Raw genomic sequence first — 144,179 nt, forward strand, 5'->3', positions numbered from 1 at the left:
TAGTCACGTTCTCCTTTTGACTTGTCTGGAACATAATGCTTAAAGCTCAATTAGAAGGAGAAAACCCTCAGCTCCTTAAAAGTGATCATTTTCTATTAGTCATTAAAGGTGTTCTGGAAAAGCATGCACAGATTGTTCCTAATATCAGTGAACGAGGTGTCCTGAGAAACACACGACTCCGTTCCAGCCCTAACAAACAACAACAAAAAAGTTTAAAGGAGCGGTCTGTCTCATCATCTTCTCCTATGTTTTATCATAATCAGAAATGCTCTTCATGACCCGGCCTGATTTCATCAGTTGTGTGAAACACCATGCAGACTCAGTTGATTACTTTGTCTGTGTAATGAATATTTAGCCCTTACTGACAACTAGTCTCACAATATATATATATATTTTTTTTAACTCACATCTTGAAATGCATTAACGTTTGTTAAAAAGAATAAATGAAACAAGTATAGAACTGCGAATGACTAGTTTTCACCACTGCTGCAGTTTCTCATCAGATGTCTCGATGATCAAGTAAATACTGTGTCTAAAAAGCATTATTAATTCATTTCAGACTCTTGTTTTTGATCTTGACGTCTTCTTTTTCATTAACCTCAAAAGGAAATCGTGCCTTCTCTCCATCGACTGACACCACGGTCCTGGTGACTACTGCTACTACTGATGTCATGAGGGAAAAATATAACCTTACATTCAACCGACCTAACACTTCATCTTCAGGAATGAATGCTAAACTAATGGAGGATCTTCCCTCATAGACCTGTGATGTGTGTGTGTGTGTGTGTGTGTGTGTGTGTGTGAATGGAAATAATGACTTCTCGTGTTTTCTTCTCTTCCTGAAAGCTTATGTAAGACTATTATACGTGGCTTAGGTTTATAAAAGAAACTGAATCTGCCGTTCTCTTGAACACAAGACGGAGACTGATTAGACAAATGAGCATCAGAGATGAGGATTGTTAGAAGAGATGGTCCATGGGAGTATGAGCACAGTGTTCCACCTAAATCGATTCATCATCCATCCATTCATTCAGAAAAGAAGACAGACTTTCTTGTTGTTTGTTAAAAATCCAAAGCTTGTACTGTACAGACAATAAATAGTCCTTGCAAAGGTAAGACATGATTCCCGTTCCTCATACTAACATCTATACAGCTGATATGAAACTCAAGTTTAGTAGGAGCCCAGAAACGTTCGGGGTGTCACTACAGCACCAACACTGGTGCGGGAAAAAGATTCAAAAGAGTCACATGCTTGACCCCCACCCGCCCCCCCGTTGGCATCAAAAGGCGACTGGTTAAAACAGTCCATTACAAAAAAACAACGAAAAGTCAGAGTCTTTCAAACAGTCTTCCACCGTCTCACAAGAGTCCCCTGAAGAAGAATAAAGGCTCAATAATCTACAGACTTGTAGCTGGACTGAGTGGAGTTTGAAGGGGTTTGAGCTTTTTCAGGCTGAAGCTCCAGAGACATAGCCTCCAAGGTTCACTAGCGCCCAAATATCAGGCCCTCCATGGAGCAGCCATGGACAGCCTCCTGAGGTCTGGGACTTCACAGAGACACCGTTAGCATGTTCTTCACGGAAGAAAGCTTGCTATGGTCGATGGAACCTGCAATGCAAAGGGAGAAGACACCTGTAAGACACCCAAAGAGCCAACTATCATCCATCGAATGTGTATTAATAGAAGAGCAGTGTGTGTGTGTGTGTGTGTGTTCCACACAGAGCTCTGCTCAGCACAGGACTGGGACCCTGTTCAGCTATTTGTGCTCACAGAAATGAGGTCTAACGTAAAACAAACGTAAGCTGAATGTGAGCAAGCATTTGTTACACATGTCCGCAAGCGATTAAGTGTGCTTATTCTGCAAACTCTGCACTTTCAGGACAGTGGAGATAGGGCTATATTTAACCAACCTCCCATACTGATCTACTGTACTGTATGTGTCCTGCCAGAAATCATCTATTGTAGATGTGATGAACAGTTATGCAAACACAGAACATTATATAGAACCAGGCCATGTATAAATACACAAGGAAGTAATGGAAACACACACCGACCTTGTCAGGTGTTTGCTTGATGAATGAACCTCCATTTCATTGCTCTTGAACTCATTCAGCTCTTTGCGTATCGCCGCCTGAGAAACAACACAAGAATGAGCTGGACAACAGACACGCGTGAAGCAGGTCACTGGAAAGAAGATCAGCTGATGTTTTATAAATGATCTGTTCTGGTTTTGTTGACTTCACACAAGCTGCTCATGAGGAGGCTCACACAGAATCTTTATATAGAAAAATTTGGGGTCAGTAAAATTTGTAAATATTTTAGCAAGAAGTCTGTTTTGCTCACTAGGCTGCAGTTATTTGATCAAAATACAATAATATTGTGAAACATTAATTTCAATTTAGAAAAGCTGTTTTCCATTTGAATATCTGTTAAAATAGAATTTATTTTCAGCCTCATTCCTCCAGTCTTCAGTGTCACATGATCTTCAGAAATCAGAATAATATGATGATTTACTGCTCAAGAAACATCTCTGATTATTAACTACTGAATATTTTTGTGGAAACAGTCATACTTTTAATTTTTCAGGATTCAGAGATGAATAGAAAGTTGCAACATTCTAAATTTCTTTAAAGGGATACTCCACTCCATTTTCATCCGAAATATCTTAAATTCTGTTCCAAAGATGAACAAAGCTTTTACAGGTATGGTAATATACCTTTAATGTTACTTTTGATCAATTTTATGGATACTTGCTGAATAAAATTATCCATTGCTTTAAAAAATGCTTGAATAGTCCATATTTTGTCTAATATGATAATACTGTTGGGAACTGTTTAATACAACTTATAAATGTATAAATAAAATAAATCCTTTCTGTAGATTCCACAAATTTCTCCAAAAATAAGAACAGAAAATGTGAACTTCGCAGACCATTTGGGCCTAGATTTTATCAATCAAACATATATATATATATATATATATATATATATATATATATATATATATATATATATATATATATATTATTAATGTGTTCTAAAATACAACAAAACCTAGAGTTCTGCTGTTTGTTCTATCAAATGTATCGCTGTGTGGTGGTCTGTAGTGGGTTTGTAATGCACACACCTTGTCTGCAGCAGATAGTCTGGTCCAGGGCTTGTCTGCTCTCCTGTCGTAATCCTGAGCTTTGGCCACTTCCACATAGTCACTGAAACGGATCAGAATCTTTCTGTCCCGCAGCTCGTCAACGGTGGGCCGCTGGTTGAGCTGCAAACACAAGAATAAGACAGAGGTGTAGTCAAAGAAAAAACGTTCAATTCTGTACAGGATGAGCTGTGTTTGAACCGATTAAACACAAAGACTATTGATCGCCCCATGATCCAAATCAAATACAAATATTCTGATTCAGGATGTCCTTGTTATTATTAATAAATGCAACTGTATATTTACTGCTGGATATCTGTTAATCCACTCAGGGGTGTGCGTTACAATGATTTGACCACATTTAAGTGGCTTTACCTCAACACTCTTGACTTACTGATTTGATCAAATCAAATTTGTGATTTTTTTCTCTTAAGAATTATAATCTGAAATTATTACGAATTGTTTTAAAACTGTCATTCTTTTTGACATATGACGTTTACAGGCTTTTGACTGTTATTACAGCAGTACTAGTGTCTTTCCTCAGAGGACAGAGGGAATACTGCAGGCTGAGCAGACAGCAAGTACACGTTACTGTTTGATATTTTTGTCAGGATTCACTTACCTTTCTGTTAAGCCTTTGCTTGATTTCCCTTCTCTCCTCTTGCTCTGTCTGGTCATTCCTCTCTGCAAATCCACCAAAAATAATAATCACAGATGAGAAAAAGCATGCACTATTGCTGGAAGAGGTTTTCCTTCAAATGTCAGTGTATTCAATATGTGTATGATTTGTTTTTGTTTTTTTAAATAAAACTTCTCATGCCTTGGTTCAATACTAAAATCCGATCCTGAAGAATCTCCTGTCCCAGCTTACAATACCAGAGCGCCAGATTACAGCATCTTTAATAGGCTTTAACCTTTCACAGCACAGGATAACATTGATCTCGTACATTTCCCTCTGTCAAATACGTGGATTATCTGAATCTCTGCTGTGAAGGACTTAGACGCACGTGTCTATCTAGTCTGATTGAACTACGATAAACCACTTCTGAAAACACGTTTAATATTCCTGTCACATCAGGACTGTCTCCTTGCTGCTCGTCCTTGCTTTGATTAAATGTGTGTCTGGAATCCCAGTGGTTTGGGGCTGAGGGAGTGTTTGGAGCATGTGCACGCGGACAGGTGGAGAGATCAGCCCAAGTCAGCAGACAGCTGCTCAGAGTCAGACACAGGTGCCGTGCCTCATCACAGGGACACATGCTGAAGTAGACTATCCTAAAAACTGCGTCTGATTTCTGTAGAATTCCAGTTACACTGATGAAGAAAGGCCTAAATGTCTTATAAATGTAACTTGTGATTTAAACAATGTGAAAATCCTCCCCTGAAATCACTCAGTTTGACTCAGATTGTGGTCATGTGTAGACCTGTGTAATCTCTGCCAGCCTCACAATCTGTAATCACTGATATCATTGTGTGGAGCTCCAGACAGATTGCCTCTATAATCTCTCAGCTGAAATTACATACAAGCCTCCCTCAGATTATTATATATTATTATACCCCGAATTATAGAGACTGTTACAGAAGAAATACAGAATTATACATTTATAGAGAAATACATTGAAAAATATTTAGTGTTGAAAGAGTTTTCCCTCAGAAAATGACAGTAGATTTCAAACAATCACAAAGAAAAAGCAAGTGAGATATTAAATGTGAAATTTTGAAGTAGAAAAACTGAAATGGTATTTTCATATATTTTTTTTTATTTTATTCACTACTGGAAAAATGCATTGGCTGCACATATTGTATAAAAACACAATTGCAATAGAATTTCAAGCAATACGCTTATGTTATTAGTCAACAGGCAGGTGACAAACATTATTTCCACAGAAGAAAAGGTCTGGTCTGACAGGTGCTACTCACGTTTGAGGATGTTCCGGCTCTCCAGCTCCTCCACCGCCGGTCTCTGACTCAGTCTCCTGCGGAAAAACACCAAAATCACGTTCTGGACCATGTTGAAGTGTCTGTGTCAGTCTGTGTGCAGCAGCGCGCTCGCGTGAGTGTGTCGGTGTCAGCGGGGGTCCCGCGATCCGCGCATGTTACGGGGAAACCCTGCCTCCCATCTCGCGTCTAAACATCGCCCAGCATCTGCGTGTCTAAAGCACTCCCACATCGGGGAAGATCACGAGGTTTATTATTATCTGTGCTTGAAAATCCCTGATTTCACGGAATGGAGAGAACGGAACTTGCTCGAGGGAGCGCGGTTACCACACGAAAGCCTCATCGACGAAGAAAAACGTCGGTTTGTATCAAAATGTATTAGAAAAGAGTGAAAAAGATGAAGTGGAGACGCAGATGAGCATCTGCTCCTGAGTTCTCTGAAGTCTCAGAGTGGTGTGATCCTGGAGATCCTTTACGCATCATTTATAAAGGGGGCGGCGCGTGCGGGAGAGATCCCCACGCACACTCAGTGCGCGCGCACGAGGAATATGCTGCAGTCAGGGAAAATACAACCTCCATCCACACCTCTGATGGATGCTTTAATATCGATACAATATTAATGTTGATCTCAACGCGCTGTATAAAACTACACACCAGTAAATTGCACAAGGACATTTCTGGGAGTGAAAAGCATCGGCGCATCGCTTTAGTTCACTCAGAGAAGAAGGGTAAAATTATGTAATCGTTCAACTTATTTAAGCAATAATGTGCTTTTATGATATTTAGAATCCTATAATGCTGAACGCTTCTCACAACCTTTGAATTTCAAAGATATATCTCATAGAGTGCTGATTATTTCAGACAACATTTCCCAAACTTGTTCTTCTTTACTTTTTCACATCCTTTCTCACACTTTGAAAAGTAAATAGTGAGTTGTAATATCATTGGGGGAAAAAAGTAATAAATAAACATATTTGACACATCTGATCAATGAAACCAAACTGATCTTGTTCTGTTTGTCCTGAAAGATAACAATGGCTAAGAATAGTCCTTACACTGAAATGAATGATCTGCTCAGTTATTATAGACCACCCTGCAAACCCCCAGGACACTGGAGCCCTGGGTGACCACTTATATCACCTAAATGATGGGACGCTTCATATCACCTCCTCACTGCTAGATGACAGCTGTGATGAACACTTTAATTGTCACGGCACAACAGAACACAATGCCTCGAATCATAAAGATGGCAGGCTTAAGGCTGACCTGCACACTGCTGTTAAAAACAAAAACACAAAACACAGTTCCATATTTTTTAATCTTGCCTGATTGGCCGAGCCAAAAGAAGATTAAACTGAGCCGAGCCGTCCAGGCTCGAACCACATTCAAAGAAGCCTTTAAATGCACACACTGTGGGAAAACCTTCAATAATACTACTGTAGATAAATTAATAAAGTTGAATTCCAGTTAAAAGCCTCTAAAATCAAGCATTTATTTCTGAAATATACAAAATGTGCTATCCAGAGAGTGCTTATGGAGAATTGGCTATTCAGAGAAATGTATTCATCAGCTCAATACAACATCTCGAAGGTTTTTCGTGGATTTCGTGGATTTCTGGATTTCGTGGCCTGCCGTTGTCCAGCGAGCTGTGTGTTAATGCCGAGCCTCAGCAGAGCGGCCGGAGATATGAAGGAGGCTTCAGACAGTCTCTGACTGCATGGGTGGCCATTACGGCTTTGATTGATGGCCAAGTGTGTCGTGGACACCCTGAGGGACAGGGATGCCAAGGACCATTACACAAGTTTACTTCCATGCTCAGGAATAGTTTGAACGTTTATGTAACTTCCGGGGTGCTTCTTCGAGTGCCATTTGTATGTGCAAAGAAATGAGATGAAATCATGTTTTGTTTTGTTTCTCGAAGACATGTAATATTACACTGTCATTTACAGTACTTAATGAAGAAGCTATCTATCCTATTACAAATACAAAAGAAGTTTCAACAAATTGTTGTTGAATAGTATATTTGTTGAACATCAAAGAAGCAATATCATAAACCTTGTTGATTAATTGAACAGACGGCTGTGTCATTACACATAGTTTTAACAGATGATTTATTAGTGTTTCTGACTTTTACTTCAATAGCAGAAATGATGTTGGTAAGTTGGTAAGCTTGATTGATTTCTGGGAATAATTTCAGTTTCTGTTTCAATTAATCTGTTAAACAAACAGATTCATATATTTGTATCATTCAAAATGGTCAAGTTAGTCTCCAATTATGATTATGGGGATCATCAAGATGAAAGAAGATGCTTAAGTTGATAAAAAACTGTAATATTGTGAAATATTATTAGTATTTATATTGTAATATACATATATATATACATATATAAATATAATTACATTTTACAAATATTATATCAATATATTTAGGATTTCCAGCATCTTTCCTCCAGTCTTCAGTGTCACATGACCTCCAGAAATCATTATAATAATATGATTTACTGCTCAAGAAACATTTCTGATTATTATTACGGTTGAAAATGGTTGTGCTGCTGGATAATTTTTTTTATATATATATATATATATATATATATATATATATATATATATATATATATATATATAAAGTTTGATGAACAGCATATATTTGATATATTTATTTTTGATCAATTTAATGTGTCCTTGCTAAAAAAAAAAAAAAATTCTTTAAAAAATATATCATACTGATTCAAAACAATAATGAATATGTAAATATTGCTGTTTGCAATTACTACATATATTTATATTGGTGCATAAACTGAAACTGCTTCAATATTCTTCCTAATACTGATTCATATAGCCAACATGGAACCCATGCCTCGATTACTACAACTCAATTCTTACTGTATTTTATTTATTTTACTATATTTCACTTGCAACACTAGCTGTTTATAATGATCCTCTCACATATGTCAAACAGAAAGACAGCCAAATATCAAGTTATTTTCTAAATGTCATACCTACTATACTATTTAGTAAATACATAAATAAAAGGCTTAGACATAAAAGCAATTTTATTCTAGGCTTGCTTTCAATAATTGATCAAATGTCCCGTCTGACCCCAGGTCTGCTCTTTAGAACAGAGCGAGATGTGAGACTGGGAGCTGGTGGCCTCCGTCTGTCCCAACATTACCCCCGACAGGAACAACATGAGGTCTGATCTTCAAACCGCTCCACATCTAAAGTCTTCTGGTGTACAGCTGGGAGGCACAACTAATTCAGCTGAATTACAAGAACTTTGATTTATTGACCCACTTTTAAGAAAGGCCGATTGGCTTACCTCACATGCATTATAAATACTATGAGAAAGCATATTTTCGTCATTCTTCGAGTTGGGTAAATTGAAACCAAACAAGATACTAATTGCTTCAAGCATTATTTTTGACCTATTCAGCTGTTTCCTTAAATAGATTGTATCCTCATGTGGCCAGAACTGGGAATGAACACAAATCGATTAGCTATTGGGTTGAAACAATGTCTGCCATAGGAGGAACTGTCTATATGTGGCCCACACAGCAACTCAGCCCTCTCCAGCGATTGATTTTCCAGTACTGGGATGTTTATAGCAAGCAGCTCAGTGAATTGGTGCTACATTAGAGGAATACTGTGTTAAGGCTGTTCAGCAGACAAACCATCACATATTTCTTTGCTATTTTGTAAATTTTGTCTAAATGCACCATCTCTTTTACACTTAATTTCCATTCTTTTTGAAATAACATGCACAGCTCAATCGTTCACAATAGGAAAGGGAATGCATATTAGGAAACTTAAGAATGTCAGTTGAATTCCCTTCTTGAAAGATTGAAACAGAATAGAAGATTTTGAAAGAATATGTAACTCTGATGCAATGGAATGTGGGCAGTGTTTAATTGGTGGTGTATGGTATTGTGCCTCTGATGACTCAATTAGCAAGCGTATTCAAAGGTAAATATAGCGCTTTCACTGTAGGATGGCAGCATATTATTCCAGGATCTGGGCTTTTCTTGGAGTTGTAAAGGCGATGTCACATCCGGTCCTAGTGTCACATGTTTGATATATAATAGTTATGAAGTCACCATGGATCCCAGGCATTGGGCCGTCGCCTGGTCGAGAAGCTGAGCTTAATTTAGCAGAGAGAATACAGGCCAGGAACACACAGTCAATCATAATGCTGCATGGGTAACTGATCCAAACCAGGAGAACACGCTTCAGTGCTGTCAGAATGTGTGACAGATTCAGCTTTGTTTTGTGGGATGATGAGTTTATTGTTTCTAAAAGTCTGTGAAATTATTTTTAAAAAATTGCCAAAATTCCAGAAATATATCATTGTAAATGTAAATGTAAAAAGAAAAACAATGACAAACTCTTTTGGTAGGGTTTTCTAAGGTACCAAATGTAAACGTGGGTCTGTTTTGTCCTAAGTAAGAGTAAGAGATTCTCAAAGAGAACATTAAAATAAAAACAAGCATTGCATGTCGCAGATGAAATGTCTGAAATATTCTAATGCTCTGGCAAATACCAGGATAAATGATTTAGGGTTTTACTGTAAGTGAGAGAAAATGATTCTCATAAAACATGAAGATACGATCAGTGGTCTTAAGTGAAAATTAGCAGGTTTCCAAAGAGTCGGGTGTGAGTTTAAAGTGGTCATGAAATGACAGATAACTCTCTTATAAAGACATACTTTAGATTTCACAACTCAAAACTAACTCTTCAGGTTAAAATATTAAGTATCTGGTCACAGTTTAGTTTTTGGAACCAACTCTCAGTATTAATAACTAGTTAATAGTGAGAATTTGTCCCTCAACTTAAGTGTTACCAATTATTATTTTCTATCCTTCTGAAACAGCAGAATTTGGAACTGGGAGAATTGCGACATCATAAATTCCCCTTGACTCGACTCTTAACATGTGTCATCATCGCATGTTATCAACGAGGAGCGTTCTGAACAAATCACTCTTGTTTATCAGTCACAAGAGTGTTAGATGAAGAAAGACACTTTTTGGTTCAAAATGGTAACACTGTATTTTAGTGGCCAGTTCTCACTATTATCTAGTTGCTTATTAGCATGTCTATTATTAACATATAGGTTGTTTATTAGTGCTTATAAAGCACTTATTCTGCATGACCATATTCTACATTCCTAATCCTACCCCAAACCTAAACTTAACAACTACCTTACTAACTATTAATAATTGGGAGTTTATTGAGGCAAAATCATAGTTAATGGATTGTTAATAGTGAGAATTGGACCATGAAATAAAGTGTTCAAGTACAGAGTTTCTTTGCCATAGTGGTTTACTGCTGTTTATGCATTAGTGAATCTAGCCAGAGACACTCCACTTCACACTTTTCCTGTATGATGTGAAAACCATCTGTTATCTGCTGCATACTCTTGATTATTTCATATACAGAAAGTGATCGTTCTCTTTATAATCGTTGGAGCAGTCGCTAGACAGAATTACTGTCATTTGACAGCGTTTCTAACTGTAGCTGAAAACCACTTACACTGTATATCATGGTACAGATCCTGATAATGACTTATTTCCACTTGACAATAATGAAACAGGTGAAACAAGTCCCTAAGACTAACAATATCTACAGTAGATAGCAGAATGTAACTTGGGAGATGCTCTTATGACTTCACCGTAATAAACAACCACCTAGCAACTATCCAGATCACTCTAGCAACACATAACAAGCATGGAAAGCAAAGGCCACTCAAATAACGTGCAGACAGGAAATTTCTGTGTGGTTTTCTTGTTCCTGTTTGCAGTAGCACCTCTGTGCTGTAACATGGCAACACTGTACGATGCTCTGCTCACATGCTCTGATAATAATAGCATCGTAGGACCAGACGTTATTTGGATAATTAGTCAAAACACAGTCATATCTGCATATATTTTGTTGCGTAGAACTGAATAAAAATAATATATATATATATTTAATATTAATGTATTAAATTATTAAGTTAAATTAAAAAGTCTTACATAATTACTTTACATTATTAAATAAAATAATAAATAATTATTACAAAGCATTTTCTGTTTCAGTTTTTGGTCAAGTGCATCCAGAATTTTCGGTTTCGGTTTCGGTGCATCCCTAACCCGGGACACTTCAGCAGTGTGTAGAGTCCCTTTCGTTCACTCCCATGTCATCAAAAACTCTAATGAGACAGAGCCACATGACTAAACCTAATCAGCACAGGAACAGGTTCACGGTGAACTGGAGCATATGCTTGTACTGAACATGAGAAACAGAAATCAGTCAGTCTGGGCAGTGATCTGGTCACCACAGTATGTAGCAGTATGGTAGATTGTGCCTTGCTTCGCAGGTTGTACTGTACAGAGGCTTTCTGAGGAACATCGATTAATGTTTCAGCAGATAAAAGAGAGACTCCTCTACATTGCCAATAAAACACATATCCAGCCACTGTTGCCTAGCAACTCCAGCTGCCACTGAAAGCTGTGAGAGGGTAATGAGGCCCGTGTGCACCGAGTCGTGATGTGGCTATAAACTGTTCCTTCTAAAAATAGCAACGGACTTTATTTATACATTGGGTGATTTCTGGAAGAAGGAACTATTCTAGACTACATATTCCCCTGCATTGTGCACAACAGCATGACATTCATGTGATGGGTGTCAGTTTATAGTCACATCATGCCGATTTAGATTTTCCTTTAGAAGGCATTGCAGTTTTCAGAGTTGAACATATTCCATTGTTAAAATACTTCACTAAAAACATTGGGAGATAGACGAGACCTCTGTTTTCAGCCTCTTAAAAACATAGTCTGCTGATCCTTCAATCACTTGCAGATTTACAGATCTATTGTTTAAATGTTTTATCTACAGAATAGAGCGCTGACAAATAAAGCTGATGCCCTAATGGAAACCTAAGTGTGAATCTGGCTGTGGTTTTGTGGAGCATCTGTGAGTGGGCGTCTTGTTATTTTAGCATCGAGTCGTTGCCACACTGTAAAACCCGACAAGTTAACTTAACTCAAATCGTTTGAGTAAACCGATTGCCTTGACTGTAATACCCGACAAGTAAACTTAACTCAAACGGTTTGAGTAAACAGATATCCTTAAGTTATGTTAACTCAAACTGTTTGAGGAAACCGATTGCCTTAAACCATTTAAGTTGAAAAAACTAACAGTTATGAGTACTCTGAACTTAATTCAGTTGAGTTCACTGAAAGAAGATATACATTGCAATTAAGTGATTAAGTGATTAATTGAGCTTTAGTGATGAACACCTGCTGTTAACAAACAGAATTACTGAAGAAAAGAGAGAAAGGAACAACAGCTGACTTCAGATACAGCCTCACTCAAACCTGACAAGTTATGTTAACTCAAACCATTTGAGGAAACTGATTGCCTTAAACCATTTAAGTTGAAAAAAACTTACAGTTACGAGTACTCTGAACTTAATTCAGTTGAGTTCATTGAAAGAAGATATACATTGCAATTAAGTAATTAAGCGATTAACTAAGTGCTGACTGAGAATTAGTGATGAACAGCTGCTGTTAACAAACAGAATCACTGAAGAAAAGAGAAACACAAGAACTACTACAACTGACTTCAGACACAGACTTAGATGAAATCAACTGAAATAAAATACAGGAAATCTCTCAAGATCTGATTAAACAACCCCACAAACAGCATCACCAGCTCCATTTATTAATAACCAGACTGACTTTATTTCTGTCAGACGTCTACAGAAGATCTTATTGAGAATGAACTAAGGTTTAGATGTTGATTTATTGTTTCATTTGAAGTAACCATGTTAGAGATCAGTGTTTGCTTTAGTTGGGCTCTTGACCCTTGATTTCTGTCTTAGTTTTTTCTTTGGCTGTTATAACCGTGTGTTTCTAAAACACATTTGTTGTAACTCAAAAGCCCAGAAGAAATGCCATCAGGTGTTAACCTGTACCTAGATGTAGGTTGTTATACTTTATATAGGTGATGATAATTATTCATTATTGTTCACAAATATCGATCGGTCTAATCGGAGTCTAATCTCTGATGAAACAAATGTGTAATTAGTAGAAGACGACCTAATAAAAATGACACTAAGAGCCAGTGATTATGTGATAGTTAATATAAAAATGACTTCATAAACATTGTGTACACATACATTTGTCTTCTATTCCAGTAACTGGTCAAACACAGACATCAATAATCAGAATATGAACCTCAACAATGGTGACAAAAAAAACATGCTGCAATGCATGCTGGGTACTATTGTAGTAAAAAACTCATCCATGGCGCCCAGCATGCTCTGCAGCATTTTTATTTTATTTTTTTATGGTCACCATTGTTGAGGTTCATATTCTGATTATTGATGTCTTTGTGTGACTGTTTGACACCGTAGAAGATCAAACTGTTTGGAAAGTCTTTGTATTAACTGCTTATTACAGAACCACTGGCTTTCGAATCACTTTTACTATAATAAGTCAAATTACACAACCCAAATTTCATCAGAGATTAGACTCCTAGCAGTTGCATAATAATATATATAATTGGTTGTTATACCAATATAAAGTAAAACAACCTACATCTAGGTACAGGTTAACACCTGATGGCATTTCTTCTGGACTTTTGGATTATAACAAATGTGTTTTAGAAACACACAGTTATAACAGCCAGAGAAAAGACTAAGACAGAAGTCAAGGGTCAAGAGCCCAACTAAAGCAAACACTGATCTCTAACATGGTTACTTCAAATGAAACAATAAATCAACATCTAAACCTTAGTTCATTCTCAATAAGATCTTCTGTAGACGTCTGACAGAAATAAAGTCAGTCTGGTTATTAATAAGTGGAGCTGGTGATGCTGTTTGTGGGGTTGTTTAATCAGATCTTGAGAGATTTCATGTATTTTATTTCAGTTGATTTCATCTAAGACTGTGTCTGAAGTCAGTTGTAGTAGTTCTTGTGTTTCTCTTTTCTTCAGTGATTCTGTTTGTTAGCAGCAGCTGTTCATCACTAATTCTCAGTCAGCACTTAGTTAATCACTTAATTATTTGAATGCAAAGTTTTAAAACTTACAGGGTTTAAATCAAGGTAATCTGTTTACTCAAACGGTTTGAGTTAAGTTTACTTGTCAGGTTTTACAGTGCACAAAACGAAGATGCAGCATCGCACACTAAACAGCCAGCTGTCATATTCTCCCTGTCTCTATCAGGAGCTGCGCTCTGCTCCCGTGAACGGCGAGCGTTTGCAGAGGACGGCCGCTGAGGTCTGTGTGTATGGCCATGCATAATTCATCAGCTCGCCTGTCTATATTTAGCCACAGCGTGAGTCCTCACTGTTTGAGAAGGGCTATTGATAGTAAGGTCATGCCAAGAAGGGCACGAGGATCTGCCATGGAGACGGTCACAGGCAGGATGTGAGTTCATTACAGCAAGCCAAGGTCGACAGGGAACAGTGGGTCACTATGACAGGATGGGATTGGAAATTGGCAGCGTGGCGGGCTGTGAGAGGGCTGAATGCAATCTCTTCCCTCCTGGAGGTAGCAACAGTGACGTAGAGGATTGATCTGTTGTCCTGCTCTGGTTTTTCAGTGCGACTGACAATGCAGCAGACTAAAAATAGCAGAGAGGGATCCCCCTTCCCAGCCGCCTGCTTTTGGCGCAGTCTGGCACAATGCAGATGCTGATGTGCCCAAAACAGTGTTACACAAGAGCATGTACAAAGAATGAGAAGATCATGTCAGTTGATTCAAACGACCAGACAGAGCTTTATTTCCTAACCAGGCTACAGCCAGATCTTTTACAAAATATAACAACAAACTGTACAGTACTCAGTACTCCTAGCTTTAATAACAGACCATCTATACTCTATTTAAGTAGTACTGCAATGCCTGAATCTCCAGCCACTTGTTAAATGATGGATATATAAATATATATGGTCGAAAAATAATTCCAATAAACTTTTTTATTTGAAAATTCTCATTTCGAGAGCTGTCCTGCCACAGATTACTGCCATATATTTCATTGGCAACTAGCTGAAATAAAACCAGTTAATAATAATAATAATAATAATAATAATAAACATTTTATGTCAGTTAATGTTTTTGTTGTTTGTTGTTGTTGTTGTTGTTGTTGTTTTAGTTAACCCTATACTAGCTGTGAGTCAACTGCATGTGAATATGAATATATGCCGATATGTTTTCTTCTCTATTATTCAGTCAGCTTAATAATTACTGATGCCATGATTGGCAGAGAACACAAATGTCTGTTAGCTGAAAGAAGACAGAGGCAAACAGTACTAACTTTCATTAAGACGAAGATGTTGATATGATATATATACAGTAATATAGGTCAATACATAAGCTGCCATTTGGTGCTGAATCAAAGCATACTCAAAGAAATGAACATAGAAAGTGAGATCTCTCAACTGTTTCACCTGTCTATAATGAGAGAGCAAATGGAGACTTTGTGTAAGTTTTGCACATTCTGTGTCAGATTCACCACAATTCAGAGACTGCAATGTGAAGCACATTTTTCATCAAATTCTTCCATGACCAAATGATCGATACTTCCACAAAACACAATTAAGATCACATTAAGTCTCTTGAGCTATTAAACCACCTGGTACCCAGAACATATTGGTCAGAGCAGCATGTTTGGCCTCTGCTGAAAACCAGGGCATCAGATTTCTGTTGACCAGTCATTGTTGCTAAAGATGATCTCCCAGCACCAGACAAAACAGACAATGTGCACACTGCTGTCTCTGTGACGGGGGGGAGCAGCACCTGTGTTTACCCAGCATACTCGCAGAGCTCCGGTTACACGGCCGCCCGGTCTGATCTGGGTCCTCTGCTGTGGGCTTTCTGAGTCTGATTCACTGCTGAGCGCATGGATCATGTCAGCTGTTCACGTGTTAACTATGCACCAGTTTCTTAAGTTCCTGTAACACTATAAAGTTCCCTTCAAATCTGGTCACCCAAGCATCTGCTTTTACTTCTGTATGCAAAACATTGATCTAGTTTAGAGGGTTTCAACATTTACAGATCCAGGGATCCCCCACCAGACCCCCAGCCAACATAGGGAACCCCAGAAAAAAAAGAAAAAAAAAAGGATTTTCTTAGTAAAACTTTATAATAATATCACATTAATACATTATATAATGCATAAGACACAAGTAGTGAATAATCAGAAGTATTATTTATTTAAACTATTCAACCAGAAACCACTGATATTTATTTATATATATTTTGCTATCAATACCAGTTATTTATTTATATTATTACTAATGGTCATACTTAAAAGTTAAAAGGTTACACATAAAGGCTGGAATACACTACACAACTTCTTAAATTATATTTAATAAGTCACAAGTTGGTCAGGGTCAGGCTCATCACAACGCCCTCCCTCACCTGAATATTAATCATCAGCACCTGTTCACCATCCAATTATCAATCTTCCCCAGCACTATAAAGGCACACACCTCGGATCCTCAGTTGTCCGATCTCGTGACTACCCAGCGAAATATTGCCCTGCTAGTTACTTGAGTTGACTCCTACTAATACTAACCATTTGTGTTTACCTTCTCTCTCAGTGATCTGCCTTCTCCATCCAGTGGTCCCAGTTACTCTCCAGTGTTACCTCTATCAGTATCTCCTCTACTCACCATCGCCGAGGAGTGTGCTAACCATCCACCACTCTGGTCACCATCCTCGATGACTCTGGTCACCCCATCCAGCGAGTTGATACCCATTGACAAGGATCCTCCTTCAATCTCCATTCACTATTCACCCACTGTTATATTCTGCTTCCTTCAATAAATGCCAGTTTCCACCAATCCTCTGTCCCAGTCCATTTGTTACAGAAGATCGGACAGGAAAAGCTGAGGATGAGCAAAGCCGATCCTTTTCAAGACCTGGTGGATTCGTTGCGGCAGTTACTGATATCTCACTCTGCCACCCAGCTTCTCCGGCAAGGACTCATCAACCACAACGAACCAATGCAAACCGATAGCCATCGTTTAACACCTACTGAGCGACAGAGGCGGGTGACCCAGGGACTATGCCTCTACTGTGGCTCAGGAAACCACCTCATCCTGGCCTGCTCCCTTCACCCACCACGGCCAGCAGTGAGTTATATCCAACCATCACCTATTAAGATGAATCCACTCACCACCATTGTACAACTTACTGCTGACAACATCACTCTTCCAGTTACAGGGTCACCCGGGAACTTTATCTCAGGGAACCTCTGCCGCCAGCTCAAGCTATCAGCCAGCACAACCAAAACTACACTAATCACCATCACCGGAAAACCCCTTAACCTTCCTAGTGTTGGAAGAATCAACAGCAGACATCATTCTCAGTTGTCCGTGGCTGGTACAACATAACCCAGTCGTCTCCTGGTCAACAGGTGAAATCCTCCGGTGGGATGACCAGTGTTTCCCATCCTGCTTCCTTCACAGACCCTCTCCACTGATAAGGACCTCTGAAGCCTTACCCATCAATGCCACCTCTGTTGAAAGCCCTGTTGATAAACGCTCCATTGATATTCCCACCTTGTTACCAAGAGTTCCAAGACGTCTTTTGCCCACACAAAGCCTCACAAGTTCCTCCTCACCACCCTTGGGATTGTGCCATTGACCTGATTCCAGGTGCGTCAGTGCCTCACAGGAAGATCTGCCTGCTCTCGCTTCCGGAACAGAAGGCCATGGAGGAGTACATTGAAGAGGCTATAAAACAAGGTTACATAGATCCATCCAAATCCCCGTCCGCTTCCAGCTTCTCCTTCGTGGCCAAGAAGGACGGAGGTCTGCGACCCTGCATTGACTACCGGGCATTAAACCAAGGTACAGTCAAATTCCAGTACCCTCTTCCCCTCGTCCCAGCCGCCCTAGAACAGCTCAGAAGAGCAGTCATCTTTTCAAAGTTAAATCTCAGAAGTGGATATAACCTCATCCGTATTCGAGAGGGTGATGAATGGAGGACCGCATTTGTGACCCCTACTGGCCACTACGAGTATAGGGTGATGCCGTATGGTCTAGTTAACGCCCCCTCAGTCTTCCAAGACTTCATGCATGAGGTGCTCCGGGAGTATCTCAACCACTTTGTTATAGTTTACATAGAGGACATCCTCATCTTCGAGGTGGAAGTGGATGCCTCGACCACCGGAATTGGAGCGGTATTGTCACAGCGGCAGGGGACCCCTCCAAGACTCCATCCATGTGCGGGAGCAGTAAGAGAAAAAACCAATCAGAGCTGGGATCCGTAACTTTTTTTTGTGTTCAAAGTATACAAAATGTATATAATAAGCGAGTACACCATGAATCCATTTTCCAAACCGTGTTTTTAGCTTGTCCTGAATCACTAGGGTACACCTATAATAAGTGTTTATATTCAGACTATTTTAGATTGCTTCAGGGGTACCGCGGCGGAGTAACCCAGTACCTTTGTGATTCTTCATAGACATAAACAGAGAGAAGTAGTTCCGGCTACGATGTTCTTCCGCAAGACGCAAGCAGTTCTGTTTATTAACCGCTAGAGCGCCAAAAGTTACCTACCGCAGCTTTAAGAGAATAGCGACAACCCGTTTAGACCATGCTCCAGGCTTGCTTAACGTTTTCCCATTGTTAAAATAGCAAAAGTGGATTTGGACATGACCTAAGTGCACCTTTAGTGCACTTCAGACCATGTGCTTAGACTGTTAAAATAGGGCCCAAAATGTTACCTCAAATCATACAGTTTCTTGACAACCTAACAATCACTCAAAACACTCTAGCATTGTATCAGTGAATTTTTCACATGCAATCACTTCATTGTAGTCAAAAAAAACTATAAGATAAACAATTATATATAAGTGATGTCGTGTCATGCCCAAATGAACATCATGTGAAGCCCATCATGTGCTGATTTCGTACAGTGACAAATTTCAGGGGTTCTGACACACACTCATCCATATGAAATCCTAACACTCTGAGACACGATATGAACCAGGATCCGTTCCTCTTAACACCTCAGTATAGTTCACCCTCACCATTGTGTCCGAGATCGATCTGCATGCGTTCGGTTGTGTAAGTGGAGGCCTTACATAAGCAGACTCCCAGAGGAGTGTGAGTTACCCATCCGAGACTGAACGCACACACTAACTCCCTGCATACTTACACCTGTAACAACATGACAGAGGGCAACCCTTCAGCCAACATTTCAGAACATCTTAACATCCAGATTTCAACATCAGATTCCAACAATGGACTAAAGATTATAAACGACCATTAAAATCGAGCTCATAGCTGAATTTCCCAGCAGGGTTTTCATTAGCTGTCAGTTATAATCATCAAAATTAAAAGAAATAAACATTTGAAATATATCAGTCTGTGTAATGAATGAATATAATATACAAGTTTCACTTTTTGAATGGAATTAGTGAAATAAATCAACTTTTTGATGATATTCTAATTATATGACCAGCACCTGTAACTGTAGTAAATGTTGAATACACAACTAGTTTACATCTATGTTTTAGTTTGTACTGCAATTATACTAAAGGTATCCGTATATAGGTACTGTATACTGATAGTTTACAAATTAAATACTTATAGCAGTTTTAGTACACTCTGTACAGTCTCAGTAAACTACTTGTTTAGTAGTTTTATACTGTAAGTATACTAGCAAGTTTTCTTAAAGTTTTCAACTGTACATCATACTTTAAGTTCACTACTAGGTTCATATTAAGTATTAATTTGTATAATATTTTTTTTTATATGAATATCTGAACATACAAAAATCAAAAGAAAGAACAGAGTATCTGCTTGTAAACAAACAAACAAAATAAATTCTAGCGTAAATAATTATTTTTTATAAACACCTGAATAGTAAGTTTCATAAATAAAAAAGAAAGAAAGAAAGAAACATTTTTAACAAAAAGTTGAAAATAAAAATGTAGATGTAGTCATTCAACACCCCAAAGCTTGACAGTCATTACCTCTTCGTGGATCGACATTTGATTCTATAACGCTTCACAGTTTTGATCACGTTACATTACATGTGGAGCATCTGTTGTTTCGGTTTCTTCTTCGCTTGTGTTTTTGAAATTTAAGTCAAATATACTTAAATGTCATTTGAAGTATATTTGAAGTAGACTGAAAGTATACTTTCCTATTTTTAGTTTAAAGGAAGTTTACTAAAAGCACAATTGAATAAACTTATTTTCTGTAAGAGTAACTATAATCAGGACAGAGCTGGTCAGCTAATCTAAACATATAGAGAATTACAGTAATATAGCCTGGAAGAAAGAAAAGCTTGTATTACTTTTTTGATGTGTTGTTTTTTACAAAAAACAGTCTATCTGCTCATCAAATTTCAGAGACTCATTAAAAAAAACACCCAGAATTTTCACTGATGTCTTCACACAAGAAGACAGCCCACCAATATTTATTTTGGGACTATGAATTGAATCTGAAGGTCCAAAAACAATCATTTCAGTTTTACTCCCATTCAAATTCAGAAAGTTTAAAGACAACCAGGACTTAACATCTGACAAGCAAGCCATGAGAGTGTCCAGAACGTCTGAATTTCACTTTAAAGGCAGATAAACGTAACAATGGAATGACAACCCATACTTCCTGAAGACAGAACCAAGTGTGAGCATGTATCTGAAAAAAAGAATGGGAGCCAGAATGGATCCCTGAGAAACCCTGCATGAAAAATTTTTTTTACTGAAAAACAAAAAACAAAAAACAAGATGTAAACCAATTCAAGACACTTTAATGCCCGTGCAGTGCTCCAAATGGGCAATGAGAACATAGTGATATACCGTATCAAATGCGGCAGTCAAATCAAAGAGCACAAGCACAGCATATCTGCCAGAATCACAGATTACTAAAATAGCATTTGAAACTTTCAACAGTGCTTTCTCCAAAAGCTTATTGATAAATGCCAAATTTGAGACAGTTCTGAAGTTGGCTAACATTGTGGGGTCTAGGTTCTGCCGTTATCTAATGCCCCAAAAAAGTATGTCTTAACCCATCGTATGATTGACTACTGCAAATGTCAGAAAGATCGCAAACAGTACCTTTGTGCAATTATTCTAAACTTGTGTTCACCCCTGGGAAGAAAATGAAAAGTATATCAGGGCCTTGAAAATCCCTCCAACTTGCAATGAATGAGAATGAGCTAGAATGCTACGGAAACTTTGGGGTGGGATCTTCTTACCTGGCAAGTAAGCAACACCAAGTAAATACCCAGAATACCCTGGGAATAACATGCAACCCTGGCAACCACTCACAGAGCATAATACCTCATTATTACAAACAATTCTGCCACAAAAGTGTGAAATACTGCATATGTGTGTGTGTGGCATCACACGACACGTGGGTGCTTGTCTTCCAAAATCTCTCAATGGGAATTCGAGAGAGAGTGTCAGAGGAAGGCGAGACCCCTGCCAAACCTCTAGACTCTCAGTCAACTCATTATCGCTCCATGTGTTATTATTACATGCTAACTGCACACCACTCAGATGTGTGCACCTGAAAGCGACACTGACACTGTTCTTTTTTTTTTCATGTTAAGTACTGCAAAGCTGCTTGCTTTAAAGCAATCCATTCTATATAGCACTATACAGATAAAGCAGAAGTGCAAACATATCAGCATCACTGAGATCAGATGCTTTCTAAACTGCTCTTTTCTCACTGCCGTCATGCTTGTTGTGTTTATTTTTTCACCGAGAGGAAAACTTACAGCAGATATTTGTATAGTCATCTAAATGTCACTCTTAGCAGCACGGGTGGCATCAGGATGTTTGCAAATTATCAAACTTTCTTTATCCCCTAATGAAAAACAAAGCCAAAGAACGTTACCATGAGTATAATGGTGCCTTTACACCAAATAATGCCGTATATATACGCAAAAAAATAATAATAATAATTCTGCTTTTTGCGAACAAAAATAACGAATTGCAAAAGAAAATAAAGTATTGGGAGAAAAAAATTAAGTGTTGCAAACAAAAATAAAGAATAAATATATACACACTTTTTTGCGTATATATCTGGCATTATTTTGACTCCATATTCTTCTACTGGATTGCAGCAGGGTGCACTGAATTACAGTCTTGCACTACAATGCCACACTGGTCAAGCTGTGTTATTGCAGGCACCCTACATTAGGTCATTCAATATCCAATGACTATTTGCTGTCTATTGTTGTTTCATTCTCCACTAGTTTGTTGCTAAGTTGTCCCTTCTTTTTTGACTGCAAAACAACACCCAGCATCAGTGCTGCCACCAGCAGGAACAACCAATCAATGCTAAACAAATTCACTGCGCATGTGTGACTTGAGCTTTCACAGAAGACACAGGTAGAACAATCAGCCCAGCTTTAATAGAGCAAACAGTTGCTTAGTGGAAAGCATTGGCTGTTAGCAGTCTCTGCTATCATAAGCTTACTTCAGCAAGTCTCCAGTTATTTACAGCCATTGGGATTACACACACTGTTCTCATTAATGTTTTATTAGTTCACTTATAGTCACAGCTGAGGAGGAGGAACACACTGGAACCAAGAGGACACTGGCCGAAATGGCTGTTTATTACCCGGTCACTGAGGAGGCATAACCAGTTAATGACTTAAGCAACTTAAGCAAGAAACATAAATGATAAATGAGGACGCCTGAAGATGGTCTTATTTAATAGAATCCAAGGCAAGAAAACAAGAAACTAAATTCAAAGCAAGAATAAAAATACCACTGCGACACAAGCATGTATCACTGCTGTAAGGTTTACATGAGCAGGTTTACAAAGTCTGTGTTGATTAGTCTTTTCTCTAAATGAAATGGCTTTCAGACCACTTACGGTAAGCAGATGTCCTGTTTTGTATGGGATAGCTCTGTATTTTCGCAGGACATCTGGCCATCCTAAAAGCTGCATGGCCGAAAGCTTTCTGTAGAGCCAGACAAATGAGGTTTATCTGACTCTTGCTCTATGCAAATCTGTGACACCCTTAAATATCTAATCCGTTTACCTTTTGTAAGACCCACCCAATCAGATTCTCAACTGATTAATTTGAACAAATCTTTAAATAGATCATTTTTTTACAGCACAAAACAAATCTATAAACCCACTTTTTAAAATTATGAACGGGTCAGAGTTGAGGAATTGCAGAGTTTAGTTGGTCTTGGGTCAGACAATTTCCAAAACTACCATCAGACGCCACCTACATAACCACAAATTATTCCTAAGAAAAACAGCGTTTGCTATCATCCAGTAACAAACTCATGTGCCTGCTGTTTGCCAAACATCACTGGAACTTTTAGAGGAACTGGTTTCTGCAGTGAAATGAGTCCGAAACAAGGGACAGAAGTTCTGACTGATAAAAGGTAGCTCATCTCTCCGGACAAGTGTACTGATGGATGTGGGGCCTATGTTTTATTCAAAGTCCCCTAGACAGCTTGTTAGTAGACACAATGTCATAAACTACTAGTTAATGTTAAATCTACGACTGACTGACTCAGAAAGCCTAAACTGGTTGTAGTTGAATATTCTAGCAGAACAATGATCCAAAACACATATTTAAATCACTCACATCGCAAAAACTAGGAATAAACACAAAATGGTTCAGTGACTATAGAATTTTTTTTTTTTCCAGCTCATGTCAGTCTGTTGACTCAAACACCACAGAAAACAAAGGGTGTTCATATTAGAGTGTGATCGTTTTTGCTTGGGCTACACAGGAACGAAAGGAAATGTTGTAACTCCCCCCAATGGCTGAAGTGTGCTGTACTGAATACACTCATGACGTGCATTGACATTAAACTGGAGGCTATAATATTTGTTATGATTTTGAAAGAAGTATTTTCTGCTCACCAAGGCTACATTAATTATATCAGGAATACAGTAAAAGCAGTAATATTGTGAAATATTATTACTCTTTGAATGTATTTTAAATTGTAATCGATTCCTGTGCATGCTGTGCAGCTGTATTTTCAGCATCATTACTCCATCGTCAACATTTCTGATTAATATCAGTTTTGAAAACAGTTGTGCTGCTTCATATTTACTATGGATATATAGTTCAGAAGAACACTTTTAAATCAAATGAATGCATCCTTGCTGAATAAAAGTATGAACTCCTTAAAACCTTTGGACAGTAGTGTTTATGAAATGTGTGTGTATCAGCGAGACTCACTTGGCAAGCTTCATTTCGATCTGCTGGCGGATCTCCTGGCGTTCCTGATCGCTGCGCACAGGGAAGATGTTCCTGTCCTCCAGCTCCTGTTTGCTGGGTCTGTTACGCAGCTTCACTGCCAGAAGCTCTTTTCTGATTCGTGGTGGAAGTGTACCTGCACAGACCCAGATACACCTACACATGATCATTTATGATGGGGAAACTGACAAACAAGGGTTAACTATAGGCACATTCATAACCAGAGGCAACAGCTTTCATAACGTTCATTCTATATGATTTGATGTACTTCAGTCTGACTCTCAGTCCTATGTAGAATTTAGTAGCATTTCCACTATGACCAATCATTTTTGCTCCAAATAGTTTTTTTTATCAAAAGTGTCAGTAAAGAGGTAGAGATGTGTGAAGTTAACAAAAAGAAATCAGATATCACTTGGGAAAAGAAACTTTTTGTGATTTCCCTTATCAAATATTTCAAAAGTCTGAAAGTTGCTTTGGTGACTTGAGTGTGCCCTGCCCGGTGTGTTTTATTCACTCCTGTTTCCCTTCTCTCTCTCTCTCTCTCTGTCTCTCTCTCTCTCTCTCTCTGTCTCTCTCTCTCTCTCTCTCTCTCTCTCTCTCCCACATGTAATGACAGCAGACTGCATTAGAAGTAGGACACCAGATGTTGCTGACAAATCAAGTCTAGAAGTAGAAAAGACTCTTCATTTCTGGCACGAGGAGTACTCTGAAAACAATCAAATGTCCAGAAAATACGAGTGATGTTTTTTGGTTTAAATGTCACTGCCACTGAACCCCGGTGGTGGACAGGATATTACTACAATGTGAAAAATATAATTAAATGAATTCAAATTAGAAATACCCATAACAAAAGCAGTAAAATGTTATATTTTAAAATATAAAATATTGACTATGAATAAATCCAAATAATGCTAAACTATAACACTGTCCCCAAATCTTTGGACAGAAACAGACCGGAGATGACGGACTCGTTCCAGCTGTCCGGGTCGCTGTAGTATTCGTCCAGACGCATGTTCTCCTTGTTCTCTTCGGCCTCTTTCTCTGTGCTGGGCTCATTCTCAGTGCTGGCGGTGCGGGACAGCCGTCCGTCTGAGCGCCGTCTGGGGGAACCACGCATCTCCTTACCGTGGAAACTATGAAAGCATGAAAACACATATTACAGCTGGATGATAATGCAGCTGAACTCCCTGACTGTGTTTGATATCCTACAGTTATACCATGTTTCTACTTTATATAAAGCCACACTATAGGAACAGTTCAGTGATATATGTGATGTGTGAGAACCCAAGCGGTTAGTAATCATGTCAAACAGTGTGTAGTGTATTATAACGGCAGAGTGTCCTCATTAAATAACCACTACATAAATTACAGAGAAAAACTAAGATTTTCAGTGCACAATGACACACATTACTGTTAAAAAGTTTGGGGTCAGAAAGCTTTGTTGTGGTTGTTGAAGGACATTAATACTTTTATTCGGAAGACGCATTATATCAGGTTTAAATAAAATGTTGTTCTTTTGAACTCGCTTTTCTTTAGAGAATCATGAAAAATAAAATGTGTCACGATTTCCACAAAAACATTGAGCAGCACAACTGTGTTCAACACTGATAATAATCAGAAATGTTTCTTGAGCAGTAAATCATCATATTATTCTGATTTCTGAAGATCATGTGACACTGAAGACTCGAGCAATGATGCTGAAAATACAGCGGAGCATCACACGTTAACAGAGACTCAGGATCAAATAAATGCAATGTTTTGGTGAGGATTTTACCAACCCTAATCTCTGAACGGTAGAACATAGCACACAATCCAAACAAACACCTTTTATTTGCTGCTTTTAGTACGTGATGACAGCATTTGTTTGAATTGTTCCTGATCGAGCGTCTCACCTGTCCTGCCGGTGTTTGGTGGCCAGCGCGCGGTGCAGTTCCTCGATGATGCAGCTAGGGGGCAGCTGAGGGTGCATGACCCCTAAGTAAGGAGAGCCGGTGGGGGTGGAGAACCTGCCCCGCAGGGCGTCTTTGGGCAGGGTGAAGTTCCTGGGCAGCGTGGCTGGAGCAGGACGGCTCTGATTAGAGGGGGTACCTAATGGACAAGAACCAATAATGATTGCACTTCTGTCACTAATTTAGTTTCATTATTTAAAACAAGAACTTCTCTGGGCTTATAAAACTATTATATAGCCTATGCGTTTGATATGCATTATATATTATTAATGCATTGGCTGTCCCCTCGATGATACTGACTGTCCAGGCTGCCCAGTCGAGTCAGCAGCTTAACAGCGAGTTTGGCTGGAGGAGTGTGGACTTCTCTGAGCGGTGGCTGCTCTTTTCTCTCCTCGTGGCACTCGGGAGCCTCAGCGGGCCCCACACTGGCCCCTCTGCTCGAGGCTTCGACACAAGGCTGCTCCTCATCTTCACTCTGCTCAAGTTCCCCTTCTGTTTCTGTCATCTCTGCGGCGTCTCGCTCTGAAAGAGACCGGTCAGAAGAGAGAGTAAACTCTGCTGCCACCTAGTGCTACTTCAGTGCTTCTGTCCACTCTCATAATCTGAATGAGTCATCACTTCTTACCAAATCATACACAATGTGCATTACTTGCATACATATTCATTATAGCATACATAATATTCATACACTGTGGAATTTTTTTTTTCTTCTAATAAGTAAAAGTAAAAAAATATATATTTATGTATATAGTGAAAATATTGTTACAGTCTTTGTTTCATGTGTTATTGACATTTATTTGTGAGAACTGTTTATACTCTCGCGCTACGGTATATTCATGAAACAGAATATTCAACAAGAAAGAAAGAAAAATAAATCTGTTTTCAGTGAATTGTGGGGAAACTACTCCATCAGTACCATTACAATGACTTTAACTATGAACTATTTCTCAGGTGCATGTTGAACCATGAGTATAAGGACAAAGACGGGAACCCTAATTTCAGGAATGTGTGTTCATAAAGCCAGTTTTCAGTTCATCTGTTCTGCAGAAGGTCATGTGTTCACGGCTCCTGACCTGAGGACAGATTGTCTTCATCAGAGCCGAGATCATCCGTGTTGCTGGCCAGCGGCGCCATGGGCTCGTCCCCGTCGGACTCGTCCAGCAGGGGGGTCCCTCGCTCCTCTGTACTCCCACCACACACAGGGCCAGACTCTGCAAGCACGGGAGAAAGATGTCATCACATGCTCATAATAGCCTCAGCGCTCTGCTGGTGGTCAGACTAGCGTCCTGCTGAGAAGAGAGATGTGGCCGTTTCTCACCCATGCCAGCTTCTGCCCGGCCCTTCCTGACCAGATCATCACGACTCTGTCTGCTGGGCACTCTCCTCTCCAGCCCTGCAGATGCCATCAGACACAGTTAAACACTAACACTACTGTCCTCAGTCTCCTGTGGGGAACATACTGATAATCACTCGAGTTAGGACTGTTCAATGTCATTTACAACCAAAGACCGAGCTCACAGACATTTTTATAATAAACATATATTTGTCTAGTTATGTAAAGCTATTAGGTAAAAACTGCTATTTGTGAGTAAATAATAATAATAATAATAATAATAATAATTTTCAAAACCCTGTAATCACAAATGACAAGAAAGGTCAAGTCAATTCATTGGTAATAAAACATGTCATTGAAACTTTTGTTATTGTGTAAACATATTATTTTTGATCATTTATAAGTATTATATTTAATTTCTTACATAATAATAATAATTATTATTATTATTAAAACAATTTATATAAATCAAAACATTTTTTTTTTTTAAATAATGTTTTAAATACATAAAAAAAATGTAAATAATTGTAAAACTTAAAGACATAAATTAAAGTTATGTCTTTGATGGTCAGTCTCTTGTAGCTTTTATTTAATGGTAAAATTATTACACACAATTTCATTTATTGTTTGTATTTTCAAAATTCATTTTAATAAGGACATGATCAGCGTTCAGTACATGTTTATGTCTATTATTAAACAGAAGCTTTTCACTGTTTCTTGTCTGTTTGTTTCTGATAGTCTATCGGTTCATGCACTAAATCTAAAGATTTCTCAGAGAGTATTTCTGTGGGTTATATTACACCAGTAGATTTCTTCATGACTGAACCAATCTGAATTCATTCAGAGAGAAACAACACAACACTACCATCCTGCTTAGACATTATCTGCACTGTGGCAAAGGAACATGCACAACTCTGTCTAAAATGCTACTCAGTATTGACTTCTTGTTTATTGAACTGTAGATGCCAGGCCACAGATTTGACTGTTGATATTTAAAATTGATTCAATTTTCATTAATTTTGTGAAATTAATAGTAGCCTTTATCAAATATTGTATCACATTTAACTGAACTGACCTGTAGAGCCCTGTCTCAGTTTCTCATTTTTCTTTTTCCTCCACTTCCAGGGCTTGAAGATGCGTCCCAGGCTGGCCAGTTTACTGTTGCGGCGGACGGGGGGAGTCCGGACCCCTGACACGAGACAACCAGAGTGAAGAGCTCTCTGCTGATCCATTACATCTACAACAACAACCAGACAAGCAAAGACATCCTCAAAGAAGGCTGCTACTAAACCTAGCCACTGCGATGATGACACGTCCCGACGTACAGCTCAGAACAACTCATTTACACTAATATTTAATAAATACTTCCACCAACCAGTTCAAAAGATGTGAGATGACAACAAGCATATGCATTTTCATAAGATGTACACTGCACGTAACAATGTAAAAACTGAATAGAAAACAACATGATTCAAGCATTTATATGCTCAATTCTTTGTCCCGTTGATTGGATTATTTCGGGTTTACACCACCTTTTCCATTCCATTCAAAACTGAATTTATGGTAACACTTTAGAATAGGGAACAAGAGTTTTTCTTGAACAAACTTCTAATTTGCTGCTTATTAATAATTAGTAAGGCAAATTTAAATAGGTATGGGGTGGATTAAGGGATCACAAATAAAGTCATGAAGAATAAGGTATTAATATACAGTATGCTTTATAAGTATTAAAAATCAGTCAGTATGCTAGTAATATGCATGCAAATCATCAGTGAGAATTGGTCCTCGAATTCATTCATTGAGGTGTTTATATGAAGACTATTCTATTCTATTGATCCATTTGGGTGCATGTGATTGTGAACATAGCTCCTGATCGCATTTTGGATCCCGTTTACACCAGTATTTAGAGCTGTCCTGACATGAGACCACCTGAGATGTGTGTTAATAACAGCTGCACAAGGGGTCTGTAAGAGCCAGGGATGTTCTGTGGGGAGTGAATGGTGTCTGCAGAACAGCAGCAAGGTCTGGGTCCAATCTGGTTCAATTTCTGTGCCAACATCATTTGTTTTCCAATGTGGAACATCATATGGGTCATGTCCCCTAAGGCAAAACATTAGTTTTAATTCAAAAGCCAAAGAAACACGTGAAAAACTTACCAGAAATGTATCTGTTAGTATGAAATCTGACACTCAACCTCATGTCATTTGAAACCTGAATAATGTTCTTCCTTCCAAAGAACACAAAAAGAGAAATCTTGAAGAATGTTTATGCTGCTCTTTTTCATAAAACAGAACGTCTAAAACCAGATGAAAAACACCAATAAAGTTGAGCATTATGTTCCAAGTCTTCTGAAAACTTACAAGAGCACTAAGTAAGGAAAAAACTGACAACACTTTCAGTTTTCTCCTTACTCTCGTATGTGTTCGCACATGCTGTGTGAAAACAGATGGACCAGGCTTGACACTAGTTATTCCAAATGTGATTGGTTTATGACTAGTCACATGACTGATGAATGATCATGATGGGTGAACTTGGCATGGGTGAATAATGATGTACAGAAAGCTAGTTTACAGGTTGCATGAATTACTTTTTTGTCACTTTAAGCTCAATGCCACTGTGTTACTCAAATGAAGAGCCACCAGTTTCAGTGATCTATGACAAACAGCAGTGGACACAGAGCTGTGCATCATGCCTGTCTCACATGGTCTGCACAGACACCAGCACACAAACAAGTGAAAAGGCAATCCTGGATAACCCACAGAAATCCAGTCTCTCCTGCAGCTCAACACGCTCTTCAGTTCACAGACAGCTGATGAACTTGATATCCACACCTCGTCCCGTACATCAATCTCAAACCCCATCAAACACACGCTGCTGGAGACTCAAACCCTGCGACGGAGCAGGAATAAAAGCATCTCTCCTCCACAGTCTGGCTGAGACGGAGAGCTGACACCTCAGGAAGAGTGCAGATGAACCGTGGGCAGCGCTGAGAGCTTCTATCTCTGTCTGTTTCTTCCGTTTGTCACACCTAAAACTGCACCAAAATGAAACAACAACATCAACTAAAACCTCAGAAGGAGCAGTGACGGATGTAAACTGTGTAATAAATACATTTATATTATAACCAATCGTCTACAATCCTTTCTTTAGGTTAAATAAGCAGAGGTGTAATGATATGAGAGGGAAGGAGGGGTTTGCAGGGGGTTAGGAGTGCAGATTGGAGTGAGAGGGGTGTGAGACTGATGGTCAGCCAGTTGGTGATTCTCCACAGACTGATGTTCCTCAGACCAGTCCGTACTGATGCCAGGACCTGTTTTCTCAGCCCTTCAGAGTAGTTTTTAGCCGCTCTGATCTCCTTTGTTAGTTCTGGCCTGGTCATACAAGATTTAACGCCCACTTCTGTAAGCGTCCTCTTTTGCACGACAAAGCTGTTTGACTTTCCCACCATGGTTTATCATTATTGAATGATATGAATGTCCTGGTAGGAATGCAGATATCCTCACAGAAGTATATATATTGAGTTATAGTATCTGTGAGCTTATCTATATTGGTGGCTGCAGCTTCAAAAACACAAAAATATAAATAAATAAAAACATCATAAACTGAGATAACAAGTTATTTCGCACATGTGGAACCGGAGACTAACAGCTGCAGTGACACAATGACTTCATCAAATAGCGACCGGCTGTTTTGTTAAGAGAGAGGGACTATTCCCTGTTGCACATTGCACAAGCTAAGCACAAGCTAACAGAAATGTAATAATACAAACATCTTAAAGTACATTTCAGCATTATTAATAGAAATGCTTGCCTTAGCAGGCACCATTAAATATGTAATCAGTAATATAAAACAAACGATACAATAATTTGATGCTTCATTTAGTGAAAGCTTACACTGAATCTACATCACACACACACTGCTCAATGAATCAATGCATTCAAAACAGGACACGATTGCTGTAGTTTCAAGGCTGATATAAAAAAATAAAATTGTTGATGAAAATAAAATTGTATTTATTGCATTTATTATTCTTTACGGGTGGTGTGGTACTTTCTGGTGCGGCTAAATGTTATCACATTATGTGGTAAAGCATGGCAGCAAGTGGGTGATGGGATGTAGTCCCACTGTAATATTAGTGGTGGATAGGACCACACTCGCCCCTTCCAGCTAAGCTAAAAAAATTAACATATTCTGTTTACTACAGCTTCCACTGCCATTAAATCATCCGTAACAAAATCATTTATGATCATCAACATTTATAAATGCTAAATGTAGTAGCTGAAATCAACACTCAACAAACTGCGCATTAATGCAATGCACTTATATAACAGCTCAGCAGTACTGTGATCACATGTGAAGTTTCTATAGAGAGCAGAGGATGCAGTGCAGCTTAGATTTCTCCAAGATGCTGGTGTGGTGCAGTCAGACAGAGCCCAGACGATGGAAAGCAGGTCAGCTGATCATGTCTTACTAAACCAGCGGTGCAGGATCCAGGTCAAGTCTTTTAGCTACTGCAGCTAAAGCACAAGCCAGGGTCAGAGCGCCGTTGCCATGACGACTCCTCCGGATGCTGCAGAATCACTAACGGGGGTTGCTGGGTGGATGGGGAGGCTACTGCCACGCAGAGCCAATCAGAGTCGAGCGCCATGGAACACACACCAGGCATCCCTCTATTTATAATTTCTAGATGTCGTTGTGAAGAATTTATCATGTAATGCTCAGGACCGACTGGAGAGATGCAGTGTATGTCATTCATATCAAAATACAAGACAGTAGCCTATGCATGGAGAAATCGATGAGTACACCCCCACACGGCTTCCTCTGAATCATGAAGGTGATCTGGTGTTTTCTGCTCTCTGTACGCAGCTGGAGTGTTTCACCTGCACAACACCTCTTCTGTTATTAGACTGTGAGGAAATAAATCGATAGGAAGTTCGGTAACACTTTATTTTGATAGTCCACTTTAGACACTCTACTAGCAGTAAGTAACTTTGCAACTACATGTCAACTAGCAGTTAAAAGAGGATTATTAGACTGTCTGCTAAACATCTTCTAACACTTTCTTTGTCAACTTAAACTAAGCCTAAACCTACCCCTAACACTAACCCTAAACCTACCCTAACCGTCTACTCTGAGAGTTAGTAGACATGTAGTTGCAAATTTCTGAGATTTAGTTGATATGTAGTTACAAAGTTACTTATAGTCAGTAGAATGTCTAAAGTGGACTATCAAAATAAAGTGTAACCGGAAGTTCTTCAACAGGAGCCATTACTAAAAGACTCTTCCCATGACTATGAAACAAGGTACTGATAATTTGGAGGCTAGATCTTTTGGTGAATGCCTGAAGGGACTGAAGTTGCGATTGCTTTAGAATAGCAATATCAAACAGACTGCAAGCTGATTCAAACGCGTCAGATTTAGCATGAATTTTGTGTAAACAACATATCTCAAATGCTACTTCACACACACACTATATCCAAACTCAGCCAGTGACTGTGAGATAAAAAACTAATAAATCAATAAATAAATTCAAATTATTTTTCTCAACCATAACAAATAAACCGTGACGAAGTCAACAGAACTGTATTGATGCTACGAATGCATAATAAACACACTTACGCGCCTTTTCAGTAAGTTCCCGCGACGCTCAAGAGTTCAGCGCGCGCTGCCGTTTCACCGCACGCCCCACGGTCTTCAGGCGTGCTGTGTGTGTGTGTGTGTGTGTGTGTGTGTGTGTGTGTGTGTCAGGATCGAAATGTGTGAGAACTAGGACAGCTGGACTTTTGAATCTTCCCTGCTTCCATGAACTCAACAAAACATCCCTTAGCAGAATCACTCGCGTGCGCGCAGCATCATAGCCAAGCACCGCGCGAGCGAAACAGCAGTTCATTTTCAATGTCATTCGTAAGACGTTATTTTTTCTAGCCTTTTATTCTGCTTACAATATTGAATTGTGGCTTGAATAATAACCTATTCACAATAAAAGAGTGTGAAAAAAGAACCATAGCCTACTCTCTTGCAAGAGTGTGACCTACAGTAGATGCTGAAAATCTTTCATACACGAGATGATGCTAATGTGAATACGCACACGGATGAAAGGTTCAAACATGCATGACGTTCGTTTTACTCAGTATACCATATTTGTAAAGGCATCTTTCATTTTTAAAGTAATTTTTGGCCACATTCCTTAAAGTAAAAAAAAATAAAACCTATTAAACATTTCTAACCTTACTGATCATTGGGGAAAAATAGACATACTTTATGGAGTACTTTGTCACATAAGTTGTTCCATGACTCTCTCTTTAACACAACAGGGGAATTTTTGAAGAATGTGGGTATTATTGTACTAATAATATGCTAATAATAAAATGGTAATAAAAATAGGGATTGCAGTTTTGCATAAATGCATTATAAAAGCAGTCTGTATAACGGCTCTAGTCCTCTGAAGCCATAACATGCTTTATGCATCTTTGCAAAAAAAAACGATAACTTTTAAAAATATAAGACAAGAGAAAAATGTTGGTTTAGATGGGACATAACATGTCATATCTCGTAACAGGCCGTAATGCAGTCAAAGGCACATGAGTTCACTCTTAAGTAACTGGCAAACACTCAGTGTATCTTTCTCAGGGTATATTGGAAGTATTTTAGATGGTTTCTCTTTCATTACACATCTGGGGGTCACATAGGATTGATTTTGAAAGCATGTTCAGTACAACATGAATTGGTTTATTTCACACTATGAGAGCGTGCTGATGGACATACGACTCTCTGAACTGCTGCAGAGAAAGAAATCATTCTGAACAGAGATTATTGCATTTAAGAGTAGAAATGAGAAATCTGGCTTCAGAAGAACAAGACGTGTTCTGTCAGTGTTTGTTTGCTTGAACATTCTGCTAAACATCTTCTGTGTCTCATAGATTTTTCACCCCATTTTTATTCCCTTTAAATGACCATCATAACGTCACCAACACAGCTGCGTTATTATAGCAAATAACAGTATGTTGAACATCCAAGAGAAGCACTCAGGAGAATGTCAAGAGGTTTGTTTGTTTCTATCTCTTCACGGGCCTTCATTGGCTTGCTAGCAAACTGACAACACAAACTAGGTCATGATGTAAAATTGATTAGTTGTGGTCCAATTTTTTTAATGTTTCAACACATTGATCTGTGTACATAATCGCCACATCATGGGAGTCCCATGGATCGAGACTCCTCTGGACTGAGCATTTTATGTTTGTTAATTGTGAAAGCATCTCCGAATCAAATTCTCTTCTCGATTTCACATTGTTCAGAGCTAATATGAACACCGATGAGGATGAAGTGGAGTTAATGTCCCCAGAGACTGTAGCGGTACGTAACGCTGCATTCAAGAGAGAAAGACTCTCTGAGGACTTGTAATGGAGATCCGTCAATATTTAGAAACATTGTATTACAGACACGATCGATTGTGGTCAGTGCAGCATAAATACTGTTTAAAGTCTACAGTGGTTATTAGACTCATGGGAGTGGAGTCGACAACAGCAGAGGAGATGTCTGGCATAAAGCACCAAACATATACAGAAGAATGGATCTAGAACTGCAGAGTGCTTTATGATTGATTTTTCGGTGCTAAAACCACATTTTGACCATATAGAATAGAAAATATTTATGGCCCAGGACTGTCTGCAGCAATAGTGTTTAGATTTAGCATCAAATATGCATCAGCATCGAGTTCAGCATTTTCAATGTTCCTGTCTTTCAGGCTTTGGGAATTCAGTCATGCTGAAATTTAGAGACTGAAGGGATGAACATGGAAGAATGTCACACAGGACGCCAGACTGTGACTTTGTTTCTTTCTGTATTAGTAGAAACTTCTATTTTTTTTTTTCAGAAAGCTATCGACTCAATTAATGCACAAAGAAAAAGAAATGCATATGAATGTTCCCTATGGAAGTCTTTTTCAACCCAAAATGTTTCCTTGGAAGAGATGCAGCCCAGCAGAACAAGGTTTTGTGTTAGTGTACAGGTCTGAGTCATCCAGCTTCATCATCCAGGCTTAACTCTACAGCAGAACGTGTGCTGGTTTGTCTTGAATGCTTCTGAGTGGGAGGATTATTCTTATTTTTAATCATAGAGACAGGAGATATGGGGAGGAAAGTGAGCAGGACTTATCATCAGGAATTTATAGGGTGTATAGCACAGTGGTGTCACAAACCATTCATTAATTTTCTTGTTATTAATGATAAGTTTGGGGTCAGTAATATTTTACATTTATCAAGGATGCATTAAATTGATCAAAAGTGACAGTATAGACACTGGTAATGTTACAAAAGACTTCTATTTCAGATAAATGTTGTTCTTTTGAACTTTACTGTTCAACAAGGAAACACGGTTTCCACAGAAATATTGTGCAGCACAATTGTGTTCAACACTGATAATAATCAGAAATTTTATTATTAAAAACATATTATTCTGATTTCTGAAGATCATGTGACACTGAAGACTGGAGGAATGATGCTGAAAATACAGCGGAGCATCACAGAAATAAATCAAAATGTCAAAATATATTTCAATAGTAAACAGTTGTTGTAAATTGTAATAATATTTCACAATGTTACTGTTTTTAATGTATTTTAATCAAATAAGTGCAGCCTTGGTGAGCAGAAGACATTTGAATGGTAAACTTTTATATTTAAATGTTTAATTAAACAGCAATATTTATGAATTACATTCTATTTATCATATGATAACAATAAAAATAAAATGTGTATCTTTAATCATGCTAATAAAAAGCTATATCCCACCACCCCCAGTAACCAGAGGCTCAATGGTCTCATATGTGGTGATGAGAAGGGTCAGATAAAACCTTTACATGCCACTGCAGTGCTGTGCTTCAGCAAACCTCTAACACGGAGATGCATTAAAACTGAAACGTCTGATAGTGACAGTGTATAAACTATGGCATGGAAATAATTCATTCTATGTCTTCTGTGTCTTCTGTGGATATCTTGAAAATCAGTTCTACGCAGCTTGTTTAAAGTGTACACGGCACTTTTTGACTGCAGAAGGATTTAGGAAGAAGCATGCTATAGCTACTGGAGACCACAGTAAAACTAATGAAGTCTAAGCAGTCTGTGAGGTAAACATCTGCTGTCGTGACCATAATGCAAGAACATTCAGCAGCTAAATGAACATCACACGCCAATTCCAATAGATTAGTGGTTAAAGACTCTCCAAGGATCACAGCTGGATAACTGCAGAAAATAGTTGAGTCTCAGGTCAGAAAACCTTTTAAAAATTGTCAAACAGCACCTACATCAACACATGTTGTTTGGGAGGGTTTCAAGAAAAATTCTCCTAGCTCATCCAAAAACAAACTAAAGCATATTCAGTTATCAGACACAACTGGAACTTCAAATGGGACTGGCTTCTATGATCAGATGAAACTAAAAATGAGCTTTTTAGCAATAAACACTCAAGATGGGTTTGGTGAAAACAGAGAGAAACAGTACCCCATGTGTACAATGAAATATACAGCTGTATTTTTGATGTTGTGGGCCTATATTTCTGCTGGAAGTCCTAGACATCTTGTTTAGACACATTGCATCATGGATTCTATCAAATACCAACAGATAAAAAATAAAAAAGTGACTGACTCTGTTAGAAATCTTATAATGGGCCATGTCTGGATCATTCAACCGTACAATAATCCAAACACAAACCTCAAAAACAACACCGAAATGGGTCACTGAGCTCAAAACCAAGCTTCTGCTATAGCCCTCAGACCTGAACCCTACAGAACATGAGAGGAGTGAACTGAAGAGGAGAAGCTGGGAATCTGACGGGTCTGGAGTGATTCTGGATGAAGGAATGGTCTCTGATCTCTTGTCAGGAGTTCTCTAACCTCATCAGGCATTATAGGAGAAAACTCAGAGCTGTTAAACTGGCAAATGGAGGTTTCAAAATATATTGAATAAAAGGATGCCATTAATTGTGGCCAATGTGTATTAGAGAAAAACATTTATTTCATAATGATATTTCCTCCCATTATAAATTCGTATTATTCAATGAAAGGATACATTTTTGTGAATTTTCACAGCCTTCTTTGATCATATTTACCAAGGGTGCCCATATTTTTGCCCATGACTGTATGTGTACTTTTAAAAAGTGTGCTTTGTAATAAACTCTATAATCTAGTGTGTTATTCAGTATTACATTTCAGTTAATATATTTTGCATGTACTAAATTGCAGCTTCATCATGTGATCGTCAAATGTGTAACTACAGATATATTAAAATACATTACATTAAAACTAGAAATGACATTGAAGTGTATTTTAGTTTATCATAAATGCTTATGAGTACATTCCGCTATACACTTTAACCATAATTCAAAGAAATATAATTATGAATTTACATATAAAGATGCACTTAAGTGTAATGTAAAATCTTCTTGAGTGAGTCAAAAAACACTTGGTATGATTCCACTTATTGATTTGATTCGATATAAACTTAAACTATTTTACATTTTCACTTAAATGTAAATCACATTCAGTTAAGTGTCTAAAAACATTACATTCAGTTTGCACTTAAGTATAGTCCATGGTATATATATATATATATATATATATATATAAAAGAGTAATCGAGTTTGAAAATGTTTACTATGGAAAACATTTAAATAATCAGTCATATTTTCAAAGTGGGTTTTGCTGTTGCCTGGAAGGATGACAATCCTGATAGTTTGGACCATAAACATCTCACATGTACAGTATATAGTTGTTTTCAACCGTCTCTAATGAGAGCACAATCAGAGGGGACTGAGGATGAGTCCTGACTCATGACCTCTCTGAGTGTGTTGTTTTTCTCTCAATCGCTCGTTCTCGCGCTTCCTTTGATGTGTGGGTGAGCGGCAGCTACATCCGTCCTGCTGGGCATCAGCATGCTGCCCTAATTACCGCCCAAAATGAGGGAAAAGCTCTCCATTCCACATGCAAAACATCCGACATTTTCATGCTGTATGACTTATATTTATTCATTACAGCTTGTTTTTCTCAGATTGGCATGTTGACATCTAGGAAACATATTATTTACGAGGCATCTCAGAGAGCAAGAATGTATGTGTGTATTTTGGTGTTATTCAGTTCTTCAAGCATTTAGGTCAATGTGTGCATCATTCATAAAGACACTTGCAGCAGTCAGGAGTGCATGCTGATGGCTCTTAACTGTACTCCCTTAGGGTCATTTCAAATCAGCATGGCATGGAAATAAAAAAGCATAACATATGACTGAACGACATATGGGACCACCTATGTGGGTCAGAAACCCAACCCCCGAAACACGCATGACCGAATGGGATATTCTGTGGTTCACAACTGGTTTGAATAATAGAGTAACAAAACTGTAAACACAGATAACCTTAAACTGAAACTCTGTGGTGGATGAATGAATTCATCAGTAGTAGAACAGTATTGATGTCCATTCATTGATTTACCACAACAGTCCATCAGATGACTTTGGAAGAATTGAAATATAGTGCACTATAAGTCATAGAGATACTTTTATTCTTTTGGGGGGTGAACACTCCATTTTTGGAGCTTGAACACTTCAGTTCCCTTTATGATTACATGGAAATGTGCAATAAAAATAATTTATTTTCTTTCTTTTTTTTTTAGAATTTCACATTTTGGGCTGCCAATGCATGGCAAGGCAAGTTTATTTTTTATAGCACATTTGTGTATGAAATTTCCTTGCCATGCATTGAATAGAAGTGAGGCAAATTAAATGGATGCCAACATGGACTGATCACGGGACAGGGCCTAAACTGAGAAAGCCATGAAAGAAATAATGCAAACTAAAACTAAAGAGGAATATTTCAGCCAAAAATGTGAAATTATGTCATTGTGTACACACCCGGCACTTTGTATTTTACTTTACTGTGTGAAAAAAAAAAAAATTCCTTATTGGTAATTGGTAATTCAAAGTGCTTTACATAAAAGGAAGTAAAATAATCATAAAAAACACAACATTTAAAAAAGGAATTGATTTAAAATTAATTTAAAATGGTTAAAAATAGGAAATTATTATACATAAAATATAGTTCAAACATTGCACAGTTCTCATTCAGTAAATGCACAGCTAAACAGATGAGTTTTGAGTCTGGATTTAAATGTGACTAGTGTTTTAGCACATCTGATCTCTTGTTCCAGCTGCGGGAAGCATAGTAACTAAAAGCAGATTCCCCTTGTTTTGTGTGAACCCTTGGTATTTCTAACTCAATCCTGACTCGATTCTGAGTGGTCTGTTAGGTTTATATTTAGTGAGCATATTTGCTGTTGTACTTTAAAATCAATCCTAAATGTAACTGGAAGCCAGTGTAAGGACCCGAGGACTGGTGTGATATGCTCAGATTTTCTGGTTCTAGTCAGAATCCTGGCAGCAGCGTTCTGGATGAGCTTTGACATGACTACTGAAACTAAGGTCTATCTCCAGAATCACACCAAGATTCCTGACTTGATTTTTATTTGTTTGACCCCTAGAGTCAAGGTATGCATTCACCTTGAACACTTCATCTTTGTTTCCAAATGCAATGACTTCAGTTTTCTCCTTGTTTAACCGATTAAGCGGTACAATAATTGAGCCTTGTGGGACTCCGCATGTCATGGACATCCACTTAGACTTATGCTCTCCTAGACTCACATAATAAACTCTCCCTACTAAGTATGATCTGAACCATTTGAGTACCATCCCAGAAAGCCCGACCCAGTTTTCCAGTCTCTGTAGATGTTGGGAGAGACAGAGAGAAGTATTCAGTGATCAGCGAGTAGTGAATGTTTGAATGGATGCACATAGTTCAACAACATAAGAGATCAAAAACATTTTCTCCACCTTTTTGTGACAATTCTGTTTATTTTGCTATTCTTTCTATAAATGATTATAGAGTCACTTTTTATCATTTGCACTGAACGTTTTTTTTTAATTTTTTCTGTAGTCTGCAATCTTTAAGAAAATCTACCAGTGAAAAAAGTCCATCCTCTGTTGTCTCTCACGTCAAAATCCAGCCACATGGTTCAGAGCAGATGACTTTATTATGGATTATGGACTCATATCTTACGTGAAAGCAAAGATTTGAAGTTAATATAGTCTTAATGATAGATTTGTTTCTTCCAAACTCACAGTTTTTCACTTCTCCAGATTACTTGTGGATTACTGTGATGCGTTTATCAGCTGTTTGGACTATCATTCTGATGGCACCCATTAACTGTAATGCTAAGTTTCTCCGAATCTGTTCACGTGAAAAAGCAAACACATATACATCTGGGATGTACTGAGGCTGTGTACATTTTTAGCAAATGTTTTATTTCTGGGTGAATTCTTCCTTTAATATAACAGATTGGCACCCCACGTTTCCATCATAACCCATTGTTCTGGTTTGATTTGCATCCTCTGGTTTATGCTGACTGGTTTGCATCCAAAGAAAAGAGTAGTTGTCTTGCATGCCAGTCGTTTCCCGCCGTCTCGTTTCTCAAGAGCTGTTGGCATCTGAGCTAATCTGCTCTCTGGCGGCATGTGCAAATGTCGATTTAATGAAGTGTGGAGCGTCTTGAGTGATGGCTACAGTTCATAATCTCTCTGCTCTCTCAAGCCTGCTTTTGCGAGCTGGTCAGTGCAAAAACAAACACTCCCACTTTCTCTTTCAGGCTCCAGCTAGCTTCAATCAGAGGGTCCCGCCTTCCCCTGTCACTCATCCGAACCATCCAATGGGAGTGAGGTGTGTCACGAACCTGGGAATCGGCTGGCTGACAGTGACATCATAGTTCAGCCCATCGTGGGGCTCAGTTTGGGAAGTCAGGGAAAGCTCTGCCTGGTTCTGTGTGGGAGGGGAACCGGAGAATCAGTAATCTGAGTTTGACTACAAGCGTACTGTATGTATTCGGTTTTACAAACGCTGCTGTCAACATGACAGATTACAACTATTCCTAAACGAACTCAGTGGAGAGTAGAGCCCTGAAAGAGCACACAGTGTGATGCAGAAAAACACTGCACCTAGACTTTCAACAGGCATTTACTTCACCCTATGAAGACCAAAATAATTATCAAAAGCAATGCAAAAACATTTGCTTCCGATCATATTCAACTGATACAATGGGCTGCAAAGTTTCTTGGTATTCTGGTGTTTTAGGCTTAGTGTTGACTAATTAGCGTTGTCATTATTTGTGAATATTCTTGTTCTCCTCAGGGGTACAGCCTACAGATGTGCTCACACTAATGAAGATAACTATAAAGATAACTATAGCAATAATTAGCATCCAAAGATTTGTCAGTGGAGCAATTGCTTATTTTAGTAACACCACTGAATACAGAGCATTCCAGGCAATCCTAAATTAAATATATATATAAAAAAATAGTTTACCATGATATTGATGCATTGGTTTAAGCAAAGTAGGTTTAATACAATATTGATTGTTTGATTTTTTTGTGTAATTTGAACGAATTTTCAATGCAATTCTACACCAAAAAAAAATGGAGTAGGATTTACTTTGAAACAATTTTCACTCAGTAATGTCGCTAACACTTTTCACAAATATTTACAGCGAAACAGCAAGTTACAAATGTATTTAGACATCAAATTAGAAAGACTGAGATTCTATTTTCTTGTAAAATATACTCTAATAATATATGTTTCATTTGCAACCTTAAAACATAATTTTCCCGTGTATATGGACCCAGCTCTAATGCTGCATTGTAACACTGGTTCTGTATGGCTCTGACCACAAAGCTCTGCACATACACAGTGAAACTGAAGGTCACTTAAGACTGATGGGTCATTGGTGACACCAAAGCGCAGCACACCGTAACCCCCTGCTGTCAGCCAGGTGGACACGTAACAATTGCCTCGACATCGTACGCTAGTCACAGACCGACGGCAGTGACACTGGATGGGAACCAAAAGCCCCTGCAATCCCCCACAAGCCACCAGATCTGACTCATTCCTCAGAAGTCTCAACATACAGTCCCTACTGTTTTGGGATGTACTAAAGTCTTCCACGGTGTAAACAAACTGGAATAACTGTCGTCTCAGCAGTACTGAGTCTTCCACAGAGGCTGTAGAAATGCTCCACCCCTGCAGATCCATTTGGCAGGGCCTCTCGTCTCTTAACCTCCCTCTTTAGCACCGTTTTCCCAGTCCTCAGGGGAACATGCAGGCAGGTGCCTTTTTATAGACCTCCTTCTTTTCCTGACACTTCCCAGCATGCCTCAAATAATGTCACAGGACTAAATGTCCCGATTCTATACACAGCTTTAATAACAGAGGTCAGGACATATTATAATGCAAACAGGACAGCGGATACAGAGTCCTTGCGGTAAAGTCATTATCACAAATTAGATAAAGACAGGGTGATTATTACCCCGATGCTTTGTGAGGATGACTTGCATCATCCTGAAGGAATGGTTAATTACCCGATAAACAAATGCATGGACATCAAATGTTGATTGATTCTAGTTTTGGGAATTAATTCATAGTTGCACAGCTATTTCATGGCTACACTGCACTGCTTTTAAATGCTAGAAATAGAGCTGTAAGATTGCAGTCTAAATGTAATGCCATGAGACTGAAAGTTTACAAGTTCTCTTTGGCCAAATTAAAAGTAATGCTTCTCCCACACATTTGATTGAAAACTACAATTGTGTCCACAATGGAGAGACTTAATACATGAGTTTAGAGTATGACTTTAAATTAGACATTGTAGAATCCTGTCCCACCTTCATAAACAATACAATCGACTATAGCCAAGAAAGTGCACAAGGAGCACTTCCTTAAAAAAATCTCACACTCATTTCATTTAATTGCGATCTCACAAATTTCCGTTATTATCAATAAATCTGTTTACACTTTGATTATTATAATGAGAGTATTCGCGAGTTTGTACTACTCAGCAGTCAGCACTTAACAAAACTGCTGCATTTTGAGGAATGAGAGGATTCTGAATTAAAACATCTGATTGGCCATAGTGTTCAAGAAATCAACTGATACTGCTCTGATAGAAGAGGAATGTCTGCAAGATGACTGTTAAAGATCTCTCTATCTGGAAAAGCATCTGCTGTGTTCAAACATCTGATAGACCTCAGTTTTACACATTCTAAATCATGAACATCTTATGGACATCTGATAAAAATACATCCTATAGTATTGCATATGTATTGCATATGAGCAAACAAAAAAATAAGTTTTGCAGATGTCAAATAGGCTTCTATGTGCTGTATGTGTGCAATCAGGGCACTGATTAATAGATTAAGTAGACCCAAACTCATTTTCACCTTCACACATTTTTAACTGAATGGATGCAAAAGTACACGGACCCAATTCTTTACTATTTTGCATTTTGATGAACTGCAAATTTGTGTGTATTCATATAGTCTCATTTGTATGTTTTTTTTAATAATATTTTTTTATGCAAATGAAACCATCTTGCCATCTCGTAAACTAGATGCATTTCTCATGAGACTAGGTTGATGAAAATGGAATCAGATTTGTTTAATTCCATAACATTCCCAATACCAATATTATCTTACCCATGACCTACTATAATTGCTTTTGATTACTGCTCACTTCTGTCTCTGCTTAAAATTATCTTTCGTTTTATGTGAAGTTTACAGATCCAATGATTTCAGTCAACCCAAAATTCACTAGAAAATGGACACTAAATCAGCAAATTAATTATGCAAAGCTCAAATTTATGATAGAGAAAGTTAAAGAAACAAACAATGGCTGACCAGGCCCACATAAAATCTGTCTTTAGATGATGATAATTTCAAACTTCACAAATTCACAATTTTTCTCTGAGAAACTCCTTTCTGATTTAATACACTATTTTTCACCGCAGCATTGGGGGACTTGGTGATCCTCTGCCCATCTTGACTTCTGAGAGACACTGCCACTCTGAGAGGCACTTTTTATACCCAGTCTTGTTGCCAATTGACCTACTAAATTGCAAACAGCTCCTCCAGCTGTTCCTTATTTACATTGAACTTTTCCGGTCTCTTACTGCTACCAAAATCCAAAATGAGCCAATATTTGGCATGACTTTTGATATGTTATCTATATTCTAATGTGAATAAAATATAAGTTTATGGGATTTGTAAATTATTCCATTCCTTTTTTAATCACAATTAGTACAATGTCACAACTTTTTTGGAATCGGGTTTGTAGAACACAACTCATTCACAATGTTTTACACATTCCCTCCCCCTTACAACTTCACTATTTAAGTATTTGGGCTGATTTGATTGTACTTTCAGACGGTTGGAAGGAAATGGAGCTGGCAGGTCTGTGTTGTCCTCGACCTCAGCACTAGCTCAGCACACACATCACTAAAGCAGTGCGCTTACATCTCCCTCCTGCATGCTCTGGATTAATCACTGCTCTGAATATTCACTGCAAACGTCCTACAACGGCTAAATATAGATGGCTGATTAATAAAACATGAACACAAATGAGGTGGGGGGGGGTCTTAATCTAATAGTCCTAAAATCGGTGGAACATCCAATGAAAATAAGGGAGAATCAGTGGGGTTCTCTTTGATGTACATGCAAAACTGATCCAACAGCTTCCTGTGGGTTAGAGGAGGAGTATAATCCAGCTCAAGACACCCTGGAGCCACCCTGGGGACAAAGAGACTGATCTGCAAAGCTTCATAGTGATCTGTGACCAGCTCCTTCATCTCAAACACTAACCATCTGCAGCCTTCATACAGAGCTAAACTGATCTAAGATCAGTATGGAGGAAAGATGTCAGGAGGATTTTTACACTTTCTGTAGAGAACACAAGTGGTGATTTTTCCAGTGAACTGATCACATGTTCGCCAGGGGTTTACTGTATGGTATTCCATGATGTTATGTGTTGTATAGTGTGTGGATATTTTTATTGTATTTTTTTTACCAATAAGAAGTAAAAAATGTCCCCCTAAGTCTCTGAGTTATTATGTAGTCCCTATTTATATATATAATATGATTCAAGAGATTAATAAATAAATTATCGATGAAAACCTATTTTGTTGTCTGGCAGGTGAAAAATACCATAGACTGTATAAAAACATGGACGTAGTGTCCGTGACGTCAACCATAGGTTTCCGAAGAGCGTTCTTGAAGCCAAAAGTAGGACGAGCCCGCCGTCACCATTTTGGCTGCGCGTCACTCCCAGATAATCAAAAATGGGCAAAAAGGCGAGAGCAGGTTGCTGAAACCACGCCCACCTAGCTTGAGGACGGTGACAGTAGCTTCAATCCACCTGTCACTCAAGTGGCCACGCCCTTAATTATGCAGAAATTTAAGGCTTAATATAATTCAAACGGATGAGTTATAAAAAAAATCAACCCCGTCACAGTTGTCATGAAGGATGAAATTAGCTACTTAGGCCAAAATCACTTTTGACCCAGGCTGTAAACATGCTTTTTTCTGCTGTAAAGTTGGGCATTTTAACATGGGAGTCTATGGGACTGACTCCCTTTTGCAGCCAGCCTCAATCATCCAGAGAGTGGGAGGTTGTCGCTTGCTAAATACATGTTGAAAACTTATCCTTGTCACAGAATAAAAAAGGCAAACCTGTTTGAGGGCTACAACAATACATGACCCCTGCATAACTTTATTACATACACAAATAATCAATCTAAGGCATGTGAATGTCAGTGGAAATTACAGTTTGTGGCCTGTATGAAATGTTGCTTCAGCAGCTGATGAGTCATGTGCAGTGAACTACACACAGCTACAACATTGAGAGAGTCTTCAGTGGCCTGCTGCTCCCCACCACAGTGTGGATACTGCACAATACTGCACTGACTGCAGGGAGAACAGTGAGAACATGCCAATGTTTAGCTAGTGTGGGCTACATCTGTGCCCTAAACAATCTGTGCGACCATTCAGCCCTGAATAATACAGAAACGTGGCCCAAACATTCCTATTTCTCTCTTGTTCGGACACCTCGTCATGTCCTCTCCTCAGCGTCGCCTCCTGTACAGTATCTGTTTATCTCTTTGGCTGTTTCTCAAGAGGCAAGATCAAAGCCGCAGTGGGTGTGCTGCAGGGATGGAAGGCTTTGTTCTCAGTGAAAGAGACGAGAAGACTTGGCCACTGGCATCACTGCCAGCTCCTATTTTGTTATGCAGCATGCTGCCAATATTCTGATGTGCACTGAGATGTGATTATATGGACTGGGGCGTATTTTAAGGGAAGATATCTTCTCCTCTTCTGAAAAAGCACATATTGTATTGTCCAGTACTTTGGGACAGTATTTCCATGGTCTTGGTCTTGTCCAGTTACTACAGATACATGTTATGGTCTGTGCTGACTGGTGTATATGATGGGATCATATAGCTTGTGAGCTCATGAGCTTGTCTCAATTACAACACTGTTAACAAGTGCTTTTCAAGTCCTTCTGGCAAGGTCTTATTTAGGAGTATTTATGACATCACTATGGTCGGAGCAAGAGGGGATGCACCTTTTCTACCCAAAAATAAGCAAGATCTCTTAACTCTACTTCTATAATGAGTGTCTTTGCTTTTTTATGCTTTTATGTAGTTTGTTTCATTTTGTTATATTATAATTGTACAATACTATCAAATTTTGTAATTGTGACTTAGCTAGTTTTATTTTAAATGAAAAGCGAATGATTTCCAAAAACAATTTCAGCAAATTTACCATCAAAACAGATGCTGTGTCTACTGTATTCGGCATATTTTCCCATTCACACTTTTCGGAGCTGGTTATATCTTGTAAAAAAGGTTGTTGTTTTTTTCACCAATAATGTCACACAACCAGTTTGAAAAGTTGAGTCCATGTCTGCTGCTGATTAAGGACAAGGAAAGCCCACTTTGACAGGAAGAGACAGTTTGACATGTAAAATGACAAACCTGGGTTGGTTTTGCTTTTCTTTTTTTTTGAAGGCATTCAGGGGAAAATAGTTACATAGCAGAATTTCTGCTTGTATATAGTTTAATTGCCATTAAATGTTAAATAAAACTCTTTTAAAGACAATCTCTTTTAAAGTATCTTTTAAAGATTATATTTTGCTCTGTTCAAATCACTTCACTGTGCATAGATTTCTCAGTAAATGTGTTCCTTGTCAAACATGACCTTGGCATTGCAAGTCATGCTGTAGACTGTAAAAGAACAAATGTGCAGTTTAATTTTTAAAAGCAGCGTTTGTTTGTGTAACTTCATTAGGTTGATTCAGTCGCACTGAATAATACTTTTGACTTCATCAGAACCAGTGTATTCAGATGTTTCCACATCAATGCATGTTAGGTTATGTAATAAAACATTCTTTACACCAACTGAGTTCCAGAAGTTAATTAATAGAGATTCGACATGTGTGCACTTCTTTAAAGCACAACAAAAGATTATTAAAACATGATTATTTATTGTACTTTACAGACTTTTTTTTAAGTACGTTTTCTTTAAATGTGTTGAAAGTAATATCATATTTTCTAGTTTTAAGATTTGAAGTGCACAACAAGGCAGTGATGTTACGTTCAGTGTAACATTACAAACAGTGTGAATTACGTAATCAGATTTCACTTTCCCCAACAGGGGTTAAGTTACATCAACTTCACATAATAAAACACAAGCGACAAGCAGCTGTCAAACAAACATTCCCTGTATTAGTTGCAGAAGGATATAAATACGGTTTTGACTACAGATGCTGATTTTACCGCAGTATCTATTGCACTTTAACGCCACATCATCTGGGAAAGCAGTTAAATAAGCAACTATGTAGATAGCATTAAGCCGTTGATATGTTATGGGCCGGTGTGATCGGTGACAAATCCAAGGATAAATGTTCACCATCTGTCTGTGTCCAAACAGAGAGCTTTTAACACATTTCAGTCAATAATCCCACATTAGCCTTACAGAGCGAGTAGTTTCCCACATAGTGATGCAGAAGTACGTTCAGAAATAATAAATGTTGATTATCACAAATTCCAGAGTTAAGCAAATGTTTACTGCGGCAGATACAAACCCATTTTCAGCACTACAGAACTAGTCAGAAACAACAGCTTCTACTAACAGCTGCTTTCTCATGTCCTCTCACTAACAGAAGGTAGTAGTTTGGCTCTCAACGACTGTATGATTGGAAAGGATCTCTGTGATAAGTTAGGCCTGTCTCAGTTAATTGTATTCATCCCCTCTAATGAAGCCATTACAAACACTTGAAGTAATAAAGGCTCATCCTTCATTCAGTCATCCTTCCAGCTGCAGGATGAATCACAGTCTAGTGCATATAAAGGTCAGTAAAAGACATGATTCACAGCTGTGATTAGTCATGTGTGCTGCTGGGCAAACGCAGAGGACACTGAAGGTAAAAAGACTGGGCAAACATGTCGCTTTTAATACCAGGCTTTAACCAAATACTGAAACGAGCTCATGAGTCTGGACATGTCAGGATGTGCATCCATCAGTCACGGGGAAGCCCGGCGCGTCACAGCAGCATCAGCACCAGCATCAGCATCAGCATCAGCATCAGCACCGAGCACTGAGCCATTTCATCCACAGCCTGTGAGCGATGCTGGAATATACACATCCAGTCACGCCAATATTACTGTTCTGTTTTCTCGAAAAACGGCCACTGCTCCTATACCTAACTATCCCTCCGCCATGTTAAAATCAGAAACGGTTTACTGTATGTAGATCACTCACCTGTGCTGTTCGTATAGACGACACGCGCGTCGGTAATGCTCGGGTCACTGTGAGATCTTCCTCTCCGCACAACGCGATCTTCTGATCCATCTGATGTGGCCATGGAGATGAGAACAGACGAGGATGCACAGAAGAGCAGCGCGCGCGCTTCAGTTTGACAGCTACAGCAGTATGGGGTGTGATTACTGAACTTACCACACAGCAGCGGTGAGGGAGGAGAGCGGGCGCGCGTGCGCGTGCACGAGCGGGTGCTGAGGGGGAAACGTGCATTTGGTTATTATGAAACATATAGCCTAATTTGTTGTTACTGGATCCTTCGTAAGTTTAAAAGATGAAAGTGAATTTATAATTTCCTAAGTCATAGTTGTTATTTTAAACACATTTGTGATTTCACAGAGGAACTACAGATTCATTAGCCTGTGACGCCCTCCTGTGGGCTCTTTATGATAGAGGCTGATGAGAGGCGAAATACTGTCAGATAGATCAGATCAGACTGATTCACAGCGGTCAACAGATCCCATCAACACACAGCTAAAAGAGACACTTTTCTTCTGATATTTAGGGTAGACTAGGCTATTTGAAGGTTTTCCCATTAAGTTAAAAACATTTATGTTTGCTGAACATTCAAAACGTCCAGTTTATATATATGTGTGTTGTGTTTTGTGTGTGTGTGTGTGTGTGTGTGTGTGTGTGTGTGTGTGTGTGTGTGTTTGTGTGTGTTTCTTATGCGAATGGTATAGAAAACATAAGGAGATTCAATGTTCCATTCTAGAATTTTGCAAATAAGGGAATTATTTTTGAATATTCTCTGAACGTTCTAAAAGCAGATCGTTAAAAAAAACGCTAGAAGAATCTCCAACTAAAACATTAAATAATCAAATAAATAAATAACAAAACCTTCCGTGAGCGATGTATAAATAATGTTTTTGTGAACGCACCAGATATCGTTGAACAAATGTTCTATTAATGCTACTGGAACATTTGTTCTTAACTTGCCATCATTTTCCCTGTTACCCATATAAAACAAATATTAAACACTAACTTACAGCTACATAACAAAACAATAAAACATGTTAAATAAAACATAGCTACATTACACACTATTTCGGGTATTTATAAGATATAAGTTCTGGAGGGAGTGGTCGTGGACTCGTGGAGAAACTTCCAAATATTTGGTATTTCTAGAAAGAAAGAAAAAAAGCCCTGAATGCGCTCTTGACATCCAGACTTACAACTGGGGTCTCATAGAAATTCACTTAAATATAATGACCACTACAGGGACAAAAACTCAATAGCTGGGTCTCAGGATATTTGGAAAAGATTCAGAAGATTAAAGAAAATCTTAAAATGATTGTAGCTTGCATTTGAGCAACAGATGTCCTCAGAGTGCGCTGTTCCGAACACTCGGTTCAATCAGTGAATCATGGTTCAATTGATTCAAAGGTTCCGAATGATTCATTTCTCCCATTACTAGTGTTATCCTTTCCATTTCTATGCACTTATTTAACAATATGCAGCAATGTTGACCAAAATATGTCACTACGACATTTAAACATTGTGACACGCCACGCATACTCCCGTGAACCTTTTGGCGCAAATGAATCGTTGAACGGGTTTTGAATCGTTTCCGCCCTCTACGCCTGTGTTGCCACGTCCGCAGTTTTCCTGTGGAATTTGGATACTTTTACACTGTTGCTGCTGTATGAAGCGTCCCCTTAAGCGTCATATTTATCCTCTGGAATGGAAAATAATTGTTATTTTAAACCTGGACCCATCGAAAGACGATGTGACTAGTTTTTGAGTAGCGTTTGGGAGGGTTTTATTATCAAGCCCTGGCAACCCTGAGTCCACACAGATACAGTAAACATGGCTGAAGGCGGCAGTGAATCTCGAGTTGATATTGTAGCAAACCATGTGTCTAAGTCAGGTGAAGCTGATCTCAGAAGTGTCCTGGTTACAAGTGTCTTGAATTTAGACAAGCTCGACACCGACCTGTACAGGTAAACATATAATGTTATATGTCCTGTATTAACACTACAGTTCTACAGGACGAGTCATTTCGCTTTGTGTGAATATATACAGGTGCTGGTCATATAATTAGAATATAATCAAAAAGTTGATTTATTTTACTAATTCCGTTCAAAAAGTGAAACTTGTATATTATATTCATTCATTACACACAGGCTGATGTATTTCAAATGTTTGTTTCTTTTAATTTTGATGATTATAACTGTTATAACCAAGGAAAATCCCAAATTCAGTATTTCAGAAAATTAGAATATTGTGAAAAGGTTCAATATTACAGACACCTGGTGCCACACTCTAATCAGATAATTAACTCAAAACACCTGGAAAGCCTTTAAATGGTCTGTCAGTCTAGTTCTGTAGGATACACAATCATGGGGAAGACTGCTGACTAGACAGTTGTCCAAAAGATGACCATTGACACCTTGCACAAGGAGGGCAAGACACAAAAGGTCATTGCAAAAGAGGCTGGTGTTCACAGAGTTCTGTGTCCAAGAACGTTAATAGAGAGGAGAAAGGGAAGGAATTGATGGGGTAGATAAAAGTGTACAAGCAATAGGGATAACTGCACCCTGGAGAGGATTGTGAAAGAAAACCCATTCAAAAATGGGTATATATATATAGCATCTTCTAGTATTGAAGGACCTTCCACACTAAAACAAATTATCATTTTTCTGTCTCACAAAGTATAATTTTTCTGACAGTTTTTCTGTCTCGCAGAGGGACACATCACTGGGTTCCTCGCACTCAACGGCTCTTCGGGGGCCAGATTGTTGGTCAGGCTCTTGTAGCTGCAGCCAATTCTGTCAGTGAGCATCTCTACGCCCATTCACTGCACTGCTACTTTGTGAGAGCAGGTCAACTAACACTTTTTTTCTAATTACATATATGCTTATGTATATGGAAAGTTTGGTTTCCCTTTATTTTGTGAACGTGTGTGTGTGTGTTTCAGGGGACCCGAAGGTCCCAGTGCTGTACCAGGTGGAGAGGACTCGGGATGGCCGCAGTTTCTGTGTGCGATCTGTCAAAGCCATTCAGCACGGTCAGCCCATTCTGATCTGTCAGGCGTCGTTTCACCTGCAGCAGCCGAGTCCACTGGAGCATCAGTTCATCATGCCCTCGGTCCCTCCGCCGGACACACTGCTCACCGTCGAGGAGCTCATCCAGCACTACCTCAGGTCTCCGTCATCTGCTTGTCCGGTCTGTTATTAACACCTGTTGTCACACTCATGTGGGATTTACGTTTTGTTTTCCAGCGATCCAAACCTGGCAGACAATACGCGACAGGGTTTAAATAAAATCCTTGCTGATGAAGTTCCTATAGAGATCAAGCCAGTCAACCCACCCGATTTCTACAGACGTGTTGCCATGGAACCCAAGAAACTGTTCTGGGTGCGAGCGAGAGGACATATAGGTAATCTGGTACCTGGAAAATGTATTTAATTAAACAGAAATCTTGAGGAATCCTCTCATGCATATGCATTTGTTTTGGTTACACTCTGCTCTTATAGATATTATAAATATAGTTTCGTAGTTGTGATTACAATCTCTGTAAAAGAAAACTTCATCTCTTTTTTAACTCCTGGTCTTGTAATCTGAATGTATCCAGGTGTACAGACTGTAGTGTTTATTTGAGATTTGAGCAGCTGCCTGTGCTGAGGCTGTAGTTGTGTGCTGTTTCAGGGGCCGGTGATATGAAGCTGCACTGCTGCGTGGCAGCGTATGTGTCGGACTACTCCTTCCTGGGGACCGCACTGTTACCTCACCCGCGTCACAGGGCCCAGTTCTCAGCCTCGCTCGATCATGCCATGTGGTTTCACAGCACCTTCAGAGCGGACGAGTGGATGCTCTATGAATGTGAAAGCCCTTGGTCAGGTCAGCAGACGCTTCTGTCCACTCTTCCATGTGTTCATGCCGTATATGTATATGCTGATGATCTGTAGATGTTTCAGTGTTTAACATAGCTGTGTTTCCTGACAGGAGGCAGCAGAGGCTTCGTGCAGGGCCGCTTGTGGAGACAGGATGGCATTCTCGCAGCTTCCTGTGCACAAGAGGGAGTGATTCGAGTGAAGACGGCTCCTCAGAGTAAACTGTAGAGGACTGAAGATAGTAAACATGCCTTACAAAAGTTGCAAGACTGACTTTTTGTTTCTCATATTACAATGCACAATCAGTGAGGCAGTGTATGCAGTAACAACACAAACCATTTTAAATCCTGTTTAAAAAATGTATATTATAATTGCAGAAGTTTCTTTATAGCTTCTTTATTGTCTTTCTGTGTTAAATTACACTTGAAGTCTTCGAGGACACTAGCTCCGCCGTTAAAGTTCTTAATGTGGACCATTTTTCACAAGTCAAAATTATTTATATTTTGTTTATTATCAATAAACATAACAATCTGAGCTCGTGTTGAGCGTCTGCATTCTTTCAGCATCGACACGTCACTGACTGTGCGACTTCTGGAACGTGCTGATTACGCCGGAAGTGACGTCGAGGCGTTCACGTCATAACCGCTAGGTGGCCGTTCGGCGGAGACCGTTAGCGTTTAGGGCTACGAGGCTTCGTGCGTTTTATTGATATTTACTGAACGGTAACCATGCCGCGAGTGTACATCGGCAGGCTGAGCTATAACGTGCGAGAGAAGGACATACAGAGGTTTTTCAGCGGCTACGGGAAGCTGTCGGAGATCGATCTGAAGAACGGGTGAGTTCACGAGGACGACAGCTTCACGGTTCCGATGCGTTTCATTTAAGAATATGTTGTTTTATGAAGTGTTCGATAGATTGCACTTCATGGACGTGGTTTAAATGCTCAGTGTGTGTGTGTTGCTGGTCGAGGGGCTCTGGTCGCGTGCTCAAAATGGCGGATGGTTTGTTGTGCTCCGCGCTTGTGTTTCTTTCATGCAACCAGACGACATTTCCAGAATCTTCCCAATTGTTTGGCGATTCATGCAGTTTTATTTCTAAGATATTTGGAACCCACTACAACGAGGCCATTTTGAAACATCTTTGGAATAATACATTAAAGAAAAAGTAAATAAATCAATGTGGCGATGAACACGTTTGTATGTGACAAAGAGAAGTAATGCTGGCAGGGTATTTCACAATATAGTTTATTATGGGTTGGTTGGTGTCCCTATCTCGCGATCGCCACCCTCCGTGTGTCGGTAGCCCCCGGGATCTCCAGCTCCGTTGTTATCTGGGGCTATCGACACAGGGGTGATCTCATTCGAAAGTGCCCCTCGAGAGGGTTCCTCGAGCTGAAGGGGTCCCTTGAATTTGGTGTGGATCCGCTGCACCGTTGAGGAGTGATGGTCGTTCAAAGTTTCAATATTATCTCGTACTCTTAAGCTTTAAAGGTCCCGTTATTCGCGCTTTTTAAAGCTTTGATTGCGTTTACAGCGTACAATATAACATGTGTTCATGTTTCGCGTGTAAAAAAAATACAGTATTTTTACACAATTCACCTATCTGTTTACCGCTGTCTTCACTGTCATAAAAAGGGCTGATGACTTCCTCGTTCTATAAAGTCCCTCCTTCAGAAATACGTAACGAGTTCTGATTGGGCCAGCGGTTCCTGTGTTGTGATTCGACAACAGCTGAGCGCGCGCTGCCCTCCTGGTAACGTGATTGGGCTAGAACGCACGTGCTGGAGATGTACTTATAATCACAGGAGCGTTTTTACTGAGGAGATGCACATGAAAATCGCATTCGTTTTTTTTGCACAGCCCTAACATCTAGTTAACAAAGCTAAACAGCGTTGCCCTTTGTGTAGTAAGATACAGAAGCTGTTAAACGCACCAACTCAAATAATAAAATACACTTACCGGCTGTGGTCCATAAACAACACCTTCTCCAGACAAAGAGGGAACAGCTCCATCTTTTAAGAATAATCTTTGTGCGAATCCGGCATTAAACTGATTGTGATTGAGAAAGTTGTCCTCAGCAAAATGTGCTGCACATAGTTTTACCTGTGGATTATAATTTTCGGGAACTGAGTTAAACATAAATTGTAACCATTAATCTCCAAGTACAGCGTCCCTGGGAAGCCCAAACAAAGATGATTGGACTCCAGGATAAAAATAACAGCGTTTCGTCGACATGGTGACAAACACAAACGCAACAAGGCCGCGCCCCCTGTTTGTGTATTCATGTGGGCGGAGGTTAGTCAAAAAACAGTTATGATGGTTATGTTTTAGTGACGTCATTACTGCAGGAACTAGAGGGATGTAGTCCAAAAGGGTCGTTTTTTGTAGGCAAATTCTGTTAAATAAAATATCTCGCTTGGCAATGAACTTTGAGCTTTAGAATTTTACAGATATTATTCATACTCTAACAACAACATTACACACTAACTAATGTTTAAAACATGTGATCACGAAGAAGGGGACCTTTTAAAGTGAACAATGGAGCGCACTCTGCTGGACAAATGTAATCAAACATAATTACACAATTTGCATGCATTTTATCTCCTTTTTGTTATATATATATATATATATATATATATATATATATATATATATATATATATATATATATATATATTTTTTTTTTTTTTTTTTCATATCGGTGGCGCATATGCCGATAAAATCGCCAAACCGGTATATCGTTCAGGCTCTATCACTTATACAATTCTGGAGATCTCTGTTAAATAACTCCATGCTTAATTCCAGGTATGGGTTTGTGGAGTTTGAGGACACGAGTGACGCAGACGATGCGGTGTACGAGCTGAACGGTAAAGATCTGTGCGGGGAGCGTGTGATCGTGGAGCACGCCAGAGGACCGCGGCGGGACCGGGATGGATATGGTGGGGGTTATGGGGGCGGCGGCGGGCGCAGTAAGTACACTCCTGTTCATCATTATAACAAACATTTTCTCCTATTTTTTTTTTCCCTCCCTCAGGCACAAAGAAAAAGTGGAGGTGAATAATAAGTGTTATTTATTATTTCCAGTGGACTGTCCTTTCAAAGCATTAGCTCCTGCATCCAGTGACTAACTACATTTCTCTGTTAAAGTCGACAGCGCCTGTGGTCCGGACCGAAGGGATCTGGGATCTAATGAAATTAGTGAAATGTGACCTTGTTAAATGGGAATCCCTCAAAAGATGCCCCTGCTTTTGTAGTTCTGGCCCGTTTTAAACGCCAAGGGTCATATAAATGTGCAGTATAACTTGAGTACTCTTCAGAAGTCCGGGAGAGTACGACTAAAGATGTTTACATGTCAGATAGCAGGCTGTTTCCTCTCTTTATTGGTCCATCTCTAAATCTATTCTCACTAATAGATTTAGTCATCAGTGTTGTTTTCCTGAAGCCTCGCTGGCATGTAAACAGTGTGACGTGTGACGATGAGATTTTGTGTTTCCATCTGAATTCAACATTAACAAAAGTCCTTGATGTTTCAATTTAAAAGAGTCCGGTGCGGGCTGAGTCCGAGTCCATTGAGGCTAAGATGACTGCCTGTCCCGTTTGGCCTTGGCTTTCACCTTACAATGTGTGTGTGACCTTTGCCCTTTGACCCTTGGCTGACCTAACCGGAAGCCATGATGACAGCTGCCTTTTGCCAATAGACCAGGGTGATGGTGAGGAAACCCATTGGTTTTTATGTTGAACGAAATATTGGTCAGATTAAACGAATGTAGATACCCACTAGTTTTTCATTTGACTTTCTTTATTAAAAAGAGCAATGGGCTTCCCTTGCTACGTGTCTTGTGCTGTCGCTGGTATCACGTCAGCATCTAATATAAGTTTATTTTATTTTTTTCCTTCTGTTTGTTTTCATGAGGGTATTGTGTGCTCGTTTGCTGTCTGTATAATTGGGGCTCATGTTAAAACCTTGTGTCGCTGGAGAAGTATTCACGTCCAGAGCATTGCTGTTCTTGAGCTGTTGGGTGAAGACCAGCAATGCGACCTTTGACCCTTTCCGAGGGACTGATTGAACAAATCCAGTGCGGTCATATGTCCAGATTTATTTAGTTAGTTTTTAATAAGTCCCGTCAGGGCTCTGTGGTGCTGAGGTCTTGTAGTGTTTATTTGGGGGTGACTTCAGTGGGGTGGGATAGGAAGACTTGATTCTCTCAGTCCTGAACATCATGCGTTATGCAGATGTCTGAAGAGGTTGCCTTGTGTGCGCTTTCTGGATCGCGTCTAATTCTGTACTGAGTGTCTCTTGGCTTTTGTCTGAAGGCAGTAGTGGTTATAGCAGCAGGAGCCGGAGTGGAAGAGAGAAATATGGACCTCCGGTTCGCACCGAGTACCGTCTGATCGTGGAGAACCTGTCCAGTCGCTGCAGCTGGCAGGATCTCAAGGTGAGCCTGTTTTCAAAGGTGTAAAACTCTTCATTTTGGACTTGATTGAACTGATGTTGTTATGCTCCTGGGAGCCACATTTAAAGGGATAGTTCACCTTCAGTTGCTGCTCCCCATTGACTTTCATATTATGGGAAAAAATCAGTTTGCAAGTCACTGAAGGTCAACTGTCCCTTTAAGTGTCTGGTTCAAATACAAGTTTAATTTTCTGCTAGCGCTTCGAGCTGTTCGTGCTAGTGAATCATTCTCATCTTTGGCAACGATCAATACAGTATTGGTCCTTGTGTGGGTTTGTGACAGCAAAAAGAATGTGAATATTAAAAAAAAAAAGTAATTAAATAAGAATGGTTTATAGTCTCCATTTATATTTTGGGAAACCTTTTGTGTCTTTAATTGAAAACCCTGTTGTTTTGTGAGCGTAGGACTTCATGCGTCAGGCCGGAGAGGTGACCTATGCTGACGCCCACAAGGAGCGCACCAATGAGGGCGTCATCGAGTTTCGCTCCTACTCCGATATGAAGAGAGCTGTGGACAAGTTGGATGGCACTGATATCAACGGAAGAAAAATCCGTCTTGTGGAGGACAAACCGAGACGACGTCGCTCGTACTCTAGGAGCAGGTCAAGGTCAGGCCTTCAGGTCTTGGCTTCATCTCACTTGGTCTTTCTTGGGTTTCTGTTGGTCATTTGAATTGGCCGTTTTGTTTTATAGGTCTCGCAGCCGACGCCGTTCTCGAAGCAGGAGTCGCAGGAGTTCACAAAGCCGTTCCAGGTCCAGATCTCGGTAAGATGCTACTTTTTTTTGAGTGTGTGGTTAAAATGTGACTCTGAGGGCTTTTCTCACTAGCTTGTGTGTGTTTTACAGCTCGAGGTCCCGCAGCAAGCACCGCTCTCGCTCCAGGTCTGGTCGCAAGTCACGCTCCAGGTCCAGGAGAAAGTCTCACTCCAAGTCCCCTACAAAGTCCCGCTCCAGGAAGTCAAAGTCCCGTTCCCGCTCGCAGAAGTCACGCAGTCGCTCCACCAGCCCCAAATCCCGCTCTCGCAAGTCTCGCTCCAAGAGCCGCTCCAAAGCCAAGTCCGACAGAGACTCCAGGAGCCGCTCCAAGGAGAAGTCCGTCAGTAAGAGGTCCCGGAGCCGCTCGGCTTCTCCAATGGAGAATGGAAATGGAGAGCGGGCCAAGTCCAGTTCCCGCTCCCCTTCTCCTAAAGAAGACCGGCGTCAGTCTGAGTCGCCCGGCAAGCGTTCGGTGTCTCGCTCTCCTTCACGTTCGAAGTCTCGTTCTCGTTCCCGCTCTCGCTCTGCCTCTCAAGACTAGTGCAGGAACGTGTCATGCACAGTTCAGTGTTAACCCATCATTCACAGCCTGTGAACATCCACCTAATGCAGCCCAGTGTAGTACTGATAATGAGACGTGTCAAATTAGAATTGGTTTTCCTTTTTGACATTACTTCTAATATTTTGTGTTTGTGTAAGCATCGCTCAGGCTGTTGGTTGTGTTGACCTGCTTTGGTATGGGGCGTCTTTTAAAGGTTGGGGAGGGGTGTAACATTACGTTATAACTGATAGAATGCCTTCTTTTGCAGCTGTCTTTCTGTGAAGTTAAGAAGGGATAGTTGAGCGGTTGGCTATGAAAACGCTTGTGTATAGTCCGTCATAACTGTCTCTTGCTGATATCTTTTCCTGAAAGCTTTTTGTTTCTTTTTTTTATATATATATTACAAAGTTGAATACATCACTCCCAGTGTGATTTCTGTGATTGGTCTAATGGGTTTTTGAATGTTTTCCAATGTTTTTAGTTAAATAAACATTTAATTGTTTTGCTGTGTTGCTGCTGTTTTCTTTGCCCAGATGTGAGTAGATATTGACCATATATGAAGACTACTGCTGCTTCTTCCTCACATTTGTCACACTTGTAGTATATCGTGCTCCAGTAGGAACATCTTTCCTCTCTGCTGCCCCCCTGGAGACCAGTGTTTGAGAATCCACAGTCCAGTCCTCATTATAACACCGTAGAGGCTTGAAGCAGTCCATGTCTAGTGCAGCTTTCCATTTCCACCTTTCATTTCCATTCTAATGATTGTGTGGCCTGTTGAGCCGTGCTTCAGAGCTTACGTCACTAGCGATTTAAATTGTCTAAACGTCCTTATGTACTCCTTAAGCCTGGAATTGCTAATACTGCTAAATTTGGCCTGCCTTTCTCTCTCGAAGGCTACAAAGGAGTCAAGGACAATAATAATAGCACAGGGACGATCTAGCCAGAGGACACCCGTTGAAATCCTTGAGGAAACGAGAGCTCAATGGATCTCTTTTGAGAGTTTAATGAGAGTATCTCAGCAAGCAATAGAAGCAAATCCCGTTTGTCTCTTCTGTGGCTGTTCTGATTTCCCAGAAGCCCCTCAATTACTTCACCCATCCTCAACCGAGCATTCTTCCTTTACACACCCTCCTCTCTTCCTCCTGAAAGGATATTGTTGTGTTAACTATTCAGTTCATTCGATTGTGTTTTTGGAGCATTGTTCCACTTGTGTTTTAAACACTTACAGTTGTCGTCATTATTAAATCTAGTTTTGTCTTCATATATTTGCAGTTATTGTCTGTTTTGCTGTTTGATAAATGACCCATAACACTACCTGTGTGTAAACGTGTGATCCATGTGATGGTCAACATCTCGTACAGTGATTACTCCTGAATCCACTGCTGCTTGAAGAACGGTTCACAGAGACACTACTGCAACACTGCATTCAATGAGGAACATTTGAGAAAGCACATCAACAAGAACAATGACACAAAGGAACTGACGTTATCAACCTGGTACAACACACACGTTTCATTCTAAGAATAATTACCCTAGTGGTCCGTGGTGCAATTGCAGGGGGTCGTGGGATACAAAAATATAAATAACATTTTTAAATAACACTTTATTTGATCTAATATTGACAACAATATCATCACAAAAAATCAGGTTCAAGTTGAAGTTACTGTGCATTAAGTGTTAGATGCATTTTCATATTTGCCGCCATTTTTAATCATTCACGAACAGCTTGTTGAACGATGTTGTTGTATTAGATGACTGTGTAAGTGTAATGCAAATGAAGAAAGAAAAAAAATTTAGTTGGCAACACCAGAATGCTAAATTGTATTAGTGACAAACCAGTCCAAATTTCACATTTAAAATGGAATGAATAACATTCAGATGGACCTTTATTAATGTACATAAATTAATATACAATTGAAAGTCGAGGCACTGAAGCATTAGCCTACTGTTACTTTTTTTTATTATTATGAACAGTAACAAAAGCAACACAAAGGTATTTTTATGTAAATCCAAGTTAAATTCAGTAACAACAAATGGAAGTAAAATGTGTAAACACTGTTTAATATAATGAAACATGTTTCACAAGTCAATGTTATCGTGGTTGATGATTGTGTAATTTTAACGCAAATGAAAAAAAGTTATTATTAATAAAGTATACAATTATTTGGACCCAATTAAATACTAATTTTGAAAATGTGATGGGAACGGAAAATAGTGTCTGGATAATGGGAGTGGTATGGTGCAGTGGGGTGGGGGCTGGAGGGGAGGGGGTAGAACGGGGGTCCACTAGGATGGTTAGGTATATGATAAGGGTCCGGTGCTCAAAAAAGTTTGAGAACCACTGCCCTATAGTGTGTGTGAGCATATCTGTAACAGTGTGTATACCTTACGGTTGTGAACACTTCCAGTTTCCCTATCCTCTGGGGATGAGTAAAAGCTCTCATGATGTACCCATGATGCCGTCAATGCCACACATCGCCCTGAAGGCAGCGGAGGTCGACGTCTTTCACACTCGGTGAACTCAACACTTCAACCACACATCTGTAAAATAGGATACAACCGATTACAATAGAATAGCACTGGAAATATATACACTTTTATGAGCATTACACAATCCATTATCAATCGGGATATTCCAAACTGTTTATTCTTCACGGCAGACTGTTAATCTGTTTTATAGAAGCAATCTAACACCTAAACTTTCTACCTGTGTGCAGATGATTGGGACAAACTGAACTGGTCTGAGATTTCTGAACAGCTATTCTGGTTTGCCAGACTGAAAGACTTGAATGACTTTCATTACGAATGAACACACAAAATAAAATAAAAAAGACTCCAGAGAGCCCGATTTCATATTAACACTGAACCTCTGTGAGCTCAAAGTCTAGTGTGATGCAGCTTTAGGATTCTGGTAGTGAGTTTTGCATGGACAAACGGCACTCACATTTCCTTCATAAAGTTTTCTGAGTGAATATATTTGAAAATATAATGTATTTCTGTGATGCTGCGCTGTATTTTCAGCATCATTCCTCCAGTCTTCAGTGTCACATGATCTTCAGAAATCAGAATAATATGATGATTTACTGCTCAAGAAACATTTCTGTTTATTATCAGTGTTGAACACAGTTCAGGATTCTTTGATGAATATTTGCTAATATTATAAATGTCTTTCCAGTCACTTTCGATCAATTGAATGCATCCCTGCTGAATAAAAGCACAGATTTCTTTTCAAATCTTTCTCCATTTCTCCCCGATCACAGTCTGGACACTGGGAGTCTGTCCGAGCGTCTGAGGGGGAGACGAGACCCCGTCAGTCAGATCTCACAGCTCTGTTTGACATGTCTTTGCTAACGCCGCACACAAACACTCCTCCCTGCGTTCTGGAGTAAGGCTTTCATGATGTTCTCACAGAAATGACACTCAGTCATTCAGTCTGCACGAATGTTGAGACCATCACGCTCACAAAGACACAGGTTTGTGTGCTTGGCTGCAGAAGTACTGAATACCTAATGTCATGTCTGTGTTTTCAGTGCTTGACCTCTTTGACCTCGATGAGACCTTTTCTTTGCTGGCTCAGCTCTCAAATAAATGTGAGTTTCTAGAGTTTCTAGTTCCAACACTGTCATTGTTTCTAGTCTGACTGGTTGCTTATTAGTCATGGATGGAAGGTACAGATGATGATCTGGAGTTTTTTGAGCTTAAGTGTGGAGACATAGGAGTGACAGGGAAGCTAGACAAGGACAAAAGAGATGCCCAGCACATACCTGGACACGTCTTCATCCAGGTGGTGGAGTTTAAGACGCTCAGTGAAGTGAGACATTTCTATTTGACCATTCATTTAGCCTTTAATGTAGTGAAACATTATACCTATTATCATTTGTGCACCCACAGGTTTCAATCCTGCATGATTTTTCTCTTTTTCTGTGAAACAAGAAAAGGAGATGCTAGGGAAAATGCACTTTTCCACGCAACGAAAGTGGACAGTGATTTACTTTGCCATGCTCAGAAAAGTACCAAGAAAACAGTAGACTGACATTACTTTAAATAAATAAAAATAAAATTAACTAAAAAGTTACAAGTTTTAAAAGTATATTTTAGTCTGTGTCATCAGAAGACTAGAGAGAATAAAGAATGAACCACAAACTGTAAGAGCTGCTTTTATTATATTTATGGTGCTTTGCTGGTAATTTATACTGACAAGCTCTAAAAACAACCACCACTAGAAACCATTTCTTTAATGGAAAAGAGCATCTCGGACATTCTACCTAAACTTTCTTTTTGTTTTGATGGAAGACAGAAATCAGTGTCGTTTACACAACATTGGGGTTGAATAAATGACCCCTTTTTGGCTGAATTATTACAGCTTTTAAATGATTTCAAAGCCCCTCCCCCAGGAGCATGATCTCACACAGAGGCACAGTTCTCCGTACTGAAGCAGGCTGACCGTGGTTTCTGGAGCTGTGCTGACTTCATTTAGATTTGGTTTATATACAGACACTCAAGCTGGAACCCCCTGTGCTTTACTTCAAGTGCAAGAAAAGTCAGGTGTGGTTCATCTCAACTTTCTTTACTATGAACTTTCTCAGACATTCAGTTTTAAATAATTCACTACATTTCTTGTAATAATTTTTTTTCCTCAATAAATATAAAAGCCTTTTCTCCTATTGGAGCATTTGGAGATGTACAAAATTGGGATCCAAATCCAGCCTTGGACACTGACATTCAGGATTATGGACTGCTTTACAGCACAATGAAAAAAAATAAATAAAAAAAAAACTCTTCACATATGAAAATGATTTCCTTTGTATTTTATTGATACAGGACTTCCAGGAAGTATAATACACATTTTTATATCTACCATGTTTGCTCCGTTTTATTCCCAGATTGATGAAAGCCAGTCAGCTGAACCTAAATGCCAGGTGACTCGAGGAGGGGTGTCCAAACCTGTTCCTGGAGGGCTGTTGCCCTGCAGAGTCCAGCCCAAACCTTAAACACCACCAATACAGTATACAGGCTCACTACAAACTTCCAGGCATGAGTTTTAGAGCTAAAATCGGCTTGAGGTTGGCCCTCAGAGACTAGGATTGGACATCCCAGTTTCCAAAAGAGCAGTCCCAGGACGGGACAACAGCAGCATTTTCACCAGCGGTCCGTTATGGTCACGGTGCACACTGACACTGGTTATGGTCCCGTGCATGAATAATAATAATAATAATACATTTAATTTGTAAGTGCTTTTCTAAGTACTCAAAGACACTTTACAGAAAATTGTAAAACAAATGTAGCAACATAGAAAAATTGTAAAGCAGAAGTAACAGAATAGAAAATAAAACACACAATAAAATTAAACATTAAAAGCAATTTTCAAAAGATTAGTTTTTGTCAAGATTTTGAATTTTGGCAAGTCAGTGCAGTCACAGATTTTTTGGGGTAGAGAGTTCCAGAGGGTTGGGGCAGCAACAGAGAAGGCTCTGTCCCCCCAGGTTCGGTGCTTGGTCCTGGGAGGTAGAGTCAAGAAGTTTGCATTAGAAGAGCGGAGGCAACGAGATGGGTTGTGGCGGTGGAGCAGGTCAGTGAGGTAGGAAGGGGTCTGGTTATAGAGGGCTTTATGAGTGAGGAGAAGGATTTTGAATTGAATTCGTTGTGGCACCGGGAGCCAATGAAGGTTCTTAAGGACTGGAGTGATGTGGTCGCGGGTGCAAGTGTGGGTGAGTAGATGAGCAGCAGAGTTCTGAATGTATTGAAGTTTGTTTAAGCTTTTCAATGTTGTGCCATACAGGATGCTGTTACAGTAGTCGATTCTGGAGGTGATGAAGGCGTGGATGAGGGTTTCAGCAGCTGAGAACGAGAGTGAAGGACGGAGTCGGGCAATGTTTTTTAAATGAAAAAAGGCAGTTCTGGTGATTTGTTTTATGTGTTGATTAAAGGAGAAGTTATTGTCAAAGATGACTCCGAGGTTGCGACTGTGAAGGGATGGAAACAGGGTGGAGTTGTCGACAGTGAGAGAGAAACTGTGAGTGGCCTTGGTGATGGATTTGGGACCGATGATGATCATGTCTGTTTTTTCACAGTTAAGTTGAAGGAAATTAGTGTGCATCCAGGATTTAATGTCAATGAGGCAGTTGGAGATAGTGGAGTGGGTAACGGAGGTAATGGATTTAGTAGAGATGTAAAGCTGAACATCATCGGCGTAACAGTGAAAGTTTAGACCATGGTGGCGAATGATGTTGCCAAGGGGAAGCAGATATAATATGAAAAGGAGAGGGCCAAGCACCGAACCTTGGGGGACACCTTGGGACAGCGGAGCAGTGGAGGAGGTACAGTTGTTAATGTGAATGAACTGTTGTCTGTCGGTGAGATACGATTTAAGCCAGGAAAGGGCGGTGCCAGTGATGTTGAGGGAAGATTCGAGGCGGGAAAGAAGAATGGAGTGGTTTATAGTGTCAAAAGCTGCTGTGAGATCCAGGAGGATGAGAATAGTGAGATAACCAGCATCAGCAGAGAGGAGGATGTCATTGGTGACTTTAAGGAGGGCTGTTTCAGTGCTGTGTTGCGAACGAAAGCCGGATTGAAAAGGTTCGAACAGGTCATTTGAGCAGAGGTGGGTTTTGAGTTGATTGGCAACAATGCATTCCAGTATCTTTGACAGAAAAGGGAGATTGGAGATGGGCCGAAAGTTTTACATGATGTCGGGGTTTAGTCCAGGTTTTTTAAGAATGGGAGTAACAGCAGCCAGTTTGAGTGAAGGGGGAATTGAGCCAGTGCTGAGAGAGGAGTTAATGATTCCAGAAATGAGTGAGAAAATAGCTGGTAGACAGTTCTTGACAAGATATGATGGGATGGGGTCCAGGACACAAGTAGATGTTTTCATTCCAGTTATGATTTTGGACAGCTCCCCTGCCGACACAGGTGAGAACTGAGACAGGGACAGAAAAGTGAAGGGGGCAGGAGCAAGTGATAGGATGGGAGTACAGACAGTATTGACAGAGGAAGAGGAAAGGTTGTTATAAATGGTGCCACTTTTGGTCTGAAAAAATGAAAGAAAAGAGTTGCATTTTTCAGCTGTGAAAGAGTTGGTGGTAGTATCACTGGGTTTGAGAAGTTTATTTACGGTTGAGAAAAGAGCCTTGGGGTTGGAGGAACCAGAGTGTATGAGGTGCGAGTAGTAAGTGGATCGGCAGTCTTGAGAGCTTCTTTATAATGCTCGAGGTAATCTGTATATGCTTGTAGATGAACAGATAACTTGGTTTTCCTATGAAGCCTTTCAAGCTGACGCTTTCGCAATTTAATTTTGCGCAGATCCGGGGTGTACCAGGGAGCAGAGTGAGTGAATGAAACCGTTTTGGTTTTAATAGGAGCCAACAGATCGAGACAGATGGAGAGTGTTTCATTGTAGTAATCAGTGAGATCGGAGGTGTTATCAGTCTGCAGTGGGGGGGGGATGGAGGATATTTTGCTAACAAGAGAGGCTAAAAGAGCAGAAGTAGAAATGGATTTAAGATTTCTGAAGGAGATTGACCGTTTATTAGATAGAGGCAGTGACCAGAGGAGTGGGACCAGAAAGTTTGAAAGTGATGTGTTCAAAGGACTGAACAGCAGGGATGAAAATGATGGATGTTTTAATATCCTTTCTGTACACTGCAGCTCACACTTGCCCCCAACACACAAAAAGACAGATCTTTTGTAACACTAATGCATGCAGGTCACTTCAAAACTTTATTTTTTGATTAAATACATTCTATAAATATTTACATAATCATCGATACGGTTCTAGTAAGAAGCGCAGCAAGAAGCCTGTAAAATAAAATATAATAAATGCATATTAGAACAACCCTTGTCAAGTTTTTTTTTGAAGATTAGGATTGCATACCTAAAATAGGGTTTTGATCAAATGGCCAAGTTAGGTGAGCTCAGTTCCTCTCGGAGATCTGGGATTGCAGAAGACTGACTAGATCGCTGCCTGACCATCTCCTTCCACGAGCGCTGAAGCTCCTCCGAATCATTTGGGTGAGGGGACATTCCTGACCACATCAGTGACTGTGCCGACAGGTTAATAGGACTCCATGTGGATTCCAAACATGATTTTGGGCTTTCGACTAGGGCCTTCACAAGAGACACTTCCCATGATGGGTGTGTGGTGGTCAGATCCACACAGGACAGGTCCAGCGAGCAGGCCAGGACGGGCTTCTGAAACACGACCCTCTCGTAGGGTGTGGAGGACTGGCCCTGCACTGGACTGATCAGAGCGGTGCTCAGACTGCTGCCCGGAGAGAGAGCGGGCTTCTGGAGGACAACCAAAGGTGACAGGAGACTCGTGGAGTAGTTCAGACATGGTGCAGGCGCAGAGTCCTGCTCTGAATACTCCAGGACAACACCTTTGTTTGGTCTCAGGAAGCCATCGGCTGAAACGGCTGATAAAGACAGACTCCGGTCTGTACAAAAGCCTTGGTCAAAGTCAGACAGCGACGGGCCCTCATAACTCCTGGCCAGCTCTAGAAAACAAGCATTATTTAATCAACTGTGTTTAGCATTAATGATGAAAAACATTCTTTTAGGTTCAATGTAAAAGGTTAAAGTTAGTTTTTATATACCTGTACTGACTTTACCAGGTCTGTCTTGTCCTGCGTCCATCAGGAAAGCATGGCGTTAATTAGACTCAGCTTGTATTTATAGCTGTGCTTGATTAACTCATTTACTCAAGTTTAAGATTAGTTTGTCTAGTGACGGGACACTTTGACTGACGTCAGCAGATACTAAAATAACCAAGTAATTTCATGAACTTGAGTGATGAAACCATATTTAGAATAGCTAAATTATGTTATAATCGCTATAGGCTATAAAGATAAATTGTGTTAAACAGAAATTATGAAATTAAAAATGAATACATCTATGGTGTAAAATTACTATTCGATTTTAAACAAATTAATTCATAAATTAATAACTATAAAGTACTAAAAGAAACATACAAAGGTAGATTTTCTTGTTATATTTTTTGGCTAGTTTAAATTACATAAGAAATATCTTGTCGCTTATGAAGCGCGTCCACGTGTTTGCGGGCGCGCACGTTCTGCGTCTGGATGGTGCGCGCGCAGCGTGTTTCCGCTGACGTCACTCGCGGGAATGCCTGTGAAAAAGAAGCGCGAGATAGAAACTTGGGCGCGCAGTAGTACATGTTTAGCTGGCGGATGTTTGTGCGCTGTTTAATGAGAGTGTTTATTATATTTACTCGACCGTCTCATTAACACCACAGATGTTTGTGTGTGTGTATGGATGCAGCGCGCTGTCCTCTTAAAGAGCTGTTTTATTGGAGCATTTTGAGCAAACATTAGGGAAATGTCGTGGTTTGCGCGCGGGTAAGTGCATAAAGTATTTTATTATTGTATGTTTAGTGTAATTGTATTCTATACTCTTGCTTTAGGATGAGAATGAGCACATCTGATGCATTTAAATAAATATCTGTGTTTGTAGTGATTGTTGACATTAAGTTTGTGAAAGATGCATTGAACCCCGCCTAATATAAAAACACAAAGAGAGCTCGAACTCACGGCACCCGAGCAGTTTCAGCATTATACAGACACACTGTAGTGCTATTAACTAATCCAAACCAGTTATATGTGATACATGCCTTAGTTTTTATCCAGATGTGTGTGTGTTTTTATTTTTTTTATTTATTTTGCATGCACTGAGACTGTTAGCCAGACATGCTAGTCGATTGATAGTGCAAAGGTGGTGATTTACATTTCACAAAACACATCTGAAGTTCCCAGAGATGGGGTTGAAAGTGTTATCACATTTCCTCGATGTTGATCTGGTTTTGGTTAACATTGTAAACACTGCCCTGCCAAATGGTGTAGTGTACCATCAACACACAGCTGCCAGAGTTTGCTGATCTGTAGTCCGTGTTGTTTCCCCAACCCTAAACGTGTGTGTGTGTGTGTGTGTGTGTGTGTGAACAGAGAGGACGAGGAGGAGGCCATGTGTCAGGACACAGACTCTGATGTGGCTGACCAGAAGGATTGTGGGAAAGTGAAGGTGAAGTGGACTCAGGAGGAGGTATGGTTATACATCACAGTTTAGAGAGAGTAGTTGTTCTGAGGAATTGAACAGACATATAGATCTGTGTTACATACCATTGGAAAAGTCAAATGAAAAGCCCTTTTTGTCTAATGTAATGTGAAGTTTAGGCACAAACAACAATCAAAATCACTGCAGAAACTGTTTGACATTATGACAGACCATAAACTACCCGTAAGCTATTTCTCAAAAATGAATGATGCTGTATGCATTTATTTATTGTTTTTATTGTATTTTCCAGGATGATAAGCTGCGGAAATTGGTGCTGAAATTTGGACCAAATGATTGGAAAACCATTGCTGGCATTTTACCTGTAAGTGTGTTTCTGTACATCAACAGAGCGTTCAGAAAGCTGTTAGCTTCGTTTTCTGGAGCTTTTGTGTCTCCACATTTAACGGTCTGTGGCAGTCGGCTTTAACGGTGGTGGGCTTTGTTGTTGTTGTTTATTTGAAGACTCGATCCGAGCATCAGTGTCAGCATCGCTGGTTCAAAGTTTTGGATCCTGATCTCGTCAAAGGACCCTGGACAAAGGAGGAGGATGAGAAGGTACGATGTATAGACAAAACAGCTAAAAAACTCTTTTAAAACAAGCTGGGAAAGCTTGTGTGGTGTATATTCTACATTCATTTTCCAATTTCTCATTTAGGTTTTAGTAAGTGACACAGACGTGTGATTTCAACACTGCAGGAATCAGAGACAGAATAGTGAAACCTAACCAGAAGAATTACATTTACTGTGTAACCCTGAATGTTTTACCATTTGGCAAATTTTGGATGAATGAATTAAAATTAGAGCTACACATTAAATACAATGCTGATATTGGATTTGATGCATTCGATGCTTTGCTTGACAGCTAAAATAATTTGAACCATATATATATATATATATATGCAGTCAAATGATTACTTTGATCTAGGCTTTATTTGAGATACAGTGGTCAGGGGGTTAATTACTTATTTTTCAGACAGTTGTCACCAAAATCCCCCAAAAATTCTACCTGGAAAAACCAAAACTCTCATGGGTTTCCCAGGGCTTGGCACCGCAGTAGTCCTGATCTGAACCTGTATGGTTGTTTGAATGTGCGTCCAGGTGATTGAGCTGGTGAAGAAGTACGGTAACAAGCAGTGGGCGATGGTGGCCAAGCACCTGAAGGGCCGTCTCGGGAAGCAATGCCGAGAGCGCTGGCACAACCACCTCAATCCAGACGTCAAGAAGTCTTCCTGGACTCCAGAGGAAGATCTCATCATCTACAAGGCTCAGTGTGTGCTGGGTAACCGCTGGGCCGAGATCGCCAAACTGCTTCCTGGAAGGTGAACGCACTGGAGATCTTAGGGTTGTCTTTTATCCTTGTATAGTTGGGCTGGATTACACTCTTGTCCAACAACAGCGACTTCCATTCTATGTGTTTCCATATTGTCTAATGTTTTCCTTCCCCCGGGGAAAAATGGATGTATATAATGTGAATCTAAACCGTAGACAGGCTGATTGAAAGTGCAAATTACTTCTCTGCCAGCAGGAGGCGCTTTAGGAACGGCGGAAATAGCGGTTTACCCAGTAACGGCTGTAAATAAATTAAATAAACGCATTATAGGAAAGATTAAATGAAAATTACAACTTTTCTTAAAACCACTGGTTCCCTTTAAAAAAAAACACACGTTTATATAAAATCACCCGTGCCACGTTTTGATGTTGAAGCGCGCAGTGCTCATATTTATTCAACGAAGCCAAAGCCATCAGGAAAATCTATTTATGGTAGAAGCTTGTTTTTACCATGGAATAAAAGTTTTACAAATAAAAATGAAAAGAAAATTGCAACTTTATCTCGCAATAGACACTTTTTTTTTTTTTTTCTCATGGTGTGTGAGTTTGCATCCTGCAATTCGGAAATCTTTTCTCACATATAAACTTACAGTTGTGAGTTATAAAGTCCAGGCAAATGTCCGCTCACAATCCTGACATTGTCTTTTTAATTTGTGAGTTTATGTGTCACAATACTGACGTGTTCTCTAACGATTGGGATCTTCCATAGACTGGTATTCTGTAAGTTAAGAAGATTATTTAATTTTTTTCAGAACGGACAATGCTGTGAAGAACCACTGGAACTCTACCATCAAGCGTAAGGTGGAGACGGGTTTTTACGCAGGTGTGGAGCCGACGCTCCAGGTGCTCCAGCAGCCGGACAGTGAGGAGACGGAGCAGGTGCTTCAGCAGCCCTCTCAGGACACAGAGACGATGGGGAAGGTGTGTGCTTCATCTCTGATCTGTGCTCCACAGGTGGAGGTGTGCTGTGATGGAGCCAGAGAGTGTCTTAGTGGTTAGATGATGTTTCAGTGCTGAACCTAAAATGCAGTGCAATACAATGATTGAGAGACGGACAAACACTCGTTCCTCAGACGCTTGAGGATCATGTTTTAACTAAACCTGATGTCTGGATGATCAAGTGAAGCAGAGCTGCTTCATTCCAGTTAGTGTTCATCTCGAAGTATTACTAATAATATCACGCATTATTCTCACGTGCTGAAGGTGGATGGTTTACTTGATGTAAAGTCTAAACCATCAGTCGGATGACAGAAGTAGGAAGGTTTTGTCCTGATTTGCACAAGGCAGATACGGTGGGTTTTTAGGGTTAAATCTTGTGGTGGTTCGTCTGACGCTGTGTTTATCAGCGGTGTCTTTGAGCAGTAATCCTGTGAAAGTCATTTGTTCTGCTCTTGTGTTGACAGGATGCTGATGCACATGAGAAAGTCTCCTCTGCTGCACACAGAGCTGCGTCCTCTCCCCAGACCCCGACGGCTCCAGCGAGCCCCAGGAGTGAAGCGGGAGACTCTGCTGGGTCCACGTGGGTGATGGACCGCTCCGGCTTCCTCTCTCCCTCAGCAGCCCCCACACTGAAGGAGGTGATGGAGCTGATGGATGGGGTGAGTTCAGCCCCAAAACACCCGCTGCTCTCTGTAGTCATCAAATCACATACCCCACACCATGCATATTACAGTTGATATGGATGATTATCAAAAATACTCTGTAATTTGAATGTGTGAAAGCAACTCCGTAACGACACTCTCTTTTGAGAGACAGTATCTTTATTTGTTACACGGCTCTGTGGAATACTTGATTCTGATTGGTCAGTCACGACCTTCCGAGGAACGTGATCCCTGGATCACAACCTGTAAAAGCTAATAACACAGACTCATCCGGATAACAGCACTCGGCAATGTATTCTTGCTTGAACTATTTGAACTACTGAACTACTCTTCGTGACAACTGTGATGCATTTAAATGATACTAAGCCGTAGAGTTCTGCATGATTAAGGGCGTGGCCACTTGAGTGACAGCTGGATAGCCGCTGATGTCACCCTGTCAGGTGAGGTGGGGGTGTTTTCCTGCAGTCTGACAGCAGTAATGACTTGTTCTCGCAGGATCTGGAGGGCTGGTGTACGATGTCGGACTTCGAGCTCCCGGAGGAGAGCCAGAGCCCCGAGCTGCTGCAGTTTCGTCTGGAGGGCAGCACCCTGCAGGAGCTCAGCAAGGGCAGCAAAGGGGAACTCATCCCCATCTCCCCCGGCGGGGCGACCCCTCCGTCCATCCTGAGCCGCCGCACCCGCCGACGCATCGCCCTGTCACCTGACCCCAACGACTCCAGGACCCCCAAGAGCACACCGGTCAAAATCCTGCCCTTCTCTCCTTCACAGGTGAGCAGACGCTCTCACATCCCTGCCGTGTGTTCACCTCAACAGCAGTTCACTAGGGTCAATGTACTGGCTGATCTGATTCGTCTACTGTGCAGAGTTTATATGTTGTTTTGCTGTTTGTACAGTTCTTTAATAAGTGGACCAAGCAGGACGCGCTGGACCTGGAGAATCCCTCTCTGACGTCGACTCCTGTGTGCAGCCAGAAGGCCCTGGTCTCGACCCCCCTGCACCGGGACAAAACCCCGCTCACGCTGAAGGACAACTCCCTGTACGTCTGAGCCGTCACACAGAGCTTTATTCACATCGTATGTCACCGCTAAACTCTTCATCTGCCCTCCTGTAGGTTTATCACACCAAATCACAAATCTAATCTGGACACCACCCCCCGGACCCCCACTCCATTTAAAAACGCCTTGGAGAAATACGGCCCCCTGCGGCCCCTGGTGAGAGCTTTACTTATGTTCAGATCTCACTGATGCTCAACCTCCCGTCTGATATTCTAGTCTCTTTTGGTTCTCTCAAGCCTCCGACCCCAAACTTGGAGGAAGACCTTAAAGAAATGTTGCGCAATGAGGCAGGAATTGAGTTGATCGTAGAAGACGAAACTCCTGCAGAGAAGAAACGCAAACAAGTGGTAAGATAGATATATATATATGTTTTTTAAATGGCTTAAAATGTCATCCGTCAGCCCGTTTGCAGCTCTGTTGAACCACATGTTTCTCTTCTCAGCACCGGCCGCCGATGAAGAAAGTGCGTAAGTCTCTGGCTCTGGATGTCATTGACTGCAGTGAGACCGCTGCTGCACGAAAACTGCAAATTAAACAGGCGGTCCAGACGAGTCAGAAGGTACAGGACCCGGAGCGAAGGGCTTGTGTGTGCCCAGCATCACTGAACAGATTTAATCATGTTTGTGTTTTGAACCCCAGGCTCAGATGGGACGGTCGCTCTCTCTCGTCTCCTCTTGTGCAGTGAAGAAGGAAGAGAACCTGCTGGATCAAGGGTTCATTCTTGGCCCGAATGAGAGCGGGCCGCCCACTAAACCTGTGCCCCCCACACTGAAACAGAGTCCTCCGATACCTGTGAGTGCTGTTAGATCAGACGAAAACATGTCTACCAGAGATAACTGATTCAGTCATGTGCAGATATAGTAGATCCTCACAACACCGCTAGTGTGTTTAGTTCTTCTGTTTTAGCTCAGTTCATAACTGTGTTTTATTATGCAGTGACACTAATGCTAGTACTATTAATACTAGTGTTCCTGTAGCTCAATTGGTAGAGCATTGTGTTATCAAGCGCAAGGTTAGGGATTTGATTCCCCGGGAACACATGATAGGTAAAAATTGATAGCCTGAATGTACTGTAAATCGCTTTGGATAAAAACGTCTGCTAAATGCATAAATTTAATTTAATTTAATTTTAATGACAGACATTGGTTACGTGTTGTTAAAGGGATGAATCATCCAAAAATATACATTTTCTGAAACGGCACATTGTTTATTGATCGTATATTGTTTGTCTAAAAAAACCCAGATGTTAATCAGTAATTTTTACACATGATAAAAATGTAATTTGTTTATTGAAAGTATGCTGCCGTGTTTATTACACTTCGTTGAACTTCTTTCGTTTATTTTTCATTCTTAGTTATTAAATAATAAAAAGTGTTTTTGCATCATTCTTGATTAGTTTGATTGACAGGAGTGTTATCCAGGTTTGGGGCCTGTCGCACATGTAAATTCATGCGTTCATCCATTTAGTAGGACCGTGATCTGCAGCTGTGTTAGAAAACATTAGAAAAACAGCAGCAATGCATAGTTCTGTTAAAAATTTTTTAACATGTCGTCCCACTCACGAGGGAGAAAGTCTGTCCATCAGTCTGTTATTAACGGTAAGACTTTCAGTTCCACGTGTGGCCGGTTGAAGCTGAGAGCACACTACTGTCAGATCGATTGGGAGTTCATCTGAGCTCAGACGGTGTTCAGTCGTCCTCACAAAGATAGCCTGTTTATTTTTAATCATTTCTGTGACTGATGCTGGCTATTAACAGCACCTGTTTCATAATTTGTTTACTGTTAAACAGATTTATAATACAGTGAATTATAGCCTATAATTAAAAGTATTTACACTGCAATCATCAGTGAAAAAAGCTTTATTTCAAGCACAGACGTTCTTTTTTTTTTTTTTAAAGAAAAAAATACAACTTGTTTAACACTAAATACATTTCTTCTCTCTTTATTTATTTAGCTATTTTCCACCAGTGTTCGGGATAAGGGAATAAATTCACACATTTTTGCACCGTAAAGCAGTCAGATGCCGAGAGCGTCATCAGTTTTTAGCTACTTTTCACTTTCTGTTTTGTTGACTGAGATTAAAAGGTTCACGGCATAACTCTTGGGCAAAGTTTGCACGTTGCTTTTGTGCTATCCATTGGTAACTTTCCTGATTTAAAGCAAAAAAATGTACGTACACTATCGCGATGTATCCATCTGAGTTCATGTTTGAGGTCCACTGATTTGTGCTAAGCCACTGGACTCGTCCGTTAGTCCGTTAGTTAGCCTAGTGCCCGCTCACTTTTGCCCAGGCCACCCAAAAAATACAATTGTGGCTACATTACTGATTGCTCTTTACAGACCTGTGTGTTTGTATAACAAGTGCAGTGTCTGTTCTTGGAGCATATAATCCCTGCTCGTGCTGGTCTGTAGTTTATTCATTCTGAACATGTTGGGTGTCCATATTGCACCCAAATCTGACCCTGCACCCCCTGGGTCCGCAGCAACACACCCACCACGCGTGAAGTCGATTGGATGAACGGTTCTCGACATAATATAAATGCAAACAGACAGAGAGATTCCTGCCTTTATTAGAGAGAAGAGTATGTTCAGCCCCTCCCTCTGAAGCTTTGAATATTCGGTGTTAATCACTAACGAAGCTTCGAAGCTCAAAAGATGGTATTGGGACCAGCCCTACCCTCCGGTCATGAGATCCTAATCTGGGATGGGTTGAGGACGACACGTTTTCATCTAAGTTAGTTTTTTGGGTGAACTATTCCTGTAAATAAAGTGTTTATTACAGTAGACAGAAATAGACATTATCATATGATTATTTAACAATGAAATCATTTTACTGTTGAATTTCCAGCAACAGTAATTAAATCCTAAAATGTCCTTGTCCTTCTCTTCTTCTGATAGATGTCTCCAGTCTGGGAAACGGTTGTCTGTGGACGGACACAAGACCAGCTGATCATGACGGAGAAAGCCAGGCGGTACCTTCGCTCTTTAAAATCTCACGCCCCAAACCGAGCGCTCATTCTTTCCTGATCCCACACAGCTTCTGGATGTTTTTTTACAAAGCATAATGTGTTAAATTTGTGTTGGTTAAAAAAAGTCATGTAGAACATGAAACCAATTACTTGTTCCAGAACAGACATTTAATGCTGATAATGCTTTTGTCCTGTTTTCTGTGGCATATTAGCACATTCAGAGCACCATTTACTTCATTTAACCCTGTATAATAAGTGTATTGCTATTTTGTTTTATTTATGTATTGTCAGCCTGTTTTGATGTGACCGCAAGCATTTTGCGGCAAATATAAAATGGCGAACATCCCAAGCCGAGTAAACAATCAGGTTACCGTTCAGGGATCTCAGTATCGTTTTATTCACATTGTCTGTGTTTGTGTATAACTAGACATCTGCTAGACTCGGCTCATGTGATGTACAGTCTATTGAAAGACACAGGTTGACATTTTCCCTGGCTTTAGGAGGGTCAGCATGTTGTAAAATAACATCTAGGACCTTAGGTTCAGGCCTTAATTCGGTGTGCATAGAAACATGAAAAAATGGTAACACTTAGACCATATATTCCTGTAACTAGCATAGAAAAAAAAAAAAAACAATTTCAGGAAAATGGGACTAGTTTATTATCTTGTCTAAATCAAATATACAGGAGCATCTCAGTTCATTTATTTCTGTAATTCAACTCAAATTGTGAAACTTGTGTTTTAAATAAATTAAATGCACACAGACTGGAGTAGTTTAAGTCTTTTGTTCTTTTAATTAGACCAATAAAAAAAATAATAATAATTTTAGTGATTGTTGGCCTTCTGGAATGTATGTTAATTTAGTAGGGGCTCCTTGTGCTTTAATTACTGCCTCAGTTCAGCGTGTCATGGAGGTGATCAGTTTGTGGCACTGCTGAGGTGGTCTGAAGCCCAGGTTTCTTTGACAGTGGTCTTCAGCTCATCTGCATTGTTTAGTCTCTTGTTTCTCATCTTCCTCTTGACAATAGCCCATAGATTCTCTCTGGGGTTCAGGTCTGGAGAGTTTGCTGACCACTCAAGCACAGCAACACATGGTCATTCAACAAACTTCTGGTGCTTTTGTCAGTGTGGGCAGGTGCCAAATCCTGCAGGAAAATGAAATCAGCATCTTCAAAAAGCTGCTCAGTAGAAGGAAGCATGACATGCTCCAATATTTCTTGGTAAATGGCTGCAGTGACTTTGGTTTTCATAAAACACAATGGACCAACACCAGCAGATGACATTTCACCCCAAATCATCACAGACTGTGGAAGCTTAACACTGGACTTCAATCAGCTTGGGCTTTGAGCTTCTCCAGCCTTCCTCCTGACTCCAGGACCTTGGTTTCCAAATGAAATACAAAACTTGCTCTCATCTGAAAAGAGGGACTTTGGACCAACAGGACTTTTCTGGGCAACAGTCCAGTTCTTCTTCTCCTTAGCTCAGGTAAGATGCCTCTGATGCCGTCTTTAGTTCAGGAGGGTCTTAACAAGAGGAATACGACAACTCTAGTCCAAATCTCTTGACACATCTGTGTGTGTGGTGGCTCTTGATGCCTTGACCCCAGCTTCAGTCCATTCCTTGTGAAGTTCACTCAAATTCTTGAATCAATTTTTCTTGACAATCCTTGACAAAAGGCTGCGGTTCTCTCTGTTGGTTGTCTTTATCTTCCACACTTTTTCCATCCACTCAACTCTCTGTTAACATGCTCAGATACAGCACTCAGTGAACAGCCAGCTTCTTGTGCAATGAATGTTTGTGTCTTACCCTCCTTGTGAAGTGTGTCAATGATTGTTTTCTGGACAACTGTCAGATCAGCAGTCTTCCCCATGATTGTGTAGCCTAGTGAACCAAACTGAGAGACCATTTTGAAGGCTCAGGAAACCTCTGCAGGTGTTTTGAGTTGATTAGCTGATTGGCATTTCATTATATTCTAATTTGTTGAGAAAGTGAATTGGTGGGTTTTTGTTAAATGTGAGCCAAATCATCACAATTAAAAGAACCAAAGACTTAAACTACTTCAGTCTGTGCATTGAATTTAATACATGAGTTTCACAATTTTAATTTAGTGAAATTAGTGAAATAATTCTGATTTATTGAGATGCACCTGTATATAACTGAGCTTGTAACACATTGCAGTAGATACAGCAAGTTTTTGTTGGATGAGTTTTTCACCAAGGCACATAGAGCAGATTTGATAAAATAAAAATCTATAAATGACTGCATATCTGTCGGTCACAGTTGACTTTAAATAAGTGAATACAAATGAATCCGCTTGTAATCTGACGAGGGGTTACCAACTTACACTCATTCGCCATAAAACAAAATTTCAGACAGCACACACTACCCAACTACACCTCACGCCAAATAACCAGAAAATGCTAAATAAATGGAATAATTTAAGATTAAAATATGCATTTTCATGCATTATAAATTACATAACTGTAAAGGCATCTTAAAGAGTTATTTACATTAAGCCCTTCATATTATATGATGTATTTAAATATTTTATAAGAAAATATATACTTTGTATGATGAGCAGATTTAATTTAGGCTTCAACACATGCATGTATGATATCAAATCTGGTAAAGGTGAAAACTCAAAGGTGTGGGTGATGCTCAAGAGCCACCAGCTTCTGGGTTTACCGGAGGTGATGGGATGTAATACATTACAGTAACCAATCAACATCTTGTGAAGTGAAAAGGTGTTTGTAAGAAATAAATTCATCATAAAGGTATTTTAACTTATTGCTTCTGGTTAGTCCATAATCCATTAAAGGGTTAGTTCACCCAGATAGCAAAATTATGTAATTAATAACTTACCCTTCATGTTGTTCCAAACATGTAAGACCTCCTTTTATCTTCAGGACACAGTTTAAGATATTTTAGATTTAGTCCGAGAGCTCTCAGTCCCTCCATTGAAGCTGTGTGTGCGGTATACTGTCCATGTCCAGAAAGGTAAGAAAAACATCATCAAAGTAGTCCACGTGACATCCCTTTGATTCCTTCATAGTGCTCATGAAGTGCTCATGATATGTGTGTGAAGCTTCTCTGTATATAGATGGCTGTCAGCCTTGTCATAGTTTGTATTTATATGATCATATTTATTAGTAGCTTTTATTAATATCTTTAGGCTATTACACGGTGGTTTTGGGGCCTTTGAGACATCCGTGAGCACACTGACGTCCCTGTACAAATATATTACACAGATTCACACGTCCTCTTTAATACAAAACCTTCAGACGTGTTGTTTGCTGCCTCATGAGTTTCGTTTTCGTTTGTTTCTAAAACAGTTGAACTGAAGGTTGGCCGCTTCAGCTCACAGTTCTCGGTAAGTACAAGTTTAAGAGACCGTTTTGCACTCGTGTGTCGGTGATATTGTCGACAGTATTATGAACTATATTCTCGAAATGCGCTGTGAGTAATAATGATATTGTCCTTGACTTTAACCGTCGACAGTCGACGTCTGCAGTCTAAAGAATAATAAAATTAAAAAATAAATACATGCATAATGTGTGAAGACAGAAAACAAGACGCATCAGATTGAAATTAAATGCTCAAAAGTTTTTTTTTTTCGTTCACAGAAATGTATACACTTTACATAATGAAAATGAAACTAGATGTGGTTCACTGTTATTTCTATTGTCAAAGTGACCTCACAAAAAATACGATATTATCTTAGCAGTTGTAGAACGTTATACTTATGACAAGGCAGGTGTGTGTGTGTGTGTGTGTGTGTCTGTGTGTGCGCGCGTGAAGTAAACAAGACTCGTCCCTATTATTTGCTTAAAGCTAAAGTTTTCTTTCAGTTGCCATTTTGAGGAACAAACCGTCAAAGCAATGGACATTGACGAATGTGTGAGTATATAATTAATCTCTCTTTCACTCACACACTCAACATTGATCAGCTACTCACAATTTATTTTAAATCAATAGGGTAAATCATTTATATATAGAGAATTTGTGATTTGAATGATTTGTGATGTGAAGTTCACCAACCGTGCTCTAAACTCCTACAGTCAAAAGCATACACACACACACACACACAACCACTGCAAACAAGTGATTCAAGCAATATTGTGAAGTGCAGTTTACCACTACAATACAAGGTGCAGTGCATGAAGATGGACCCAGGAACCTCTCCTATGAGCAGCTGCTTTAATACTCTGGAAAAAGATGGAAGGCAAAGAGGTCGTAATCACTAGCAAGATGTATGAAAGTATACAACTAGACAGAATCTTAAAGGGTTAGTTCGCCCAAAAATGAAAATTGTGTCATTAATAACTCACCCCTATGCTGCTCCAAACATGTAAGACCTCCTTTTATCTTCGGGACACAGTTTAAGATATTTTAGATTTAGTCCGAGAGCTCTCAGTCCCTCCATTGAAACTGTGTTTACGTTCTACTGTCCATGTCCAGAAAGGTAAGAAAAACATCAAAGTAGTCCATGTGACACCAGAGGGTCAGTTTTGAATATTTGAATATTTTGAAGCATCGAAAATAAATTTTGGTCCAAAAATAGCAAAAACTATGACTTTATTCAGCAGTGTCTTCTCTTCCGTGTCTGTGTGAGAGAGTTCAAATCAAAACAGTCTGGATATCCGGTTCGCAAACGAATCATTCAGTTCACCAAATCGAACTGAATCGTTTTAAACGGTTCGCATCTCTAATACGCATTAATCCACAAATTACTTAAGTTGTTCACTTTTTTAATGTGGCTGATACTCCCTCTGAGTTCAAACAAACCAATATCCCGGAGTAATTCATGTACTCAAACAGTACACTGACTGAACTGCTGTGAAGATGAACACCGAGCCGAGCCACACATCCAAAACACAACAAAACTGTAGACCAGGGAATCTCTCTTAACCAAACAGTGAAGACTGTTATATAACACCCAGCCTGGCTGCTAATGAATTGTTAATCACTCAGCAGCCAGCTGGGCACCATTACATCAGAGGGCTAACATAGCTGGAGAGGGACAAACTTCACCCAGACAGTGACTACTCTGCCGGTTACATATATATATATATATATATATAAAATGTCAATGGTCTGTTTTTATGACTAGGCAAATCCTAAACTGTAAAGACGCCCTTTGACCGGATGAGTGCTCAAGATAAATATGATAAACTAGGTCATTTTCCTGAAGTAACATGCTACCATAATCACAAGACGTCAAGTCACCTTTATTTATAAAGTGCTTTAAACAAAATACATTGTGTCAAAGCACTGAACAACATTCATTAGGAAAACAGTGTCTCAATAATGCAAAATGATAGTTAAAGGCAGTTCATCATTGAATTCAGTTATGTCATCTCTGTTTAGTTTAAATAGTGTCTGTGCATTCATTTGCAATCAAGTCAACGATATCCCTGTAGATGAAGTTTCTAATGATGTAGCAAGTACTTAGGGTGTTATGTGAAGTGTTCCCAGTTCCGGTTTACCTAATTAATGCAGCCTAAAAATCCTTTAAGAGATTTGGATATTAGAAGTGTATTAGTGTGTTATGTGTAAGCCAGGTTAAAGAGATGGGTCTTTAATCTAGATTTAAACTGCAAGAGTGTGTCTGCCTCCCGCACAATGTTAGGTAGGTTATTCCAGAGTTTAGGCACTAAATAAGAAAAGGATCTGCCGCCCGCAGTTGATTTTGATATTCCAGGTATTATCAAATTGCCTGAGTTTTGAGAACACAGCGGACGTGGAGGATTATAATGTAAAAGGAGCTCATTCAAATACTGAGGTGCTAAACCATTCAGGGCTTTATAAGTAATAAGCAATATTTTAACATCTATACGATGTTTGATAGGGAGCCAGTGCAGTGTGGACAGGACCGGGCTAATATGGTCATACTTCCTGGTTCTAGTAAGAACTCTTGCTGCTGCATTTTAGATGAACTGGAGTGTGTTTATAAAGCGTGCAGAACAACCACCCAATAAAGCATTACAATAACCTAACATTGAGGTCATAAACGCATGGAATAACATTTCTGCATTTAACAATGAGAGCATAGGCCGTAATTTAGATATATTTTTGAGATGGAGATTGAGATGGTTTTACAAATGCTAGAAACATGGTTTCTAAGGAAAGATTGCGATTAAATAGCACACCTAGGTTCCTAACTGATGACGAAGAATTGACAGAGCAGCCATCAAGTCTTAGACAGTGTTCTAGGTTATTACATGCAGAGTTTTTAGGTCCTATAATTAACACCTCTCACCTATAATTAAAATTACTCGTCATCCAGTTTTTTATATCAACTATGCATTCCGTTAGTTTTTCAATTTTGTATGTTTCACCGGGCTGCAAAGAAATATAGAGCTGAGTATCATCAGCATAACAGTGAAAGATAACACCATGTTTCCTGATGATATCTGCCAAGGGTAACATGTAAAGCGTGAAGAGTAGCGGCCCTAGTACTGAGCCTTGAGGTACTCCATACTGCACTTGTGATCGATATGATACATCTTAATTCACTGCTACGAATTGATGGCGGTCATATAAGTACTGTTTAAACCATGCTAATGCACTTCCACTGATGCCAACAAAGTGTTCAAGTCTATGCAAAAGAATGTTGTGGTCAATAGTGTTGAACACTATTGGAGCAGGTAAACATATTCACCATTTGTTAGTAAGTTAGTAAGTATTTGTTTTTTAGCTCCCAATAAATAGTAACATATTGAGAATAGTGGTTGGTTTGTGGCAATCAATGAAAAAAAAATGCTATTGCTGTATTACAATTAAAATAGGATACATTAGCTTATTTTTTCAGCTGTTTGTATTCATTTCTTTACTTGATGTGCAAAACAAGCAACAATGTTTAGGTATGCATTTTACATAATTTTGCACCAATTAGAACAAATGGGTAAATGTAGGAACTAAGATTTGTTTTTCCTCGCTCTAAACCTCATCCACAGTATATAGTTGACTGTATTTATTGTTTGTGTCATGAGTTAAACAATAGAAAATTGCAATAGGCTGGAGTCTGTGGTATTTACAGTACATCCTACAGTACAAACAAAGTATGAAGGACATCTTATCCAGATATACTTAGTTGAAATATATAGTGTTACATTTTTTTTTAAAGACATTGTCTAATTTTCTTTTTTGAATGTTAGGACTTGTATACAGCAGGCGCTGAGGGTCAAGATGCTGGACCATCTCTGGATGACATGATGCATCTAAACTTGTATCAGCCACACCTGCTGTCAGAGGAGGTACTGACTAAAGACTAGAGCAATAGATTAAATAGAGCACCATTATCTTTCCTGAATAGCAGTAATAACATATTCATGAATTAATAAATGCCAAATAGTTCAAATGAAAATGGATTGATTCATTACAATACTTACATTTGTGATACTTATGAAACACCTATTTTACTGGTCAATTGAAACATGTGTTTTTTCATATTTTTGCTCCCAGACTTTATATCTGTTGTTTATCTGATATAAGCATACCATTCACACAAGTTTGGAGTTCAGACTCACAAGATTATTCCCTCCCTCAGTATTGTAAATACCGAGGATTTACTTCTGTGTCTGATTTTCTTTATTACTACGATCAGCAAACATTTGTGACTTTGCAAACTCTATTGACTAGTAATAAATAAAATGCTCTAATAATACAAGCAATTTCAACCATGGAAATTCAGAGTGTGCATTCATAACTGTTTTTCCTCTAACAGGACATTTACACAGCCCGTGATGAAATGCCACAACCCTCAGCACCACTGGATATTGCTAAATTTAAAATCAAAGTGGACTGGACAGAACCATTTCCAGAGAGATGGAGAGCAAGACTACAGAAAGCCCTTCAGAGCTGGGTGTCCAGACTGGAAGGAAAACCATCAGTCCACAGCGTTAAACTCATGGATGATCAAACCTGTGCGGAGGTGCAGATTACACCATCAACAGGTGAGATAATATCATATATACAATACATTTTTCAATTTAAATCTCATGGATGCTAGTATCTGAAATAGCTAAAATACATACAGTATTTGTACATATTAATACAGAAGAGCAAATACCAGTGTTGGGGTATTAACAAACAGAAGAGAAGATTATTTTTAGAAATAATGAGTAAAGTATTAAAGTGGAGTGTCACACTTTGATCCAGTGTGTTTAAAAGGTCACTATTTCCATCTGTCACGCAAAGAAACACCGGCTGTGTACTAAATGCCCTCTTTTTTTTCCTTTCCTGTAGCTCTAAAGGTTTTAAAATGTCACAGAACTGCATCTCTTCACTTTAAAAATATTAAGGATGATAAGGAAGTGACTGCACAGATTTATCTGGATGAAGCACATCCTGTGACTGTACAAAAGACCCTGCTGGAGGAGAACAAAGCTCCATCATCAAAGGTATCATGTTTGCTTTATCTAGAATTAAGACACAATCATCTCATCAGTTTATTCATCTGTTTTTAAGCTTTCAAATGCTGAGAGTATAAGCATAACTTAAAGAAAACTGTTCAACCAGTAACCAGTAACTGTTCAACTATTTCAGTTCAGACTCTCAGTACAGTAGTAGGAAACTCATCTATGGCCAGTAGCAATAATTTTGTATTAATTCAGTTATCTTCAGGGGGAAAAAACTCTTAAATGTAATCCCATCATATGTTTTTAGGTGAACAGCACCAGACCTGTGACTTCAGCAGTATCAGAAGACACAGACGATAGTGAGGATGTTGTTGCAGCTAACAGAGCTTCAAAAGATGCTGAAAGCACACAAACATTTAAAAGGACCCCCGAGACCTCAGCTGGACTCACTGTTCCCCTCTATCATTTCTGGTACATTCTTCATGCTTACAGAAAGGAGGTAGAGAAACTCGAGGAACAACATGGAGTCAGTATGCAGGCAGAAGTGTCAGTCTCATTCAGATCCACCGAGAGATCAAGCAGTGATTCTGTCTCCAAAGCCTCCGAGGACTTTCAGAAACTTGTCAGTGATTGTGTGGTTAATTGTAGTGAGGCTGCCGTTAATCATAATGACATGAATTTAGATATTGCGACGCAGGCGATTCGTACCATCCAGTCTGAGGAGGCAAAGTTGATGTTGACCATGTCTGCCAGTAACGGCCAGTTCTTTGGACCGAATAAAATTACCGACATGATTAAAAGAGAGACAACAAGAGTGGAACAACCATTCAAATATAAATCAAATGAAATGGATGTAGATAACAACGTTTCTCGACAAAGAAGGTTTTCACTGGAGATGGACACAAAGGAACTTCCAACTCAACTTGAGATGAGCAAGGTTCATTGGGATCTGATGAATCTTTCCTGTAAGGAACATTTGTCCCAACTTAAAACAAAGTATGGAGTGTTTTTTAATGAAGAAACACTGCATAAAAATGTAATTAAAGTTCAGGCTCGATCTAAAGGAGTTCAACATATTAATCTGGAAAGTCATGCCCTGAGAGCTCTAACACAACTCTACCAGAAACTTGCCTCATCCACTGTCAGCTGTAAACTCACAAACCCTACAGATGCTACCATTGTGGCACCACTATTAGAGAAACTTCAGCAGCAGCATCGTGTTGTGGCAGCAGATGAACCCTGGAGGCTTGCTGGACTGCCAGAACATCTCGGTCCTGCCATTTCTTATATTGAGAAGACACTTCAGAAGAATGTGTTTGATGACAAAATGAAGAAATCGATTGGATACGCAGGTGACATTCCTCATGCAAGAGACATCAACTGGAAACAGATGCCTAATTATGGACCAGGAGCAGTGGGTGGAGCAGAATGGGATGAGAGAGTGAATTTTAGAGGGCAAGATGAAATCAGATTCTATACATGACAGTAAAGGTGCTCATGCTGAAGAGGAGACGTGTGCTATTTGTATGGACAGCTTCACCAACAAGACAAAACTGAAATGTGGGCATGAATTTTGTCAGAACTGTATAAACATGTCAGTGGAGAGTCTGGGATCCATCTGTCCTGTGTGTAAGGAAGTGTTTGGAAAATTGGAGGGAAACCAGCCAGATGGAAAAATGAATAGTTTCAGTCTCCCTAGATATCCACAGTGTGACACTATTGAAAAATATTACGACATACCCAGCGGTATTCAGATGGTAAGAATATGTAAAATTTTATGTATTCATTTAAAAATATAACTTTTTATTGCATTGTTTTTAACTGCACAGAGATCAAAACCATATTGTAGTACCTATTCTAAATTTTTTTCTTGTGAAATGAAATTTATGATAACAAATAAATCAATAAATGTAAACAATCATGTTACAGATAATTCCAATTTTATGTTTTATAATTTTTTTCTTTTTTAATTAATCAGAATGGTAAAAAAAACTTTGTGTGTGTGTTGTGGCATTAGTCGTGTTAACAAACACACACAAAGTTTTTTTTTACCATTCTGATTAATAAAAAATAAAAAAACACACACACGCTGGTTCACTATTCTTGTAAGGAGCCCCCATAGACATCTTGATTTATATACAGGCCAAACTGTATTTTCTATCACCATACACCAATAATATATATAGATGTGTGTGTGATCGTAAAAAAAAAACACCCTCTGCTCTTAATGCATTGTGTTTCCTTCTTGAGCATTACTAAACGTTTTCATCTTTTGTAATAATTGTGTTTGAGTCCCTCAGTTGCCCTTAGTGTGAAAAGATGGATCTCAAAATTCTCTAAAGTCATTGTTGGAAAGGGGTCAAAAATGCAGGAGCAGTGTGCAGGAGCTGGAGTTTCCTTAAGAACAGCGGGCAGTTTTCCACTCAGGACAAAGAAGGGACTTATAAACAACTATCACAAAACATAAAAACAGTCATGTATCTCCCCAGATAGTGACAGGAAATTAAGATTTAAGGGTATATGAATTTGTATATATGAATTTCATTATTTTATAAACTTTTATTATTTAGCCTTATTCAAGACTACTAAATTAAAATAGCATACAATTTTTATGAATCCTTAATTTCCCTTAATTTTATTAACTATTAATTGTGCATGGTCTGCAATGAATTGGAATTTTATGAGCAGAACTGTAGCTTAGGTTGCTTTAGCAGGCATTCTGTCATAAACTGCTTTGTCACACGAAGGTTGAGGATCCAAATAGTATATTTAATGAAGGGGTAATCAACAATTCAAAGTCCATATACTCAGGTAAGCAGTTCAGATAATAACAACATGGCAAAATCACAGGCCAAAGGGTAATCCAAAAACAGGCAGAGTAACAAGAGCTACAGAGCATCAGCGGTTGGTCCCCCACACAACATCAGTCATGTTTCCCTGGGCACTGCCTTACTAGCTTTAAGTGCATCGTTCATGATGACCAAAAACATGGCATGGTGGCCAGGTTGTAAACTGGCTCTGGTGCAGATACCTCAGGACTAGTGACCAATTAGCCGCATTTCCACTGTTGGGCCACTGCGAGCCATGGCTTAAAACAGGCCGGGTGGAGCTCATAGCCCTGGGCCAGTAGCACCGAGGTCAGAATAGCGCAGCGTTTCCACAGTAGGCCTGAAGCTCCTCTGCACTTCACTAAAACAAGCCCTTTACACGCCTCTCAGAACAACGTCATGCAACCCCATCATTACACCAACAAAGAGAAGTTATCAGAAAACTAAGAAATAAGTCACTGGAACTAGCGCAATCACAAAACGAACATGATAAAAGCAGTCGTTTGTTTGCATGCTTTGTTCAATATTTAAATTCAAAAGCATCCACGTTTTACTATAGAATACATGATACATTGATCATAATGAATTAATTCATCAGGACTCAAAAAAATTTATATCAAATTTAATTTATTTATTTTGAACGCTTATGAAAATAGCATGCTTATTCAGTCCAGTCTTTTTCTGTTTATTTGTTGTCACAGTGGCCTATATGTCACATTTAGAATGAATGATAATCTCTCTATTTTTATAAAAGCTCCCGAAACAAAAAACATTATTATATTTTTATGATAGGCTACATGAAGCCAAAATCTCGAGACAAGACTTATGACAGATCATATAAGTTACTAAATAATTACACGATTGAGAATAAGAAGCTGACATCTGATTTCTCAAGTGGTCATATTTAACATGTTTACTATGGTAATGTTAATGTTTAGCGTGCACAGTCTTTTGGATCGCTTATAAATATTTCTGCCTTATATGGTGATTATAATTCACATCGGATCAAGTTACTGCAAACACTGGCCTCTGACTTAAAGTGAGTTTTGAGCACAACTTATTTAAAAATATGTTTATTGCCGGTGTTATAGCTGATACCTTTCTGAAATGATCCGTAGCGCTGACGTTCTCTATTTTTATGAAAGCTACATGGAGCTAAACCAGCCAGGGTACAAGCCAGTGGTGCGCGAGTTGATCCAAAATGAGCGGGTGCCTGCGGTCACCCGTGGAAACCCGTGGTTACGAGTCATCCATTTTTAATGATATTTGGGTCACGGTCGGTCGGGTCGTTTGAAATAAAGATGCCAATTAAACCTTTGTAATTTATATAGTACTAGACACAATTTCGAAGTACATTGACCTACACTTTATTGGCTGAATAACTGGCGCGAATAGAGTAACCACCTGTCCCGCTTTATGTTGTACTGTACAGCAATATTTCCCTTTCTCTTGCCTCACGCAAACTGGGCATCTGTCCCCTTTTATAAATATAAACACGGATACTTCCATAGGCGAACTGTTAACTTATGTCCAATAGTTCAGAGGAGAGCAATAAGAAGTTCACCAGTATTTAAACCTCAGTTGGACTGAATGGCTGGTATGGTGTCCCATTTTGTAATGCCACGCCAGCAGAGGGAGCTCTCGCCCGAGTACTGACTTCTGCCTACTGTTTCACCTGTCATTTCCTGTTTGGTGGACATTTAAGCGTGGCTTTAGCCACTATGACTTTGCGAAGTATTGCCAGCCTGTCTGCCTTACCGAGCGTTATTCCCATTGCCATAGTTTGCCTACTTGTGTATGATCTTTGCCTGGTTACCCTGTTTCTGCCTTTTGTATTGCCCACTGTCTTGTTGCTTGGATTGGACTGCCAATATGTGTATGTACCCCTGCTTGCCTAACGTTTATGATTCTCTGCCTAATGTTTTGGATTTGTCTGCTGTGGATTTCACTAAAGCACTGCACATTTATTCTAACGCCGCCTCCGCATCTTTACATAATACTTCGCCACCGAAGAATCCAGCAGAAGTAACAAATCTACAGGCCGCGTTTGCTTATCAGAGTGACGTTATCAAGGAGTACCATGATCTCACTCAGTATCTACGATCGCTGCCACCATCTATGCCCACAAATGTAAATTTTGCACTTCCTGACAAATTCAACAGTTCTGCTGAGCAATGTAAATGTTTCATTCGCCAAGTTGAGATCTTTTTCATGCATCAAGGGAGTAGCTTTGACTCTGATGATAAGATGTGTGCTTTCATCATCTCATTGCTAATGGGCAAAGCGATCGAGTGGGCCGCAGCAGTTTGGGAAACTGACCGTCTGTTTCAAACATCCTATCCATATTTCGTACAACAACTCAGAGATGTGTTTGAATACCAGGCAGCTCGTTTGATGCAACTAACTCAAGTCCGCAAATTGGCCGCTGAACATGCTATCGAGTTTAGGACAATTGCTGCTCAGAGTGGTTGGAACGACGTGTCACTCAAGGCCACGTTTCATCGCAGGTTGAGTATGGAGTTACAGGCAGAGCTCACTTGTAAGGGTGAGGATCATTCCTTTTCTGATTATGTCACATTGTCTATCAAGATCGATAATCTCATCCATACTCACTGCCCTCAAAGCAAGTCAACAGGCATCATGCATATCCCTCAAGTTACACAGATGTCTGAATCAAGCCACGTCAATGATCATGCCAGTCCCGAGCCCATGCAACTAGGAGTTAAACAGCTGTCATCTGAAGAGAGATCAAGACGAGTCACGCAGAACTTATGTTTCTACTGCGGTAGTGCAGGCCACCGCAACGCAATGTTACCACTCAAGGCCCGGAGAGACTTCGCTTACAACAGCCGGGTGAGTGTTGATCACATCTCCATTTCCAATGCTAAATCTCTCACTACCATTGTCAAGATGACTACTGAAAACGACTTGTTTGAATTCACAGCACTGATTGACTCTAGCTCAGCATTAAACCTCATTCATCAAGGCCTCGTTACAACGTTCAACATCCCCATACTACCATGCGATCCCTTTATCTAGGTGAACGCTGTGAACAAAAAAACCCATTGGAAGTGGCATAACTCAACAAACCCAACCCATGAAGATGCAAGTAAGCCTATTTCACAGAGAAACTATCACGTTCTATGTCATTGACTCTCAATGCCATGAATTCATCCTTTGATATCCCTGGTTATCTGTTCACGACCCAGCCATCTCCTGGCAGAGAGGTGAGATTAAACATTGGTCACAATTCTTCCAAGTTTTTCAAAGTCTGAATAACGTTCTTTTTATGCCCGTCACCACACCATCCCATTATCAGGACCTTCAAGAGGTATTCAGCAAAACCAAAGCCATTCAACGGCCACCTCATTGTCCTTGGAATTGTGCCATTGATCTGTTACCAACCGCCATGCCACCCCAAAGTAAAGTGTATCCACTGTCATGTCCTGAAAGTCAAGCTATGGAAGCATACATCGAGGAAGCTCTCAGCTCTGGGTTCATCTGTCCATCCACTTCCCCAGCTGCAGTAGGATTTTCCTTTGTGGAGAAAAAGGATGGAGGACTACGCCCATGCATCGATTACCGAGGTTTTAACAATGTCACTGTCAAGTTTCGTTATCCACTACCACTAGTCCCTGCAGCACTTGAACAACTCTTGAACAAGATTTACACTAAATTCGATTTTAGAAGTGCCTATAACCTCATTAGAATCAAGGAGGATGATGAATGGAAGACTGCATTTCTGACCACTAGGGGGCACTATGAATACCAGGTGATGCCGGTATTCCAGTCCTTCATGAATATAATTTTCATAGACCTCTTGAACAAATTTGTGGTGTCCTATATTGATGATATCTTGATCTATTCCAAGTCTGAAGAGGAACACAAGGGTCATTTCAGAACAGTACTTACCAGGCTGTTAGAGAATCAACTCTGTGTCAAGGCAGAGAAATGTGAATTCCATGTTTAACGAACATCTTTCCCAGGCTACAACGTCAGCCATCAGGGTGTGGAAATGGACAAATCCTAGATCACGGCAGTCACCGAATGGCAAAACCCACCACACTCATGGAGCTTCAACACTTTCTGGGATTTGCCAGTTTCTACCGACGATTCATAAGGAACTACAGCATCACAGCAGCACCTCTGATGACACTATTAAAAGACAAACCATCAAAGTTGAAATGGACTGACGGAGCTATACAAGCATTCTCTAACCTCAAGTACAGCTTTACCACTGCACCCACCTTAAAACACCCTGACCCCAACTTGCCATTCATGCTGGAGGTTGATGCCACGGACTACCAGGCAAGCTTTTCCCTTGTGCTTACTTTTCAAGAAAACTCATGGACGCTGAGCATAATTATGATGTCGGAAACAAGGAACTACTGGCTATGAAGGCGGCCATTGAAGAATGGAGTAACTGGTTGGAGGGTTCCACTCACCCCTTCCAGGTAATTCCAGGTCAAAGCATTTAACACCTTGGCATCTTAACTCTTATACATAAATATACACACAATAGATGCAGATACATAATGAGTAGAAAGCATGAGAATAAAGTGATAAAATAAGTGAATAAAAATTACTGAATAAACTTTGTTGCATTCTTCCTAATGATCAGTCTTTGTCTGACCAGCATAAATTCCTCAAGCAAATACAATTGTTGCTTACCAAAATAGTCTTGTGATGTAAACATCTTTGTGATTACAACACACAATACAACATATGAACAACACTTACAATCCTCAATCACAGTAATATAATATAAATAATATAAAAAGTAAATTAATGTTGATTGCATTTGTCATCCAGATGTTGTGCCAAAGTGTTTAAATCATGAGAAACCAAGGAAACAATTAGTGTGTATTAACTGAACATTGAATTTTAAACATTCAAAAATGTTGTAGACAACTGTACATCTGTGAACAACTTTTTTAAGTTCCAGACTTACTGTAACGTTCTCAGTCTTCTCATATGATTCATGCTGGAGTTAGTTCTCTGCACAACGCTCTTGGATTCTCGTCTCCTGTAATTCTATCTGCTAAGATAATACTTCAGCATCTATGTTGTAGAAAAACTTGATTGGACACTGTTATTCCTATGATCTTGGAGATGTTTGAGCTCAAAATGTGTTTAAAGCCTGAAGGGTATAAAAGAGTGATTTTTGCTGGATTGCATCACTTTTCGGACCCCAGTGATTATGGTGTTGTATCCCAATGAACATCTTACAATTTCATGATTCTCTTTTCTGGACTGAAAGCACATTTGTGCTTAAGTACATTAATAAAGAAGCTTTGAGACTCAAGTTTCTGAAATTCTAAATTAAGATGACTCTGTGTCTGGATGTCTGAGGAGACATCACACAACTTGTATTTCAGCTCAGTAGAAGATCTCTTAATTGCTGAGGCACAAGCCTTGACCTAATTGTGTATAAAGTAACTGCTAGCCGCTAGCTTACTATGAATGTAAGCATGTGACAAGGATGATGTCAGTTTACCTGAGTAAAATACAAATTACCAAATAATAGTAAAGTACAATTGTTAAACTACTTTAAACCTTTAAACATTCAGCTGAGCATTTCTGTATTCATTTCTGGCTGTACTCTGAAGTCTATGTACATTATTTCACCACCTAGTTATTGTAATATATGTTATTGCTGGTGCATTGCAACATGTTTTTATGACAACAACAATTTAAATGTCCAAAGATCAAAAGACCTCAGCAGCTGATCTCAGCAGCTCTCTGTAGTCAGGAGTGTGTTGAGCAGTAAGTATTTCTTCGTAAAACCTCTCTAACCACCTTTACATAAGTCTGAGTGCTATTTTTCACGGTACAGTATTTTCTCTTGCAGAACTAACTTAAACTAATTTATGAAATTACTCTTAATAAGGTTGGATGTGTGTGATTTTAATGTTAAATGGTCTATTCGGATACCAACAAAATTATAACAAAATAGAGGAGATCAACAGAACGATTTCCTTTATTTTACAAAAACAAAATATGTTTGATAGACAATGACCTGTAATATCTATGTCTTGTGCCTCTAATCCTGTACCATGAACTGGAGAATTAGTCAGAATGGATCATTACTTTATTCTGGCAATGTAAAATTTGTTTTTTAACAAGTGTATGCTAGCTGTTGATGACCACATGACTAACATTAAGTCTTCTAGTTAAACAGCTCATAGAGTCTTTATCTCATTTTGAGAACTACAATAATATTTATACTTAAAATGAAAAGAAATACATAAAGATAAATTATGGTACATTACCTTTTAAATAATACAAATGAAATGCAACAGATGAAATTGACTAATCACATGATATCATGACATTGTAGTGAATATTAAAACTCATACAGTCTTTTTAAAAATGTATTTATTGTTTGTAAAATGAATTCTCTGTATCATCGGAAGAACACATTCTAATGTAGTTGTAATGCATCTATGCAATGTCAATGCAAATAGTTGACATGTCCTGCTATATAAAACCCTTACAATATGTTTCTACCTTCTGGGTATTTTCTCAGCTAGAGAATGAGGAAAAGTTGCTGTTGAAATTCTTCATTAGTCATGTGCTTCCCCATAATAGTCCAAGCCAAAATGTTTTAACAGACAGAATAAATTCAACATGTTGTTTCCTTTCCTGAGTGTTTGCGAAATATGAATCATAAATAATCCCAATGTAAAAAGTAGATTGCATTCGTGGATTATAAATTCAGAGGCAACAAAGAGGAAGCTCCAATATTTCTCTTTTTCTGAAGGGAGCTAATGACAGAGAAGTATGAAACACAGGCGAGCTGAGAAAGCTCATTAAACAACTTCATAATCATTTTCAAAATATATATTAACCATACCACCATGCATCTGTTATTTTCTAATGATAAATTATCTCTATATATTATTTAATTACAGTTATTTTAAGGTTTTGACATCCAAACATAAGTGACACTTAACTTAAACCTAAAAACATAAATTCTGTTATCTTAAGAAACTATGATGATGATGATGATTATTATTATTATTATTTGCATTACATAGCCCCCAAACACATTAATATGCAAATTAGATACAGAGTATACATTGTATATAATGGGAAAACCTTTTAATGGCCATTTTACACACATATTGCATAAATCAAAATGGTATATTAAATTATTTTGTTATATCTTTCATTACATAGTTGAAAATCATCCTTATAGAAAAAGTTTGGTATATTAAAGAAAGTAATGAATAAATAAAAATTGGTTGGTGATTAAAAAAAACACTGTTTTTGCATTTTTATTTATTTTTATTTTTGCATAGCATATCATGAATAAAATATAATTATATATATATATATATATATATATATATATATATATATATATTATGCTCTAAACAATGTAATGGCATGAAAAAAATGCTAAATTCACAAATCTTTTTTTTTTTTTTTTCTTGTATTCAGGAGTATATATATATTTTTTCCCTGCATTTTACCTCGGCTCTAGCTTGTTTCCTTCTAATAAACCTGAAACTACAGACTAAATATCGTCTTCTCTGTGACAAATTGCTCGTGTTGTTCCTGGATTCTTCCATGCTGATGGCCTATGCTAAGGTGCTATGAACCATTATTACATACACCACTATCTCATAAATTTGGGATTGGTATGAATTATAATTTTTTATGTTTTTGAAAGTCTCTTCTGCCCACCGCAGCTACATGTATTTGATAAATAATAAAGTAAAACACTAATAACGTATTGTGAACGTATTGAAGTTTTCCGTTTTAATATATATTTTAAAATGTAATTAATTTCTGCTAAAAACAGTTGAGCTGCCCTGATGAATATTTTTTTTTTTTGTTTTTTTTTTTTAAGTTACAGCACTTATTTGAAACAGAAATATTTACTCTTAACTTTTGATAATTGATAATTAAAGTACCAATCATGATTGTGGATGATCACCTGTGAAGACTTTACAGGGTTAGTTCACCCAATATAATTAATAACTCACCCTCATTTCATTCCAACCCCATGAGACCTTCGTTCAGCTTTGATACAAATTAAGTAATTTTTTAACACAATGGTAGTGAGGAGATCGTTACCCTAATTACTCACAGCACGTTAATGAAGAACGACAGTGTTTAAATGAACACGTGACTTGTGTTATCTTTATATGTCTGCTGCTATGCTATGTTCTGTACACGTGACACGCAGGCTAAATGTTAATGCACGAGAAAAATATAAAATAAAAATAAGCTACAGCAAATGTATTAGTCTACACAGATGCAAAATGAATCGTCTTTTTAACACAGTATATTGAATTGTTGACATGCTGTCTCTTGTCGTCCAGTAACTTTCGCTTTCGTTTCCTTCGACTCAAAACCAGTCGATCAGGCTGAATCGAGCAGAACAGAACTCGACAGCTCACACTTCACACAGCTCTCGCTTCTCGGTAAGTACACGATTAAGGGCAAGATTTGTCCTTTTAGTTGCCTCTTTAATGTAGCGATATTAATGTCGACATAAACAAGGTAGGCTATGGAGGTAAAAGTTATTTTCGACAGCTAAAGTCAGGAACTGCGCTGTCAATCTATGGACCGTCATTCTGAACAAACATTTAAGTCTGCAGTCCAAAGAATACGCGAAATGTGAACCAGTATGTGTGAAGACAGACATTCATCTTCAAGACCGATGAACATTAAATAAAATCTTTAAACGGTGTATGTGTTTTGTACGAAACGAAAATGAAACCAAACGCATTTCTCCTCAGTCACTTCAGTCTTTAAGAGAGAATAGGCCTAGCTACAGGAAGAACTACATAAAGTATAAAATGCAGACAGATCGAGTAATTGAAAACTTTATGATTCAACATCTACACTTCAGTGTTCATTTTTAAAAGGTATGCTGTCTGTCTGGGGCTCGCTGGGTATTATTATTATTATTATTATTATTATTATTTTGTGGCTTTAAGAAAACATTTTTTAAGAAAAAGTTTTCAATTTCAAAGTTATTTAAAATGCAGTCTTTGGCATTTGAACCTTTAAACATTTTGGAGCACACTTAAACATCACTTAACTGTTTGGAGCATTTGTTTGCAAACTTAAAACTCTCAGTTGTACTAGCATATTTATTCATTATAGCCTAAGATCTTAATCAAACCTAATGTTTTCTTTCAGCTGGTGTTTGGAGGTTTTCACCACAGTCATGTCTCAGCAAGCGTATGAAGCAATGGAAATTGATGGACATGTGAGTCACAGGGTATATACATGTAAAAGTTTAGGTCAAAAACTCTTGACAGTTGATAATATACCTGGCGAAACAGAGTATATCAAAATTAGTTACACTAATGTTATTCACAAAGCAAAATATGCTATTATAAAGACATTTTCATCACAAATAAAGTGTCAAAGTAAATATATTAAAACTAAGGTTTGGCCTTCTTAAATCTTCTATTCAGTTCAGTTCAATAAGATACAAAGGCAGTGGGACAGCCAGAGCAATAAACAAACACCTATACTGTGGCTTTTCATTTTTATTTCTGGAACTACGTACAGTGACATTAGAAGAGATTATAAATGTATTTGTTTAACATTATAAGATTATAAATACCATTGTGAAAAGTGCTTCAGAGATGCATCTGAATTGAAGGTATTTTTTAAATACCGAAAGATTTCTGTTAAACAGTACATACCTTTTGGTATGGGTTTGGAGCTGTGAGTCTTTACTTTAGTGCATGTCGCTCAGAAAACAAGAGTTTTTAAAATGAGTTCAGGGTGTCAAGGGCTAAACAATAAATCCTCTTTTGTTCCAAAATTATGTAAGTTTTGGATACTTTATGATCTCACCACAAAATTCGAAACGGATACAGTTAAAATGTGGGGGAAACTAAAACTACAGAATGTTTTCTATCAAACGATAAATACCAATTGACTCTTCTTGTTATACTTTTGGAGTTATGAGTCATTATTTTTGTGTATTTCAGGGAGGCAAAAATGCCATAGGGGCTTAAAGGGTTAATGTACTAAAGGTGAATAATAAAAAATGGTAATCAAGTGGTTACCAAAAAAAAAAAAAAAAAAGAGTGGAAAATAATCAGTTTGTAAACATGTCAATTAAAAAGCAACATATTAATCTAGGTATGATTGGTATTGGTAATTTTTCTTGGTCAGCTGCCATTAATAGCAAAATGCATTTAAGATTTACTGAGAATGATTGTTTGTTGGTTTGTGGCAAGTGCAAAATAAATGACCATGCCCATTATTTATTATTGTTTTTGTTGATAATAATATTAGGGAAATCCACAATCCACCAATGTGTCAGGCAGTGTTGATCAAGATATGGAGGATGTAAGTCAGGGTTCTGATACTCAGGTGAGTCACATCAAGTGTGTGTGTGTGTGTGTGTGTTATCTGTCAGTCTGACCCAGTATCATGAGAAAAATAAACTATTTTATGAGTTAGCAATTTTTATGTCTTTGATAGAAAAATGAAATTTTTATGTCTTTTATTGCATGATTTTTTTAAAAAGAATGAAGCTCCTCCCCTAAACTCATTCATTCATTTATATTGCAATATATAACAATATTGTATGAATTTATACAAATTAGCCACCAATTCACAAAGCACAATAAAGTTACAAACTACTGTTAGATGGTGTAAGTGTCTCCAACTACAGATAATTAAATTAAATATGAAATGCACTGCATTTTAAAGGTGGCATATAATGCCCCCTTTTTACAATATGTAATATAAGTCTGTGGTGTCTGTAAAGTTTCATTGCAAAATACCCCACAGATTATTTATTATATCATTTTGAAAATGAGTATTTTGAATGGAAGCAGAAACTTGCTGTTTATCATACCGGTCTCTTTAAATGCAAATGAGCTTCTTCTCCCCGCCCCATTTTCCAGAATAGAGCTGTACCATTACAGCTCAGACCTGCTGAAAACATCTGTTTTGGTTCTGATTATCATGTTTATCGCTCTGAAATAATGTGTTTTAGTGTGCACTGGTGTAAGTGAAAACAATCCAATCAGACTAAATTAACTGACATATTAATTGCAATGGCAATTATTTATATTCAGCAGGCCCTAACTGATCAGATGATGCAAAGCAGACAGTTTTTTCATGTTCAGGTGAGGACCAGTTACATACCCAAATATACAGTTTATCATCTCAAACTCATATTTTAGTAAAATGTCTTTGCGGGGAAATTGTATTAAATGAAATATGTATGAAAAAGTTATAAAAAAGAAAAGAAAAAGATATTAATTGTAATTCCACTCTATTCTCATATATTCTCATTCTCTCAGCGTATCGTTGGACATGTAATCACTCATCAACCTCTCAGCACAGGACATGATAATGATAAGGTAAATATTCTACATTTGTTCATTTACAACACATAGCTACTTTTGAATTGCATCACAGAGGCAGAGCTTAGCTGGATTATGTTTAATTATGTTCCCACTTTTGTTTTCTATAATTACGACTAAAATCACTGATAAACAATTTATTTACCTGTTATCCTAAAAAAGACGAAAAAGCTGGAGTTTCATCTAATCATCTAAAAAGGTTTTATTAACTGTTTTTATAATTGTCAGAGGTTTGTTTTATTTGTTTATTTATTTATTGGTGGCAGGGGCCACTAAAAGGATATTTAATAGGTCTTATCTAGAACGATAATGAGAAATAATGATTAATTAAACAAAATAATGTATGCAAATAATATATTCATCAAGACGTTTTTATAATGATGTTCTCAGAATAATAATATTTTAGCCATGGGAACAGTTCACTGCCCATAATTGATATAACAGTCGATAGTGAATATTGATATGTATTGCCTTCAGTGTAATACAGTTGTCAACTACCGGTGTGAGTGAATTATACTGACAGATTTATTTACCTGCGTTTATATTCTAAAATAAGGAGCAGATTAGCTCCGTGATTAACAGGTGTCTCAACATGTTGCTCAGTTACTTGCTTTTACATAACGCAGTTATTAATTTTATTGATATTAGAGAATATTCTTCTTATGTATTGTTTGTTTTTATGTGGAAATCAGGACTTGAGTGCAGCAGGTGCTAAAAGTCAAGACATGGATCACATGAAGAATCAAAACTTCACAACGAGTCAAACAAACGATTCAGACTCAGACCCAAAGAAGGTACTGACTAAAGAGCAGAGCTTGAGCCATACACTTTCTGAGAGTCATAAATACTTTATACAATATCAATGATCTTATATTAGTTTGTTTACTTTAGTAGTATTACAGAGAGTTTTGTTATAGTTACTTGGCTCCCATTGGTTATTTGCACATGCATTCATTGCTGTGGCGCGATAAGCAGCTGGAGGGCAGGGAGTGGTTTTTCTATATAGGACTAGCTAGCAGAAGCTAGAAATGCATATGTTTTGTGTTGTTCACTGATGCTCAAACCAAGAAACCACAAGGAGATTTTATTGTGTAAGAAATTGTGTTGTTCATAAGGAGGGAAAGACAAGAAATTTACCGAAAAATACAGGAGAAAGTGTCTTGTAAACCTGCATCTGTGGTCAGGAGGAGCTGAGTCGGATAATGCTCTTGTGTGTAAATGGTTAATATAAGATATGATAATATATGAAGATATTAATAAAGAAATGTATAAATGGACGTATATAAAAAAGCATGAGACAGTCAGAATTTACACAAAGACACAATAAATAAGGTATCATATGTACCCATGTTTAGAGAACTTCATTGATTATAACGGAATATTGTGAGACTGCGATAAATTGAAGTGAGTGGCAGCTTTTTAGTGATTTTAGGAAAGTAATATTGTCTTGCTTTCTAGGCTATAATCAAATCTGAATTTGAATGAAACTTTTGTTTTACATGCTGCTAACAGGACCAGCGGCGACATAGCCTGTACATGCAGCACAGTTTCGGGAGTGACATATATTCCGCATCCATCCTTTAAATGTGGGATTCACTTTCGAAACAGCTTGTTTGCAATCACAAAGTGAAAAAAAAGTCATGACATTTGCCAAGTATGGTAACCCATACTCAGAATTGGTGCTCTGCATTTAACCCATCCAAGTGCACACACACAGCAGTGAGAAGTGAACACACCATGAACACACGTCCGGAGCTGTGGGCAGCTATAGATCCAGTGTCCAGGGAGCAACTGGGGGTTCAGTGCCTTGCTCAAGGGCAATTCAGGCATGGGTATTGAGGGTGGAGGAGAGTGCTGTTAATTCACTCCCTCCCAACTACAACTCCAGCACCGAGACTCAAACAGCTGCCCGCAAGTGGAAGTGGAAGTGGATTTTGAGCTTTGTAACTTTGTAGCTCCGTTTTATGCTCAAAAAGCAACATTACAGACTAACTAAAATTGAAAAAGCATAATAGGACCCCTTTAAATGAACTATTATTTATAAGATTTGTTCCATGTGGTGCCTGAAATGTAGGAATATTAGTCAGTATTTTGCTAAAAGAGTTTTTGTGATTGTAGTGCTGGCACCTTTTCTGGTTTAGGCTTGTCATCGATAAATATTGATGATATTAAAACCACCAGTAGGTGGCAGCAAGACCATGTTCATAATTATTGAACAAACTATGTACTTTTCTGAATTAACATAAGATGAGAATTTTAACATTACATTAGCATAATAAGTTTTACATATTACACATTATTAATCTAAAGGGCACGGTAAGTGGGGATGGTGGTTTTACTAAGTGGATGCTTCTTTTTTTTTTTTTTTTCAACCATGGGACGCCATCCCCCCTCAATCTGAGACAGTCAGTTAGAACAAATTACTATGGCTATTATTTATTGTACTTGTATTAATATATAGAACATTCTTCTTAATTCAACAGATCTCACCTGCTCAGATAATACAATGTAATGATCAGGTGAGTACCAGTTACTGTGCAATGATGTTCTCAAAATAATAATATTTTAGCCATGGGGACAGTTCACTGCCCATAATTGGTATAACAGTCGATAGTGAATATTGATATGTATTGCCTTCAGTGTCGTACACAGTTGTCAACTACCGGTGTGAGTGAATTATACTGATTGATTTATTTACCTGCGTTTATATTCTAAAATAAGGAGCAGATTAGCTCCATACATGCTTTTACATAACGCAGTTATTAATTTTATTGATATTAGAGAATATTCTTCTTATGTATTTAAGGATGTTTTGTTTGTTTGTTTTTATGTGGAAATCAGGACTTGAGTGCAGTAGGTGCTAAAAGTCAAGACATGGATCACATGAAGAATCAAAACTTCACAACGAGTCAAACAAACGATTCAGACTCAGACCCAAAGAAGGTACTGACTAAAGAGCAGAGCTTGAGCCATAGACTTTCTGAGAGTCATAAATACTTTATACAATATCAATTTGCTGTAAATTTACTCATCCATCCAATATATAGATGCCTTTTTTTTTCTACAGTAGAACAGTAACAGTGGTTCATTGGTGATTGAAGATGCAAGTGAAAGGCTACCATTATTCTGAGAGTGAAAAATAAGCATATCAGGGAAACAAAATTAAAACACATGGGTCTTCAGGGAAATGATCAGTCTTTGAAAAAAACATTATAAGTATAACATTACTAAGAGCATTATTTGTTTTGTTATTTTTAAATTTTATTTTTTTTAATATTCTTTCATTTTACCCCTTCATTCAAGTGCTGGGTTCACGCATGAGCATATCAGGATCTCATCGGTGTTCAGTCCAAATCCAACTGTTTCCTTATTTCAGTGACTGCTGGAGGAACAGGACTGTTGAATGAGTCGGCAAAAAACAGCATCATAAGATCAGATACTCTGGTATTTTGGCTCATTTCGGGTCAGAGTGACTGTCAGGTGTCTGAAACGAAGTTCTGGTTGAATAACGTCTTAGTTACATATGTAACCCTCGTTCCCTGAAGGAGGGAACGGAGATGTTACGAATGGGATCTCGCCCGACAGCCCAATCACCTTCGAGTGGTACAAAACGAGCCAATGGTACACAAAGTACCTTGGTCTGCAGAATTTGCATCACTAGCTCCGCCCCGCAGAGCGGGTATATAAGGAGCAACGTGAGCAACTCGCATTCAAGTCTTCGCTGGGGAGCCGAGCCAGTGACCCGGCCGTTCAGCGGAACAGCGATGTGGCAAGGGGAAGTAACGTCTTTGTTCCCTCCTTCAGGGAACGAGGGTTACATACGTAACCAAGACGTTCCCTTTCAGTTGGTTACGTTCAACGTTACGAATGGGGTCCATTACAAAACGCCACATGGCTGTCTTCCAGTGACCCGTGTGAGTGATAGCACCCTGTCGGGAGGCCAGCACGAGTGAGGGCCTATAGCTCACACAGAATACACTGGGTAGCATATTCCAGATGGACATATGCTAGCAGACTGCCTGCCCATGGGAGGACTTACAGAAGGCAGGTATCTACCAAGGTGGTGATGCATAAGAACTCTGAGGTACCCAGACCGCAGGGTGGAAGTTTCAACGACAGAGCTGGCAAAGGGCTTGGCCAAGGGAAAGACACATGCTGCGGAGAGACTTACTGTGGACATACACACGTGGGATTACCCAGAAAGGGGAATCACGACACAAGGGGCATGTACGCAAGTTTTGGACATCAACAGTGCTGGAGGAACCCAGGGTTCTGACTGAGGAACTCACCTGAGGGGAACAGCGCATGCATCCAGTCCGTGGAGTGGAATGGCGCAGCAAGCTGATTGACACCAAGCAGGTCCTTACTGGCCCGAAGGGGTGAGTACCCGGGAGGACACGGCCTCTACACGGAGATTATAAAATCTCGCAAATGTGTTAGGTGTCGCCCAGCCCGCAGCTCTACAGATGTCTGCTAGCGAGGCACCATGCGCCAGCGCCCAGGAGGAGGCTACGCTCCTAGTTGAGTGAGCTCTCACCCCTAGGGGGCATGGCAGGTCTCGAGCCTGATAAGCCAGGACAGTAGCATCCACTATCCAGTGGGATAACCTCAGCTTGGAGACAACCTTTCCCTTCTGCTGGCCTCAGTAACAGACAAAGAGCTGGTCTGAGGTCCTAAGGCACCGAGTTCTGTCCACGTAGGTGCGGAGCGCACATACTGGACAGAGCAGTGCCAGGGCTGGGTCTGCCTCCTCCAGGGGCAACGCTTGCAAGTTCACCACCTGATCCCTAAAAGGAGTGGTGGGAACTTTGGGCACGTACCCAGGCTGGGGTCTCAAGATAACGTGAGAGTTAGCCGGCCCGAATTCTAGACACGCTTCGTCAACTGAAAATGCCTGCAGGTCCCCGACCCTCTTCACCGAAGCCAAAGCCGTCAGGAGCGCAGTTTTCAAAGATAAAAACTTACTGAGAGCAAGGGTTTGAAGGGAGCTCTCTGCAGTGCCGATAGAACCACTGCGAGGTCCCAAGAGGGGACTTGCTGAGGGCGAGGCGGATTGAGCCTCCTTGCTCCTCTCAGGAACCTGATGATCAGATCGTTTCTTGCACATACTGATTATTTCATTTCATAAGACCTCATATATATTTATCTTTCAATACAAAGGATATATTTCTAGTTATCGTTAGTTATAAGTTAGAGATTCAAGTATCAAGACTACATGCATATCTTGTTCTCAAGATATACGATCTTGTTCTCTTTGACTCGTTGGATGGAAACAGTGCTTGTTTGCAAATGTTTTGTGTGCAACTTTGGATGGAAACTCGGCTATTATCATGGTGGAAGGTAACCTTCTTTCCATTGACAACTTCCTGGCCGAGGGCAGCAGATTTTCTTTAAGAATTTGACAGTATTTTGCACCATACATGTTTCCTTCTGTCCTGACAAGTGCTCCAGTCTCTTCTGCAGAGAAACTCCCCATAACAGGAGATCAGCACCTCCATGCTTTACTGGAGGAATGCTGTTATTTGGATGTTGAGCTGTACTGGATTTCTGCCAGAGATATCGTTTGGTATTGAGGAAATTTTAGTCTCATCTGAACATAACACCTTTTCCATGTGGGCTCAGAATCTTCACATGGCAATGACCACTACTATGTTCACACTGCAGGCAAATGTGGCCCAAATCCATTTTTTTTTTTTTTTTTGCTCACATGACTAAAAACTGTTTTACTCATGACAGTGTGAGCAGCACAAACCCCATGGAATCTGATCTTTTCAATTCTGATTTGTGCCACTTCCATATGTGATGTTAAATCAGATACAGGTCTGATGTTTTGCAATACGAGCGCAGAGTAAACAGTCATATTGTAATTCATTTGACATTTACCTCACTCTAGATCAACATTCACTCATGGGAGTCACTTTTAAGATTTTACATGCCCAAAGTTATTAAGACAGTTGTGAAAGCTAGTCAGTTGAAGTACAGTGACGTGTCAGAACTCATAAGTACTACAGTGACAATTCTATATACAAGAAAAACATAAGGGCTCGTATCATGATTCAAAACTCATATATATATATATATATATATATATATATATATATATATATATATATATATATATATATATATATATATATATATATATATATATATATATAATGTATATATGTATATATATTAGTGCTGTCAATCGATTAAAAAAAATTAACTAATTAATCGCACAATTTTTTAAAATTAATCGCGATTAATCGCGATTAATCGCAATTAAAAGACTGAAACTTTTTGGATATGTAAATGTAAAATGTAAATAATTAATGTAAACTCAAGACAAAGAAACTATTTAAATTCAAAATATGATTGTTTATTGGAATTTTTGTTTAACTTGTAACACAGATTTTCTCATGTAAACAACATACCTTCAATTAACCATCAATATTCTCCAAATTAACTGTTGGCTTGAAAGCCATATTTATTACAGAAATAAAAACACAGGCATGTAAGTACCATTTGAATTTCAAAACAATCAATGCCAATAAAAAACAAAAATGATTTCCATGTTGAATTCTAAGTGGACTGCAAAAAAATTCCAAAGTATAGTCATTGCCAGTGCTTTAAGTGGGCCAGTAAGCACCAGTACTCAGTACCGCCACTTCCAAATATAGCTCTTGAGCGTACCGCCACCTCTCCGTGCGCCCAGAACGTGCTTGTATCGTACCGGTACGCTCATTTGGACATCTGTTTTAATAGAGGTTTTAATCTTTTACCTGCACTGCCGATTTTCAGAGCGCCCTTCACAATGCAAGCTTCCTAATTCATCCCACCCAGAGCAGAAACTACATTACCCATTCACCCTTAAGTTATACAAGTGAATAGCGCATGTGTCGCTTTTCCCACTGTTAAGTGTCAACAACTCAACGTGGCCAGAGAAGGTGTGTGAAACTCGTTGTGAGTTATACTAAAGCAAAATCTTGAGTATTTATTGTCTGATAAACATTAAAAACAGTCTGCGGAGGTTGAGTCGTCCTGCAGCCCCCGCTGGCTGCTCATTGGCTGCAGCATCTTTTTTCTAAGTTCTAAAAAAATACCTTAGACGGCAAGGCACAAATTTAGATATTCATTTATCTAATTAATCTATATCCTATGCACAAAGACAAAATGATCTTTTTGTCCCCTTTTTGTTTTAAAGCTTGATGAAGAGAGAGAGCGCAAGTTGCTGCAGCTGAGGAGGACAGTGATGCACGCGCACAGGAGAGATTGACAGTTCGCGGCACTGTGTACAAAAAATACTCCGCTACACAATTATTTCGTTATTTCGTTTAAGCTTATTAACGTTAGCGTTACAGAAAGGTCTGATTTACGCACTGTTACAGTCATTGTTTTTTTTTTTTTTTTAAACAATGACATTTGAGTTCATGATTTTAATGTTGCTGTTTCTTGTGGCAGACTGAATGAAGAGTAATCCGGCAGAGTTTTATACTGAAACTTTCCGTCTAAAAGTCCTTCCTTGGTCTTATCCATATTTCTTTGCACGTTGAACACACATAGGCCACAACTGGAAATAAAAAAAAACTGCAACCGCGTTAATTGCGTTTTTTTTTTTTTAACGCGTTAAATATTTCAAATTAATCGAATGCGTTAACGCGCTAATTTTGACAGCACTAATATATATATATATATATATATATATATATATATATATATATATATGTGTATATGTGTATGTATTTTGATGCCTTCAGTGTGAATCTACAATTTTCATAGTCATGAAAATATAGAAAACTCTTTGAATGAGGCGTGTCCAAACTTTTGATCTGTACTGTGTGTGTATGTATGTGTATATATATATATATATATATATATATATATATATATATATATATATATATATATATATATATATATATATATATATATATATATATACAGTATTGTTCAAAATAATAGCAGTACAATGTGACTAACCAGAATAATCAAGGTTTTTCGTATATTTTTTTATTGCTACGTGGCAAACAAGTTACCAGTAGGTTCAGTAGATTGTCAGAAAACAAACAAGACCCAGCATTTAAGCTCTTAAGGCTGTGCAATTGGGCAATTAGTTGAATTAGTTGAAAGGGGTGTGTTCAAAAAAATAGCAGTGTGGCATTCAATCACTGAGGTCATCAATTTTGTGAAGAAACAGGTGTGAATCAGGTGGCCCCTATTTAAGGATGAAGCCAACACTTGTTGAACATGCATTTGAAAGCTGAGGAAAATGGGTCGTTCAAGACATTGTTCAGAAGAACAGCGTACTTTGATTAAAAAGTTGATTAGAGAGGGGAAAACCTATAAAGAGGTGCAAAAAATGATAGGCTGTTCAGCTAAAATGATCTCCAATGCCTTAAAATGGAGAGCAAAACCAGAGAGACGTGGAAGAAAACGGAAGACAACCATCAAAATGGATAGAAGAATAACCAGAATGGCAAAGGCTCAGCCAATGATCACCTCCAGGATGATCAAAGACAGTCTGGAGTTACCTGTAAGTACTGTGACAGTTAGAAGACGTCTGTGTGAAGCTAATCTATTTTCAAGAATCCCCCGCAAAGTCCCTCTGTTAAAAAAAAGGCATGTGCAGGAGAGGTTACAATTTGCCAAAGAACACATCAACTGGCCTAAAGAGAAATGGAGGAACATTTTGTGGACTGATGAGAGTAAAATTGTTCTTTTTGGGTCCAAGGGCCACAGGCAGTTTGTGAGACGACCCCCAAACTCTGAATTCAAGCCACAGTACACAGTGAAGACAGTGAAGCATGGAGGTGCAAGCATCATGATATGGGCATGTTTCTCCTACTATGGTGTTGGGCCTATTTATCGCATACCAGGGATCATGGATCAGTTTGCATATGTTAAAATACTTGAAGAGGTCATGTTGCCCTATGCTGAAGAGGACATGCCCTTGAAATGGTTGTTTCAACAAGACAATGACCCAAAACACACTAGTAAACGGGCAAAGTCTTGGTTCCAAACCAACAAAATTAATGTTATGGAGTGGCCAGCCCAATCTCCAGACCTTAATCCAATTGAGAACTTGTGGGGTGATATCAAAAATGCTGTTTCTGAAGCAAAACCAAGAAATGTGAATGAATTGTGGAATGTTGTTAAAGAATCATGGAGTGGAATAACAGCTGAGAGGTGCCACAAGTTGGTTGACTCCATGCCACACAGATGTCAAGCAGTTTTAAAAAACTGTGGTCATACAACTAAATATTAGTTTAGTGATTCACAGGATTGCTAAATCCCAGAGAAAAAAAATGTTTGTACAAAATAGTTTTGAGTTTGTACAGTCAAAGGTAGACACTGCTATTTTTTTGAACACACCCCTTTCAACTAATTGCCCAATTGCACAGCCTTAAGAGCGTGCATATCATGAATGCTGGGTCTTGTTTGTTTTCTGACAATCTACTGAACCTACTGGTAACTTGTTTGCCACGTATCAATAAAAAATATACTAAAAACCTTGATTATTCTGGTTAGTCACATTGTACTGCTATTATTTTGAACAATACTGTATATATACATATATTCTAAGGTATACCATATCCAAAACCTCTTTTCTGTTCATATTGTCACAGTTCTGTTATGTTTTGTTTGCCATTTTCACCACAGTCACTAAATTGATTTTGTCATTCTGTTTAGATGTTCTTTATTAATGACCTTTTTTGATCTGTGATATACGTGCCTGTGTTTTCAGTTCTCATTTGTCTTTTCTTGTCTGTTATGTTTGTTTTTGCTTGCATTCCTTTTTTTGGATTGACCTGTGGATATTTAAGTATGTTCTGAATCGGATTATTTCTCATCATGCATCATCCTACTACCTTGTGTGACAGATTGATTTAAGAAGTAGAAAACAAATTGTGTTTAAAATATATAATTTTTTTTTAACATGGTGTTTCTTGTTTTTAGAATTTACTGCCAAGCAGTGCTAAACAGAAGCATCAGGATATCACAACAATCAAATCAGACTCACAACCAGAGGAGGTACTGACTAAAGACTACAGCTTGAAACAAAGATTTTCTGAGGGACATGGTCACAATTAAATGTCAATGCATAGATTTAAGAAACACAAATTTAATCTACAACATTTAATCTACAAATTAAAATGTTAATTAACACTATTTGTTTCCGCCTATAAATAAACTGTTCAGATCATTTTAGAGTTTAGACTGTATAACTTATGTCCCTCCCTCTGTATTTTAACTCCTGATGATGATGTGCTACAGTGTCTGATTTAAACGTATTCGATAGGAGTCAAGGGACTTTGATATTTCTTTATTCTTGTATCCCTCAATATCACAATATAAAATATGAAAACATAACAATTTTGTTATGGTTAGTTCATTGTCTGCATTTACTATTCTTCCTCGTGAAATAGTTTTTAAACTTAACTCGGCTATGAGTGAGTATAGTTATATATTTATATTTTTCATTTAGTAATATGACTGTATTCATTATGAATTTTCCTATAACAGGTCATTTGTAAAAATGGTGATATAAACCCAACCCAATCAGAATCCTCAGCACCACTGGATATTGGCTACTTGAGAATTAAAGTGGACTGGAAAGAACCATTTCCAGAGAGATGGAAAGCAAAATTAGAGAAAGCCCTTCAGAGTTGGGTATCCAAACTGGAAGGAAAACCATCAGTCCAAAGCGTTACACTCATGGATGATCAATCCTTTGCGGAGGTGCAGATAACACCATCAACGGGTGAGATGATTTATGATAATTCACTTTAATGCCCTTTTTAGTTCTGTAGATGATAGTATCTGAAATATAAATACATTATGTATTTTTTTTTTTTTGTATTGTTATATAAACAAAGGCAAATACCAGTGTTGGTGGTAACATGTTACTAAAAACGCACATTACAATTACAGATGACATTTCAAGTCATGAAATGAGTGAAGTATTAAATAAAATGTACATTTTAATGTTACAACTAACACTAAATGTTAACCTAAATGCAAACTAAATGCACTAAATGCAAACCAAAAATGATTAACTTAATGAAAAAATAACTGCATTAATGGAGAAAATACAAACTGCTTGTTAATCCATGTTCATTTTGACCACGAACATGTGCTGTCATTCAGTCTCAGAATGGAGATGGTCACTGCACTGCTGCACCACAATCATGCAATGCATTTGTCCCACCGCATCTGTGTGTGTGCAGTGTGAATTCTCTAATCCAGGGGTTCTTAACCTTTTTGATGTCAGGGCCCACATTTTATAGTACAAAGTGGCCCAGGGCCCAATCAAATATTAGCACTGTATTGGTTTATTGATATCACCCTTGGTTTGATTTGTATTCAATAACTAAATTAAATCCACTTGCAGTTTAACAGTTCATTATTATTGTGTATATAAACCTGCACATACAACAAGATGTCAAACACGCAACAATTCAGGGAACAAATCAATATGCATAAAGAACAAAATTAAAAGGCTGAAATCAGGCATATTAACACACAAAATCAGTAAGATTTGACAGATTTTAGTTACAAAAAAATAAATCATATAAAAATTTATATAAAAATGAATAAAATAAAATGTTTTGCTAAAATAAATACATTTAAAATAATATTTTATATATATCAAACTAAATAAGTTATAAATGAAAATTGAAATAAAGTGCAAATGAAAAAATATAGCTTTATAATCTCCTAAATAAAAAATAATATAAATGGGCTGCTTTTTATTCTTTCTTGCAACTTTATGCTGTTTGTCTTTGGCCATGGCCAGGATACGATTTGGTCTCCTCTTTTCCACTTTACAAATTTCTCCACATGTTTCACACATTCTCCATCTGCAGTTCGTCTGCGTGCATTATGTATGTGGTGCAGAAGCAGCACAGATTCATTGTGCTTTCACACAGGACGCGTTTGCAGTCCGCCATTGATCCGCAGCTGTTTAGTCCACAAACAAAACATTTGTTCATTATTTTATATTTCAAATCATGTAAAAATTATAATAAAAATAAATTAATAAAAAAAAAAGCTTTTTCATGAATCTGATAATCTATCACAGTACAGTAACAATCTTTCATAGACATTAGTATAAACTCAAATATAAACAACGTATTATTGATGCACTTGACTTCTAGGTTTGTATAAGTTGCTCAAGCAAGCAGCAACACATTTAACAACATTTAGCCTAATTTTCTTGTTAGGCAATCACAAACATTTAAAATGAATACTCACCACTGACAGAAACAGTCGACCTTTCGTGCCTTGTGCATTTAAATCTTTATTACAAACAATCCGACAGGTCTTAATGAGCTTTGTTTTTCTGCCACCATAAAAGTGCATATATTGCGTTTCCTTGATTACCTAAAGGTACGGAAGTTCTAAGCGGCCATGCATTATAATTTTTTTCTTCTTGTTTTCTCGTTATCACGACCTAATTTTCTCGTTATCTCCACATAACGAAGTTCGTTTTCTCGTTATAATGACTTAATTTTCTACGCGGACCTTCCTCGTGATCGCTATAATTTGTGCAGTGTTGCTCATTACTGACATTTAATTAATTCATAAACGTTAAATGCTTGAATCAATATTATTATTTTGTGTATTTAGTTCCTGCTAGATGCATGAGTTTCACCAATGCTGTGAAACTCTGGCTTTGATAACTGCTTATCAAAGCCAAGGTTGACGTCACTTTATTCTGTTTGCACATATATATTTATTTGTGCTTCTTTTAGGCACATGATATCTAGTTAATAAGCAGAGATGTTCTGTTTATCTACAGTAGGATGGGATTTAACGATGTAGGCTGATGTGCTTCTTTTCCTTAATACTAATCTTTATTGTTAACCATATTGATGAGAAATGTGATGTATATGTAAAATCCATAGGCTAATTGAATTCAGTTTTGTTCTATAATGTTGTAATCATTTTTTTTTCTACACACACACACTACACATACACATGAACGCTCTTTTCAAACAGAAGCTTGTAACACACATGATATCTGCCACGTCATATAATGACTACTACAAATTACAAATTATATATCATTTTATTTCAAATAAAGGGGAAAATTAAAAGGGAGTTTAATCCAAGCAGCTCTAATGGCACGGTGTTGCCATTTAAACATGTTAATTACAAAAACAAAACGTTTGTTGTACTGTCTCTGGAAAAATCAACAGTGACTGATCGGCCTTTATTTATGTATTGTAGACGTTATTATAGGCGAAGCGAAATTTGCTGAAATATAGGCTACAGTAAGAGCGCCTGCATGGCTGTCCATCAGACTATAGCAACAGTAAAACTGTCATGTCGTTATAACGAGAAAACTACTTTCAAGATAACAAGAAAATTAAGTCATTATAACGAGAAAACCAAAAGGAAAAAAAAATATAATGCATGGCCGCTTAGAACTTCCGTATAAAGGTGCTATTTTTCTTGTTTTAAACCTAGCCAAAAAGCGTGTCCAAGCATGGGCCGTGGCCCTATGGTTAAGAATAGGTTCTCTAATCTGTTAACCTGGAAAAAATAAATACTTCCAACAGAACATGTTCACAGCTCTGTCAGAAATACACTCTCTATTGCTTTTTCTGCTGTTCAATATATTCAAGTGAAAACACTAAACAAAATGATTTCTTGCTGTTGAATGGTTTCTTCTGATTGATTTTACTAAGTGGACTTTATATGATACATATGTTTTTCTCTGTAGCTCTACAAACTTTAGAAAATCGTGGGACTGTATCTTTGGAATTTAAAGATGACAAAATGCATGCGACTGCAAAGATTCTGAACAAAGCGTGTTTTGTGACTGTATCACAAAACACCTCCACATCGGACAAGAACCGAAATCTATCATCAAAGGTATCAAGTTTACTTTTTTAGGTTTTGCTTGTTGAGAGAACCAGGGGTGGATCTAGAAAATTATTTAAAGGGGCACTAAGTAGGAATTACTCCCATCTAGTGGTGAAATTGTATTTTGCATTCAAACTAATTTTGCTCTCCAGCGCCTCGCTTTTTCAAATGCGCGTTGCATCTACGGTAGGCGATATGTACCAAAAAGCTTTGACGGGATGTCTTCTAATAGCACTTCGTCGAGTTTTCCTTCAGGTGAACAGGTGTGTTATTTCAAACAAACTGCAACATGACAACTAACAAACGAATGTTACAGTATGAATTACTGACTGTGGAAAACATGAAATATTGTAATTAGTAGTTATGTCTAATTTATTCGTTATATTTTCTGAATAATGTGCATTGTTAGATATAAAAAAAATATTGTAATATAGACTGTAACACTGACTTACCTGTCGAGAAGAAAACTGGCCACTTCAGCGTCTCTTTTGAAATCTTTATCCAGCATTAGCTCTTTCCACCTAGAAAAAGCTTCCCCGACATTAACTCTTGTTTTCTGTAATCTACGGTCACGTTTCCTTTTACGTTCTATTTTTGACTGTTTTGGCGACGATGTTTTCTTCTCCTGTGGCGCGGCATATGTGTGGTCCATAATAAGAATGCAATCCAGACTTTTAAACTTGCCGGTGCAGTTTCAAGCACCTCTCACTGCTCTGCACCTGCGTTTCTGGCTCTGACCGATAACGCGTTGTGGAAACGCGTTGGCTTAGTACTTTTTGTCCCTCTCTGCTATTATAGTTTTGCAAGATGGCGGAACTACATGGAAGCCTCCGTCGACCTACCCGTCCCATGTATATAAAGATAATAAATTCTTCATTTACAAGGATTAGTTTAAACATTGGCATAGGTATTTGTACGACATTGAGGGCATATTTATGAATAAAAATATTGATTTTAGATAATAAAATACCTAAAAAGTTACTTATTGTCCCTTTAAAGACTCCCTGCAGTCATTAATTTCATCTCTTAAAACTCACCATGTCTGTGATTGGCTACACTGCAAAAACTCATTGTAAACAGAAACCTTTGAGCAGGTATGAAAAGCCCCACCCTGCACGTTGACAAGATTAGTTAAATGTTTGTGATGTAGGAAACAGGGGCCTGTTCTTTGTACGTTGCTTTTTACATCTGAGGTTATTTGAAAGATGTCAGATCCTCATATCATAATAACTGATCTCAACTGATCATCACTCAAATTAATCCACAACTCAGAGTATATGTAACACTCCAATACAATTATAAATTAATTATTTCATCACTATTAAACCTTTTCATGAGTAAAACCGGCTGTGTCTATAGTATTATAGATTACACAACATTATAATATTACTTTCAAATTATTTTTAGAGTTATTAAAAACATGCAATCTAATCTTGTTAAATGAAATAAGATGCTCTAGAGCATGTTTAATCTTACAGACCTGTTGCTATGACAGCAAGTCCAGGATCAGCTTCAAAGAACCAAATAATCCAAGATCATGCCAAATCATCAACAATCAAATCCAGCTAAATGGGTTAGCGACATATCAAGAATGGGCTCCAGGGGTGGTTTTTAGTGCACCACGGTTTTAAGGAAAAAATTCTCAGCAATGGTGTTGTCTGAAAAAATTGACTTTGATTTGACTTTAAGTATATTAAAAACCCCAGACAGACATAAACAACATTAAAACGTTATTTTTGCCATAGAGTGTGTTTAAAGGGTGGGAATAGGGTGGTTGAAGACAGAGGCTACACACTGCAGCTGAATTTGATTATCATTCACCATAGTTCAGAAACTTATAGAAATGAATTGGATGCATTTACCAAAATCCTACACAGTGTGTACTGAACCAAAGTTAACAAGTTGTTAATGCAGTGTGATTCAAAGATGTGTATCAGTTTTCTGTCATCTTTGAAAGAATGTAGTATGAAGATTGTAAATATTGCAGTTTTCATAGTCTACACTACAATATGAAATTTTGTACTTTAAGTGTCTTCAAAAAGCTCAGTTTTTACTTTCTCATTGTGGACAAAAGGCCAACATGTAAAGAAAAAATGTGTGCTTTTAGACGTAGCATACAGTATATCAGTGCTGGGCAACTGGCCCTCAACTAGTCATTAATCATTTATGAACGATTTGTTCATTGTCCCTGTCATGTGACAAATGAATGAAAGTCTTGGGAGCTAATCCAATCATATATGTCCCTCATAAATTATCTTTGACTGCATTAAAGGGTTAGTTCACCCAAAAATCAAAATTATGTAATTAATAACTCACCCTCATGTCGTTCCAAACCAGTAAGACTGCCGTTTATTTTTGGAACACAGTTTAAGATATTTTAGATTTGGTCCGAGAGCTCTCAGTCCCTCCATTGAAGCTGTGTGTACGGTCTACTGTCCTTGTCCAGAAAGGTAAGAAAAACATTATCAAAGTAGTCCATGTGACATCAGAGGGACAGTTAGAATTTTTTGAAGCATCGGAAATACCTTTTGGTCCAGAAATAGCAAAAACTAAACTTTATTCAGCATTGTCTTCTCTTCCGTGTCTGTTGTGAGAGAGTTCAAATCAAAGCAGTTTGTGATATCTGGTTCACTAACGAATCATTCGATGTAACCGGATCTTTTTGAACCAGTTCACCAAATGGAACTGAATCATTTTAAACGGTTCGCATCTCCAATATGCATTAATCCACAAATGACTTATGCTGTTAACTTTTTTAATGTGGCTGACACTCCCTCTGAGTTCAAACAAACCAATATCCCGGAGTAATTCATTTACTCAAACAGTACACTGACTGAACTGCTGTGAAGAGAGAACTGAAGATGAACACCGAGCTGAGCCAGATGATGACTCATTCACGAGTCAAGAACACGGAAGAGAAGACAATGCTGAATAAAGTCGTAGTTTTTGCTATTTTTGGACCAAATTGTATTTTCAATGCTTCTAACTGACCCTCTGATGTCACATGGACTACTTTGATTGTTTTTCTTACCTTACTGGACAAGGACAGTAGACCGTACACACAGCTTCAATGGAGGGACTGAGAGCTCTCGGACTAAACCTAAAATATCTTAAACTGTGTTCTGAAGGATGAGGAGGGTAGCAGCCAGCAGTCCTTCTCTCTCTCTCTCTCTCTCTCCCTCGCTCCCATTTCTCCTGGTGTTTTATACTCTCTCCGCGCCAATTACTGCAACAAGAGACTGGTGTTCGTTATTTGCGCTTAACCCACTCACTCACCACATGTCTCCTGACGCTCTCCCCCGCTTCATGGTTCGCTAAACCATGCCACCCCTTGCCACAGTTATATATGTAGAGTTTGCACACTACTACACCTGTGTGTGACTGTTAATATCTCAGTCAATAGAGTTTTGTTTTTGTTCTGTGCCCATCATCCACTATTTCCACCACCTAATCAAACCACTCTTCTTTAAAACATGATGAAGTTTTATTTCACGTCTTTGCATTTGCATTGGATCTCATGTTGAGCTATTTTGCCACCATTTCTACAGCGACTAATTTAGCAGAAGTCTTTTTCTTATGTAACCTCTAAACCACATTCACTGGTTTTAAAAGCAACAACATTTCCATAATGGTTTGCTCAAGCATTGCAATTATTTCACATTTACTAGAATTTAGTCAAATGGCTTTCCCATCTCAGTGTTCTGTGTGCAGGATATAATTTTTTCTGCATGGTTGTGACTAAAGGTGGGCGTACACGGTGCGAATTCGGATGATCGGAAGATCGTATGTCCACGCACACGGCACGAGTGAGTTTATCTGAAAATCGTACGGACGAGATGATATACGACACGATTTTACAACCTGCGAATTCAAGAAGAAATCGCACGAAGTTGATAGACGCGTTCGACTTGAAGCACCACTGCACGCACGGAATGATCACTGTATGACATCAAAGTACCGCGAGAGCGATAAGAGAGCACACATATCCAATGCATTCGAATCGCTCTCGCGGTACTTTGATGTCATACAGTGATCATTCTGTGCAGCGCTGCTTCAAGTGGAACACGCCTAAAATAACTGCTTTCCCTCCCTCATAACTGCATATAAAATATTGATACGAGCCGTTTCCTACACGTGCAGGTTATTTTTCAGTAATAGGAAACCGCTAAATGTGATATAGTGGTATATAGGGCTGCAACAACCCTGCACTCGAGCGAGAGAGGCGATGTGTGTCCGAGAGCGGGGGGGCACGATATTTATTTATTCATTTTAATTGTATTAACTGCCCTTATAATGTTAGAAAATCATGAAAATAAAAAATGACATGACCACATTATAAAATCATTATTTATTTTATTAAAAGTTATGAATTCAGGTTTGTTTATCAGTACCATAGCAACGCCAACTTCCGCTGGAATTGTCGGACAGGAACCATCCATAGTCTTTCGCAAGAGTTAAATTTTTTTTAACTCATCCGGGATGACCAACGGACACGATTTTTTTCACACCGCACTCGTTCGGACCCGGTTCGTAGCCATTTGCATGCGGTCTGCGAATCTCCATAGGAAATGAATGACTTCCGGTCATTTCGTAGCCGTATCGGAGCTGATTTCAACTGCCAGTTTTTGAAGGCGGCGTCAGACTTCAGCGAGTTTATCCTCCTGGTCAATAGTCCACATTCGTCATGGCGCTGCTGTCTTCGTCGTTCTTCTTCTGTGGTTTTCCTAGTTCGTGATTGGTCAACTTCAGATAAATCAACAAATTGGCTCGTTCAACCGCACAAATGACACGAATTCAAACCGATAGCTCACAAACTTTGTATGTTTAAAAATGATCGGGAGGTCGGGAAGTGCTCGTAAGCCACTCTGCTTGGCTCGTAATTCATCGCAAATGATACGAGCCGCGACTACACGAGCATACGCAATTTCCACACGATTGAAAAAAATCGCATGCGAACTTGTACGACAGCAAAAATCGCACCGTGTACGCCCATCTTTAAGAAGTGTGTAGCTTATAGGGAACATTGACTATATCCAAAATAAAAGTTCAATGGGGAGTCCTTGAATCCAAATGCCAGGTTAAATGCTAGTTACTGTACTTGACAAAAATCTAAATAAACAAAGATAAATAAGAAAATGCTGCAATCAAAGACATGCTATCCAGATGATATTATATTTCTCAGAGGGCCTCTGAATTAGCAGAAAAAAAGTAATTGTCTGATTAACAAATAAATGGAAAAAGTCAATTTGTGCACAAATTGAGCTACACTGGTTTTACAGTGTGTTTTTGACTCACTAAAAATGTATTTGTTTATAGTGGATTACATGAGGATTGTTGCATGTGCATCCAACGAAGACAACTCTATGTAAATAGTGTTTACATTTATATTTTATACACAGGGATTTACACTGGGACTGTAACAGAATTTTAATTCAATTACTGTAAAATTCACTGTTAATATCAAATCCTTAAAATCCCATGATATGTTTTTAGATGAACGAGATTAAACCTGTGACTTCTGCTGCATCAGATGACAAAAATAATGATGCAGATGTTCCAAGTAAGACTACGACCATTAAAACTGATGAAAAAAACCTTGAGACCTCAGCTGGACTCACTGTTCCCCTCTATCATTTCTGGTACATTCTTCATGCTTACAGAAAGGAGGTAGAGAAACTCGAGGAACAACATGGAGTCAGTATGCAGGCAGAAGTGTCAGTCTCATTCAGATCCACCGAGAGATCAAGCAGTGATTCTGTCTCCAAAGCCTCTGAGGACTTTCAGAAACTTGTCAGTGATTGTGTGGTTAATTGTAGTGAGGCTGCCGTTAATCATAATGACATGAATTTAGATATTGTGACGCAGGCGATTCGTACCATCCAGTCTGAGGAGGCAAAGTTGATGTTGACCATGTCTGCCAGTAACGGCCAGTTCTTTGGACCGAATAAAATTACCGACATGATTAAAAGAGAGACAACAAGAGTGGAACAACCATTCAAATATAAATCAAATGAAATGGATGTAGATAACGTTTCTCCACAAAGAAGGTTTTCACTGGACATGGACACAAAGGAACTTCCAACTCAACTTGAGATGAGCAAGGTTCATTGGGATCTGATGAATCTTTCCTATAAGGAACATTTGTCCCAACTTAAAACAAAGTATGGAGTGTTATTTAATGAAGAAACACTGCGGAAAAATGTAATTAAAGTTCAAGCTCGATCTAAAGGAGTTCAACATATTAATCTGGAAAGTCATGCCCTGAGAGCTCTAACACAACTCTACCAGAAACTTGCCTCATCCACTGTCAGCTGTAAACTCACAAACCCTACAGATGCTACCATTGTTGCACCACTATTAGAGAAACTTCAGCAGCAGCATCGTGTTGTGGCAGCAGATGAACCCTGGAGGCTTGTTGGACTGCCAGAACATCTCGGTCCTGCCATTTCTTATATTGAGAAGACACTTCAGAAGAATGTGTTTGATGACAAAATCAAGAAATCGATTGGATACGCAGGTGACATTCCTCATGCAAGAGACATCAACTGGAAACAGATGCCTAATTATGGACCAGGAGCAGTGGGTGGAGCAGCACAGGAGGAGGGAGTGAATTTTAGAAGACAAAGTGAAGCAGATACTGATTTCAATAAAGATTCAAAAGGAAACTCTATACATGACAGTAAAAGTGCTCCTGCTGAAGAGACATGTGCTATTTGTATGGACAGCTTTACCAACAAGGAAAAACTGAAATGTGGGCATGAATTCTGTCAGGAATGTATAAGGCTGTCAGTGGAGAGTCTGGGATCCATCTGTCCTGTGTGTAAAGAAGTGTTTGGGAAATTGGTGGGGAACCAGCCAGATGGAAAAATGATTGTAAAAAGGAGCAAATATCCAAGTCTCCCTGGATATTCAGGCTGTGGCACTATTGAAATCATCTATGACATACCCAGTGGTATTCAAACGGTAAGCGTATGCAACAATCAAATCAAAGCACTTTGCTCAAGGACTAAATCAGTGATCCTCAAATCTGCCTTGCGAGATCCATTTTCCTACCCTAATCAAACAAACCTTCCTGTGATTTCCTTATGATCCAGAAGATGCTGATTAGCAAACTCAGGTGTGCTTGATTAGGGTTAGAGCTAAACTCTGCAGGACAGTTGATCTCGCAAGCCAGATTTGAGGATCACTGGTCTATAGCAAGGGTGTCAAATCCTGTTTGTGGAGATATACCTATCTGCAGAGTTAAAACACTTAATTAAAAAAGATCTTCAGGTTCACTTGATAATTACAGACAGGTATGTTTGATGATGGCTGGAGCTGAACACTGCAGGTAGGTAGATCTCCAGGAACAGGACTGGACACCCCTGGTCTACAGACTGTGTGCTCCAGGGATGTCATCTCTGAGGGCCATTGTCCTGCAGAGTTTAGCAACTTTAATTAAACGCACCTGAATCATCTAATCAAGATCTTCAGAATTACTAAAAAGTTTACGGTAAGTGTGTTGGAGCTAAACTCTGCAGGACACGGTCCCTCCAGAAACAGGACTGGACACCCCTGCTGTTGAGGAAACACACAAACTGTAGAAAAAAACTATGAAAGCACAAACAGACAATATAACTTATAAATAGTTTCTACAGTTCTCTCAATTAGCTGTTATTATTAAACCAGAAATATCTATGATATCTGTCATATCCTTGTACTGTAGGTCAATTTCTGTTTTTACATAGTTTTGATCTTTTAAAAAAAAAAAAATTAGGCGAAGCATCCAAACCCAGGAAAGCCTTTTCAGGGGGCAACTCGTCATGCGTACCTGCCAGACAATGATGAAGGAAATGAAGTACTTGCACTGCTGCAGAGAGCTTTTTATCAGAAACTGATCTTTACTGTTGGGAAATCTACAACTTCTGGCATAGATAATATTGTCACCTGGAATGATGTTCATCATAAGACCAATACAAGTGGTGGGCCTGAAAGGTATGTGTTCATGTAAAGTTTGCTTTCAGTTTTCTATCATGTTTGGTAAAACCAGAAATCAAGCATAAAATTTAATAGGGATTCGTGTAAAAAACAAAACTTGTATATCTATTCTTTTGTCCACAGATATGGCTATCCAGACCCTGACTATCTGAAGAGAGTAAAGGATGAGTTAAAAGCTAAAGGCATCGAATAAAGGTTTTGATTTATAAATTCCCAAATGCACATCTACGCCTAATATTTCCAATGAACCATTTATAGATTATTACAATTTAATATACACATTTAATATGCAGTGACTTTCAGAACTATTCAGACCCTTGATCAGTTTCCTGAAAATCAAGCTATATATTGAACTTCTGTTGTGTGTGAAACTCTGTAAATGTTAAATCTCAAAATTATTTTAAAATGACAGACAAAACCTAAAACACGTCATTAATGGTCAAGATAATTAAATGCATATTGTTCTGGATAGCTCTTAAGGAGAACCGTGACAATGAAGAAATAGCTCTAGCACTGAGAGAGTATCTGGAATGCGTACGTTAGGAAAAGAGTATGAAGTGTGCACACACCTGGAGAATACATCATCTAGACACTGCTGAGAGATGATTTCCCCTCAAAACTCTTCACTTTTAAAGAGCTACAGAAATCAGTGGCTGAGAATTATATTTCAGTGGGTCTAATTACTTTTGCCAGGCATTGTATATTTAATATAAGGTGTTCCTTTAATTAAGGTGATGTTTTTATGGTGTTTAATGTTTAATTGTAATGAAATGTTTTAGACTGGAGTTTGTCTTTTGATTTTCACATAAAAAGTGTAAAATACTGATTTTAATGTGGGACTATGGAAAGATGTATATTCATGTGATTTATAATGTAACTGTAATGTTAAAGTTTAACACCTTTTTATTCTGATAAAAATGTGTAACCACAATTTCTCAGAGAAATCAACCTACCAGTGGTTTACTTAAAGCTGTCCATGCATCTAAAGCTGAATGCAACACATGCATTACATGACACACTTCACCAAAGCTTTCACAAACTGCCTCATGTTGATTTTAATTTTAAAATGTAAGCTTTTTACTCTGTACACCCATTCATATTTTAGCTCTTGTTTTCAGAAAGCAAAGGATGACTGTATCTCAGATCAACTTTGAATGACTAATCTTTTTTGTTTTGCTTTGTTTCAGTAAAATTGTAAATATATATTTTTTTGGAGACAAAATGTATATCAGTTCCAACTTTTAGGAAGATTTCCATGTACACAAGTTAATAAAACAAACATAAATAAAACAAATCAGCTTAAAATAATTGCAATTTTTGTTATTGCAGTTTGTTTCTCTTGTAGGGTTTAAAAGTAAAAAAAAAAAAATTGGATTCCTGTTACATATAAATGGCTCTTACGATTCTATGACTCTCTTTTTTACTATTGGATGCTCCTCTTCCTCCCTACTTGAGCTACTGTTATTAAAACCTTGCAAATTATGCACAAACTGGTTTTAAATTTTAACAATGAAGTGCTGCTTACTGCAATACTATACAACTGAAGATAGCTAGCTGCGATCCTTTGACAGACACATATTCTTATTGACTTTAGCAATAAAGGGGGAGGGGTTAACTTGCAAACATCTCCATAGAACTACTTCTCATCAGATGATTAATCTATAATCATCCTAAATCTAGATCCTGTGAGCGGCTAAGTGGTTTTTAATTGTAGCCCCATGTAGCACTTACTATAACTCTCGGTTGTTTAAACTGCTAAAATATAAATACAGCATTCTGCGTTAGTTCAGGCAGGCCTTTTAGTCAAGCTTTGCAATCAGCCGATTTAAAAAAAAAAAAAAAAAAATTTCAAACCCAGTGCATATCAGCTGTTTCGATTTATACTGTATGCACCCAACTGGCGAACAGGGGAAGCTTTTTTCTCCGTAAACACCACTTCAGTCAGCCTGCTTTGCTGCTTCCAGTGCACACTGCTTTAGAAAGGTTTCACTTCATGTTGCTGTAAAAAGACATATAAACTTATTTTTGATGTTACTCACCCAACAGATTATTATCTTCTGCCGCTAATGACAAAGATCTGTGAGTAGAATCAATGTGAGTTATCCGTCAATCTCTTTTCAATTGAGAAGCCAAATAGTAAGCAATGATGTCAATCTTGTAAAAATATTACTTGTTTCAGAACTAAGTGTTGATTGTTGTTGATTGTGGTGATGTATCAATTTATGCTTAAAGACAGTGACCCCTGACTTTCAAATTTTTAATTTTAGCTGAATTTATCACAGCATTTGGAGTATATAGAGATGTTAGATAGCTAGATAGTTAGATAGAAAACCTCAGATGATGCCAACCCTCAGACAACATATATAACTTTTTGCAGTAAGTTTGATCGCAACATAATCATTGCTATTAATAGTGTTCACCATCTTTTTGATTACTTTACATTGACTAAATGCTTGATTTTTACCATACAATTCTGGCATATGGCCATCGACCTGAGATTGATATGCTATCATATGTAATGTGGAAAATAACATTTTCTGTAAAGCTGCTTTGCAATGATTTGCATCATAATAAGCACTATATATGTATATCTAAACTTGAATTGAACTTAATACTTGAATTGAATGTTACATTTAAGTTAAGTTTTTCTGTCTCGTGGAGCTGGACACATATTTAGCCATCATCTCTGACTTAGCTCTAATATATGGAGGAATTCTCTTATATGAGTCTCATAAATCCTTTACGCAAAAGCCAGCATGTTAATTCAGTGATTCAATCAGAGACTGAACTGGTCTGTAGTTGACTTAACTCTCAGCAGACACTTTACTGTTCACCAAGCTCTATCCTGCTCAATATGTGGCTCTCCCAATCTGTTCCCAAAAAATCTTCCCAATCTCCTAAACCTGGCTCAAGCTTGCAACCTGATACTAAGGTGATGCCATTTGCCAGTCCAATGTGTTACAATTTTAATGAAAATGTTTTTAAATTCTATAATTAAACATATTCATGCTTATAGTTTCTGTGTGCCCGAGACAAAAGAGCTTCATGAAAAAGGAGTAAAAGAAATAAAACCATTAGCCCTAGTCAAAGTCCCAAAGCTGGGTCAGCATTGAGAAACCATCCTAATAGCTGCTTTGTCAATTACTTAATAACTGGTCTTGTTCACAGTTTTCTTGCAGGGTTGTGTGGGATTACAAATTTATAAAAGGTTAAATCTAGGTTCCAATATAATAATAGACATTTTGGGGTAATAAATCGGACATCCAAGAAGCTCAAATCAGGAAAATCAAGTGTCTGAGACATTAACCATTTGTCTTTGTGTTCTTCCTTGGAGCTCAAGGCACAGCTGTGCCTTTTGTGTCTATGAAAATGTGAATGTATCAGTGATACTGTCAGGCACCTCTGTATTTAAATGACACTGTTATGCTGACAAGATCAAAGATGGGAAGATGCCAGTGTCTGGTACTTTCCAGATTGCATTTGCATGCTTTGTTTAAAGTGACTCCACCTCTGTGTATACCACCCACTTAAAATGTATATAAACTACAATGTCTTAAGGACAAGTTAGACTGTTGATGACTGCAGCGCCACGCAGAGTGTTCTCAATAAAAGAATCCTGCTGAAGATTACCCAAGAGTCTCCTGGTCTTCATTTCTGAGTTCCCAACAGTTGCCTTGGTTGCCAAATGGCTTCAGGATGGGTCAGTGGTTTTCTAGTACATAGGGTTGCAAAATTCTAGGAATTTTCAAGACTGGAAACTTTCCATGGGAATTAATGGGTATATATATATATATATATATATATATATATATATATATATATACAGTCTTGTTCAAAATAATAGCAGTACAATGTGACTAACCAGAATAATCAAGGTTTTTAGTATATTTTTTATTGCTACGTGGCAAACAAGTTACCAGTAGGTTCAGTAGATTGTCAGAAAACAAACAAGACCCAGCATTCATGATATGCACGCTCTTAAGGCTGTGAAATTGGGCAATTAGTTGAAAGGGGTGTGTTAAAAAAAATAGCAGTGTCTACCTTTGACTGTACAAACTCAAAACTATTTTGTACAAACATTTTTTTTTTTTCTGGGATTTAGCAATCCTGTGAATCACTAAACTAATATTTAGTTGTATGACCACAGTTTTTTAAAACCGCTTGACATCTGTGTAGCATGGAGTCAACCAACTTGTGGCACCTCTCAGCTGTTATTCCACTCCATGATTCTTTAACAACATTCCACAATTCATTCACATTTCTTGGTTTTGCTTCAGAAACAGCATTTTTGATATCACCCCACAAGTTCTCAATTGGATTAAGGTCTGGAGATTGGGCTGGCCACTCCATAACATTAATTTTGTTGGTTTGGAACCAAGACTTTGCTCGTTTACTAGTGTGTTTTGGGTCATTGTCTTGTTGAAACAACCATTTCAAGGGCATGTCCTCTTCAGCATAGGGCAACATGACCTCTTCAAGTATTTTAACATATGCAAACTGATCCATGATCCCTGGTATGCGATAAATAGGCCCAACACCATAGTAGGAGAAACATGCCCATATCATGATGCTTGCACCTCCATGCTTCACTGTCTTCACTGTGTACTGTGGCTTGAATTCAGAGTTTGGGGGTCGTCTCACAAACTGCCTGTGGCCCTTGGACCCAAAAAGAACAATTTTACTCTCATCAGTCCACAAAATGTTCCTCCATTTCTCTTTAGGCCAGTTGATGTGTTCTTTGGCAAATTGTAACCTCTCCTGCACATGCCTTTTTTTTAACAGAGGGACTTTGCGGGGGATTCTTGAAAATAGATTCGCTTCACACAGACGTCTTCTAACTGTCACAGTACTTACAGGTAACTCCAGACTGTCTTTGATCATCCTGGAGGTGATCATTGGCTGAGCCTTTGCCATTCTGGTTATTGTTCTATCCATTTTGATGGTTGTCTTCCGTTTTCTTCCACGTCTCTCTGGTTTTGCTCTCCATTTTAAGGCATTGGAGATCATTTTAGCTGAACAGCCTATCATTTTTTGCACCTCTTTATAGGTTTTCCCCTCTCTAATCAACTTTTTAATCAAAGTACGCTGTTCTTCTGAACAATGTCTTGAACGACCCATTTTCCTCAGCTTTCAAATGCATGTTCAACAAGTGTTGGCTTCATCCTTAAATAGGGGCCACCTGATTCACACCCGTTTCTTCACAAAATTGATGACCTCAGTGATTGAATGCCACACTGCTATTTTTTTGAACACACCCCTTTCAACTAATTCAACTAATTGCCCAATTTCACAGCCTTAAGAGCGTGCATATCATGAATGCTGGGTCTCATTTGTTTTCTGACAATCTACTGAACCTACTGGTAACTTGTTTGCCACGTAGCAATAATAAATATACTAAAAACCTTGATTATTCTGGTTAGTCACATTGTACTGCTATTATTTTGAACAATACTGTATATATATATATATATATATATATATATATATATATATATATATATATATATATATATATATATATATATATATATGTATATTATAAATATATATACATATATTTTATTTTTATTTTTTAATGCATAAAGAGTAAAAACAGAAAAAACCCACAATACACTATCATTAAATTAATAAAAAGCAAAGACTTATATTGTTAGAAAATATTTCTATTTTGAATAAACACTGTTCACTCATCATTCATCAATACATCCTGAAAAAAGCATCACAGATTTCCCCCAAAAATCCAAATGTCAATTTTAAAATTAGTTTTAGTTTGCATGCAAATGAACCTATGATCAAACAAAATGTTTAAATATATGTTTTGTCTATGATAGTTTTATCAGTTTCCCCAGATATCCAATTAATTTCCATAAATTCCCCAAACTTCCTGTAAATTCCCAAAAATTCCTTGCAAATTTCAAATTCTGAATATTTCAAAATTTCCTGGAAAATTTTCTGCCCCCTTTGCAACCCTACTAGTACATGGCCAAATTAACTGCTATATATACCTGCTAATACCCTGTCAACTGCTCGGTTGGAGTTGTACCCCATCATGATAGTCCATATTGTGGGGTAAGCACTGGTCAAGAAACAAATTCTGCTCTACTGTGACAACAAAGCAACTGTCAATATTAATAATAAGGGATGCTCCTGTGTACCATTTATAAACCGTTTTGTCAGGCACCTTAATTGATTATCCATCAATATAACCATCTTACAAACCCGTAAGACCTCCTTTCATCTTCAGAACACAGTTTAAGATATTAGATTTACAGTAGTCCGAGAGCTTTCTGTCCCTCCATTGAAAGTGTGTGTACGGTATACTGTCCCTGTCCAGAAAGGTAAGAAAAACATCAAAGTAGTCCATGTGACATCAGAGGGTCAGTTAGAATTTTTGGAAGCATAGAAAATTTATTTTGGTCCAAAAATAACCAAAATTATGACTTTATTCAGCATTGTCTTCTCTTCTGGGTCTGTTGTAAGTATGTTCACTATTTTTTATCTCCTTAAAGGCGTTTAAAAAGAAAAACCTCGAACCAATGCTCCCACTCTTTTTAAAGTTGACATCAAATGTTAAGAGAGGGGTGCTTTGGGTCTTAATCTGATTTAATGCTAGAGTCTGCTTTGCTCATGCCTTTCTATGGTTTTCTCACACAGATTGTTTTAATCCATCACGTTTCTGATGTGTCCCTTTATTATCACTACTGTCCTCCAACCAGTATGTTAAGTCCTCAGTAAATTTTATGACAACTACAGTAAATGTTGTATTGTCATATATTTTGTAATAATTTGTGGAATTCAACCATTAAGTACACATTTGAGGTAGTTTTTGTCACGGTGCACGTGGGAAGGATGGAGCGAATTTGACTTCAGGAAACAAGGAGATATTGAACACAGGAATGTCAAGGATGACATTTAACAGCAGACAAATATTCTTGGATTGGGAACACTATTTAAACACATGACTTGATGAGGGGAAGCCGAACACCTGGAACTAATGAAACAATGAACATATTGTTTGGCAATATGTCAGAGCAGACAGTTCAGGGAGCCGTGGCATAGCAGGGGACTCAGGAGGCCATGGATCCTTAATAACCATTTTGTCAATTCTGTTAGATTGTCTGTGCATAGTCCCATAAGTGGTCCACTACACTCCTTACCAATTGATGTATCACAGCCAGTCTTCACTCTGACTGAAATTTCTGAACCTAAGGTTAAGTTTATAATTACTTATTTGAAGAATTCCAAATCAAAAGACATATTTGGACTGGACTCTATGTTTTTAAAGAAACATGCTGCCTCCCTCACAGGGCCTATTACTAAAATCATAAACACCTCTTTTAAGGAGGTAAAATTCCCTAACGCCTGGAAGTCAGCCATTGTTGTACCAGTCTATAAGTCAGGAGATACAACTAATATGAATAATTATAGACCAATTAGTATTTTACCCATCTTGTCTAAGATCTCTGAAAAAATGTGTGGCTGAGCAAATGATTGAGCATCTTAACAGTAGTCCTTTTAAACTTCACTCCATGCAATTTGGCTTTAGAGCCAATCATTCCACTGAGACAGCAAATTGTTTCTTTGTTGAAAATATCAAGTTATTGACACTGTCAACCATGAAATACTCATCCACAAAATGTCTTATTTTAATTTCTCAACCAGTGTTATTGAGTGGATGAGATCTTACCTGTCAAAAAGAGTTCAGTATGTGAGAGTTAATGGTGAGACATCACCACCCTTGAGGAACGAACTGGGTGTACCCCGGGGATCTGTCCTGGGTCCTATTCTGTTCAGCATCTACATAAATGACCTGCCATTAGTGTGCACTGGATGTGAGGTGCAGATGTATGCTGATGATACAGTCATATATGTTCATGCGAAAACTAAAGCTCAAGCTTCTGCCAAGCTCAGTGACACAATGGTACATGCACAAAAATGGCTTACTGGCTCACAGCTGGATCTCAATGTTAAGAAGACAGTCTGTATGTTTTTTAGTAAAAGCAACACTGTATCTCATTGTGAATCCAATGTCTGTTTGTCTGGGGAGGTCATTCAAACAGTTACAAATTTTAAATATCTAGGCATTATTCTTGACTCTACTCTATCATTTAAACCTCAAGTGAGAAAGGTAGTGCAAATAACCAAATATAAGCTAGCGAATTTTAGGTATATAAGGAACTGTTTGACAACACCTGTAGCACAGCTATACATGAATACTATGATAATTCCTCACCTAACATATTGTATAACAAGCTGGACCCAGGTATGTAGCACAACACTAAGGCCTATTTGATCACTTTATAAACAAGCACTTAAAGTATTAGACAAAAAAACTTAAACTTTACCATCATTGTAACATTCTTAACAAATATAACCTAATTAGTTGGGAAAATATTTTAAAATACAGTGATGCATGCCTAATTTTTAAGATTATTAATGGAAAGGCTCCCCCACCACTCTGCACTTTTGTACAACAGAAGTCATCTAGCAGCAGAACCACAAGGTCTGCCTTTAGAGGGGTCCACTCTTAGGTCCAGTTCCTTTGGCCAATTATGCTTTTCTGTGAGAGCCTCTAAATTATGCCAATTGCCAGTGGACATTAGAAATTCCACCTCTTACCATACATTTACTCACCATCTTAAGGTCTGGCTTTTGAGCATACAAAAATGTGAGCACCTCTCATAATATTTAATGTATGTCTGACTTTAACTGTCCTGTAACCTGACTTTGACTTTAACTGTCCTGTAACCTATGGTATATGTATGATAGATAGATGGATACATGGTTCTTTATAAATTCCAAACAGCTGTATGGCTGTATGGTTATGTTTTATGTTTTATGATTTTATGTTTTAATGTAGCCAGTGCTATGGCATTATGTTTTATTGCTGTATATCAATTGTTGTGTGCCTTAATATGTTATTTTTCAGTTATCTTGTGCCTAGTATAACATCTTGCCAATGGACTACAGTTGAAAATTAGCCTGCTGGCTAACACTGGCACATTTACAGTAATGTTGATTAATGTGCACTGTCCTAAAATAAATAAATGAAATGAAATGGCGGATACTCCATGGCCTTAGTTGGCTCAGCCACCATGGCCACGGGTATATGCCCCCCCCCCCCCCCTAAAATATCCTTGGGGTAAAACTAGTTATCTTGATGGATGCTACGGAGGAGCGTGCCCTAAAGGGCGCTCTGGAGGAACCGACACTGGAGCGGACTCTGGGGCTGGAGCCGACACTAGAGCTGACACTGGAGCTAACTGGAAATCTTTTGCCCTTCCTGGGTGGAACTGGGGATCTGTTCTGTAATGGTGCACGAGGGAGGGACAGACCGAGGAGGCACTGGAGAACGTTTCAAACTTGACTTTTATTCTGAAAACAAGGAGATATCAAACACAGGAACAAGGATGACATTTTACAGCATACATTTGAACTTGTATTGGGAACACTATTTAAACCCATGACTTGATGAGGAGAAGACCGGGAAGACCTGGAACAAATGATCCAATAAACATGATAAGGATAGGAACAGGAAAAATAGAAAATTTAAGATAGCATTCGTTAACTGGTTAGCTTGTCATTTACGTTTCTATTCACGTCCATTACCATTTTCTTTTTTCTCTTGCCCCGTTTCTTATCTTGCTCACATGCAATTTTTAATGAGTTTGTCAAACAGCTGTGGTATGTCAGAATCATTCTTCAATCATGGTGAGTAATGGCTTCTTCTCCTGCTGTAGTTGTTTGCTCCACTTGCCATGTATAGGTTAGCTCTCTCTGCTGGTGAGAGAGTCACTTACGTCACTTCCTGTTTGTTGTTGGCGGCTGTACTGCGTTTGAGCTCCGTCACTATATTCTTTTCATTGACTATTTTTAACTTAAAAATACATTTTATACATCATCGTTTCCATTTATATAACGTGTGAATATATCCTCTATTGTATTCTACAACAAAAACAATCAGAGCGCCTCGCTATCACTAGTTTTATTTTGATCTCCCGGGTCCGCTATTAGCTTTTAGCCCGTTAGCATCAGCAAGCGTGGTTGCTGCTAACTGCGCTTACATTGCTAATACTCTATTCACACACATTACATTTACATTTACATTTAATCATTTAGCAGACGCTTTTATCCAAAGCGACTTACAAATGAGAACAATAGAAGCAGTCAGGTCAACAAGAGAACAACAACAGAATACAAGTGCCATGACAAGTCTCAGTTAGTCTAGTATAGAACGCATAGCCAGGTGTATATAATTTTTTTTTTATTTTTTTTTTTTTTTTTTTTTTATTAAATGAAAAAGACAAGAAAAGAAAAAGTACTGGTGTTAGTAGGTTAAGTGCAGGCGAAAAAGATGAGTCTTTAGCTGTTTCTTGAAAATGAGTAAAGACTCATTTCACTTGCAGAGCGCAAACTTCTGGAGGGCAAATAGGATTTAACCAGTGAGTTTAGGTAAGTTGGTGCCGTGCCAGTGGTCGTCTTGTAGGCAAGCATCAGTACCTTGAATTTGATGCGAGCAGCTACTGGTAGCCAGTGTAACCTGATGAGGAGAGGAGTAACATGAGCTTTTTTTGGCTCATTGAAGACAACCCTCGCTCCTGCATTCTGGATCATTTGCAGAGGCTTGACAGTACATGCAGGAAGGCCCGCCAGGAGAGCATTACAATAGTCCAGTCTGGAGAGAACAAGAGCTTGGACAAGAAGTTGGGTTGCTTGCTCTGACAGGAAGGGTCTAATCTTCCTAATGTTGTATAAGGCAAACCTGCAGGACCGGGTCATTGTAGCAATGTGGTCAGTGAAGCTTAATTGATGATCCATCACAACTCCTAGGTTTCTGGCTGTCCTCGAAGGAGTTATGGTTGACGAGCCCAGCTGTATAGAGAAGTTGTGATTAATCAATGGGTTAGCTGGAATCACCAGTAGTTCAGTCTTTGTAAGGTTAAGCTGAAGGTGATGGTCATTCATCCAGCTAGAAATGTCACTCAGACAGGCTGAAATGCGAGCAGCTACCGTCGGGTCATCAGGCTGGAATGAGAAGTAGAGTTGGGTGTCATCAGCATAGCAGTGATAAGAAAAGCCATGCTTCTGAATGACAGATCCTAAAGATGTCATGTAGATGGAGAAGAGAAGTGGTCCAAGTACTGAGCCTTGAGGAACCCCAGTAGCAAGGTGGTGTGACTTTGAAACATCACCCCTCCAAGACACACTGAAGGATCTGTCAGAGAGGTAGGACTTAACCCACAGGAGAGCAGTTCCAGAGATTCCCATCTTTCTGAGGGTGGACAGGAGAATCTGGTGATTAACAGTGTCAAAAGCAGCAGACAGGTCCAGTAAGATGAGTACCGAGGATTTTGAAGCTGCTCTTGCTAGTCGCAGGGCTTCAGTATCCGAGAGCAGAGCAGTCTCAGTTGAGTGGCCACTTTTGAAGCCAGATTGGTTGCTGTCCAGGAGGTTGTTCTGTCCAAGGAACATAGAAAGCTGGTTGAACACAGCCCGCTCAAGTGTCTTTGCAATGAATGGAAGAAGGGATACCGGTCTGTAGTTTTCAAGAAGCGCTGGATTTAGAGAGGGTTTCTTGAGCAGTGGGCTTACCCGAGCCTGCTTGAATGCTAAGGGAAATGTTCCAGATTGAAGAGAGGAGTTGATAATGTGAGTAAGTGAAGGTATGACTGAAGAAGAGATCGCTTGAAGGAGGTGAGTGGGGATAGGATCAAGTGGACAAGTAGTAGAATGATTGGACAGGAGAATTTTGGAGACGTCCATCTCTGAGAGTGGGGAGAAGGAGGATAAAAAGTGTACATCGGTCATTGTGAAGTTTTCCTCAGTCTGCGGTGTGGAGAATTGTTCACTGATGGATCTCGTCTTATTTGTGAAGAAAGCTGCAAAGTCGTCCGCTGTAAGAGTCGATGGAGGAGGTGGAGGCGGTGGATTAAGAAGAGAAGAGAAAGTCTTGAATAGTGTCCGAGCGTCACAGCAGCTGTTAATTTTGTTGTGGTAGTAGGATGTTTTAGCTGTGAAGACATTTGCAGAGAAGGAAGAGAGGAGAGATTGATACACACTGAGGTCCGTAGAGTTTTTTGATTTCTGCCATTTCCTCTCTGCAGCCCTGAGTTTAGAGCGATGTTCACGGAGAACCTCGGACAGCCAGGGGGCAAATGGGGCAGTGCGTGCTGGTCTAGACAACAGTGGGCAAAAGTTGTCCAAGCAAGATGTTAAAGTGGAGCAAAGAGTGTCCGTAGCACTGTTCGTGTCCAGAGCAGAAAACTGAGAGAATGGTGGAAGAGAGGATGAAACCACAGCAGATAGGCGAGATGGAGAGAGTGAGCGTAGGTTCCGTCGAAATTACCACTGCTGTACTCACTGTTACTTGCTTTAATGGCGGATGAATGTCTCCACTCTGTGCAGCTCGAGCCCGAGGCCGTGGGGAAGCAGATTCGCAACCTGGAAGAGAGGCAGGCCCACCTGAGAGAGCGGAGAGCCGCGCTGGAATCATCCCGGGCTGACGCTCACAAGTCCGGGGTAAGTACACAGCGTGCTGTTAACAGTCCCACCCCGTCTACTCCGTGTGTTTCTCTGCACAGAGGGACTTCAGGAGCCTGATCGAGACGGTTCGCAGCACGACGCCCACGGCGACGATCATCGTGTCAGGACCACTGCCCATGTATCGACGAGGACACGAAAGGTTCAGTAGACTTTTTGCTTTAAATGAACGGTTGTTGTCATGGTGTAAAGAACAGAAACTGCTATTTGTTAATAACTGGAATCTTTTCTGGGAGCGTCCTAGGCTGTTTCGCGCTGATGGATTACACCCCAGCAAAATAGGAGCGGAGCTTCTCTCTGACAACATCTCCAGGACACTTCGCTCCATGTGACTAGTAAGTCAATTCTCAGATAACTATTATGATGAGTTTTGTTCAGATGAGACTGACAGAACGGGTCTGTCAAGGGAAGACACGGGTTTGCCAAGAGGGAAACCTTACCGTGGAAGAAAACACATATGGGATTACCACAGGGAAGTCGTGGCCTAATGGTTAGAGAGTCGGACTCCCAATCGAAAGGTTGTGAGTTTGAGCCTCGGGCCGGCAGGAATTGTAGTTGGGGGGAGTGCATGTACAGTTCTCTCTCCACCTGCAATATCATGACTTAGGTGCCCTTGAGCAAGGCATTGAACCCCCAACTGCTCCCCGGGCGCCGCAGCATAAATGGCTGCCCACTGCTCCGGGTGTGTGTTCACAGTGTGTGTGTGCACTTTGGATGGGTTAAATGCAGAGCACAAATTCTTACTTGGCTGAATGTCATGTCACTTTCACTTTTACTTTCATCTGTAGGGATCATCTGTAGCCATGTGGACACCTAGCCCAGTACAGGGGTTGACCGGAGCTCCGGTCATGCTAACACCAGTACTGGGCGTGGCGACAGACTGCTCCACCAGGTCTGACCGCCGAGGGTGCTGGAGGATGCTCAACCAGGGTATGCCAACTGGGGAACTCTACTGGGAGAAGAAAGGCGCTCACATCCCCATGGTAGGGGAAATGGCGCAGCAAGCATGACACCCAGCCAGCCCTTCCCACCAATTACATGTTACCCAACACACAGGAAGAAACTGGCTCTACACAAAGGTTGTAGAACCTCGCAAAGGTGTTAGGTGTCGCCCAGCCCACAGCTCGACAAATGTCTGCCAGAGAGAAACCGTGCGCCAGCGCATAGGAGGAGGCCACACTCCGTGTGGAGTGGGCCCTCACCCCCAGGGGGCACGGCTTGCCTTGGGAACGGTACGCCAAGGTAATGGCATCCACTATCCAGTGGGCCAACCTCTTATTGGAGACAGCCTTGCCCTTATGCTGACCTCCAAAGCAGACCAGGAGCTGCTCAGAGCTTCTGCAGCTCTGGGTGCAGTCCACGTTTATGCGAACCGCTGTTATGCGACCCAGCAATGCCAAGGCTGGATCTGCCTCCTCCAGGGGCAGCGCAAGTTCACCTGAATTCTGAAAACCAAGTCCGGATGGGCCAGTAAGGCACAACCAACAGGACCTGTTCCTTGTCCTCCCTGACCTTGCACAGCATCTGTGCGAGCAGACTCACTGGGGGAAACGCATACTTGCGCAGAGCCCGAGGCCAGCTGTGTGCCAGTGCATCCATGATCAGGGGGGTCTGAGACAGGGAATAGTGCAGCTGGCAGTGGGAGGACTCATGGGAAGCGAACAAGTCTACCTGGGCTTCCACGAATCGACTCCAGATCAGCTGGAACGTCTGGGGATGGAGTCGCCATTCCCCAGGAAAGGTGAACTGTCGTGTGAGCATGTCGGCACGATTGAGCTCCCCCAGGATGTGGATAGTGCGCAGCGACTTGCGCGGCGTCTGACTCCAGAGGAGGAGATGGCGGGCAAGTTGGGACATGGGACGTGATCGTAGACCGCCATGTCGGTTGATGTACAAAACAGCCACAGTGTTGTCCGTGCGGACCACGTGCCTGTCTAGCAACAGCAGCCGAAACCGCCATCAGGCTAGATGCATTGCCAGAAACTCCAGACAGTTGATGTGCCAAAGCAGTCAAGGTCCTGTCCAGGACCCTGAAACTGCCTGCCCATTGCATGTTGCGCCCCAGCCCATGTTGGAGGCATCTGTTGTGACAACAACATGCTGAGACACTTGTTCTTAGGGCACGCCGGCCCATAGATGGCAAGGTCCGACCAGGGGCTGAATCGGCGGTGACACATTGGTGTGATGGTGACAGGATGTGTACCTCGGCGCCATGCCAATCTCGGGATTCGGGAGTGCAACCAGTGCTGGAGTGGTCTAATATGGAGCAACCCGAGCGGCGTGACTGCGGCTGCGGATGCCATATGCCCCAGGAGCCTCTTAAAGTGTTTCAGTGGTACCACTGTCCTGCCTCTGAAGGAAATCAGCCAGTTCAGGACTTACTAGGCATGCTAGTTGGTGAGCCGTGCCATCATACTCACCGAGTCTAACTCCATACTGAGATGAGAGATTCTCTACACAGGGGAGAGCTTGCTCTTCTCTCGGTTGACCTGAAGCCCCAACTGACTGAGGGGACCTGTGATCGCACAACAGCTCTCAGGACCGGGCCATAATGAGCCAGTCATCGAGATGACTGGGAACTATCTGTGGCAGAAACGGTCTGTGGCAAGGGAGGATTGAGACATGAAAGTATGCGTCTTTCAGGTCGATAGTTGCAAACCAGTGATGGCGCTGAATGCATTTGATAATGCGTTTCTGCGTCAGCATCTTGAACGGGAGCTTGTGCAGGGCCCGATTCAAGACTCGCAGATGCAGGATAGGCCGAAGCTTACCGCTTTTCTTGGGCACGATGAAGTAAGGGCTGTAAAACCCTGTCCTCATCTCGGCTGGAGGGACTGGCTTGATTCAATCTCATCGCAAAAGACAGAGGCATCCCGGACTGCCACCGAAGTCTCAAGCATGCCATTGAACTTGGGAGGTCGCCGGGCGAACTGAATCACGTATCTGAGTCGGAACATTCCAATGAGCCACCGTGAATGAGCCAAAACTCCATACAAGTGGCACCAAATGGACAGTCGACATACCCGCAGTGGTGCAGCGATGGGGAGTTGTGACAGATGGCCCAGAAGGCATCGTGTTCAGAGTCATCACAGCCACACTCCTCGTGTTCCCAGAGGAACTGGCCAGAGACGTGTGGAAAGGCGTTGTGTCTCCGAACCGCAACCTCTTGACTGCTGCCGGCACGTGCGTCCCCGCGATGGATGACGTCTTACAATGCCTCGCTGAAGTTAGCATCCGCCAGCAGCAAATAGCAGAACACCTCGCCACTCGCCTGGGCGGGACGGAGGATGAACTCGCCGCCGTCTGGGCGGCCGCGGCCCAGCGTGTTCCGCTACCTGAGCCTCGGGCACAAGCCACCCGTCTGTTACCTAAGATGACAGCCGATGACGATGTGGAAGCCTTCCTTCAGGTTTTCGAAAACACTGCCCACCGAGAGGGATGGCCAGAGGACGAGTGGGCACGTGCGCTGGCACCCCTACTCACCGGTGAAGCACAGAGGGCTTACTTCTCGCTCCCCCTGACGAGTGCTGACAGTTATGTCGAAGTTAAGCGAGAGATCCTGGCGAGGCTGGGCCTCTCCCCTGTAAGCGCCAGGTCCAGGTCCAGGAGCGACGCCCGCTCGAAGGCACCGCGCGACCAGTCAGCAGGCCGACGGTTCCCCCACCGCGAGATGAGCCCATGCCAAGTGCCGAACCACCGTCGCCTCCGCGAGCCTGGCTGGCAGGCTGCATCCTTCACCAACGGGTGCCGGCGGGAGCCCCCGAAGCAGACGTGAAGGTGGATGGAAGATGGTTCCGGGCCCTGTTGGACTCAGGCAGTGCGGTCACCCTCATCCAGTCACGGCTGTGCGCCCCTCGAAGCGGCCGGAAAAACTTCCTACCGATTACCTGTGTGCACGGAGACACTCGCCAAGTACCGGCCCGTGAGATGGTCATTTCATCCCCCCAAGGCACCTGGCCGGTGGAGGTAGGCCTGGTGAAGGACCTGCCGGTGGCCGTACTGCTTGGAAGGGATTGGCCCGGCTTCGAGAAGCTGCTGTCCGCCGCTACTCAGCCTGCCAGCCCCAAGGGGAACCATCGAAGACCGAGGCGGCCGCCTGGACCCCGCCGCCGACTGGCCCTGCTCGTCTCCGACAGTGGGAGAGAAGGTTAGGCCCCCTCCCAATCTACTATTCTGTTTTATGATGTCTACCAACAGGCGGGTGGAGGGGCTCTTTCGCCAAGGAACAGCGGGAGGACGACCGACTCAAGCACTGTTGGAGCCAGGTGCGAGTCATGGATGAGAGGACGTCCTCCCTGGGCCCCACCCTCTCCCACATTTTGTCGTAGAGAATGGCCTGCTGTATTGTGTCGCCCTGCGTAGGGAGGAGGAGAAAAAGCTACTAGTTGTGCCTCGAGCCAAGACCGAGACCATTCTAGAGCTGGCCCATTCCCACCCCATGGCAGGACACCTCGCGGCAGCCAATACTGCTCAACGCATCTGCGACCGTTTCCATTGGCCGGGCCTGGACGCTGAGGTAAAGCGGTTCTGCCAAGTTTGCCCGACCTGTCAGGCCACGTCGCCCCAGACTCCTCCCCCCAGCCCGCTCATCCCGCTGCCTATCATCGAGGTGCCCTTCGAGCGGATTGGAATGGACATAGTGGGGCCGTTGCCGAAGTCTGCCCGATGGCATGAGCACATCCTGGTCATCGTTGACTATGCCACCCGGTACCCAGAAGCAGTCCCCCTGCGGAAGGCCACCGCGAAGTCCATCGCCCAGGAGCTGTTTCTGCTGGCCAGCCGAGTCGGCCTCCCCTCGGAGATCCTGACTGACCAGGGAACCCCCTTCATGTCCCGGCTAATGGCTGACCTCTGCCGGCTGCTGCGGGTGAAGCAGTTGAGGAGCACTGTTTATCACCCCCAAACTGATGGCCTCGTAGAGAGATTTAACCAGACCCTCAAGCAAATGCTCAGACGTGTGGTGGTGGAGGACAAGCGGGATTGGGACCTCATGATCCCCTACCTGCTCTTTGGGATCCGCGAAGTTCCCCAGGCCTCAACTGGCTTCACCCCCTTCGAGCTCCTGTTTGGCCATCAACCCCGGGGCCTCTTGGACGTGGCCCGGGAAGCATGGGAGCAGCAGCTGGCCCCGCATCGTACCGTCATCGAACATGTCCGGCAAATGAGGGAACGGATCGACCGAGTGATGCCGTTAGTCCGGGAACACCTCACCGGGGCCCATCAAGCGCAGCAACGTCATTACCACCGGGCAGCCCAACCACGGGAGTTCCAACCGGGAGACCGCGTCATGGTCCTGGTCCCCAGCTTCGCCTGCAAATTTCTGGCCTCCTGGAAGGGACCCTACTCGGTCGTGGAGAGGATTGGACCGGTCACTTACTACCTGAGACAGCCGGGACGACGGCAGGTGGAGCAACTCTACCACATCAACCTCCTAAAGAAATGGGTGGGGACCCGGGACCAAGTAGCTGCCCTGAGCCTCACCGAGCCCGTGGTTGTGGATGTCAACCCCCACCTTTCGGCTGCCCAGAAGACGGAGCTGCAGCACCTGGTCAGTCAGTTCCAGGATATGTTCTCCTCTCAGCCCGGGCAGACCAACGTGCTTCAACACCACATCCGGACGCCCCCAGGAGTCGTCGTTAGGCAACGGCCCTACCGAGTCCCGGAGGCTTGTCGGCAGGCTATTGAGGAAGAGGTCCAACAGATGCTAAAGTTGGGGGTAATAGATCCATCCCGGAGTCCGTGGTCCAGCCCCATTGTGATGGTCCCAAAGCCGGATGGCACCCTCCGCTTTTGTAATGACTTCCGCCGCCTGAACAAAGTCTCCGAATTTGACGGGTACCCCATGCCTAGGGTGGACGAACTGCTGGACCGGCTAGGAAGGGCCCGGTATATCAGCACCCTAGACCTCACCAAAGGCTATTGGCAGGTACCGCTCTCCGAGGCCGCCAAGCCGAAAACCGCCTTCTCCACCCCCAGTGGCCACTGGTAGTACCGGACCCTTCCCTTCGGGCTACATGGGGCCCCGCGACATTCCAGCGGATGATGGACATCCTCGTGCGGCCTCACCAAGCTTACGCGGCCGCCTACCTGGATGACGTCATGGTCCACTCCGAGGCGTGGGACGAACCTCTGGATCGTCTGCGGAGGGTGCTCTCGGAGCTCCGGCGGGCTGGACTTACCGCCAACCCCCGAAAATGCCACCTAGCCCTCTCTGAGGCCAAGTACCTGGGCTACCAAGTTGGCCGAGGACTCATCCGTGTTCCACGGTTTCTGTATCCTGAGTGACGGGTCGACATGCAGGTAGAGGCTTCAAAGGGACCCGCTAGATCTGCACAAGAACATACAGGTAGGTATAACAGGACTGGACACGGATGGTGGACAGAGGGGCCGCTGGCTCTTCACTCGGGGCACAGGTAAGTCTGTAGAAAAGACAGCTGGGGCTTCACTTGGGCATACAGGCGGGTGTACAACACAATATGCTGGCTTCAGCTTTGGGCATAAGGTAAGTACATCAAATGTAGCTGGGGCTTCACTTGGGCATACAGGCGGGTGTACAACACAATATGCTGGCTTTAGCTTTGGGCATAAGGTAAGTACATCAAATGTAACTGGGGCTTCACTTGGGCATACAGGCGGGTGTACAACACAATATGCTGTCTTTAGCTTTGGGCAATAGCTTGCGGTGAATATACAGGGAAACAGGAAGTGATGCAACTCACAGACCTTTGAGGAAAAAGACGTCAGGCGTTCCTTTTCTGAGGCTTCAACCAACTGCTGATAGAGATGTGGAAAGAAAGCTGCTCCTGCGTTGGGCCGAACACGGCCTCCGCTGGTGTCACACACAGGTAAGTTGTTTCACCCGGGGTATGCTACACTGGGTGGGTCGAACGCTTCCCTCTTCTTTCTTCCAACCGACAGGGCAGGAGATCTAGACAGGGGCGAACCTTTGAAGAACCCCACAGCAGGTAATAATACACGCACATTTGATTTCCTCCTACAGCAGCCAACTCCTCACCGTTAATACTTCCCACTATATCCACACTGTTTCTTACTTGAGATTGTTTCCCGCCACCGTCACGTGGGGCTGAAGGGTCAGGATGTCATCGTCGGCATATAATTGGAGATGTTTTCTTCGCCCGCCTCAGTACTCACTTCCTTCGCAGGATTTCGTCAGGCCTGAAAGGTGGTTGTTGACGACACAACACAGCACCACACTGCAATTTTCAAGTGTATACACTCACAACAAAGGACAAAAACTCACCCACTGCACTCCACACACTCTTGGTGAATTTAGGGTCAAAACCCCGTCTGACCAAAGACTCGTCCTGGAAATGGTGCAACGAATATTCAGATTTAAATGTCGCCGCCACGACACCCCAACGTCTTCTCTCACTCACTGGTCCCGGCTCACCCGCAATCCTCCTCCACGGTGGGGCCGCTCACATACTATGCCATAAACTCACAAAAAGGCTCACAGATAGTTCAGTCTAGATGATTATGCTGCTGTATGATGGTTTAGGGTACTCACACCGTTACTAACACGAGGTCTCTTTTCCCTCCTCTTTCCAGCTCCTGGATACTTCTCCTGCTCCCATGTGACCTGTCGAAATGGCCTCCTTTGGCGATACTTCCGGTGGGTCTTCCTGTTTTCAACCACTCAGAATTTGTTACACATGTCCATAGAGCATTTCACAGTTAGGTAGACATCCCAATATACTCAGCCCGGTTCCTGTTTCTGCCAAACCCTTGTCTCTGTCTTCTCCCAGCCAACAATATCCTCCGCCTTCTTTCCGCTGCACTCGCCCAAACACTCCAACTCGCTCGCCGTATCGGCTAGAATAAAAGACTTCCCTCTTCAGTTTCTGAGGCCCACTTTATACTCCTCCTTCTCTTCACACTGCCCAATCCGCGATCGCCCCACTCATCTATTCACCTGCGATCAATAAAACCCTAATTTCCCTTCCCGGAGTTCCCGGAAGCACCCGGTGTTTGAGGATTATGGTCCGGGCTGAACCAATCTCCGTCACTTTTAGTTCCGCCCTTACAAAGTCACTCCGTGACACAGGCCTTAACATATAACCCACTGAAATCAATTTAAATCTATTTAGTTTTGCCTGAGTGATGCAGAAACAACGAGGTTTAGTTTTTCAAACATGATCCCTGCTTCCTATTAAATACAGTCCTCATGATGGATGAACTCTTGGTCCTGGATCCTTGCTGCTGTCCACTTGGAGATGGTTTGGATGGTATGTGCTTGCTTCTAAAAGGTAATGAATTAATGTTTCAAAAATACAGAGAGCAGCACCTTTGGTCCTGTAATATATTTGTTTCACTACTGAACAAGTCAGGGACCAAAATAGAATAGTTCTACCCAGTGTCTCTCCACCTGCTGGTTAAAAACAATGAATGAATAAATATGTAAGTTTTACAGCAAGTAATGAAATAGTGGTGTGCACAAACAGTCAAATATTCAATTTCTAATTATTATTCAAAAAATAAAAATACTTATCGGATTTAAATATGTTTTGCTTTGCTGGATACAAAATCCTAAAACATATTGGAAGCACATTACTGTCATGATTCTGCCCTCGTGTCCTTGATTTTTCCTAGTCTTGAGGCAGGATCATGACAGACCCGTGTTTTGTGTACAAGCACATGGCCTTGCCTTTGGGCCATGTGCTTGTGTTGTCTCGTTCCCTTGCCCCGCCCCCCTTGTTAACCTAGTCGTGTCTTGATTGTTCCATCTGTGCCACCTGTCGTGTCTTGATTGTTCCCCCCTATTTAGATCTCCTAGTGTGCTCTGTCTTGCGTCGGTTCATTGTGTTACTTATGTGTTTCTCAGATGTGTTCCACACTTGTGATTGTACCTCTGAAGTCCCTGTATAACCGTGAGTGTTATTTGTAGTCAGTGTTCTCCTGTTTTGAGTCTTTGTTTATCTTGTCGAGTCAGTCTTATTTAGTATTGCTGTATCTGCCCTAGTCCTGTTTTCCCCCTCGTGGGTTTTGTTTTCCCTTTTTTTGTATTTAATAAACCCTTTGTTTGAGAATCCCTGTCTGCACCTGAGTTCCTCCCTTGCTACCAATACCTGACAGAATGAACCGACCCGAATGGAACTCAGCGGACAGGAGGCAATGCTGGATGCCCGTGCCAGCAGCGTCGAGAGCTGGCGTGCCCGTGCCAGCAGCGTCGAGAGCTGGCGTGCCCGTGCCAGCAGCGTCGAGAGCTGGCGTGCCCGTGCCAGCAGCGTCGAGAGCTGGCGTGCCCGTGCCAGCAGCGTCGAGAGCTGGCGTGCCCGTGCCAGCAGCGTCGAGAGCTGGCGTGCCCGAGCCAGCAGCGTCGAGAGCTGGCGTGCCCGAGCCAGCAGCGGTGGGCGTGCCCGAGCCAGCAGCGGTGAGCGTGCCCGAGCCAGCAGCGGTGGGCGTGCCCGAGCCAGCAGCGGTGGGCGTGCCCGAGCCAGCAGCGGTGGGCGTGCCCGAGCCAGCAGCGGTGAGCGTGCCCGAGCCAGCAGCGGTGAGCGTGCCCGAGCCAGCAGCGGTGAGCGTGCCCGAGCCAGCAGCGGTGAGCGTGCCCGAGCCAGCAGCGGTGGGCGTGCCCGAGCCAGCAACAGTGAGCGTGCCCGTGCCGGCAAAGAAGAGAGCTGCAGTCGTGAGAGCGGAGGAGAGAGCCGCGGCCGACTCTGCAGCAAAGACTCTTGTACAGTCGGTCTCATCCCAGAAGGAGCTGCCTATTATCCTAGCTGCTAAAGCTTTTTCTGACTATTTGTCCCGTCTTGTCCAAATTTTAGAAGTCCCCGTCAGTCCTGTTTTGTCCCCTGACCCTGTCCCCAGAAGTCCTAAGTGTCCAGCCGTTGTCTCCCCGTGTCCTGTTGATGTGGCCCCGTGTCCTGTTGATGTGGCCCCGTGTCCTGTTGATGTAGTCATGTGTCCCGTTGATGTGGCCCCGTGTCCCGTAGATGTCGTCTCCCCTTGTCCCGTAGATGTCGTCTCCCCGTGTCCCGTGAGTGTTGCCCCGTGTCTTGCTGATGTAGTCATGTGTCCTGTTGATGTGGCCCCGTGTCCCGTTGATGTGCCCCCGTGTCCAGTAGATGTTGTATCCCCGTGTCCTGTCGTCTCCCCGTGCCCAGTAGATGTTGTCTCCCCGTGCCCTGTAGATGTAGTCGCCCCTCGTCCTGTAGATGTAGTCGCCCCTCGTCCTGTTGATGTAGTCGCCCCTCGTCCTGTTGATGTAGTCGCCCCTCGTCCTGTTGATGTAGTCGCCCCTCGTCCTGTTGATGTTGCCCCGCGTCCCGTAAGTGTTGCCCCGCGTCCTGTGTCTGCTCCTGTCAGTTATCCTGAGAACCCTCCCCGCCCCTCACCACCCAGACCTGCCCGTACCCCCCGTCGTCAGCCTTCGTCCTGTCCTCCTAGGATTCCTACCCCACCCACCCGCCCTGGTCTGTCCCCCATGAACTTTGTGGTCCCGCCCCCTCCCCTTCCCTGTTTGTTTTTTTTGATTTGTCACCCTAACCCTGCCGTTGTGTATTCATGTTTGCCATTGTTATTATTTGTCATGTCTTGTTGGTTTGTGTCGGTGTCCCAGTCCGTCATGTCAGTCATGTCTCGTGTTTGATGTTCCCTTGAGGAGCGTCTGGAAGCCGCTCCTTAAGGGAGGGGTTCTGTCATGATTCTGCCCTCGTGTCCTTGATTTTTCCTAGTCTTGAGGCAGGATCATGACAGACCCGTGTTTTGTGTACAAGCACATGGCCTTGCCTTTGGGCCATGTGCTTGTGTTGTCTCGTTCCCTTGCCCCGCCCCCCTTGTTAACCTAGTCGTGTCTTGATTGTCCCATCTGTGCCACCTGTCGTGTCTTGATTGTTCCCCCCTATTTAGATCTCCTAGTGTGCTCTGTCTTGCGTCGGTTCATTGTGTTACTTATGTGTTTCTCAGATGTGTTCCACACATATAGATTTATATACAGTCACGCAGCACTAAGATCCAATAAAACTAATAGAGAGATACAACCACGATCAGATGATAAAAGCAGGTCATTTGTTACTCTAAGAAGAGCAGTCTCAGTACTATGATACGGTCTAAATCCTGACTGGAAATCTTTATAGTTACCATTTTTCTCTAAGGAGTAATATAATTGTGAGGATATTAGCTTTTCTAGTATTTTGGACAGAAAAGGGAGATTCGAGATCAGTCTATAATTAACTAGTTCTTTGGGGTCAAGTTGTGGTTTTTGATGAGAGGCTCAATAACAGCCAGTTTGAAGGTTTTGGGGACATATCCTAATGACAATGAGGAATTAATAATAGTCAGAAGAGGATCTATGACTTCTGGAAGCACCTCTTTTAGGAGCTTAGATGGAATAGGGTCTAACATGTTGTTATGTCTTGTCTTGTCAGGT

At 40.0% G+C, this 144,179-nt stretch overlaps 7 protein-coding genes across 10 annotated transcripts; 5 read left to right on the top strand and 2 right to left on the bottom strand.

Moving 5' to 3' along the window:
• Positions 1 to 813: 813 nt before the first annotated feature.
• Positions 814 to 49,826, bottom strand: LOC113054959 (phosphatase and actin regulator 3-like). Of its 2 annotated transcripts, none has more exons than XM_026220786.1 (13): positions 49,215 to 49,826; positions 28,616 to 28,729; positions 27,526 to 27,600; positions 27,281 to 27,418; positions 26,508 to 26,729; positions 26,151 to 26,346; positions 25,213 to 25,391; positions 24,241 to 24,394; positions 5,062 to 5,117; positions 3,767 to 3,828; positions 3,127 to 3,267; positions 2,055 to 2,131; positions 814 to 1,608 (listed from the first exon to the last, which is right to left on the bottom strand). In XM_026220786.1, exons 1-13 carry the CDS (start codon positions 49,315 to 49,317, stop codon positions 1,593 to 1,595), a joined length of 1,533 nt encoding a protein of 510 aa, XP_026076571.1. In that variant the 5' UTR covers positions 49,318 to 49,826; the 3' UTR covers positions 814 to 1,592. The 2 variants fall into 2 exon arrangements, with proteins under 2 accessions (XP_026076571.1, XP_026076569.1); XM_026220784.1 differs by having other exon boundaries at positions 815 to 1,608; positions 28,616 to 28,777; positions 49,215 to 49,749.
• A 1,225-nt stretch (positions 49,827 to 51,051) lies between these two features.
• On the top strand, positions 51,052 to 53,641 carry acot8 (acyl-CoA thioesterase 8). Its single transcript, XM_026220788.1, has 6 exons — positions 51,052 to 51,214; positions 51,960 to 52,096; positions 52,192 to 52,417; positions 52,496 to 52,653; positions 52,923 to 53,114; positions 53,220 to 53,641. The coding sequence occupies exons 1-6, from the start codon at positions 51,081 to 51,083 to the stop codon at positions 53,333 to 53,335; spliced, it is 963 nt and encodes a 320-aa protein (XP_026076573.1). The 5' UTR covers positions 51,052 to 51,080; the 3' UTR covers positions 53,336 to 53,641.
• A 78-nt stretch (positions 53,642 to 53,719) lies between these two features.
• LOC113054960 (serine/arginine-rich splicing factor 6) lies at positions 53,720 to 59,366 on the top strand. The gene is made up of 6 exons (XM_026220787.1): positions 53,720 to 53,942; positions 55,912 to 56,075; positions 57,421 to 57,542; positions 57,965 to 58,167; positions 58,253 to 58,324; positions 58,406 to 59,366. Exons 1-6 carry the CDS (start codon positions 53,836 to 53,838, stop codon positions 58,854 to 58,856), a joined length of 1,119 nt encoding a protein of 372 aa, XP_026076572.1. The 5' UTR covers positions 53,720 to 53,835; the 3' UTR covers positions 58,857 to 59,366.
• A 7,193-nt stretch (positions 59,367 to 66,559) lies between these two features.
• LOC113054963 (uncharacterized) lies at positions 66,560 to 67,596 on the bottom strand. The gene is made up of 3 exons (XM_026220790.1): positions 67,448 to 67,596; positions 66,727 to 67,348; positions 66,560 to 66,650 (listed from the first exon to the last, which is right to left on the bottom strand). Exons 1-2 carry the CDS (start codon positions 67,485 to 67,487, stop codon positions 66,744 to 66,746), a joined length of 645 nt encoding a protein of 214 aa, XP_026076575.1. The 5' UTR covers positions 67,488 to 67,596; the 3' UTR covers positions 66,560 to 66,650; positions 66,727 to 66,743.
• Positions 67,597 to 67,960: 364 nt separating this feature from the next.
• LOC113054962 (myb-related protein B) lies at positions 67,961 to 76,639 on the top strand. The gene is made up of 14 exons (XM_026220789.1): positions 67,961 to 68,209; positions 68,813 to 68,909; positions 69,172 to 69,243; positions 69,384 to 69,476; positions 70,020 to 70,240; positions 71,003 to 71,171; positions 71,654 to 71,848; positions 72,347 to 72,619; positions 72,745 to 72,887; positions 72,963 to 73,062; positions 73,143 to 73,253; positions 73,349 to 73,465; positions 73,546 to 73,698; positions 75,805 to 76,639. The coding sequence occupies exons 1-14, from the start codon at positions 68,190 to 68,192 to the stop codon at positions 75,931 to 75,933; spliced, it is 1,893 nt and encodes a 630-aa protein (XP_026076574.1). The 5' UTR covers positions 67,961 to 68,189; the 3' UTR covers positions 75,934 to 76,639.
• Positions 76,640 to 79,058: 2,419 nt separating this feature from the next.
• LOC113054964 (uncharacterized) lies at positions 79,059 to 85,781 on the top strand. Its single transcript, XM_026220791.1, has 6 exons — positions 79,059 to 79,244; positions 79,723 to 79,771; positions 83,032 to 83,130; positions 83,601 to 83,829; positions 84,122 to 84,276; positions 84,542 to 85,781. The coding sequence occupies exons 2-6, from the start codon at positions 79,754 to 79,756 to the stop codon at positions 85,715 to 85,717; spliced, it is 1,677 nt and encodes a 558-aa protein (XP_026076576.1). The 5' UTR covers positions 79,059 to 79,244; positions 79,723 to 79,753; the 3' UTR covers positions 85,718 to 85,781.
• A 9,454-nt stretch (positions 85,782 to 95,235) lies between these two features.
• Positions 95,236 to 121,143, top strand: LOC113054966 (E3 ubiquitin-protein ligase DTX3L-like). Of its 3 annotated transcripts, none has more exons than XM_026220793.1 (14): positions 95,236 to 95,497; positions 96,222 to 96,291; positions 97,338 to 97,415; positions 98,132 to 98,179; positions 98,357 to 98,416; positions 99,112 to 99,213; positions 100,903 to 100,938; positions 101,261 to 101,362; positions 108,359 to 108,433; positions 108,926 to 109,163; positions 112,131 to 112,282; positions 117,767 to 119,236; positions 120,030 to 120,247; positions 120,374 to 121,143. In XM_026220793.1, the coding sequence occupies exons 2-14, from the start codon at positions 96,250 to 96,252 to the stop codon at positions 120,441 to 120,443; spliced, it is 2,691 nt and encodes an 896-aa protein (XP_026076578.1). In that variant the 5' UTR covers positions 95,236 to 95,497; positions 96,222 to 96,249; the 3' UTR covers positions 120,444 to 121,143. The 3 variants fall into 3 exon arrangements, with proteins under 3 accessions (XP_026076578.1, XP_026076579.1, XP_026076577.1); XM_026220792.1 differs by having other exon boundaries at positions 95,237 to 95,497; positions 98,129 to 98,179; XM_026220794.1 differs by lacking the exons at positions 100,903 to 100,938; positions 101,261 to 101,362 and having other exon boundaries at positions 98,129 to 98,179.
• Positions 121,144 to 144,179: the final 23,036 nt, after the last annotated feature.

This window comes from Carassius auratus, chromosome 36 (assembly GCF_003368295.1).
Source record: "Carassius auratus strain Wakin chromosome 36, ASM336829v1, whole genome shotgun sequence".
Classification (NCBI taxonomy): Eukaryota; Metazoa; Chordata; class Actinopteri; order Cypriniformes; family Cyprinidae; genus Carassius; species Carassius auratus.

What these genes read in the sequence shown, in the direction of transcription:
- LOC113054963 (XM_026220790.1), bottom strand. Translation starts at nt 67,487, where the DNA reads ATGGACGCAGGACAAGACAGACCTGGTAAAGTCAGTACAG. An exon ending in ACCTGGTAAAGTCAGTACAG is followed by an intron (nt 67,349 to 67,447) that starts GTATATAAAAAC and finishes CTTGTTTTCTAG; the next exon opens with AGCTGGCCAGGAGTTATGAG.
- LOC113054959 (XM_026220784.1), bottom strand. Translation starts at nt 49,317, where the DNA reads ATGGCCACATCAGATGGATCAGAAGATCGCGTTGTGCGGAGAGGAAGA. An exon ending in CGTCTATACGAACAGCACAG is followed by an intron (nt 28,778 to 49,214) that starts GTGAGTGATCTA and finishes TTGTTGTTGTAG; the next exon opens with ATGTAATGGATCAGCAGAGA. An exon ending in GAACGAGTCCGTCATCTCCG is followed by an intron (nt 24,395 to 25,212) that starts GTCTGTTTCTGT and finishes GGGTCTGTGCAG; the next exon opens with GTACACTTCCACCACGAATC.
- LOC113054966 (XM_026220792.1), top strand. Translation starts at nt 96,250, where the DNA reads ATGTCTCAGCAAGCGTATGAAGCAATGGAAATTGATGGACAT. An exon ending in GTCAGGGTTCTGATACTCAG is followed by an intron (nt 97,416 to 98,128) that starts GTGAGTCACATC and finishes ATTTATATTCAG; the next exon opens with CAGGCCCTAACTGATCAGAT. An exon ending in GCAGATAACACCATCAACGG is followed by an intron (nt 109,164 to 112,130) that starts GTGAGATGATTT and finishes TTTTCTCTGTAG; the next exon opens with CTCTACAAACTTTAGAAAAT.
- acot8 (XM_026220788.1), top strand. Translation starts at nt 51,081, where the DNA reads ATGGCTGAAGGCGGCAGTGAATCTCGAGTTGATATTGTAGCAAACCAT. An exon ending in GCGAGCGAGAGGACATATAG is followed by an intron (nt 52,654 to 52,922) that starts GTAATCTGGTAC and finishes GTGCTGTTTCAG; the next exon opens with GGGCCGGTGATATGAAGCTG. An exon ending in ATGTGAAAGCCCTTGGTCAG is followed by an intron (nt 53,115 to 53,219) that starts GTCAGCAGACGC and finishes GTTTCCTGACAG; the next exon opens with GAGGCAGCAGAGGCTTCGTG.
- LOC113054962 (XM_026220789.1), top strand. Translation starts at nt 68,190, where the DNA reads ATGTCGTGGTTTGCGCGCGG. An exon ending in CAAAGGAGGAGGATGAGAAG is followed by an intron (nt 69,477 to 70,019) that starts GTACGATGTATA and finishes ATGTGCGTCCAG; the next exon opens with GTGATTGAGCTGGTGAAGAA. An exon ending in ACGCTGAAGGACAACTCCCT is followed by an intron (nt 72,888 to 72,962) that starts GTACGTCTGAGC and finishes GCCCTCCTGTAG; the next exon opens with GTTTATCACACCAAATCACA.
- LOC113054960 (XM_026220787.1), top strand. Translation starts at nt 53,836, where the DNA reads ATGCCGCGAGTGTACATCGGCAGGCTGAGCTATAACGTGCGAGAGAAG. An exon ending in GAGATCGATCTGAAGAACGG is followed by an intron (nt 53,943 to 55,911) that starts GTGAGTTCACGA and finishes GCTTAATTCCAG; the next exon opens with GTATGGGTTTGTGGAGTTTG. An exon ending in CGTTCCAGGTCCAGATCTCG is followed by an intron (nt 58,325 to 58,405) that starts GTAAGATGCTAC and finishes TGTGTTTTACAG; the next exon opens with CTCGAGGTCCCGCAGCAAGC.
- LOC113054964 (XM_026220791.1), top strand. An exon ending in CACACCTGCTGTCAGAGGAG is followed by an intron (nt 83,131 to 83,600) that starts GTACTGACTAAA and finishes TTCCTCTAACAG; the next exon opens with GACATTTACACAGCCCGTGA. An exon ending in ACAAAGCTCCATCATCAAAG is followed by an intron (nt 84,277 to 84,541) that starts GTATCATGTTTG and finishes ATATGTTTTTAG; the next exon opens with GTGAACAGCACCAGACCTGT.